This window comes from Anolis carolinensis, chromosome 2 (genome assembly GCF_035594765.1).
Source record: "Anolis carolinensis isolate JA03-04 chromosome 2, rAnoCar3.1.pri, whole genome shotgun sequence".
NCBI lineage: Eukaryota > Metazoa > Chordata > Lepidosauria > Squamata > Dactyloidae > Anolis > Anolis carolinensis.
Genome location: NC_085842.1, coordinates 251,863,689 through 252,007,867, shown reverse-complemented (window position 1 = coordinate 252,007,867; position 144,179 = coordinate 251,863,689). Strand labels below are relative to the sequence as shown.

Sequence of the window (144,179 nt, the reverse complement as noted above, 5' to 3'; positions counted from 1 at the left end):
TTTACATCATTATGTTCATATAGTTACATTATATAGAATTTACACAAATGAACTTTTTTTAGAATGCAAATACACTATCTTTGAGTAGAACTTGAAAAAAAGTTACTGCAAGACAGAGCTGCACATTTAAGACCAAGTTTAGGGAGTGGTTTCCACAAGGTACATAAAAATACTCTAGGATTTAAATCAAGGATCCTCCTCTGGACTCCAACATGCTTTGCCTTAATTGCAGAACCATTGTCATAGCCCTGGCCTCTCATGGATTTTAAAGGAATGCCTCATGCTTCTAACTCTTTAAGTAATATTTCTGTGAGGTCTTCACCTGAAGAATGGGTAACAGGAACAAAGCCTAAAAAATGTTCCTTAATTGAGACATCTTTATTTGCTTCAATTTTTATGAATCTTACCATCAACGTCATTTGTTCGGTGTGGCTAACATCGGAATTGCAGTCTAATATAATAGAATAATATGTTATCTGGTGTAATTGTTGTAAAATATTATCCTGGATCTTGGCTGACAAACTAACAAACTCGTTCTGGACATTTTTGCTCAAATAGTGAACACGTGTTTCTTTGGAACTGATTCTTCTCACATGTTCGGCCATAAAACCATCCAACTTTGCTATATGTTCTACTTGAACGGCGCCCCTAGCAGATTTTGCACCATCCACAGTTGCTTACCTGGCTTATAGCTTCAGCTGCCCCTGGGTGAGATGCATTCCCTACTGGACATGCATATTCAGTAGCAGAGTAGCAAAGCACAGCTTACAGAGAAGGCTAAAGAACTTGTAAATCCATAGCTCCCATGATTCTATAGCATGACAGTTAAAATTCTGTCAGAGTGCAGATGCAGTGTCAGAGGAAGGCAATGGCAGTGGTATTTTTTGTTTAGCTATATCAAATATATAATTGCAATAGAGTATTGAGAAATAGTGGTAGATGGATGTAGACAGAATACAATCTGTTTCACTACAACTGTAATGTGAAAAGGTCTGGGATATTATGAGGAATGGAGAATCTAATACAATAAGAGTGGCAAGGTTTAATGATAGCTCTTACAGGAAAAATGAGGGGGTTTTTGGTTCTAAGATCAAAAGGCCTAGAATTCAATTTAATTCCAAGGAAGTACTGGATTTAATATCCAAAGGGTGTGTGCACATGTGTGTCTTCTAAAACTGTCATTTTATATTGCTTCTATTGGCTTATGGTTCATTTATGCATTCTGTATTGTGTATATTAAAGAATACTTTTTTAAAAAGGGTGGCAGTCTGTTCAGTTCAATATCAATGCACAGTAATGACATATAATCAAAAACATAAAAAACAGAGAACTCAACCATTCTGATCTAATTGCCCTTAGGGATGAAAACATGTTTCCGAAAGTCTCAGGTTTTGTTACAGTAGAAACCAGTTTTATTTTGGAGATCCACATGCATTTTTTTCCTGGGGACTCTAGGTGTTACCAAGAATTTTCACTTCCACTCCCCAGGTTGATATAAATTAATCCAGTACTTTCCAAATTAGATGTATCTGTACTTGGCTCTGTGTTTATATGATCTTGGAACCAGTTAAGATAGCTGCTTCCAGTAAACACAGTATTGTTTCCAGGACACAAATTCAACAAGAGGTCAAGTGAGGGGAAAGAGAAAAAGTGGCCACTAAAACCAAAAAGATCCTAATGGTAACTGGTATGATATTGGAAAAGCACTTTAGCACTTTGACTGTAAATCTTGGATAATCAAAAAAAAGTCTCATTGATAAAAGTCTATTTGTGAAACATTACATAAGAAACGTTACATGTGACACATAAGAGGGAAGAGGATAGGAAGGAGAAGAGAAAGAATCCCCAGGATATTTCAAGAGAATTTGAATGCAAATCTATGAACATGTGGGTAAAACTGGACCAAAAAGAATCTGAAACTCTCAAGATTTGCAGTGTCCCTACTCCACATGTCCCTAATCTAGAGGCACCCAATGACACAATAATAAGGAAGAATTTGACATAGTTTGCTCTTTTGGATTCAACAAAAATTAGGAATAATATAGTTGCCAACTTAATCAGAAACAATCTGTTATTCTTCTGTTTCACTTTTTCACTTTATCAATCCTCGAAAACGACTCATCAAAACAATGGTTCTATTATCACCCTTTCAGTGGCAAATCATGAGTGATAACCCATAATCTGCACTTAAGGTCAGTTACCAAAGTGAAAACTGGAGAAGGTTCCTATATCTTCAATAGTTGTATAGAACAGGGAATTTCAATATGAATTACTACTCATCTATTTGTGTAACAAGTGACACCTGCTGAATTCACTTCTTCTACGTAACAATTAAAGTTATAAGATTCATATCCCATTTTCATCCTGGCAATCCATCTTGGGGCCAGGCCCAAGAAGTACTCAGGCAAAAAGTCCCTGATGAATGCTAATGCTCTGGGAAGGTTGATGAAGACTCTATGGCAGTGACTCCCAATCTGTAGTCCTCTGGGTATTTTGGATTTCAACTCCCAAAAGTCTCAGCTGCCTTGGCCAATTATTAGGGATTCTGGAGCCAAAGTGCAAAACATCTGAAAGACCAGAATTTGGAAAACACTGGTCTGTGGCCCACTGTTGTTCTTGAGCTGAATAATGCTACAATAGTTTTGAAGGTATTAGAATAAGGATTCCGCCAACACCACCTACCTATCTACCCATTCATCATATATGTGTGTGTGTTTGTATGTTTGTTTGTATGTATTTTTCAAGATGGTTCCCACTTCCAGAGAGTCCAAACCAAACTTGGCACACATATCCCCCATGACCAACGAAAAATACTAGAGGGGCTTGGTGGGGGGGTTGACTATGGATTATAGAAGTTATAGTTCACCTTACATCCAGAGAGCCCTGTGAACCCCACCAATGATGAATCTGGACCAAACTTGGCACATAGACCCCCCCCCCCCCGAATGATCAACTTCAAGTACTGGTTGGGTTTGTGGGGAATGGCCTGCAATGTTGGGAGTTATATATCTATCAATATATCAACTTTATTATACAAAGTAAAATTACATAATAAACTTTCAGTTGCATACTGTAGGTTTATAACATTACAGAAATAAGGAGGGAGGGGATAAAAGAGAGAAATCAAATCATTACAAAATGGTGTTTTCCCGTTTTTGTTTTAACATTTTTTAAAAAAAAATTAGAATCATAGAGTTGGAAGAGACCACAAAGAGTATTCAATCCAATCCCCTGCCATGCAGGAATACTCAATCAAATATTTAAAGATGGCTATCACATCACTTCTTAGCCTTCTTTTCTCCAGGCTAAACATAAAACTGCTCCTTTTACCATTTTTACTTTTACCATACTCATTTTTCTCAGGACACGTTCCAGCCTGACAGTAACCTTCTCAATGAAAGATAATCACTGTATCTTCTTACATCAGGCCATCATAGTTATCTCATTTAAATCTTTCCAAAATTAAGCAATCACTTTCCTTCAGCAACTAATAAATAACCAATTAAGTTTTACAAGATACCTTTCTATTATCTCAATGGGGATTAAAAGCAAAACCAAAAAGAAGGACCTATTCTGGATTCTTTATATACTTTTATAGTACATAAGGTGTTTTATTGTTTATTTCAGAGAGGAAACTCATGCTAGATGATGTTTGTTATTTGCTATGGGGCTTTGGCAGGAAGATAAACACCTGGGTGAATAATCAAGTCATCTATCAAAGCGACAAAGGCTTGGGGGGGGGGGGGGCATAGCTGTCTAGTTTCAACACTACCCAGCTATTGCTGTTATCTATACATTGTCCTCCCTATTTCTTATAGAACATCTTTTACCAAAGGAATTCAGTCTCAGCATCAGAGTCAATGATAGACCAAGGAAAGCAGAGCCTTTAGAAGTCAAGTAACACCCAATTTCAAAAACATTTCTTACAATTGGCAGAGTCTCTCCCACATTTATTCCACCAGACGCTCAACTTCAAAGGAAGAATAAAATATTGCCAGGCTATAAATAATGCCTTTAAAAATAGAACTTTCCATTCAAAACAAGAGAATGGGAAACAGATGATTTTGCTCCAGAAATTATTTTAATTTTGCACAGGTAGTATTTGCTGATGGCGTTTGCTCTGTATCTGATTCCCAAAGCACTGAAAAGAGCATACTATAAAAGGATTAGTGCAGCAGGAATGTGTTAACAGGCCCAGTTCACAGGTTTCTGTGAAGCTATATACTTTTCTGGCCCCGTATATATGCTTCATATAATTACTTATTTTGATTAGATACAGACATACATTTATACAGACTTCTTAGAGTTTAGGAAAGTTTTGCAAGCTACTACTAGAATCCCACTGTCATTAGAGCCAGTAGGCTGGAGGATTCTGGGAGTTGTAATTAAAAAGTAAATTTCTCAAGTTCAGAGAAAGTAATTATGGCAAAGTACATTTAATGATCACCACTTTGTGCCTATGAATGTGCTTTTGATTTCTATAAAAAAATGTATGTTTTTTGCCCACAGATTATGGATACCAGTTGCTCATCCTAATTGTAAAAGGAACTTCAGAAAAAACTTCGAAAGTAAGGGGTTTAAGACAGTAAGGGGCAACTTAACACTTGGCAACTTGTCTCCATGGACTACTATGTCAGAACATTTTTTGGAGCATCTGTTTGTAATGCAATATGACTTGGGTATCTATGGGGGATATATTCCGGGGCTTTATGTGGATATGTGAAACCACAGAAAATAGTGGACCTTATTGAAATGAAGGCCTTCCAGCCCAAGAATATCATAGACATATGCTGGAGGACCTTGAAAATGCCTAGAGGAGACATTTTTGTAGGACATAGATAAATGAAACCCTGAATACTGGTCCCACACATACAGGAGTCACAATATACATTCTTTTAGATAGTAGAAATTTCATTATATACATGATATTTTTTGCTTTCAAGTATACTAGTGCAAATTCATTAAATAGCATAATCTCATATCCAAAATGTCTGAACCAAAATTAATTCAGTGGATCTCCATCTATTCTGAAAAGTAATGAAAAAGGATCAATTGTTCCCTTAAAGAGTTTGAACTGAACTTATCAATCTGTCCCATAATAACTTATAGCAAATAATAATGATGATAATAATAATAGAGTTCAAGCATAATCCCATAGAGCTCCACTTCTTCAGTGCTCCAGAGAATGAGAGCCTGTAAGCAGAGATATTCTGAATTGTGGCTAATTCCATATGGAAACAAAACTACAGACAAATCAAACTTTTACAACAAGACTTCATGTCATCTTCATGTCAATTATAACTGGCCAATATGAGTAGGACAATGAATCTGCTTTGGGTTTTAGTCTTAACTTTAAATAAATTATACAAGATCCTGGACTAAATTTGGGGGATGGAATCTTGTAATTCTGGATAGCTTTGTCAAATTCAAATTAAAATCCTGAGCAACTTGAGAGGAAAAATCTTTACTTACTGCAACTGTTAACATTATGGAACTTCTGTTCATCACAAAGGTGACAATCATGTGAGCCCAGATGCCTTCTTTCCTGTAAGTTCAACACTATTGTCTGTCCAGCTTCTCAGCTTGGAAAGTTTATGTTTGGAGGGGCCAGGAAGAATCTGTTCTGTGGAATAAATTGGAAGCAACAAAACCAAACACCAAAAGATGGCAGAAAACTGCATCTGTCATGCCCTTAAGTTATTTCCAACTTCTACTGACCCTAAGGCAAACCTCTCATGGGGTTTCCTTGGCAAGATTTGTTCAGAAGGGGTTTGTCATTGCCTTCCTCTGAGGCTGCGAGAGTGTGACTTGCCCAAGCTCATTCTGAGGGGGTCCATTGGCTGAATGACAATTCAAAGCCTGGTCTTCTAGTCCAACCCCAGGCAGGTTGCACACTGCTATACAATCCAGTTTTAAAATGCAGATTAATTGTGTTGAGCTGGATTATATGAGTCTGCACTACCGTATCATATCACTCATGGCCAAATATGAGTGCCTTTCAAATGTAAAGTCTTGGCGATGGTCCATAGGTGACTGTAGAGACCTATTCCAGGTCTGCATGTTCTTTCGCTGTGAGGACATCGATTTCCAGATTGAATGTGATCCCGACAAGGGTTGGCCTTCCTCTTGACATGTTTCTCCCTTCTGCCCATCATTTGTACCTCTTTGAATTCCACAGCACAGTTGGAGGATGGTCCAGAGAGCATTGAGATTCACTGTGTCGAATATCTTTGCAAGGTAAATGAATGCCATGTACAGAGGTTGATTTTGTTCCCTGCATTTTTCTTGGAGCTGTCAAGCAGTGAAGATCATATCCAGTGTTTCTTTGGAGGTGCGGAAGCCATTCTGGGATTCAGGGAGGATGAGATAGATAGAAGGAGGTTTGCAAGGATTATTGTGAGGATTTTCCTAGTAGAGGTTAAAAGGGAAATAGCTCGATAGTTTCCACAGTATGTTCTTTCCCCCTTTTTGAAAAGGGTGTTGATGATGGAATCCTTGAAGTCTGCTGGGATTTTCTCAGTTGCCCACACTTTTTCAATGAGCTGTTGAAGTTATTGTGTCAGCTCAGGTCCAACCTCTTTAAAGATTTCACCAGGGTCCACTGGCTTTGTTATTTTTTAATTGGCTGATGGGTTTGGCGACTTCCTCCAAACTAGGCAGTGCTACAAGCTCATCCCTGGTTTGTTGTTACGGGATTTGCGAGAAGACCTCTTCAACCACGTTGGAGCAACAGTTAAGGAGGTTATGGTAGTGCTCTTTCCAATGCAGTGCAATTGATTTTTTGTCCTTTAGAAGTTTAGAAGAAGGGGGTGTATGCCATTATTTGCTGGGCCATAGATAATCTTTGTGGCATTAAAGAATTGCCGTGCATCACAGACATCTGTGAGGTGTTGGATTTCTTCAGCCTTTTTTGTCCATCAGATGTTCTTGAGTTCTCTGATCCTTCTTTGGACCTCAGCTTTTGCACTAGTATAGATCTTTTTCTTATCAGTACAGTTTGCCATATTTGGAAGTTAATTTGCATTCAGAAATTGGATTATATGGCAGTGTAGATGGGGCCACACTCGCTCTGTCATGGAGATACCTATGGGGAAAAATACATTTGCTAAAAGCTCCAAATAATTAAAAGGAAATTAAACAAAGGAAGACTGTAAGGGTTAAAGATCAAGCTGTTTAAAAACTATTTCAGCACCCTAGCTGTGCCACGTGGATCCAATCAGAAAGAAATTTTTAATAACATTTTGATTGCAATGTTTTTAGTTTTGTAAAAACAGAATATAAAAATGTGTTATCCTTAGGAATCATGCCCCCACACCGGTGTCTTAAGGACAAAGTACAAAGTTTTAGTAATTAGATTACTTTAAATTACAGGTATGGAAAATTTTAGAGTTTTCTCTTTTTTTCAGTCAAAGTTTATTGGCCTCTAATTCAAAAATAGTTAAACCAAATTCTCTTGTATCTGGCAAAACAATTATTCTGAGAAGCAAGCAAGTTAGCCAATTGCTAGATCAAGATGGAAAGCTCTTGCCAAGCTTAAAGGACTTAAAACACAATTTTGATTGGGATCATTCGTAAAACGACAATTTGGCAAGATGTTAAGGATTCAGTCTTCTTTAACCACATAGTCAAACCAAAATAAGGGTTATTTGCCTTGGCAAAAAAAACAATTTAAGCATATTAATTTAAACCTGGCCATATGCACGTTCTGCAGCTGCATAAGTGTTGGCCCTTACTTGATATATAAACATATATAGATATATATTGCATTGGCACTTATGTGATTCAATAATATTCCTCCAAACTTGGCTGCATGTGGTGTGCAGCTGACTGGAAATGTACTCTGACTTAAAAAATGCATTTGTATGATGTAATCAAATCAGTCATGGAGCTTCATAAAGACAAGAACAAAATAACGTATCTCTGGAGAAAATGGGAAGAAAGTCTACATTCAGTCTAAAACTACAGCTTGGGAAAGTCACTTTTTTAGGCATGCCATTTGGAATTTCTGGGAATTGTAGTTCAACAAAATAATTTTTACAACCTCTTTTGAAAACAGTTGAGCAACTTTTGACTCTGGAAAGACATGTACCCTCAAATTAATTTCAAAAGCTTTATGCCAAAGGATTAGAAGAGGCCTCTGGAAAGCCGATCCTAGTAAGTGCTGAGGAAAAGGGAGGGAAAGAGAGAAAAGGGTGGGAATGGAAGAATGGGCTTATCTACATTTGGTTTGCCCCTTCTGGTTTAGCCTTTGCCCACTGTTAATAAGGACCCATAAACAGAGGGAATAAAATTGATGTCTATTTCTGGTCTAAAATGTAGGTACAGAAAATAGATTTCTGCAGTTCCAAACAGGCCTAAAGACTTCATCCAATGGTCCCTCTCCAAGCTTAAAATACACTTAAAACACGGAGTCCATCAGGTGATGCAAGGTCCTCCCATGGGTTCTCTGTTTGAGCCTGTTTCTTCAGTGTGTAGAAATGCAAGGATTTTAAAGATGCTTAGGAACCGACTTCCGATAGTTCCCTGTGCATAGAGATGGGTTAAAAAGGTAAGATGTAGGTGTGATGGCAAATTTTCTTTTTCCGTGTTCTTTTTGTTTTGTGGCATTTTCCTGTGGGCAGTCCTTAAATGCGCCTCAAAGATACAGTTACCTTAATCACTCTAAGGACAGCAGAAAGAGTGATAAAAATGATAATGATTTTTTATTAACAAACATCCATAATACCTAATAATGGTACTTTGCTGTACTGTATAGGAATTTAGAAGTTTTTTTTAAGCGAGGGGAGGAGCTTGCACTCTCCCATGTGATGGCAAAGCAAATGGATAATTTCTGTAGAAATGGGAGAAAGGAAACACATTTGATGAGGGTAAGTAAATTCTCTGGATCCTTTGGAGATAAAACAACATGCTAAGAAAGTTTTCCCCAACTCCCCCTCCCCTTGCCCATGGGATGAAATCCCATTAAACCAAGAGACTCCACTTGGAGTCTTAAGTTCTTTTTCCAGGATTTCCAAAGGCCATCATTTGCTTTGTTCTCACACCTCTCAAGAAGTTAAGATGTACATCAACTTACCACCACTTTAAGAGACATCCTCTTTGGGTCAGTATAGTTTCTCCCTGATCCAGTTAGAACTGATAAAAGCAAGCTATTGTTCATGAACAAATAAAGTTCTTGAAGTTGCCTCCTCCTCCTCCTCCTCCTCCTCCTCCTCCTCCTCCTCCTCCTCCTCCTTGGTTTTATCACAAGCAAGTTAGAAAGCGACCTCAAACAGTGAATATTCTCTGCCAAACCAACAGCAATAAGAGCTCATGCCAGGAGTGAGGTGTAGTTACCCTCAAGCTATTATCACCTACAGTTCCAGTGAACTCTACCCAGCTTTGCCAATAGAAGAGAATTGTGGGATTCACTGGCATCATTACGAGGTGCAGGGGATGCAAAGCACAACCCGTGATGTCATCAAAGGAGGGTGAGAGCCAAAGACTTGATAAAAGATTGTGTAGTATTTCAGCAGAACTTGGTTAGTTTTTATTAAAATATCTCTATATGGCAGTTAGTTATAACCACATTTTTTTTTCATTTCTATGGCTCATAATAATAAAGCCTAAGAAGGGAGGCTGGGATAGGGATGGTGCTGACATTATCTATCTGCAATTACGATTTAGATAACAGATTGGAAGGACATAGGTCAATAACTTCCTACTGTGGTGAGATTTATTGTATTTGTATTAAATCCCATTAATTAGTTTCAAATGAGCAGCTATACCTATAAGGTATTACAGTAGAGTCTGGCTTATCCAACATAAACGGGCTGGCAGAATGTTGGATTACAACAAATCAATAGTAAAGGCAGTTCAATACATGGTAACATTATGTAGTAATTACTGTAAAAATAAACTTGCCATACTCTGTGCCCTGAGGCAATGCACATTGGGCCTCTCCATGCGCCAGGTGCTTGCCAGGAGGGGCAAGATGCGGCCGGTGCAGGGTGGATGCTCCAATGGGAGAGGCCTGCTGTGCTGAGCCACCTGCGCAGGTTAATTCAGAACGTTGGATAAACGGAGGTCGGATAAACGGGGCTCTACTGTATGTGCAAATTCTGTAGAGGTGCCCACTGTTCTAAAACATGCCTGCATCTGGTTCTTCTCCAAGTCACACTGGGCTTCAGAGAGTCTTCTCTTCTCCCTTTATTCCTGAAGATAGATGCTTTTGAACTGTGGTGTTGGAGGAAGAATTTCAGAGTGCCTTGGACCAGCCCATACTCCAGGAAATAATGCCTGACTGCTCACTGAAGGGAAGGATATTAGAGGCAAAGATGAAGTACTTTGGCCACATAATGAGAAGATAGGAAAGCTTGGAGAAGATAATGATGCTGGGGAAAATGGAAGAAAAAAGGAAGAGGGGCCGACCAAGGGCAAGATGGATGAATTGAAGTGATTGGCTTGACCTTGAAGGAGATGGGGGTGGTGATGGCTGACAAGGACCTCTGACATGGGCTGGTCCATGAGGTCATGAAGAGTCTGAAGCGACTAAATTATAAACAACAACCCAGACTTCAACTTTCTCCCTATAATCTTGTCTCTGTCTCCTGATCTGGACCATCTTTCTTGTCCAGCCTTCCTATTCCCAAAAATGAGCGGGAGTCATGCTGCTCTGACAGACTTGCTAGACTGAGAGGGCTTCTGTGCCTTTCTTTTGCCATTTTGTAGAAGAAGGAATTTCAGCTGTTGTTGCTTGGCATGCAAGCAGGTAATATGCAACACCTACTGGAATGCCCCCATTTGCACAATCACTAAAGCCACAAGAGCCTCTCCAGTTCTTACCCTGGCAATCTTAACCAGAGGTTTTTTGGACTATAACATATTACACCACATTAATAGTCACACTTTTTATCCCTTTTTTGACAAAGGGGGGGGGGTTGCAACATTACACCGTGAATATTTTCCCCCAGCAACAGGGTTTTATTTGGCCAGCATTAAATGAATTCCCATAGCTGGAAAGGTGAAGCTTCCCTCACCCATGTGCCTGTCCCTTTGGAAAGGCTGCCAGCAGAGTGAAGACCCGTAGTTGGAATACCGTTTCGGTAGCCCCCTAAAAGGGGGGTCAACTATTACACAGTGGCTACTATTACATGGTGAAATATGGTCATTCCTAGAATTCTGCACCATTGGCTATATTGACGAGGTCTAGTGGGACTTGCAGCAATATTTAGAGGACTACATAATGCCTTCTCATGCTGCAGATATATCATTACCTTTTTTTCGGGGGGGGGGGGAAGGTATCCACAAAGCAGATAGATTTTCAGGTTCTTTGAGGTTTGACTTGATTACATTGTGGGTTTAAAGCTAATTGTATGAAGCTCTCTTAGCCTAGATCTCCTCCCTTCCCCTCCCCTCCCCTCCCCTTTTTATTTTTTTGCACTTCAGAAAAACAAACCTCCATCAGTTGTTGTGTGCCTTCAAATAATTGCATTTGTTGTTGTGTGCCTTCAAATCATTTCTGATTGATGGAGACCCTATCAGCAAGATTTTCTGGGCAAGATTTGTTTAGAAGCATTGTTTCTTTGCTATTCCTCTGAGTGTGTGAGAGAGTGACTTGCCCAGTGACACCCAGTGGGTAGTCTTGACTGAATGGGGATTCAAAGCCTGGTCTTCAGACTCATAGTCTAACATTTAAAACAACTGTCCCATCCATACGTCAGCCATTTCTTCCTATTTTTGTGAGAAAAACACAATCAGAAGTAACTTGAGTAACTTGCATTAAAAGACATGTCGTGTAATCTTAATGTCAAGTTTTGGCTTGAAGTGGAAAGAAGGAAAGTTGCAAAATCCTTTTACAGATGAAGTTTTATTATGGAAATGCTGACAGACCCTTAACTATACAGCATTGCTGGGCGCCACCGTAATAAAAGGTGGCAAAGATCCAGGAGTCTTTGCAGCTGCTTGTCTCGAATTTATTAAGTATCTGATTATAGTTTGCAGGTCTTCGCCAGATCGTAACTCATTTAATACTGACACATTCCACTTCGTAATTAGTGTTGTACTAATATGTTCCTAACTGGTACTATGATATTTTTCCTGTTTTAAAAAACAGTGATGCACTCATTTGAGAAATGAAGCAAGCTTTGGATTTGGGATCTTAAAACAAAATTCAACTGAAATGCCACATTAGTGTCTGTTAAAAATTTTAAAAATTGGAAAAAGAACAGGTATAAAGAACCTCAAGGAGTCACACAAACTAGAATATCTGTCTACAATTTAGTGATTTATAGCTGGAAAACGATCTTGCCAAAGCTTAGGTAAAACAGCCCAACATTCAGTTTAATAGAATACTATCTCCCATGTCTGCTGGGCGTGAATCCATTCCGGGATCTATGCAAAGGTCTGAATCTATTTTGTCAATTGTATTTAGCACTTTGGCTAGTTCCTTTATAGTTCAGACCAAACACAGGAATGGATCCACTGATCAGTGACATTGAAGCCACCAGTCACCACTGGTAAATTGCCTAAGTAGCAATACAAATATTACTATATTTCACAGGGGATATTTCTACATGAATTATGGAGTGTTCATGGCTATTTGTCCACACCAGAAACAGGATGTTTGCTCTGAGTATTGTGGCTGGCTTTAAAGCAGCCAACTTTGATGTATTTCTGTTGTAAAGACCATTGTCATGATTAATGCTGCCATATTTTGACACGGGAAAGTAAAGTTAAATGTGAATTCTTTTACTGTTCAGTCATCTCCTTCTCAATGTGTTGATAAACAGCATTCAGTAAGCAGCTCCTGTTCAGAACATTTCATATTTCTTAAAAACTAAGATCTTTGCAGTGAATGAAGCTTGGCAAATATTAATACAGTACAATCCCTATGTATTTGAACTGTTTTTGTTTATCCATATCTGACAAAAAATGTCATCCTTATACATTTTCTAGATCTTCCAGTGCAACTTGATGGTATTCTTGAGCCGGAAGACCTTCACTGGGTTTACTATTATCTGCAGTTGCTCATATTCACGTAGAGCAGTGGTTTTCAACTAGAATCCACAAGTCAATATAGCCAGGGTCTATGGGTTTTGGGGAGTTGTAGGAAGTCAGTGTGGTCTAGTGCAGTGGTTGTCAACCTGTGGGTCCCCAGGTGTTTTGGCCTACAACTCCCAGAAATCCCAGCCAGTTTACCAGCTCTTAGGAATTCTGGGAGTTAAATGCCAAAACATTTGGGGACCCATAGGTTGAGAACCACTGACATAAAGCCCAGCGATATATCCTGTGCAGGTCAGAGAATCATATTGTATAATTATTTTTCAAAGAAGTATTTGGTCTTATGAGGAGTTTTGTTTTGTCCAGCTCTTCAAAGCTCACCAATGTGCAGCTCAGCTGGAATGTCTAGTTTTTGTTTTTTTTCAGACCGAAACCCAGAGCAGATTTAGCACAACACTGACACCTAAACCACCAATTCCCATTGCTGGAAAGGCAGATGAGACAGATAAAAGTTTAAGGCAATGGAGATCACCATCTTCAGAATCTAATATCTGCTTCTCATGAAGCCTTTTCCCTCTATGCTATTAAATCTTCATAAAATGAAAAAAAATGGGGTGAGAGGGTGGCAATAGCATTTGAGCAGGCAGATCTGCCACTCATCCCTGTGTGTGCAGTCTCCCTAGGCATTTAGAACTGTAAGGTTACGGAAACACATCATTCTAAATTTGGCTGGAAAAATCTCTTAAGTCGTTTTTTCCTTGCATTTCTCAGATTCCCACTGCTTTTTCCACCACACTTTTACTTCACATGAGGTTGTTAGACATCCTCCCCACCCCACCTTCTGACATGGAATTGTGAACATATTTTATGTATTTTTGTATGAATTCTTGTACACATATATGTGTACACATTGTTGAATACATTATGTTTGTGAACATTTTCCCATTGTATCCATGGTTAGAAGTGCATTTCTTCCCAGACTAAACATAGCATGGGTCTCAGAAATGTACAGACTCTTAAATTAAGATATGCTCTGTTTCATTACCAGGCTTGCAGGAGATACAAAACAGATATTTCCTCATGAAAATGCAGACCCTTTATATTTCTTTCTTTTTCCTAATCACAAGCTTTATGTAAGCTGACAAGAATAAGGTTTGAAATTCGCTGTCACAGTTATGGATGTGAAACCTAGAATTACCAATTCATAATTGTGGTCCCTAGGTATTCACAACCATGGCAGTATTACCATGATCTTAGAAGATTGCCCATCTTGAGTTACTGGGTAGCAGCTGCTGTAAGTGACAAACATCTGTTCTCCTTTAAATGGGGGAGAGTATAGTGACATTTCCACCCCTTTCCTGCCAGCTATCTCTGGTGTGATGAGAAATTGTGACAGGGATACTGGTACAATTGGAACAGTGGAGATCGCTGGAGGAAGAGGATGCAAATATCAGTATATTCCTCCTTGATTGACAGGAGAACAGAGCTTTGTTGTTTGCAGTGTCTGCAATCCAGTAAATCAAAATTGGGAAATTGAATTATGAGATCTTATTTATTTCAATATATTTAACTAAGTAGCTGATCTAGGATCTTAACCATAGCTATTTTGCTTTCTGCCAACAACACATCGGACCAGAGCTAAAATATAGATACTATTGGGTTGCAGCAGAAGTGTCTAGTAGGGAAATTGAGAGGAATTGCTGTCCTAGTACTGTTTCTTATTTCTCACATGACATCTCTTACTTTTCTTCCTGCACCTCTCTTAGTGGAAACTTGTATTTATTGCGTATGGATCTGACTCTGGAAAGCTAGGGATATAAAGTTTCCATATGTAAGCCCTTGGGCCTTATTTCAAGAAATGCTTCCATTAGTGCCAAATGGTACACTGGACAAAGCCTTTGTAATGTCGAAGGATCTGTTTCATGGTTCTAGAAATAGGTACTCCTTTCATCCCACCCTTTTTGCAGGTTGGATCATTATATTTTATTTCTGTTTTAAGCCTTCTTCCCTCCTCACTTTGGCTTTCTTTCTGTCAATGCTTGTCCGCCTGCCTCCTTGTGTTTTTACCTTTTATTTCTTTATTAAGCCTTAAGCTATGAAGTAATGAGAAGCAATCCCAGAAAGGTGCTCCAATTTTCCAGTAAAATGACTGATGAATCATTACAACACAGACAGGCTAGGCAATGAAGACTGAAATGTGGTTTCAAGTAACGATGGGTTCAGACTCTCCAGACCTAGCAAGCTTTTCTTGCACAATGTGGATAGCATACCAAGAACCCACCATTTTATATTTCCAGTCAGGAACATAAGTGGGATTTCAGAACCATATCTTCTTGTAGATATGGAGAGATCTCAGAAAAGTTTTTTTTTGTAGTTTCTAGGAACTTTCATTTCCAAGCAATATAGGTGTTTGTCTATACTGCAGAATTAATGCAATTTGACACCACTTTAACTACCATGGCTCATTGCTATGGAATCATAGGAGTTATAGTTTTAAAAGGCCTTTAATTTCTCTGCCAAAGTATGGTGGTGCCTCACCCAACTACAAATCCCAAAATTCCATAGCATTGAGCCATTGCAGTTGAAGTGGTATCAAACTGCATTAATTTTATAGTGTACATGCAACACAAATATGAATTCTGTACCCCCTAAATGAAGTTTTTCTTCAGTCCCCAAATTTCTAACTTGTTGGAGAGTGAGAAATTTAATATATTTTCCCCTAGATTGTTACATTTGCTATGTTCACATTCCTTTGGTAACTTGGTTTCCCTCTCCTTTCCTTTGGATACCTACATTCTGATTCTAAATATTTAACTGAAGCTTCAAGTTCCTGCAATGCTATAAATCGGGGGAAATGGAAGAAAATATTATCTGATGGGGCAGCATTCATATTTGGATGGCAATGTCCTCATTCCACATCTTCCTTTTTAGCTCCTTTGGTCCCCCCCCCTCCTGTTCCTCCTTCATCCTTCTCTGCCCCATTGAGTTTTAGCCAAGCTTCCTACACAACAAAATTTGAAAAGGCTGCACTACACGCATTCGCATTTCTCATCATGCCAATTGGAGCCATTTGGATATAGCAAGCATTTATATCTATCCACATTTTTTACCTTAAAGAAGCAAAAGTCTTGTCATTCATGGTGTCACAAATTCTAAATATATGCACCAAAGAATCATTCATTGCAAACCCAAAGGGAACATGCCATTAATTTATGCATTTTAAAATATCATAATATTTATATATTCCATGAGTATCTATGAATATACCACACATCTGGAATTAGCATTGTTTGCAACATTTGGCAATTTGAAAATGTCAGCTGAGAATGCTTACTGCCAAAACCAGATTTCAGTGGTTGATGTAGAAGTTCTCTCCCTAGATAGTTGTTTTCTTTATTAGAACATATTGCAGTAACTATTATTTTGCATCTCCAAATAAATAACTCATTTAGGATTAGCAAGAATTCTGCAGTGGCTTTTAGGTGCCAATGTCATTTTAACATGTCACATATGAAAACTGGAACATGCTTTCTAGACAGAGAGAGAGAATCAGAGGAAAAAAACAAACAGGAAAGGCTGGTGTGTGTGGGACAAAGTGACTAACAATCTGAAACTTATGTCACTGCAAATAACTCCTATCTCTAATGTTTTCCAGCAAGACCATCTTTCCCAATAGTTATGTTATTGCCATACATAGATGGATAGAGGATTATTGATTCTGAAAAAAGTAGGTGAATAGATAGTTTCATTGTATTAGCCAATACATAGAACCAGACTTAGGTCACATCTAAACAGGGCGTGTTACTCAGATATTTCTGCCCTGGAGCTGTCACAGATCTAACACATATCTGCTGTGTCAGTGTCCAGATGATCAAACAAGGAGTAGGTACAGCGGTCCATTCCATTGGGCTGGTCATGTGTACACCCCAGTAGAATTCAACATTCCATAAATTAATTGTATTTTTTATTTTAATTGTTGAGTTTCAGTTGCAAAGATATGGGGAGATTGACAGTGTAAGCAAAAGGTGGGCAATGTGTGAATCTCAGGATACTGGACTGCAACTGCCGCCAGTCCTAGTAATCCAAGGATGAGGAATCATTGTAGCTACAGTCCATCTATTTCTGCAGCATTTCCTATTCCTAGTGTAAGCCACATTTATCTACACTGGTTTATGAATGGATACATTAAGAAAATCCAATCACCTATGTAGCTTTAAACTGACTCCTACCTTCCAACTGTCATTATTTAGCAAGACAGTCCCAATTAACCCTCTGTCACTTTTCAGCTGCTTTAAAGTGTCCCAATTTCTATCTCCACCTTCCGTTTTCCCTCTTTGTCCTTGGCTTACTTCGGTTGCTGCAAACTGAGTTCAAAGTGTAAAACTAATTTTTACTCAGTTAACTCAGTCATAAAATATAGGCAGAAGAGAGAAGAAAAAATCTTGCCTTTTTTGGTAAATTCAATATAAAAACAGTTAAGTTACTCCTAATTTCTAGGAAGGATTTTTGCTACCTTGACCACAATCTGATGTTGCTTGGCCACTTGTTCCAGATTTTATTTGTGAAACCTTGGGAGGGTATGTTGACCTTTCCCTGAAGGTGCAAAACATGTAATTTTTAAAAGGTTCAAGACTTGTCAGTTATACAAATGCATTGATAAAATGCATCTAGAAGTGGCCATTGTACAGTTTTACTACTTTCACTCTATGAACCTAAAACAGTATGGAAATATACCACAGTGGTTAATTGTCAAGGCAGGTGATTATTTTTCCTCCTTTCCATCTTAACAAAGTGAATCTTGTGAATGCCTACAGCAGGAAAGCATGCTGGTAGCTTACTTTAACCATTCTGGGAAACATTATTCCTGGAATTCTGGTGCTTTGTGTTTCTTGAGATTTCCCTTTGGATACCACAGCTTTGCAATAGAGGCTGCTGCCCTTCTTTAGCCTGTAACCGATTGGCCTAGTCTGGCCCAAAGTGCACATAAACACTTCCAGCGCTTTACATTTACTGCCATTTAAAGGAGAAAAAAATAACTCTGAAAATTGCATTGTATTTCCTTAATCGTATATTTTATTACAGGACATGATTATATCTTTTTCATGCAAGGTTGAGTCACACATGGCTTTAGGTTTTTCAATTTAATGCTCTCGGTAACAAAAGCCAGTTTTTCGATCCAAAGCACATAGCCCTGTAGTTAAGGAGAGAGCAAATGTTACCGTTGAACTTATTCTTGTAAAGTATTATTATCATATAGCTTGCTTAAATCAGAGCCGTAGTAATTCATTTTTGGAACAAAAGTCCTTTAAGCTCCTTTATTCACATTTGGTTCTCATACTACAGCCCTTGGCAAATCTGTGAAAGTACAGATGTTGTCCAAATGGGAGCAATTTAGTTGGGCTGTTTTTTAAACAAAAACAAAAAAGGAAATACAAATATGAAGGGTTTCTTAAAAGTAAAAACAAAAACAAACCTAATCCCTGAGGAAGAATGTTTTCACACAATTTATATTAAAAGAACGAGCTAGCCCTTGAATATTCAAGTCTAGCCTTTCCACACTTGCTGTCAATTTTTCATTATTTTTCCCAGCATTAACACTTGTAGGTGTTATTTGGGGGAAAATGTGGGACTGGTGCAAAATTTGAATTAAAGGAAGTTTGCTTGGATCAACCTCTTGTCATTTGAGCCTGGATGTGGGCTGTAGGAGCTGAGTTGTGAGGCGTTTTGGTCATTGCGGAGAGGGAGGAAATACCAACCACCACAATACCCCCCCCCCCAAATGCACACACAAATGCCAGCTGAACAGAGCTCCTTCATCTGATCTAGTGATTGGCTTGTAAGGTGGACTGGGGTGACATTTACATAGGTTAACAGTAAGACTAAGTAGTCTTACTGAATACAGATCACTTAAGAATCTATAACTTTAGATTACAAATCTATAATTGTGATATTGAATGCCAACCACTGTCTTTTCCACTGAGTGATCTCTTCTTATGACAGGTTCAGAACTGCCTTTTTGGCAGTCCACAATATCTGCAGAAGTTTCTTCCAGCACCATGTGTCAAATGTGTTGATCTTCTCTTCTGTCAGCTTTAGGTAATTAAAGTATTGTGGAAAATTTTAGTGGTGGTGAAATGTGCCAAAACACTGTAAGGAAGCTGTTAAGCGTTATAAAGCGCGCACACAGGGTTGTTAGGAAACTGAATTATTTCAGACCATCTAACCTAGTATGGCTAACTGAGGAAGTAAGTAGTGGCCAGGCACTCGGACAGAAATCCATGAGGACCAGGGTATGTGTGCTTACAAGGAGGATTAATCATCCCCTTCCACTGCACAGGGAAAAGGTGAAGGCAGTGGTATCCAAAATGGACCCAATCCAGGTGTCCAGATTGCTGGAAAGTCCCAGGATTCTCTGGAATTTCCAGTGGGAAAAAGTCAGATTCCTCCCCCTCAAAAAATGTCAATAGAATTTGCTTTATACCATAAAGATGTGGGCTTCTGGTACATCCAGAAGTTTTGCTTTTGGTTGCAAAATCAGGTAAGACATGCTGTGTTCAGAACAGTACAATGACAGATTGCACTGTTATTTGCTTCCATGTTGCTTCAATTAACACAGAAGGATTGTATGACAGGCAGATGGAGATAGTTGTGAAAACACAGGATGGAAAGAACATTCAGGAAAACATCATTGCTCTGTAATTGCAAGAGAGGTTTAAATGGAGGTAAACCTAAATATAAATGTTTAAATATTCCCTTCCAGTTTAACACCTTAGGGTTTTAACGTGTGTAAGCAGATGGATTTGATATTTTCATGAACTGGAGATCCACCATTGTTTGCTTATTTCTTTATCCTAGCAATTCTAGGAGAAGGAGTGGGCGCAACCTGAAACCACTCAATTGCGTGGGTGAGTCTAATTTGAATGCCTGCAAAACCCTCTTGCATTTCCTCTTAAGTCTCTAACCAAATGCAGGCATCATAGGTTTCAGGATGGTTTTCAAAAATATTTACAAAAATAATTTACTGACTAATTCATCAGTGATTTATTATTCTTATTATTCTTTCATCCCCATCAGGGGACACACTGTCAACCGCTAAAGCCTCTGGGCTTGGTTGTTCTTTCTCACTGGAAAAAAATACCCAACTGTACGAGAGGCACTGTTAGGCTTTGGCTAATGAAAATCTCAACAAATCAATCTTCATTCCATGTTGTAATTATGAGGCCTGCCAATATTGCTGAATATAATTAAGTGCTGCCCCGGGTTGTAAGGGTGGGAGTGATGGGTCTGGGCAAGATGCTCTGAGCGAGGCCCGTTTGTTGAGTGGATCTACCACCTCCTTGCTGGTATGCACATGTTTATGAACCTCTTCACACCAACTTCCATTTTGCTCCATTTCTCCAGAGCATTGCCGTGTTGCCCTTTCCCCATTCGATAGGGAAAAGGGGAGAAACATGCATCATTGGAGAGGAAGCGTCTTGCAACACTTTCACACCACTTTGGGGATCAATGGGACGTGGCCAAGCCAACTTCGTCTGATGGTGCTCAGCAGGCCCCATCCCCAAAGAGGAGAAAGGGGCCAAAAGCCCCAGGCGTGATAAGGTCTTAACCCTCCTCTGGACACAATCAGCTCTGAACAACTGATGATGGAGAAAAGAGGTTGAGATAGGTAGACATTATTGCTCCCTCCTCCTGTTTTTCTTATTACTTATTGACATACAGAAGGCAAACAGGAGTTAAAGTGTATCCTCCAGTTGTTTGTGATGTGACATGGCCTGTCCCAATTTATTATCAGCCATCTCAGTTTTTCAGGTGCATGTAAAATGTTCCAGTTTCCTTCTCCTCTTTCCCCCTTTGTCCTCAGCTTACTTCAATTGCTACAAACTGCTGAAACTGCAAAAAATATTTACCCGTAATTACCTGCACAGGGAGAAGAGGACAGTGGAAAAAATACTGTCCTTCCTAGTAGACTCAAGCAAAAGCAAACAGCTGTGTCCTCTCTTAGTTTGTGTATTTTTCCTCAGTAATAACTTTTGCCAGTGTGACCACACTCTGATCTAGTATGGCGTCATGTGTCCTTGTTTTCATTTGTAACATTTCGGAAGGTATGAAATATAGAGAATAGAGAAACCAGCATGGAAAGGATCTCACAACCCTTTAAACTGAGGACTGAATGTGAATGTAGGATATGCTGAATAGGAAGCAACTGAATGGAAATGAGTTCAGTACCAAAAAGTGTCTGGTTAACATGATCTCCTCTAGCACTTAAGAATTTATTTGGTTCCCTGTAATAGAATTCAGCAGATTTCATTACCAAGCTGATTGTTAATCTCCAAGTTAATGAAGATATATATGTCAATTTGGAATGGTTGTTTTTTTAAAGTAGCCCCCTCCTCACTAATACTCCTGCCTTTTCCCCACTAGGAAACCAGTACTTCTGAACACAGTGTTTTTCTATGGTTTTGAGATTTATTTATTTTATAGATGTTTTGAAAAGTGGTTCCGCTACAGCCGTTTCCAAAGAGGTAAAACATGTGGCTTGTTAATGGGGCTGTTTCTAATCAGGGTGGATTAGTTCTTGTAATGATATAATTATAAGGATAACTGCAATTTTATGTGATTTTTTTTCATCTGCCTCAAAGCCAGGGAGATTTTATGTAGATGCACTGAAAAGGTTTCCCACTTTCCCATCCTTGGGTTGGCATGGGTTTGGTATGCTGTGGTGAGCGAGGTTGGTTTTGCAGGCCAACAGCCGCAGCCTTTGGGGCTGACTCCGCTGCTGTTGTCAGGTCGATCAGGGAGCGGCACCCATTCAGATTGTTGTGGTGTCTGGAATGCAAAATAAGCGGTGCACAAAGTACCCTCTGGCTTTCACTCCTCAGCAGACTGGAACACCTCCAACGTTAAAGAGCAAAAATCAAAACAAAAAAACTTTATATCAGTATCTGTGAATACATTACTCCGTTGGCAGAGCAGAGGTAAGTTCAAGCAACCTCATGTTTGCCCATTCCCAGATCTTGAGAAGCATCTTTTTATTACATTGATTAGTGATATTTTGTTTTAAAGAAAGAAAATGTTTATATGCATTAAGCCTGTTTATATTTGGAAGGAAACAACTCAACCACATTTATTCAGGTTTTCCTAATCAACACACTAGTGAAGCACTACATTCCCTCTATGTGGCAAACACTCTTTTGGCTTTCATTTCCTCCCCTCTTCAAACCACTGCAAAGGTTCTTCCCTGACCACATAAAATACCACACTTGGATGCCCTCTACATTAAGTAAACAGGGGGAAAAAATTCAGTGCAGAGCAAATTTTTAGATACAGAAGAGTGGTACAGTATTCAAAAGGGCCTCGCGGTTCAGCTCTGACAGCTCTCCTTACCACAGTGGATTTTAATCCTGTCAGTTCAGCTATCAATCATATTTTACAGCCGCTGTATAATGGTCATTTTACTGTAGGGCATAAATGCTGAACCACTGCAACACCAAAGGAAGGAAGGCTGGACTTAAACAGTACCTTTTGATGGGAAGGATAAAGCAAGAAGTACCTAAAAAGGTATATAAGGAGACAACACAAGCAAAGAGAATTGGGCTGGCTACTAAAAGGTGTTCATAATTAAGATGGGAACAGCAAATGTTGCTGACTGCTCTATCCATTTGCAAAAGAATTTCCTTTAAAAGACAAATGATGTCTGGCAGAGTAAGGTAAAAGCTTCGTATGTAGCCAAGAAAGGCCTCAAGCTTTTCAGACTTTGGCATGTGCTCAGCTTGTCTATACTGATGACATATCCTTGCCTGTGGCAGCCCCTTAATTACCTGCTCTCTTTTCCAAAGTTGGCCTTCCAGCACAAAGAAGACTGTGTGTGTGCATGTGTGCTCACAAAATTGAAAAAATGCAGGACACAAGTATATTCATGTTATTTTGAAAAAATAGTCAGAACCTGCCATCTCCACAGGTGGCCTTCTCAGTTTTAGGTTCTGTCTTTTTTATTTAAAAAATTAGCAAATAATACAGATAACAAAAACATAGAATTGTCAGCTGACACAGCCAAACAATTTATTTCTTGGTGTTGTGGTTGTTAGGCCTATCCCTGGGGTTATTTGGGCCGCTGATTCCAAAAATTGCATTGGATAGACTGCATTAATTCTAGCTTCTTAGATATTATCATGATTATTTATGGGCAAGCAGATGGCAACTAGTATATGGCATATTTCTGTATCTCAAAAACTAGAGCTGATATGGGGGAAACTGGTGCTGTTTTGGCACCAGCAGGTCAAATATAACCAGAAACAGGTCTAACATTTGAGGCACTAATATGTATGTTAGCCAATATAATAATAATAAAAAACGCCATTCCAAACTATAAAAGAAAAGGTGGGAAACTTTGGTAAAACTCATGTGTTTTTTCCTATCCTGCCAAGAGAAGTTTAAATATAAAAGGTATTTGTTAATGCAACAGATTTTTCCATAAGCTTACATAAAAAGCTTATATATTTAATTCATGCATATTGCTAGTAATAGTAAAAAAATGGTTGCCAAATCATCTAAAATTGTTAATGGTGTCCACCATAATTTCTTAAAGAATATACATACTATGTGAATTTTTTAATAAGTGCAAAGATCATAATTTGCCCTTTTTGTCATTGTGTCCCTTCAAGTTGTTTCAATTTATACTGATCCTTAGGCCAATCTATCACAGGATTTTCCAGGCAAGATTTGTTCAGCTCTGGGTACCAGGATTCAAGTCCCCAGTCAGCTATGGAAATGCACCAGATGACTTTGGATGAGACAAGTAAAATCTTGCTAAGAAAACCTTGTGACAGGTTCACATTAAGACTGGGATAAGTTGGAAATGGCTTGAAGGTACACAATAACAGAATAATATAAGAGATATGCCTTATATCTCCAGAAACAAAATAACTGCAGTGCTATACATACCTTCCTTAAAGTATGCCCCATTACCCACAGTGGGGCTTCTGTGGTGGGGAAGACACATGCCTGTGATTTCTCTGCCTAACTGTAAGTCAATGTGGCCTCATAGCTGGCTGGTTGCTACTTTTCTCCCCATGGCGGATAGAAGAACTGTGCCAAACTATGCAGCGAGGTTCTGGCACTATGACCTACTTCCCACAGAAAAATGAGTGAAGAATTATGCTTCGTGTTGTGGAGTGAAAACTTGGCATGAAGGACTATGCCATGGTACATAACAAACAACACTAGAACCAACAGTGCCAATGGCCTTTTAACAGATGAAGCCATTCAGCCTTGCCATAACACAGAAATCCATAGCAAGGTGCCATCAGGATATTATTTTATACCAGTATACGGCTGAACCACTCTAGTAATTAATTTGCCTTCTTGCTATATGTTTGGAATAGCTTCCTTCCGTGGAACTCTTTTCTTATTTCTAGAGGCCAGTCACTTAATGGAAGCTAGTAAGTTTTACCATGGGCTTCTATTCCTGCAACTACTAAAAGTTCAACAGGAGCTTTGCTTGTTCTGGAACCTTTTCTTTTAGAGAACTGGCACTAGCAGAATCCTCCTTCAAGTTGAAGCAGCTGTGGAAGGTCGGGTGATAAAATCTCTAGTGACAGACAACTCTTTATGTTATTATGTGCCTTCAAGTTGAGTCTGACTTATGGCAATGTTATTTGAGGATTTTCTTGGTAAGATTTAGTCAAAGGAGGTTGCCGCTGCCTTTCTCTGACAATGTCCTAGCCTCTACCTAAAATGTTTTAATGAGCTTATTTCTTCCACTCCCTTTTCTCTTCCCAATTCTTATCCCCCAGAATCCTAGTCCAATGCTGAAACCATTACATTGCTTTGCTGTCACTTTTACTGCTATTATCTCTTGTTTTACAAATAGAAGACTAGGGATGTAATCCCAGGTATAATTACCTAAATCTTTTTAAAGTCAATGTATACTGGAATCTTAGTTCTTTGAAATTAAATTCATTAGCACTTAATTTTCAATTGAGCATGGTGACGATTGGGTTGTATACCTTAGAAACTGTGATGTTCATATGCATGCACTCTGAGCTTCTAGCTCAGTGAGGAAGGTATATCTGTCCTAGGTTTTAAGGCTGTCCTAGGTTACAGGCATAATAATCCTGAATCTGTTTTAGATCGGTTCATTATCCACATAGGCACGGCCATCACCCTCTCTTCCCTGCTCATATCAGCCCATGTATTCACATGGCCTCAGAACTTTTGTGAGTCTTTTGCTGTGGCTAGTTTCCCATGTTAAAATTAGCAAAGGTGCCTGCAGGACCAGGGAAATTAATAGAATCGACCCCTCTATAGCCATCTGGGAGCAGCGATGGTAACATGGATGGTAAAATGACTTTAGTGGGGCTGATGTAGTCTCAGCTTGACCAAACCATGGGACTCTGGCCCACTGCTGTGGATTCAGGGGACTGTATGCAGCAGCTTCTGGGGTCAGTTTGCTGCATGACTCTACACTGACCACATACTTACTCGCCAGTGTAGATTCATCTCTAGCTAAAGTGTTGAACTCATCAAAGTAAGTTCAGAACCATTGCTAGCTTTTTCAAAGTTTGGATTAAAACTGGAGGAGATTCACTACCAGCCCCAACTACCAGTTATAGGGTAGTGGATATCACAGTCATGTGATGGAAGCACAGATTTGTTACACAAGTGGGATATAATGTTGTGGTGAGGACAGGATAGCTATTGGGGTTGGTTCTATATTTTTATGGTTCCAAGCAGGATTACCACCTGTGAGTCTCAGAAAAAAATGAGACTGTAACAGACTTTGGGGCCAATGTCTTTTACCTTGGGATATAATCCAGCATCCTCATTGTAGCCTAAATATATGCACAAAGAGATATGCTGCATCAGCACTACACATCCCACATGCAGAATAGCAACATTGTATAACACACAGGGCCGGTTGTTACTAGGCGGCCGCGGACGCGGCCGCCTCGGGCGCTGGCTGCTAGGGGCGCCATTCGGGCCTGACTTCCTGGTCGCGGCCGGCGATCGCCCGGGCGGTCGCCGGCCGCGACCAGGAAGTCAGGCCCGAATGGCCTAGCTGTGCTGTGCGCGTGCGCACAGCACAGCTAGGCCATTTTGCCCTTAGTAACAAACTAAGGGCAAAAATGGCTTCTCTGGCTGTGCGCATGCGCACAGCCAGAGAAGCCATTTTTGCCCTTAGTTTGTTACTAAGGGCAAAATGGCCTAGCTGTGCTGTGCGCACGCGCACAGCACAGCTAGGCCATTCGGGCCTGACTTCCTGGTCGCGGCCGGCGACCGCCCGGGCGATCGCCGGCCGCGACCAGGAACTTCCTGGTCGCGGCCGGCGATCGCCCGGGCGGTCGCCGGCCGCGACCAGGAAGTCAGGCCCGAATGGCCTAGGTGTGCTGTGCGCGTGCGCACAGCACACCTAGGCCATTTTGCCCTTAGTAACAAACTAAGGGCAAAAATGGCTTCTCTGGCTGTGCGCATGCGCACAGCCAGAGAAGCCATTTTTGCCCTTAGTTTGTTACTAAGGGCAAAATGGCCTAGCTGTGCTGTGCGCACGCGCACAGCACAGCTAGGCCATTCGGGCCTGACTTCCTGGTCGCGGCCGGCGACCGCCCGGGCGATCGCCGGCCGCGACCAGGAAGTTCCTGGTCGCGGCCGGCGATCGCCCGGGCGGTCGCCGGCCGCGACCAGGAAGTCAGGCCCGAATGGCCTAGGTGTGCTGTGCGCGTGCGCACAGCACACCTAGGCCATTTTGCCCTTAGTAACAAACTAAGGGCAAAAATGGCTTATCTGGCTGTGCGCATGCGCACAGCCAGATAAGCCATTTTTGCCCTTAGTTTGTTACTAAGGGCAAAATGGCCACGCTGGGCGGGGGCGGGGCCAACTGTGGCCCCGCCCCCCTCACTAATCGCCCTGGCCCCGCCTCCCACGCAGCGTGGGAGGCGGGGCCAGGGCACGCTGGGCGGGGCCAGGGCGCGGGTGGCGGGGGCGCTTTTCAGCACCCCCGCTTCCCATTAAAAAATATCTCCGGCCGGCCCTGATAACACATGCCAATAATCGGATATTGCTGTGCAAAAAATGCTTAACCACAATGTGCAATGGGCAGTATACATCCCAATGTACACCTTTAGTACATATGCAACTCCAACTCTACCACTGTCAGCAGAATATGGCACAGTGTGATTTATGCATGCATATGTCAGTAAGCCCCCTTCCACACAGCTGAATAAAATCCCACATTATCTGTTTTGAACTGGATTATATGACAGTGTGGACTCCGATAACCGAGTTCAAAGCAGATATTGTGGTATTTTCTGCCTTGATATTCTGGGTTATACGGCTGTGTGGAAGGGCCCTTAGAGACTGCCAGCCATATCTAGTATTTTGTGCTTCCAAATCCTCATAGTTTTGTTGCTAAGTGACACTGTAAACAGTTTTGCTATGAAATGTTAACAGGCATATATAAAACCAAACCAAGTTTCTCAGCCAGTGTTCCAGATGAAATAAAATAACTAGTTACTCCTTGGAAATATGAATAAACACAAGGAAAAGAGAAACCGTTTCCAAACATGCTATGGATAAATACTCCCGGGTCCCCTGAGAAGATCTTATTGCTAATATACTTCATAAGCTTAGCAGGATGTCAGAAGTGATTTCCACAGTGAGTATCCAAAAGGACAACTCTGCTCATAACATATTGCAACCGCCCCCTTTCCACAGGTCTCCACATGTCTGGAACCAGGAAAAAGTAGGGCAAAGTTCATCAACATAAAGAACACTAGGAAGTATTTCCAGCAGAAGGGAAAGATGGGCTCAGGTCTCAAAACATCTGGTCAAGGAGCATTTCTAACAGATAGAGAAGGGAGAAGGCAAAAACCAACAGCAAGAAGAAAATCCCTGAAGAAAATCATACCTTCAGGAAGCATGTGGGAGTTCCCTGGTCTACTCATCACAATATTTCACTTTTTCTCAGATTCCCCCTGACACAAAGGAAGTCACACATATGACATGTTTACTCTGTTATAGCACAGCTTTTGAAACCTATAATGCACCCTCTTTCAGTCCAACATCCTTCAGGTGTGTTAGACCACTGCTTCTTAAACTGTGGGTCCCCTTAGCTCGATGTTGGGGTCTTGAAAATATTTTCTGAATATCACCTAGTGGCCGTTTCAGACATTTACACAAATCTGTTGTGCAGTGTTTATGGTGGATCCTGCGGAAGATGCTTCTGCTGTACTTCATGTATGGTATTTGGTTTTCTCATCCGGTTTTATTTAGCAAGATGTCAGGATAATTTGTGGTGATGATACTTTTTCATATTTTAAAATAGTTCAGTCTTCTGTGATGACACATCTCTCTGACACATCTATCTGAATTTCTATCTTTTAAGGGTTATAAACTTCATTCTCTATTCAGGATTAAATAAAAAACAGATTTGATACGCAGGATGAGAAGAAAGTATATTTTACCAGAATAAAAGGATACAAAGCTTTTCTAAATGAAAATTTGATACAGGAAGAAGACAAACAAATGTCCTGGGAGTGAAAAGATCAAGATCAAGAGTGGCATGGTTAATAAAATGCACATTTCTCTGCATTCTGCAAACAGATAATAACTAGGAAAATGAAAATAAAGGATCATCACATATGAAATATTCAAATACAGGATGAATATTCCTTATTCAAAATGCTTGAGACAGAAGGGTATGTTAAATTTTATTTTGGAATACCTACATTTGCATATACATACATGAGATATCTTGGAGATGAGAATTAATTCTTAATCAAATTCATTGATGTTTCATATACAGTAGAGTCTCGCTTATCCAATGTAAACGGGCCGGCAGAACGTTGGATAAGCGAATATGTTGGATAATAAGGAGAGATTAAGGAAAAGCCTATTAAACATCAAATTAGGTTATGATTTTACAAATTAAGCACCAAAACATCATGTTATACAACAAATTTGACAGAAAAAGTAGCTCAATACACAGTAATGCTATGTAGTAATTACTGTATTTATGAATTTAGCATCAAAATATCACGATGTATCGAAAACATTGACTACAAAAATGCGTTGGATAATCCAGAACATTGGATAAGCGAGTGTTGGATAAGTGAGACTCCACTGTATCCCAAAGCTAATTTTATACGTGATATTTTTTATTATTGTGCACATAAAACACAGTATGTACACATTGAACCACCAGAAACCAAAAGTGTCACTCTTTCAGCCACCTATGTTGATAATTTTGGATTTTGATGCATTTTGGAATTCTGGATGCTCAGCCACTACTGTATAATACCATATATAGGAATCAAGATCCATAATCTTCATTTTATTAATCATACAGTATTTGTAACAGCTAAGTAGGTATTGCACATACCATACTGCTGCAGGATTTTGGGAGTTTGAGACCAAAGGAGTAATTTGGCATGTGCTTCTCTTATAATCTGCCCCAATGAATAAATTATTCTACTTTTATCTCCTTTCCTCCACTGCTGTGCTTTCCTTGTCTTATCTCATCCCCTCTTGCCCTAAGTTCACAGTAATTATGACATATTAAGGCTATGTATGGTTTAGATTATCTGAAAGCTCATATCCTCCCTACAAGACAATCCAAGTCTTAATTTCTTTGGGACAGAGCTTTCTCTCCATCCCAGAAACCTCCCAGTTTCCTCTGAGGTGAAGAAAAGAAAGAGGCTTTTTGGTGACTACACTCAAACCATAAAACTTCTTCCTTGAGGAAACTTGTGGCCTGTTTCCGTCAGCAAGAAATAACTTTCCTATTTTAAAAGGTCTTCAGCCTTTAATTTGGTTGGGTTAGATTACAGTGGTTCTCAACCTGTGGGTCCCCAGGTGTTTTGGCCTACAACTCCCAGAAATTCCAGCCAGTTTACCAGCTGTTAGGATTTCTGGGAGTTGAAGGCTAAACCATCTGGGGACCCACAGGTTGAAAACCACTGAATTGGAAGGATCTGCAATGGATATGCTGCTTTGTATTTTTAATCCTTTTAAAGGTAATGTCATCATCGGATTGTTTAATGTGCTTTTATTTTTCAACCCACATTTTGTTTTAACAAATTTGTTTGTCAATATTGTAAGCAACTTTGGGTCTCACTAGTAAAGGTAAAGGTTTCCCCTGATGTTAAGTCCAGTCATGTCTGACTCTGGGGGTTGGTGCTCATCTCCATTTCTAAGCCGAAGGGCCAGCGTTGTCTGTAGACACCTCCAAGGTCATGTGGCCGGCATGACTGCATGGAGTGCCGTTACCTTCCCGCCAGAGCGGTACCTATTGATCTACTCACATTGGCATGTTTTCGAACTGCTAGGTTGGCAGAAGCTGGAGCTAACAGCGGGCGCTCCCGCCGCTCCTGGGGTTTGAACCTGGGATCTTTCGATCTGCAAGTTCAGCAGCTCAGTGCTTTAACACACTTCGCCACCGGGGATTCTTATGGGATCTAAAATTAATTACCGTAATTATCTTTGGAGGCCAGGGAAGTCTGTGTATACACTTCACCATTCCCTTCACCTCTTCCTTCATTGTATCAGAAGCTGGGATCAGAGTGAGAAAAGCTTGCATCCCTTTGTGTCCTGAAAATGCCCCCTTTCTTTAGAGGTGGAAGAGATTTCGATATCAATAGTTGATTTCAACGTCACCCCCATGATAATTATTTCCTAACCACATTCCTTAAAGTAGTGTAGTGGTTCTCAACCTATGGGTCCCCAGGTGTTTTGGCTTACAACTCCCAGAAATCCCAACCAGTTTATCAGCTGTTAGGATTTCTGGGAGATGAAGGCCAAAACATCTGGGGACCCACAGGTTGAGAACCACTGAACTAGTGAGTATGTAGGCATCATGAATATGAACCAGCTATTACTGTATTATTCTCTAACTTATGCCTTAAGGAATTTGACCTAAATAAATAAACCTAGCCATCTTGGAAATTAGGACATAGACAAAGGCTTCCTTTCATATTAGGTAGTAAATGTCTGTATGTGCCTTCAAGTTACCTATTAACTTATCCTATGAATTTCATATGATTTTCTTGGACAGGAATTTCCTGTGTTGATTTGCCAGTTCTTTCCTCTGAAATCTAGTCTAGAGGTACTAGTTTTTACTGGCAATCTCCCATCCAAGTACTCACCAGAGCTAGCCCTTCTTAGCTTCCAAGGTCAGATGTAATCTGATGCCTTTAGTGTTTTTAAAGCCCATTTTATGTATTAAATAGGGTCTATAAAATGTAGTTGCTTCAAGACTGAGAATGATGGGTTATACAGCACTATTGCACTGCATGCCCAAACCTGTTTCTGAGAAATTATTTCTTCGTCTGTTTTGTACCTGAGAAGTCTCAGCTATAAAGAATTGGCTGACAATTTTCTTGATGATGCTTGAGGCAGAACACAATCCGCTATGTTCTCTTAAGGCATTTTTGGCTGGGCAAACAGCAGCGTTGTTCTAACATGCTTTCATCGATAAATCAAGCTAAAAGGAGAAAGTAGGGAGAAGAAGTCATCCCACTCAATTCCCTCTCTAGTAATCTCTGCTTGGAAACAAATAACTCCCAAAATGTACCAGTTAATTCGACTTGGCAACACCGAGTCCCATTTGGAAGGAATCTAAATTCCAATTCTGTGCCTTTTTATTATTGTCCAACCAAAGACAACAATTGCTCTTTTGATAATGGTGAAGAGAGGCTCTCCAATTTTTTGCCCAAAAAACACATCATTATTCCAACAGAAGGGCCCTGTTCTCAGGCGTACATTGTAATACTATGCTAACAACACCATAGTATTAACCTCTGATAGGTTCAGAGATTATTATATAAATAGCTCTTTAACTTTTCTTTAAAAAATAGGGTTCATAATTGTGCATGAATCTGCATGTTGAGTGGAAGGAAGAAAGGCATCTTAAATCCTGTGCGCTCTGCAGATTCAAGGAAGCATTTCTCAGTGTGTGAACTGGGCCATAAGATTGCAATTCTAAGCAGTCTCACAATTAATTCTTCAGCTGTGCTGCCCAATTAGGACAAATGATTCTTTTCTAGTTCAATTAGAGATGTGTACGCTTATTTGTATAAAATATGTGCTCATTAAACATGGCCTGGAATTTGTTCAGCTTGTTATCAGTGTCATACAGTGCTGTGGGGTGAGGTGGGGTGCACATGAATTTTCTCACACTACCTCAGCTTTTCTTTAACCTCTTAACTGTTACCAAACTGATAAGTGATTAGGTCACGATAATATAAAATTTAATAACTTTTTTGAAAAAAGCAAGTCAATTGGTTAACAGTTTCTTTCCAAACGTTTGGTTTCATGCATATTATCCACCTTAAATGACATTACAAAATTTTGTTGTGTGTGTGTGTGTGTGTCAGGAGCAACTTAAGAAACTGCAAATCGCTTCTGATGTGAGAGAATTGGCCATCAGCAAGGATGTTGCCCAGGAGACGCCTGGATGTTTGATTTTTTTACCATCCTGTGGGAGGCTTTTCTCAGATCCCCGCATGAGGAGCTAGAGCTGACAGACGGGAGCTCACCCTGCTACCCAGATTCAAACCGCCGACCTTTCAGCCAGCAGTTCTGCTGGCACAAGAGTTTAACCTATTGCGCCACTGGGGGCTCCACAAAATTTGACTAATATACCAGTACTGTAATTATAGAAATAATAGAAATGTCATGTTTAAGACTCTGCAAAAAAGTGTGTACCATATATCTTCGATTCTATGATGCCATTGATTGTGAGACGCCCACTAATTTCAATGCCAACAACAGGAAAAGGCATTATTTCTACATATAAAAATACCTGTAATTCTAAAACACACCTCATTTTAGAGGGTGGAAAGAACATTTTAGAATCAAAGAAATAGGGTGCATCAGAGAAAGGATAGCAAACAATTGCTGCTAAAATTTAAGTAGCCAATATAAATTTATACATTATTCTTTATTAAAATTAAATTCTTTCTTTCTTTCTGTTAGGACTGTGTCAGTAGTCCAGGAGAAGGACACCTGCCTGAATGGGCATTCAAAACCTACTGTAAATAAAGCCCATTCAAAGTTTGGGCTTAAAATACAATTTCTGTGCTCTTTCAAGTCTCCCACTACCCTGGCAAAGACAAGTGAGGAACCACTTGGAAAGCCCCAGTTTCTTGATATGTATTACGGTACTTGGTCAAGAGGAAGCAACCTAGAAGGTTACATTTCCCATACCAATACAATGCCAGGAACCAGAACAGTAGCAAACTGAGCATCCTCCCATCCCTCCCCAGTACTTCTAAGCTTCATTCATTTGTTTATTAAACACCTTCTTTCAAGAATTTTGCAGTATTGTTTCTAGAGAGTAATCAAATCAATGCACACAGTAATAGTGGCAAAAAGTGGCTGAATATCTGTTTTCCTGCATCCATTTACATCTGCATGGTTATTTATTCCCCATGAATGTGACTCGAGATGCGGAATTCCAAATTCTTAGCCTTAACTTAGGAAGATGAAAAAGTTCCTCTATGACATTTTGACAACACAAACCATGCCATTACTTCAACTAATAGCTTAGCTGTTCCTGCCATTCATATAAAAACAGGAGCGAGATGTCCCTTCAGCATACCTACAAATAGCTTGTGGTAGCCATCTGCAGTTTTTTTTTTATAAGCCTTCAGCATCATCAGCTTTAACATGTTTTTTTGGGATAAAAGAGTAGCACTTCTTTCTTGTAAGAGCGATTCAAATTAACTGAATAATGATACCACTACGAAAAAACAAAGCTAGCTCAGAATTGTGTGTGTGTCAGGAGTGGCTTGGGAAACTGCAAGTCGCTTCTGGTGTGAGAGAATTGGCTGTCTGCAAGAATGTTGCCCAGGGGACGCCCGGATATTTTACCATCCTGTGGAAGGCTTCTCTCATGTCACCACATGGGAAGCTGGAGCTGACAGACTGGAGCTCACCCTGCTCCCTGGATTCAAACTGCCGACCTTTCAGGCAGCAGTCCTGACGGCATAAGAGTTTAACCCATTGCGCCACCACCACCGAGGGTGTAATGATAAAGTGTTTTACTTTTTTAAAGGTGATGAAACTTCTGTTGATTGAGTCCCCAACCAGCAGTGAACTGGCTTGAAAATAAAATAAACTAAGAAGTGTTTTTCAATGGAGTTCAAAGAGAACAGACCTGTCATGTATGCCCTAAATGACATCACTGCAGCTCTGAAAATTGTATGCAAACTACGTAATTATTGCTACTGTGCTCTTTCCTGGTAGAAGCATCCCATTGAATACAGTGGTACCTTGTTTTGCTGTGTGCCTTCAAGTTGTTTCTGACTTATGTCAGAGCTATTGCAAGGTGTGTTTTTTTCAGATGATGTTTACTGTTGCCTCTCTCTGAGGTTTCATGGTTGGGTGGAGATTTGAACCCTGATCTCCAGAGTTTTAATCCAACCCTCAAAACACTACAGCATGCTGGCTCCCACAAAGGCAGTTTCGGATAAATATGTTTTGGATTGTGCTATAAATTGATAATTTACACATCATGTGTTTTAAGACTTCAGTTCTGTCTTCTTTGCAAATTATGTAATAACTTATATTGGCCTGAATGTCTAGTCTTTGTTTTTGTTTTTTTAGTGTTTTGAATGGAAAATAAACTCCCACAAACAATATACTTAGAAAATCCTCAGTGGGATCACATTTGGCTAGCTTAATAGTTACTGGATAATATGAGCTATTTTATTTAAGTAAGAAAAAAGCAAAAATGTAGACTAGAGCCAGGAAAACATGTCACCAGGTGCTTACCACATGAACAGGTGAAAGCCATAAAATGGGTTTGAGAAAGCCTCATAATCTTTGGTATTTATGTCCATAATGCATTTGACTTGGGAACAGCATTAGAATATTATGAGAGGTATAGGGATATAAAATTGGGGATCAGTCATTGCCAAATGTGGTTCATTTAAGAAGCCCGTATGTCAAAGAACATTTAGAAGTAGTGAGTTGCAGTCATCATATTTTTAAAAAATATATATTTATATTTCCTGTCTGAAGCTGGAAATGGCTTATGTGATTTAATTTAAAAAAAACAAAACAAAGAATAGACAGCTCTTCAGTTTGAAAAAGGCAATATGTATTGAACGACAGCTCTCAGAACACTACAGGCACCAAGGTAGATTGTTGGAGTGGCAATCCACAAAGAAACTTGTATGCCATCTTTCTCCCAATTTGTATGCCATCCTTCTCCCAACATTTCTACCCAAGGCTTTCTCTGCAACTATACTACTCTTGTTTGTTGACCTATTCCCAGCTTCCCCTGCACCAAGCCTACAGTTTTATTATTTCATATGTTACCTGGAGAGAAAACTTTTCTGGTTAAAAGGAGATGAATAAATAATTATATCAGCTATCTAAATCAAAATATAATAGTTACTTCAGTGCTATGTGGCAGGGTATACATGGCTGTTCTATGCAGGACAGGGAATTTAAAATCAAGACATGTATTATTCTATCGTCATTGGGTGAAATTATGAATCAAAGGTATGGCACATAACTTTAAGATGACATGCTACACAATATGATGATGAATATTGGGTTGGCTTGCACAGTGTTTGATTGAACAACAGGACCCATAACATAGTGGGTCTCATTATTCAATGGGCACATGGCTGACTTTGCTTGTGCAAAGATTTAATTATTGACTTTATCACCCAAAGATGCAAAACGGCATAGAAGCAGGACTGTAACCAATCACATGACACCATGCACTACCTGTTGCTAGTTTACCACTTCCCAGTGACAAACTTGACAAACTGTGAAGTTATTCAACTAATTCTTTTTACAAAAAAATTGTGAGAGAGAGGACTTCCCTGCCCAACAGGAACTTTGGTTATGGGACCACAGAATGGCAAAACACCACTCTTGCACAATCACTAAGGTCATGTGATAACAGGGCTGATTGTCCTGGTACGTTCCTGGGATCATGTGAATGCCTTGAGAGCACAGTTTCATGTGATAGAGTCCTATGGCTAGTCTGCCTACCTGGGAATATGGATGTTGCATGCCATCGCTATCAACATATCCATGCCCATTCATCAGTTTATCATGATGTAAATACTGAACAGAATGCCAGTGATTTGTTATCATCATCATCGTCGTCGTCATTGCCATCATTTATACTCTGTCTTTTCCCTAAAACAGGGACTTATGGTCGCTTACACAACACCTGCAACATACTTTAAAAAATAGGTTAATATTAGAATAGATTAACTTACTAAAACATGAAAAACAATTTGACACTCACTATTAAAATGATAAAAATTGTTTTAAAAACATTAAAAGCTGTTTTAAAAAACTATTTAAAAGCAGTTAAACAAAACAATTAAAACTGTACAACCTCTACTTAATGCTCTTTCCTTTAAAATTTTCAGTTCTCAAACCTCCATCCAAATAAAAGAAGTCTTTACTTACCAATGAAAGAACAACAAGAAGAATATTTTTTTTAAACGAAAACAGTTACGGTAGTTAGAAAATTATTCTAACTAAACTGAATTCATCCAAGTATTTCCTTTTTTTTAAAAAAAAGTTGTCATCTTGCTCAATGGCGAGGAGTCAAAAATCAGATGAGAGGGAAAGACAATCAAAACTGTTTTCATATGGATTACATATGCAATGCCATTTTTGCCTATGATTGGCAGTGTTTCCTTTAAATGCAGTGAAAGGAATCTTAAGCGGATGCAATGGTGGGAAAGAAAATAAACAAATAGACCTAGTTAGGTCAAACTGAATTGGTGATGTGTGAGAACACGGGAGAGATTACATGAACAGAGGAAATGCTCAGGGCCATGGACTTATCCAAAACTATGTCACAGAGACAGTATTGAACAAAAACGAGAATAGACTTCTTGAACCATCTAATGAGTTTTTCCTTTCCCTTGATATTAAGATTTCAATGCCTTATTCTATGTAATTCAATATTCATATATAAAATACAGTATGGTCACTGAGAAAGTGGGATAAATGAGGAATCAAACCTTTAATGTTAAGGATTTATTATTGGACTATGACTCTGGGTGACCAGGGTGTAAATCCTCACTCAGCCATGGAAACCCTGTGATTCACTTTGGGTAAGTCACACTCATTAAAGACATTATCCCATGGGTGGGAGGGAAGGAAAAGAAAAGCTGAAGAAAGCAGGGGAAAGCATCCTGAAGAGTGAGGGCCCATCTCACCTTGGTAAGGTCCGTTTTCAGGGATGGCGAGCCATCCTATGACGTTTCCCCATCTTCTTCCGGCTTTCCTCCACTTCTTGCTGCTTTCCTCAGTCAGGATTCAGGAAATGTAATGTATCATGTTCCGCAGTTGTTGGTGGTGTTCATGTCAGGCATAGTAGTTGGTGATGGAAGGGGTTAATGTAAGTCTTAGTTCTAAAAGGCTGAGTAATCTGTAAGAGTTACAGGTGAAAACAATTAATTCCCCAGTTATGTATTTGCAATTGACGCCTCATATTACTACAAATTCCTTCAGTAACAAGGTTATGTCAGAACCAGCTCTAGGGTTTGAAAAACCAAGGGGGACAATGAATGCTAATAATTTCAGAGATGCTCTGGTTTGCTTTTTAAGATGAATAATAATACAGAAATGTGGCAATGGGGAAAGGATGCTTCATTGACAGCACACCATATGATCCTTATCTACAGTATCCATCTTCTTTCTCTTTCGCCTCTCGCATACCAATAATTAACTGCTTTGGAAGTCTTTTGTTTTAAAGACACAACCATTCTCCGGATCCTCTACAAAAATGGAAAGAAAGAAAGAAAGAAGTAACCATTTTGAGAAGACTGGTTCTATAGCGTTTTGTGAAATCCATCTTAGGCGATTATATGTTGAATAAGTGTGCGTAAAATCTCTGACTTCTCATCACCACAGCAATTTTTTGAGAAATTAAAAATGGCATCCTGGTGGATGTTTCAGCCATGCACAGGGCTTTCAAAAACTTTACATCTTCCCTCATCAGATAATGGCAAAAGGGGTGTGCTCCTCAAGTTCGTAATTAAGCATTATATGCATGATCTCATTGCTGACTCTGAGCTGGAAATTGCTTTCAAACACAGAACAGACTGAACATAAAATCCTACTTTCAAATGCTAGTTGATAGGCAGATCATGAGGCGGTGTTTTGGCTTGGACTGGGAAAGAGGAAATTAAACACTGAAAAGGGCAAATAAAGCATTTTATAAAACAGAACACTTGACTGTTTTGAACAAAAATGTGGACATAAATGAGAAAGACATCGAATTGAATTCAGTGAGGTTCCTGCAAGTATTCAACTCCTGTTCCCCTAGAAAGTTAAAAGTAATTCGAAAGTGTCCTTCCACAAGAACTTGTGCAAATAGGGACTGGTCTCTTCAGTTTTGCATGGGTTCTTGTGGAAGAGTTTGTGAATTGTATTAATGGCTATTTTCCTTCAAACTTTGGTTCCTTGTATGTGAGGAAACCGTGGTTCTCTGTGGCTCTCCAAAGCCGCCACAGGGGAGGAACCTGTCCTAAATTGGTAAATTGCTACTGTTTGACATAGCAATTAAAAAGACCTCTAACCTTCCCAAACTACTGGGGAAACAAATAAATGAAAACCAGATATTATTTTGGTGTCATTTTCACAAGCGAGGATATTAGATTAATGGCGGATAGATACAGGCAGTCGGCAAGTTACGAAGAAGGACAGGTACATTTTTAAAGTGTAATACCAGCCAAAAATTTATATAATACCTCACTTTCTGTCCCTGCGATAATTGGGTTTTGAAAATTTTAGCTTGTTGTGGAAACAAGGATTGGTGGAGACACATTTTCCCCACGATAATAACTCTTTCAGGAATGAATTTCCCTTCTGAGGCGTAGATTTCTCTCACTTCCTGTTGTCTCACCCCCATTCTTAACTATGAGTAATTTGTAAATAAGATATTTGTAGCTAAGAGACTGCATCTAGATAGATAGGGAATATAGCTATAGACCATTGCTTTCCTCTTGGACTAAGGGAGTGTGACTTGCTCAAGAGTATCCAGTGGGTTTCCATGGCTAAATGAGGACCTGAAGCCATGTTTCCCTGATGTCTAGTTTGATACTCATCTACTATACCACACTGACTCTACTCTAAGAATTCCTATAACTATGATGGCATAGATTATAACAAAATGCAAACTAGATTCCATTAGCAGTATAAACAAAAGGTAGTGAGTCAAAGGAACTTTTAGATTTTCTTGATTCAGAGTCAAATCTTTCTGACATGTCCATGGAATGTGAGCATGGAAGAGATATTGTTTAGTATTTTGTCTGTCTTTATTCCCAAAGGGATAGATATTTGGAGGGGAACAAAAAGCCCCACAAAAAATGTAATGATGTCCCCATTCACTCTGTAGAGCTTTTGATACAACTATTCCCATCTAGATTTTTACTTGTACATTTCCGCAATTGTGTCCCAGCAGGTTATGGCCACATCAGGGAAAAAAAGTGTAAATCCAACTTGTTAAAAAATAAAAAAAATCTTTTAAAATTGGCTCTTTTAAAATTGTCAAACAGTTCTAGCAGTTCTAACATACTCTGATTATTCCATTAGGTTCCATTGTCATCTACAAAGTTCACTCTCAAGAACTGTGCAATCGGATTACAAAAAAAAAATATCCATAAAATTTGCTGTCCTGGGCTACATGCATCCCATGGGTCATAGGTTGGACACGTCTGGTGTAGATGTATGGATGCACCATTTAAAAATATATATATTGTAGTTAGTTACATGCTTTGAACTGAATTAAATTAGGACTATGTGCCTAAGGGGAGGCTTGAACCCTTTCCATTGGGCTGATCTCTTAGTGGAGCCTACATTTCTGATAATGACTAACTGTGTGTATATCATTAAGTTGTTTTATTTATTTATTCTTAGACTGGCTCCTTCGCTGTCCACCTTTTGTAAGGACCTTAAAACGTGGCTGTTCCGATGTGCTTTTGAATGAATAGCTCAACCAGATACCCAACTTGTTTACAATCATTGCACTTTATCTTTGTCCTTCATCCTTGTTAATATTTTTAATGAGACTTTTCCTTGATTGCCCCTATTTTATCCTTGAGTCTCACTCAGAGTCCTGCACAAGCTCACCCCTGCACATACTGTACTTATGCTCAGGTTTTTGAAGTATCTGATATGTTTTATGTTGTTTTATATTGTATTGTTACATTGTTTTTAATTCATGGATTGTGTTTTCTTATGTCGATGTTGGGTTCATCCCCATGCGAGCTGCCCGAAGTCCCTTTGGGGAGATGGAGGCGGGATACAAAAATGAAGTTGTTGTTGTTGTTGTTGTTGTTCTTCTTCTTCTTCTTCTTCTTCTTCATCCCGCCTTCCCCCTGATATAGGGATTCAAGATAGCTATGAACTGGAGCCCCTAGTGGCGCAGTCGGTTAAACAGCTGAGCTGCTGAACTTGCTAACCGAAAGATCGGCAGTTTGAATCCAGGGAGTGGGGTGATGTCCCGCTGTTAGCCCCAGCTTCTTCCAACCTAGCAGTTTGAAAACATGCAAATGTGAGTAGATCAATAGGTACTACTTTGGCATGAAGGTAACAGTACTCCATGCAGTCATGCCAGCCTTGGAGGTGTCTATGGACAATGCCAGCTCTTCAGTTTAGAAATGGAGATGAGTACCAACCCACAGAGTTGGACATGACTAGACTTAATGTCAGGGGGAAACCTTTACCTTTACTTAATCTATGAACTATGGTGAGCTGAGCTCATACATTTCATAAGGTTTTTTCAGGCAAGGAATACTCAGAGATGGTTTTGCCAGTTCCTTCCTCTGAAATATAACTTACAGCACCTGGTGTTCATTGGCAGTCTCATCCAAGTACTAATCAGAGCTGACCCTGCTTAGCAATCATCCTTATTTATCATACTCTCCAATAATAGATAAAACAGTGCCTTGGGGGGAAATGGTTGTTTCCAAGCAAATCACTTTCAAAATTTACATTTTGCCATCTGGGGATACTATTTGTGTGTTTAACTTCTATTGCCCTTGACACACCATGCAACAACATAACAAGGCTTGGGAAAATACACTGCACAATGAGTTCATATATGTGTTAAGAATACACAGTATATAGCTGAAAATAAAACAAAGTCAGCCATCATGAAATTAATAGAGGAACCTATCTGTGGTTGTGTATTCCCATATGAACGCAAGAAAGAGAGAAAATGGTAACAAACACATTCATCAACACCCATTTGAAATATCTGAGCTGATCAACAGTTCCACTGATGTGCAGCCAGACTTTGAAGTCTATCTGAGCTCCCTGGAATTCAACCAGCCACTTTCCAGACCATGTAATGCATTGCAGATCTTTCTGCATTATGCATTCCAGATGGCTGCATTAATTCCTCTTCCATTTTTGCCCTTTTTTGATTTAGGCTGCTGGGTAATGTGGAAACAAAAGGTATGTGCTACAGATTGACATTTTTGATGTATCCTTCCATTCCTTTGCTGCTTGGACAATGAGTATGAATTTGAATCAGCAGAGATTTGAACTGTCTTCTTACATCTCCATATCAAACATATTTTTCAATTTGAGTGTAATTTTCAAATTCCTGGAGTCTTTCCCCAAAACGTGAGTTTTATGGACTCTTCGACCAATGCTAATATAAAACCAGAAATATGGAGAGTTACGGAGGTAGAGAAAGATATCCTGATTTGTGCAGTTTGGTTTATCCTTTTTAAAAGTGGGACACAAGGAATCTACCCTGGATTTGAGTCTCAACTTTAAAAATGCTATCCAAGGAATGAATCCTATCCTTAAAACAGACTCAGCATCTTGGATAACTCCTTTCAACTTCAGAATCAAACTTGCTTTCATTACCCAATTGGGATCAAAATCATAAGTTAGCACTATATAAACTACAAAACTGGACTAAGACAATGAGTTCATATATGTATTAGGAGTTAGGAGGTTAGGAGTATTTGTGGTCTTAAAATGGGGACTTTGATATGAAAAATCAGATTTGCTGCATCTGCAGAATTTTTTTTGCAGTGGCGCAATGGGTAAACCCTTTGTCCAGCTGGACTGCTGACCTGTAGGTTGGGTTGCTGACTGGAAAGTTACTGGTTCGAATCCGCGAGATGGGGTGAGCTCTCATCTGTCAGCTCTAGCTTGTGGGGACATTAGAGAAGCCTCCCGGCAGGATGGTAACACATTCGGGTGTCCCTGGGCAATGTCTCTGTAGACGGCCAATTCTCTCACACTAGAAGCGACTTGCAGTATGTTCTCAAGTCGCTTTTGACACAAAAAAAAAATCTGCAGATTAGACCCACTTCTGAAGCCCCAGCAGGAGTAGGCTCATCCTACCTATACTGACTATGAGTCCTATTTCACCATGATCATTTAAACATTTTGGAGTTGAAATCCTAAAGACCTGGGGAATTATGGAAAATATAGTCCAACAACATTTAGTGCACACAACTGCTTGCCTGTGCCATAAACACAGCATAGTGTCATGCTTTGGAACACTGAGCTGAACTAGCCATTGACGCAACTTCACTCTAAGATCTAATCTTACTTGGGTATGGAAGAAGTGTGTCAGGGTCTGTGGGTGGTTTACATACCGTTGGCAGGAGTAGTAATGCCATACTGAGAAAACAGTTAAGTAATTTGTTTTTGTGTATTTTTAAACTACACTGTTTGCAAGTAAAGCCCATGTCATCTCCGGAGCACTGCTTGCATGACACCTTATACGTAAAGAACATTTCACATCAGAGCAAAAACAGTGTTCTCTAAACATGACATCAACATAGCAAAGAACTCCCCAGTTTGTTTCTATGGCACTGTAGTTTCTTTTATTAGCACCTGTGACTTAGCAGCTGTTCTTATGGGAAAGCCAATAAGCTCATTCCAACAATCGTTATGACAGATGTTGATATAAAGAAAAACAACAGAAATGAAATCTGTAGAGAACAGTTTTCTTCCCCCTTCTCTTCTCCCCTGTGCTGCCCCCAGCTAAGCAGGAAATTAGGTTTTCTTCATAACCACTGCACAGCCATCCACCAATAACAAAAACTGAAAAAGTCCAATTCTTTCTGTTCTGGGTTGCAATGCAAAGTGAAAAACTAAGACTAAAAAGCTAATTCCATAATCACCACAAAAGGATAAGCCAGGATGGAGAAACATGCTTTTCCAGATTTTTTTACTATGGTTCCCATAATCCAGACAACTAGTTGTGAACATTGCATTTTCAAGGAGTTTCAGTCCAATGTATCAGGAGTGTAACAGGTTTTCTACCCTTTGCATACACCAACTGGACACACACAGGGCCGGCCGGAGATAATTTTTAATGGGAAGCGGGGGTGCTGAAAAGCGCCCCCGCCACCGGCCCCGCCTCCCGCGCCCTGGCCCCGCCTCCCACGCTGCGTGGGAGGCGGGGCCATGGCGATTAGTGAGGGGGCGGGGCCACAGTTGGCCCCGCCCCCGCCCAGCGTGCCCTGGCCCCGCCTCCCACGCTGCGTGGGAGGCGGGGCCAGGGCACGCTGGGCGGGGGGGCGGGGCCAGAGTTGGCCCCGCCTCCCACGCTACTCCCACTCGCCCGTCTGGCCTTCCTAGCAGGCCAGAAAGCAGCGGAGGTCCCTCCAGGCCGCGATTGCGGCCTGGAGGGACCTCCGCTGCTTTCTGGCCTGGTAGGAAAGGCCAGACGGGCGAGCGGGAGTAGCGGAGGCGGAGCCAGCTCTGACGCCGCTCCCCCCCCGCCCAGCGTGCCTTGGCCCCGCCTCCCACGCTACTCCCGCTCGCCCGTCTGGCCTTTTCAAGCAGGCCAGACGGGCCAGGGCGCACTGGGCGGGAGGCGGGGCACCGTCAGGGCGGTGCCCCGCCTCCCGCCCAGCCTGACGGCGCCCCCCCGGGCCTGCGCCCGAGGCGGCGGCGTCAGCTGCCGCATGAGTGGGGCCGGCCCTGGGTGGAATCTTTTTCCATGTCATTTGAATACATTGCTCCATGTCCTAGTCTCTGGAGCAGGGGTCCCCAAACTTTTTAAGCAGAGGGCCGGTCCACAATCCTTCAGACTGTTGAGGGGCCGAATTATCATTTGAAAAAAAATACAAACAAATTCCTATGCATACTGCACATGTCTTATTTGTAGTGCAACAACAACAACAATGAAAGAATACAATATTTAAAAATGAAAACAATTTTAACCAACATAAACCTATTAGCATTTCAATGGAAAATGTGGGCCTGCTACTGTGATGAGTCATGGGCCATGTAGTCCCGTTCATGGCACTGTAGTTCCAGATGAAGAGGAGAACTTGGGTTTTTCACCGTCTCAGTCAGAATTGGAACCTTCCCAGCCAGATTTGGGAACCTTGCACCTGCAAGAGATTTGTCTTCCAGAAATCTGTCAAACAAGCCCTGAGTCTAAATCTCCTGTGTTTTCTCGCCACGAGTTTTGTAAACAACAGAGAGGAGTTCAAGCGGCCTCTCGTAGGAGTGCTAGGATAGCTGCTAAGAATTCAGCTGATTAAGCCTGCTTTCCATGGGAAACCTTAAGGAGTCATGCATCTGGACTCAGAGATTAGCTTTCGTTTCTGGTTCCCCAGAGAACTGCTCTTTGGTGGGAAAACTAGACCCTATTTAGGTGTTTTACCCACAAAGGGATTTTGCGGAGTCAATTCGTCAGCTACTGGAGTAAGTTGTGTGTGGACAGCCTCGTTCCTGTTTCAAGCCTTGTTCCTGATTCCAAGCCTTCGCTCCGTTTCCAAGCCTTCGTTCCCGTTTCCAGCCTTGTTTACCTCCACGGACCTTGCCTTGTTTTCCGGATTTTGCCAAGTAATTCCACGGATCTTGTTCTCGCTCCTCGTTCCTTGTTGCCTTGTATTAAGCCTTGTTTCAAGTTATTTCCTAGCCTTGCTCAAGTTCATGGACTAAAGGACCTTGTCATCTCCCCTCACTTTGCCTGGCAAAGTGAGTGTTTCGGTTATTGGATTACAACTTTGGACCTTAATATTTTATATTGGACATTGTTTCTTTGGACTAATTTTGACCTTTCCTGAAAGGTCTACTTCTGAACTATTTCATACACTTGCTTTTATTAACTTTATATATTTCCTTAATAAAGATATTAGATAGATTCTGGCCTCTGTGTATGGTTATTGGTGCTCTGCAGCCTGGGTCGTGACAGCTACTGGCCAATGAGATAGTCAAGTTAATTAGGATTGTTGTTGTTGTTGTTGTGTGCCTTCAAGTCATTTCAGACTTTGGCCAAGCCCAAGTCTAAAATTAATTATTTATTTACTGCATTTATTTACTACATTTATATCCCACCCTTCTCACCTCGAAGGGGACTCTGAGCAGCTGTATGTACATACAATATATTATATTATTAGCATAACACAATATTAGCATTATATATTACTATATTGAACTATACCACTATACTATTATATAATATCTAATATATAACATTTGATTAATATTATTATATGGTATTACTATTAGTATTATATTGTATAACATAAGATTATTATCAATATTATATGTATATACAATATATTATATTATAAAACTGAGGGTGGGGGCCAGGTAAATGACCTTGGAGGGCCGCATCCGGCCCCCGGGCCTTAGTTTGGGGACCCCTGCTCTGGAGCAACAGAAAACAAGCTCGCTCCTTTCGCGGTTTTACATCCTTTCAAACATGGCCCTTAACCTTCTCTTCTCCAGATCAAACATGTCTAGCTCCCTAAGCTGCTACTCATAGGACATGATTTCCAGACCTTTTACCATTTTGGTCACCCTCTGCTGAACACTTCCAGTTTATTAATATTCTTCTTGAATAGTGATCCCTAGAACTAGTGCACACAGTTATCCAGGTGAGCTCTGATCAAAGCAGAAATGAGTGGTATTGTTTTAGTCCATATTCTTAAGTAAGTGAGTAGGAATGCAGGCAGTTTCCAAGTCACAAATATCCAACTTACAAATGACTCATAGTTACAAACGGGTAAGACAACAGAAAGTGAGAGAAATAATAATAATAATACCGGTAACTTAATTTTTTATCTTGCCTCCATCTCTCTGAATGGACTTGGGGTGGCTCAAAACACAAGTTAAAACACAGAAGAATCAATGAAAAGCATTATAACTACATAAAACAATAAAAACACATTAATAGAATTAAAACCAGGACAATAATAATAACTAAACATTCAGAAGGTAAAATTGTGTAGAACTCTGAAATCTGCCCGTCAGAAGGGAAATTCACTTATCATGTTTATCATGGGGAATAGGTGTCTCACTGAAGCTTTATCACAATCCTTGTTTCCACAAGCCAAATTTTTCAAAATCCAATTCTCACAGAGATATTAACCTTTCCCTATGCTATCCATAGCATATATGGCTGGAGTTACACTTTAAAACTTGAGAACTAACCTACAGAACCTATCTTGCTCGTAACTTGGGATCTGCCTGTAATACATTCATTTCACCTTGATATAGATTTCTGTGTCTGTTTCCAAACAAGAAAATATGTTTTCTCTGCATGTGTTTGAATGACAAGCTGTGAGCAACTGTAATTGATAGTTAATCCATCACACTTAATGACATCATGGGGGGGGGGGGGATTCATAAGCCTCAAGCTTTGACTCAGGATCTCAGTGCCTAGAACACTATTGAATAGGTGAAACCTGGGCCCAGCATTTTACAGAAAAGCAAGCAACTGTTGCAGGTGTGGCATGTTGTTTCCTGCACTAGGACATGGTTTTGACAAACCTTTTTCAGTACCCAGCACAGTTAAGCAGTGCAGCCTTAGGCAGTGTGGTGGTGGGGATATAAGCTGTTAATAAGGAGAACTGCCATCCCTGAAGAAGTAATCCAGCCTCTTGTGCCAGAAAAGGGGGAATCTGGGCTTGTTTGGAGCCACAAAAAGTCTTGGGGCACCATTTGACCCCAAGGTCTTACTGTACCCACTCCAATTCTGTCCACTAAGCTGCATTCAGGTTGACAAATGTTGTCTAACCATGTTAGAAATATTATATGTGAAAAAGAGTTGATTATACGTTGCCTCTGGGATATTTGTTATTGCCTGGGGCACATCATTAGGTGGAACTAGTCCCACCGAGTCCCACCACAATTGAAGGGAGATGTTGACAAGCTGGAATGTGTCCAAAGGAGGGCGACTAAAATGATTAAGTGTCTGGAGAAAACGCCCTATGAGGAGTGGCTTAAAGAACTGGGCATGTTTAGTCTGCAGAAGAGAAGGCTGAGAGTAGTCATGATAAGGGCCATGTATAAATATGTGAGGGGAAGTCATAGGGAGGAGGGAACAAGCTTGTTTTCTGCTGCTGTGGAGGCTAGGATGCGGAAAAATGGCTTCAGAAAAAGAGATTCCACCTGAACATTAGGAAGAACTTCCTCACTGTGAGAGCTATTCAGCAGTGGAACTCTCTGCCCCAAAGTGTAGTGGAGGCTTTTAAGCCATCTGTCAAGGGTGCTTTGAATGCGATTTTCCTGCTTCTTGGCAGGAAGTTGGACTGGATGGTCCATGTGGTCTCTTCCAACTCTATGATTCTGTGTGTGCCGCATATGTCCAGAAGGTGACACCTAAAGAGAAATTACCATAAATTCAACGCCAGTTACCTAAAGAGGAATTGCCACCTAAGGAGGAATTACCACAAATTTGACTAGAGCAATTTTTGTTTGGCATTGATTTAAATCTGAAACTTGATCTAGTCAGTGAAGCCTTAAGAATTACAGTTTTTCCAAGTTCATGGTAACTAATTTGTCATTATTTAAAGCTAGAGGAAGAATCAGAAAGAGAAAAAGGTTTTCCCTGCTTAAAACAAATCTCTTCAAAGTTCAAAACATCCAGGAGGATCAACAGAGAAAGTTTGTGTTAGTCATGATCCTTCTTTGGATAACTTATCCTTAAGACAGTGGAAGTTTTGATGTCTTACATGCTCTCAGCAGGAATTGGCACCATGATGCAAGAGATTAGTGGAGCTTCAATGACAAAGAAACATAAACCAAAGGGAATTGAAAGAAAACAACTATTCTTATCCGGATCATCTCACTGTTAATTGTCTCGGCTCTTTATATCTTATTGTCAACAAACATATTTCAAAGTATGCATTAAAGAGGCTGTTAAATGTATGCAGTTCATTCAACAACAATTGCCACTTTACATTTAGCTTCTTAAGGTGATTAACTAACACCTGGTTTCTCAACAATAAAGATTTTACAGAGCTAATCACTCCCCTATTTCCCCCCCCCCCATTTTTCTTTTCTATTTTATCATCCTACACATCCAACATAATGCTGAATATAATCATAAATATTCTAACACAGTAAACAAAGCAAGGCGGCAATTGAGCCTTCCTCAGATAGTATTTATTAATGGCATTGTGCAGATCTATGCAAAGTGGGAAGACCCACAGAAGGCACTTCAAAGTTCTTTTTACCAGAGCTTGGAAAATATTCTTTTTTGGACTACAGCTGGTAGAATTTACCAACTGGATGAAGGATTTAAGAAGCGGCAGTTCCCCCACTCCCAAAAGAGGGCCAATAGACCTGCTCTTTGTTATTTTATCTAACCTTCCTTTGAAGTCTCATATTTTCATATTTTAACACAACATTTCACAAACCATGTTAGGTATCATATGAAAGATGCTTGTTTTGCATTGTTTGGAATCCACGACCTATCCATTTCATTGGGTAGCCATGAATTCTGTTGTTGATTTTTAAAAGGAGAAATATCAACATTCCTGTCTACCATTTGCACAATACAGTACTCCTAATTATAGCGATATGAAAAATTGATTTAAAAATTCACTACTGCATTGAGCTTAAGCCAGAATAAAATCATTTTTTAATTTCTAGTAATGTTAGGTAAGGAGCCCTTGGTGGTGCAGTGAGTTAAACCACTGAGCTGCTGAACTTGCTGACCAAAAGATTGGCATTTCAAAACGGGGGAGCAGAGTGAGCTCCTGGTGTTAGCCCCAGCTACTGCCCACCTAATAGTTCAAAAACATGCAACATGTGAGTAGATCAATACTCTGGAAGGAAGGTAATGGAGCTCCATGCAGCCATGCTGGCCACATGACCTTAGAGGTGTCTACGGACAATGCGGGCTCTTTGGCTTAGAAATGGAGATGCGTACAAACCCCCAGAGTCAGACACAATTAGACTTAATGTCGGGGAAAATCTTTACCTTTGTCAAATGATAGGCAAGATGGTGAAAAGCAAAACATCATTTTGTAACCAGTGAAAATGTAGAATTCATTGCATGAAGATAACCATAACAATGATGACACTAACAATAACAATGAATATAGTGTTTCCTTACTTATTGCTGGGGTTAGGTTCCAGGACCACCAGCAATAAGTGAAAATCTGAGAAGTAGGGACACTATATGTATACATTATTTTAGCAGTTATACACTATTTTAAGTCTTTATCAACCAATCGTGTGTTGATAAATCGCCTCCTTCTCTTCCCGTTGCCGCTTGGGCTCCTTTTCTCTCCCTTTGGATTCTCCTTCCTCCCTTCCTTAGGGTGTAAATTGTAAATTTTTATGATTTATAATAGTCTTTTAGAGTTTATTGGAAAACCACGAAACAGCGAATCAATGAAAAATGAACCGCAAAGTAGTGAGGGAACACTGTATAACATAACAACATAGCTCTGGAGATCAGAGTTTGATTCCTTACACAGTCATGGAAACTCATTGAGTGATCTTGGACAAGTCATACACTCTCAGCTCTGGAAAAACCAATGTTAGATTCACTTGAGGGTTGCCATAAGGCAAAAACATCTTGAAGACATACAAGAACATCTAGCTGTCTATCTCAAGTAAAATAAACAACTGCTAGTTCCTTTTATAAAGATTATGAAAGATTTTCAAATTTGGATCAAAATGATGCCACAAGAGAGAAAAAAGTACATCTCATCTTTTCCATGATAATAAATTAATGGTTTGGCATTAACCTGTTTCTACAAGATAAAAGGCACCACATGTTACCATGTGGGTTGCTCGTTTAGCTAAACAAAATACATTTTAAAAAGTAAAACCTAATTCATGTTGATGTTTTAAAATGTGTCCATATTAACACTCAAATCACAGCCACTCCTTCCCATTGCCTATCTCCAAAACATTTTGCTGTCATTCTACTTGGATGCTTTGGTAATGGTATTATGCTTAAAAAAAAACAACAAAAAAACAAAAAAAAACTCTAGAGTAAATTTCTCACCATTTGTTTGCAGGCCTCTATATATCATTTCTATCCAAATCATTGAATCTGTGGCATTGCACTAACATATCTCTCACTCTTTCTTTCCTCTATATTCCGTTGTGCCCAGATCGGGTTGTTTTACTAAGACTGTATCTACACTGCACAGTAACAGTAATTAAATACCTCTTTAATTACCTTTACAAGATCTTGATGTGTAGGTAGCTGTTTTATTTGGAATTCTCCACCAGAGAGCAGCGTTGCACTTCCCTGAGATACAGCATTAGAGCAGAGACCTCTACTGGGTGAAAATCCTGATTTCATGAGCTGGAGACATAACAATTCAAGTGTACAGTCTAGCTATTTAAAACTGCAAAACTGTGGCTGTCTCAAATTCCTGTATTGTCATAAAGGGCATTTTTCTTTTCTCAAAAAACAATGTATAGTTATCCTGAACTGAAGCAGAACTACACCAACAACTCACATTTGGACTTTTGCTTGGCCTCGTTATTCTTTACATGTTGTTGCAATGCATTTATTTTTAAGAATCCCCAAATCAGCAGAAAGTGCACAGATACTGTATGTACTGAGGTGTCCTCATTTGCCTTAACAAAGGACTGGTATCATTTTATGTCTGGGATCAGTGTGCTTTCTGGAGTCCGAAATCTCACAATACAAGAATTCAATGCATCAGATCCTGGCACTGGGTCAGATCCTATTGAAGGCCCAGCCTCAACCAGAAAGAAGAAAATACTTTTTAAAAATCCAGTCAAGAATTGTAGGGAGATCTTATTGCAATGTATGGTTTTAAATGCATCTGCTATTTTAAATATTGCTTAACACCTGTTATTATTGTAATGACTTCAATTTTCTTTATATTACTGTTTTTACCAACTGCCCACCTTGGGAGCATGAAATCCATTAGATAAAATGAGGAGAGGGTCTTGTCTGAATATGTTCAAATGTGTGCAGAAATGCATTCAGCTTTCTTAAAAGAAAGGCTAGCATGCATCACATCTGCTTATTTATAGAGAATAAATGCATTGGTTTATTTATTTATTATTTATTGTATCAGAACCCACTGTTGGGTTATCTAGCAATCATGCATGCATTTTCAATGTGGGATGGTTTATGTAGTTAGTTTTGTTTGTTGCTTAATAACCTGAAGCCAAAGCTGCATTCCAGAGTTGATGGCACCATTTTAGGGGGTTTGCATGTGATGTGGGAAATGGGAGTATACTTCCTGGAGACATACAGAAAGTTATATATGCCTTTAGAATTTGGGGCATAAAGGGGAAGACTTCCTTTTGTTCTCTCTCTTCCTGCCTCTTCATGCTCTTCCTGTCTCTTCCTCCTCCTTGATCCTGCCATGCTGATGTTACTTCTTGTTAAGAGATATGTAGTATCCTGAACTGTATTCTTTTGGAACTAAGATGTTTTTACCTTATGACTATCATCATACAAGTTTGTGAGTAAACATATTTTTACTATTTTATTTTTGATGTCTCTGATGCTTATTTATGCACATGATTCTTTAAAGGGAAAGGGAGGCTAGCTATTTTGCTTTTTTCTTACCACTGCTCACATAAACCCCTAGACTTCTGTATTTTTGTTACTCTGCACCAATATCTAACCATATTGGTATCATAATCCTAACAGGTTATGAATATATTCCTAATACTAACCGAGGGTACAAGTTGTAATGTACTGGAAAACACAAAGTTTTTTTTAAACTTGGCATTATACTAAATGCCCTTTGACCAGTAGCTTGGAGTGCCTCTGGTCTCGCTGTAAGAAGGTCCTCCATTGTGCATGTGGCAGGGCTGAGACTGCATTCACCCTTCTCCACACTTGCATGTCATGGACTCCACTTTGTGGCCCCATTTCTTAAGGTTGACTCTGCATCTCGTGGTGCCAGAGTGCAGTCTGTTCAGCACCTTCCAAGTTGCCCAGTCTTCTGTGTGCCCAGGATGGGGTCTCTCATCCAGTGTCAGCCACTGATTGAGATTCTGGGTTTTAGCCTGCCATTTTTGGACTCTCACTTGCTGAGTTGTTCCTGCGAGTATTTCTGTAGATCTTAGAAAGCTATTTCTTGATTTAATGTGTTGGCGTGCTGGCTGATATCCGAACAGGAGATAAGCCAGAGATGTCAATGCCTTGGTCCTTTCATTGCTGGCTGCTACTTCCTGGTGGATATCAGGTGGTGCAATGCCAGCTAAACAGTATAATTTCTCCAGTGGTGTGGGGCGTAGACATCCTATGATAATGTGGCATGTCTCCTTAAGAGCCACATCCACTGTTTTAACGTGGTGAGATGTATTTCACACTGGGCATGTGTATTCAGCAGCAGAGTAGCAAAGAGCAAGGGCAGATGTCTTCACTGTGTCTGGCTGTGATCCCCAGGTGGTGCCAGTCAGCTTTCATACAATGTTATTTCTAGCACCCACTTTTTGCTTGATAGTCAGGCAATGGGATTGTTGTGTGTCTTCTGGGCTGTATGGCCATGTTCCAAAAATATTCTCTCTTGACGTTTCACCCACATCTATGGAAGGCATCCTCACAACCTCTGAGGATGCCTGCCATAGATGAGGGCGAAACATCAAGAGAGAATACTCCTGGAACACGGCCATACAGCTTGGAAAACACACAACAACCCTGTGATTCCGGCCATGAAACCCTTCAACAACACATAGTCAGGCAATGCTTCTTGAAGGTCAGAGCATGGTCCAGGGTAACTCTCAAGAATTTTGATGTGCTGTAATGCTCCAGTAGTTAGAGATCCTGATTAAGAAGTACAACAAGCAATGCCTTAGAAAAACAAGTTAAAGTCTTTATTATGAGAATTTTGTAGTAAAACAGTACAGTTGGTTAGTGTCTTTGTAGGGAAGAATTAAGAGAGGTCTGACAGGAAGAGATGGGGTGGAAAAAATATCCCTAAGAGTATCAGTGTACAGAGGTCAGGATATACATAGGCAAGAAGGGAGGACCCGTTATGTCACTCAAGATATCTAACCCTATTGCTGCTGTCCTCTTTCCAGGCCCAGTGTTACATTTCGAATACTTATCACTGCTTCCAACTCTTGATTTGATCAAGAAAGAACAACTCCCAAGTGATGCATATGAATTTTTCATCTCAGAATATGCAACAGCCCTTCGTCTCTTCAGTCACTGCTGGGTAAGCTTAGCTGCCATTGCCTTGTGGGAATTAATAGCCAATAAATTCAAATTTCAATTTCAATCCACGAGATGATTTGTTTGGCCACTTTAGTGGAGTGACCTGGATGGGGGTTTTCACTCAGGTATGGTGGTCAAATATTCAATATAGGTCAGACTTATCTGCCCAGAGCTTCTTGGAAGCAATGACCAAGGAGGAAGAAGGAAGAGTGATTCAGAAATGACAAAACTTCATGAAGATAGCCAGAAGCAGCTGTACAGTGAGTGAAGATGAGCCCGTAAACAATGGTTCTCAACCAGTGGGTCCCCAGGTGTTTTGGCCTACAACTCCCAGAAATCCCAGCCATTTTGCCAGCTGTTAAGATTTCTGGGAGTCGAAAGCCAAAACATCTGGGGACCCACAGGTTGAGGACCACTGTGAAGCAAAGCCATCTTGAGTATTCCTTGACTAAGAAAAATCTAAGAAATTCATGTTTTTGCCACAGTCTACAGGTGACTTGAAGGCACATACACACAAACATACACAGAAAGAGTATTTGGAACTTAATGACAATAACACTTTAACAGTGAAATAATAGTGAAATTAAAGAGAGATGTTTTATTTTCTTCCATAAATAGCAGCATAGACTTGTCCTTTCCTGAACTGAATATCCTTGAATCCAGCTGCACCAAGGAGTGTATTGTATTCGGATTTGGTCCGCTCTTTTCCTTCTAAGACAAGTAACATGAGTATGGAGTAGATGTGGGCTGGTAAAGGCCCACTTCTGTCTTCATTGAGAATTGTCTCCACTATTAATACACCACAACCTGTCAATGGAATTAGGAAAAGGAGGAAGTCATTATAAACTATTAATGTCCATTGCTGAAAATTTCTCTCATGAGAAATACTCGGGAATATCTGTCTCTGCACAATATATATATATATATATATATCTCCCCACTGGAGGAATGAACATTTTTTTGCTTCACACTGACTACACATGCATATTTCAGAACACAGGATCAATACTTAGGCGGATGAGATGGGAATGACATGGAACTATACTGAAACTGCATTTCTCATGGTGTCTAGTAGGAAATGGCTCTCCCTCTGCAGCCCAGGCCAGTGGATTCCCTCCAATTTGAGGGGCCCCTACAAGGAAAAGGCAAAATTGTATGCCCCTTTTCTATAGTAAGATCTTATATGCAGTGTTCTCATTATTGTGATGATAGACAATTGGACCTCATCACACTATAGCAGGGGTCCCCAAGATCCATGTGCCGGATGTAGCCCCCCAAGGTAATTTACCTCCTCCCCTGAACATTAGACCAAGGGTCGCCCTAAGTCTGAAACAACTTGAAGGCACACAACAACAACAACACTAATTAACTTGACTATTGCGTAAGCCAAAAGCAGACCCACACTTCCCAATGAAATATTGGAAAGTTTATGTTGGTTGAAATTGTTCTTCATGTTAAATATTATATTGTTCTTTCATGTTTTATGCACTACAAATAAGATATGTGTGATGTGCATAGGAAATTGTTCATGTTTTTTTCAAACTATAGTTCCCACCCCAATCCCCAATAGTCTGAGGGACCGTGAACTTGCCCTTGGCTTAAAATGTTTGAGGAACCTGGCACTAGAGTATCTATCCACTTTAAATCCCATGACTGCCTCCTGCAGAATTTTGTGATTTGTAGTTTAGTGAGGCCCAGGACCTCTCTGGCTAAGCTGTTTAAAGGCCCCTCCCTAAACTACAAACCTCAGAACTCTTCAGCGCACTAGATGTTCTAGTTTGATGAGGTCCAATACTGTCTTTAGACCTCATCACATGTAAAAAATTTCCCTGTTTCTACACTTTGTAAAAATTATAGTGCCATTGAAACCATTGCATGATGTAAGGGCACTTCTGCTGGGACTCCATGGGATTCTGTTTCCACAACACATGGAAATGGAGCCCAGACGGGGAGAAGACGGTGAAAGGACATGGGATGTCTAGCCATCCCAGAAGATGGACTTCAGTGGTAGGGAACAAAGTAAGATAGTTTATTTCGCTTTCCCCTGCTTTCCCCCCACTCATGGGATGAGGTACTCTATATGGCATAGAAACAAAATACTTTTCCAGTAATCAAACAGCCCCAGGATATGCAGGGCCTAACTGTCTATAGGAGCCAAATAATAGGCACTCATGACTCCGCTGCTGCAGGGGCTCCACAAAACACAAGGCTGCATTTGTAGGAGAAGCGCATCAACAACATATGGAATAATTCACTTTGTCCACCGCCTCTTTTAATGGATTCTCATAATTTAATAACGTGATCTCACTCACACTGGATTATGATGACAACTTTCTTACAAATATGACTCATTAACTGCAGAGCAGCCCATGGATTAATGGCCCTATATAGATAATGGAATTGATAACACACTATATGCTTAATATCTGAAGACAGTGGAAGACTGAAGGATGCCTCCAGAGGACAAAAGAAGAAGCAGAAAATTTGGAGAAGGCATAGTAGAGAAGCCCAATTGTAGAGCACAGGTTTAATCCCTAGGCACTCCTTATAAAACTGGAAAATAATCTGTCTTGAAATCCACAATTATTGCTGTTAGTTTCTGTAGATCTCAGTCTGGATGGAAACTGGGACCCCTGCAACTCAGTTAAAGGCATTGTGAGTCCAGGAATTCTCTCTTGTTCACCATAGGCTGTACAGAGCACACTTGTCTCCATCCCATTCTAAGTATACGTACCAGGCTTACAGGCCTTGTATAGCTTAGTCAGCAGAGCCAAACACTTCTCATCACCCCAGCTATGGAGAACTCTAGCCAAAACATACAGATCAGCTTCAGGAATTGGATCATTTAAAAAATCCCCTGTAATATTGGATAGAGACATCTGTTTATTTCAGCATTATGTTTAAAACAGAGAACAATTATTTCTGTCATTTGGAAAACTATATTGTAATATTATATTATATCAATTATATTGCCAGTAGCAATGGGTAAGAGCCTTCATGCAATGCCATGTACAAAAGCATGCTAGTCTGACAGTGGGATTTTACTTTTCCAATTTTGGAAGGACAGTATCTTCCTCAGCAAGGTTATTTTAGAGCAGGTGGGTCCCCAAACTATGGCCCGCAGGCCACATGTGGCCCACCAAAGCCATTTATCTGGCCCCTGTGGCAGCAGCTCCCCCTTCCTCCGCCAAGGAAGGCGTGTGCAGTGTGAAGGAGAAGGAGGGAAAGGCGTGCACCTTCCCCTCCTCCCTCGCTCCACGCGCATCTTTCCCGCTGCCGCCACCGAGGAAGATGCATGCAGCATGAAGAAGGAGGAGGGAAAGGCATGCGTGTTTCCTCCTCTCTAACCCAACATGCACCTTTCCTGCCACTGTCGCTGAGGAAGTCCGGCCCTGCAACAGTCTGGCAGACAGTGAACTGGACCCCTGTTGAAAAAGTTTGAGGACCCCTGTTTTAGAGCAATGCAAGGGTTGAAATAGATAAAGGTGCACATAGATCTGCCCTCTGGTAGAATGCATTCCTGAAGGATCAGCAGGATTACTCAGGCCCCTTCCACACAGCTGTATAAAATCCACATTGAACTGGATTATATGGCAGTGTGGATTCAGATAATCCAATTCAAAGCAGATATTGTGGATTATCTGCCTTGATATTCTGTGTTATATGGCTGTGTGGAAGGGCCCTCAAAAAACTACCAATGTTTTCTCTGCAACTGCTGCCAGGGGTAATTGTCTCACTCTGAGTGTATCTAAACTCCAAAATTAATGCAGTTTGACACCACTTTATCTGCCATGGCTCTATGCTATGTAGATGCACCATCTAACTCATAGTAAGCCTTGTGCTGGTGACAATTGTAGGAACATGTAGTTTTTAGTATTTTGCAGAATGTAGTCGGTTTAATGCAATACAATACCCTAAACACTCAGGATTAAATGAACATAATATTGGCCCCTTCTACATTGCCATATAAAATCCAGATTATCTTCTTTGAACTGGATTATATGGCTGCGTAGACTAATATAATCCAGTTCAAATCAGATAATGTGGATTTTCTGCTTTGATATTCTAGATTATCTGGCAGTGTAGAAGTGGCCTCAGACAAAGGAAACAAATAATTCAGTCAACTACCTTAAGAAGAAGGAAGTAACGTCAAGGGGTAGGAAAGAGGCAACTGGCCTCAGGACAGAAAGACAGGGGAAATGGAAGGGCTTCTATCTAGGGCCCAATTGTCTCCTCTTCCACAGATCACTCTGTGGGTCCTTCCAGACAGGCTCTATATCCGAGGATCTGATACCAGGTCTTCTGTTTATCCCAGATTATCTGGCAGTGTGGGCTCATATAATCCAGTTTAATGCAGATCCTGGGATATAGGACCTGTCTAGAAGAGTCCTGAGTGAGTGTTGACGCTTCTTTCCTTCCAAAAAAGGAATGTATACACTGTTGGTTTCTGGTGCTTTTATATATGTCTTTTAGAGGGAAGCATTCCCTAAAGTTTGAAACTAAGTATAATCACTGAAACCATATCTCACCACTCTGGAAATTTATTCGGTATTTCTCTGAGGGCACAGAATGCTTCTTTGCTTTGTCCACCACTTCAGGCAAGTCAAAAATAGTCACAGTTGAATTTGGGTATAATGAAACATACTGTTTGGCAAAGGCATCACTACCTCCTTTTTTAAAAAAAAGAGAAAGAATGGAAAGCAAAATATTCCGTAAGTTCAATTTTCTTAATGGCTAGGGTCACAACTATTAGGAGCAAAATAACAAATCATGAAAAGACAGAGCTTAGTATTTTTATTTATTTACTTACTTTATTTTTATCCCACCGTTTCCCTAATATAAGGACTGAAGCAGTCTAACAACAGGCAACAGGCAATACAATTAAAACAGAAGAAATGCATTAAAATATGAATATAAAAATTAAATTGCAGTTAAATATTTCATGTCATGAAGTATAAAAATATTAAAATACATTCAAAACTATACTCAAAAACATACATAAATGCCAACATACACGCAATCCCACTCACACTATCCCCAGGAGCATGTCATTCATCATTCCATTAATGCCTGATGGCAGAGGTACATTTTGCCTGTTTGTGAAAGGAATGGGGCCATCTTGGCATCTTTTGGGAAAGAATTCCAGAGTCTGGGAGCAGCCACCAAAAAGGCCCTCCCCTTGTTCCTATAAAATGGAATCGAGGGGGTGGTAGGATAGATAGAATGCCCTCTCCAGAACATCTTGGCATTTTTAACAGGCTCATAGAGACACCGTCCTTCAAATACCTTAACCCAAGAAGTAGTGCTCTATATGTCAAAACCAGCATCTTGAATTGTGCCTGGAAACAAGATATCAATCAACTGAGCTATTGCTACAGGGGAGTTATGCTTGGTAAGTAGAAGGCAGTAGGAAAAAAGGCTGCATTAACAGATGGCAAGACTCAATCAAGGAAGCCTCAGCCCTGTGAGTGCAAGACCTGAGCAGGACCGTTAATGACAGGAGGACTTGGGGGTCTCTCATTCAAAGGGTCATGGTAAGTTGAAATTGACCTGATGGCAATTAACAACAACAGAATATGGGTATGCTGGAGAAATCTATTGAAGAGTCCTGATTTCGGAGATCCCTCACCACTGAATTTCATCTAATATTACTTGGCATAATACTTATGTTGAGATTATCTGTTGGTAGAAAATTGCCAAATTTAGGAATGGAAATAAGATTACAAGAACATTTGAAAATGGTTAAAATTATGCTGAATTGTTGGGAAACCCTAATAGTGTTAATCCTAAATTGACAAGAATCTTTACAGTCTAGAACTGATGATTTCATCACATGAAATCCTTTTCAGCAGCATGCACCAGTTCACTTTTCAGCAGCATGCACCAGTTCTTCTGTTCAACACAGGCAGTGTCCTATATTGTTGCCGTGGCAGCATGCACTCGTTTTCCTATATTTTTACAATGGATCCCTGGTGGAAGTTGCTCTACATTGTGGGATGAGAGCCAGCAGGCTCCATCATAAAAATATAGGAAAACGAGTGCATGCTGCCACGGCAACAATATAGGACACTGCCTGTGTTGAACAGAAGACAACTGGGGGGGGGGGGGGGGAGCCAAATGTAGGAGGGAACAAAATTGAATTTTTGTATACAAGCAATGTTCCTGCACAGAAGTGTTTTGGAAACACTGTTTTCTAAGTAGAAAACTCTGGTTTCTATGCAAGAATATGAAAATTTTGAAGAATGTTGCAGCTACAGAATTTCAGGGCAAGGGAGTATTTTTCCAGAAAAAAATTAGAAGTAATTCTGGTCCATGCCCAGCAAAGTGAAATTAGAAGTAATTCTTATCCATGGTCAAAAAATTACATGTAAAATTTGTGCAGAGAAGGAAACAGCAGCAGCAAAACAAAAAGACAACAAATGAAAAAAATTTGCAGTTGATCATGGGCAAAATAGTAGAAATCTGCTGGCATCCAACAACTTATTTATTTTTTAAAAAAACTGTTTTCTGGAGAGCTAAGAAAAGTCCTTAGATGCTTCTAGAACTTCTTCTGTTCACATCTAACTGAAAGTTTAAATGGACACTCCTTGATTACACATATCTAAAAAATCAAGCTGAGAGATGGGAGATATGTCTTATAAAAAAAAACCCTATTTAATTCTAGGACATTTTCCAGCTACGTCTTAGTCACTGTAGGTTTCTTAATAAGATTCTTGAATTCTTGAACGGGCTCTAGCTACCTTTAGTCATTATTGGTCTGTTAGATATAGAGTTATAGCTCTCCAATAAAATTTCCCTTAGAAATGGAATATTCACCTTTAAAGTAATGGTAGAACAAACATATGCGGTTCTTGGTGCAGAAGAAAGGAGAATTACTACAACTTTTACTATCAAAGAATCACAGGATGAAATGCTCCCTCTATCAGCTCCACCTCCATGCGGGGACATGAGAGAAGCCTCCCACAAGGATGGTAAAACATCAAAACATCCGGGCATCCCCTGAGCAACGTCCTTGCAGACGGCCAATTCTCTCACTCCAGAAGCAACTCTGGTTGCTCCTGACACGAAAAAAAATCCTCCAAATTAATAGGATTCCAAACTGCAAGTAAAGAAAGGCAGCTAGTACTTACCTCCCAAATCACAAACAATGTGGAAGCTAGAGAGGTCAAATGCAGATATCACCTCCTGACCATACAGGCTCCAGGCATCCCCCATGGCATTTTGGAATAATTGCAACCTTTCCTCTGAACTAGGAAATCAAAATCAGAATGGGAAATCAACTGAATAGGTGACTATATACAAAGTCTGATGCACCACTGACATCTGCAAAGAAAAGATACTGTATATGCTCATGTGTAAGTCTATAAATTTTAGTTAAAAATCAACAGGTCAATATATTTTCTGCATCTTAATTCTTATAAAGGAGCCATTCCCATCACTGAGAAGAATGGTGAAAAAGCATTCTTGTTTTTCTCTCCTAGAACAACCTAAAAGAAGCACAGCTTCTGCCATGGACAGCGACTGTTGGCTCCCTGGGGGATGTTGGTGCTTCTTTTCCCCTCTCTGCAGAAACACATAATACTGCTCCCAGAATCTTCCCTTGACTCACACATGAGGTCAACTTATATACAGGCACATGATATACACCTCACAAAGAAGGAATATCCTTCACAATAAATTAGGATTTGAGGAGTTTCTGATTTCAAAAAGAAGCATGTTTTGTTAAAGAAAGCAATAATTGGCATGGTACCGAGACAGCCTTGGTCGCCTTAGTCGATGATCTACGCCGGGAACTGGACAGGGGGAGTGTGTCCCTGCTGGGTCTGCTGGACCTCTCAGTGGCCTTCGATAGCGTCGATCACGGTATCCTTCTGGGGCGCCTTGCCGGGATGGGTCTTGGAGGTACTGTTTTGCAGTGGCTCCGGTCCTTCCTGGAGGGTCGTTCCCAGATGGTGTCATTGGGGGACACCTGCTCAACCCCACAACCATTGTCTTGTGGGGTCCCGCAGGGGTCAGTACTGTCCCCCATGTTGTTTAACATCTACATGAAGCCGCTGGGAGAGATCATCCGGAGTTTCGGGGTTTGGTGTCATCTGTACGCAGATGATGTCCAGCTCTGTCACTCCTTCCCACCTGTCACTAAGGAGGCTGTTCAGGTCCTGAACCGGTGTCTGGCCGCTGTGTCGGACTGGATGAGGGCCAACAAATTGAAATTGAATCCAGACAAGACAGAGGTCCTCCTGGTCAGTCGTAAGGCTGAACAGGGAATAGGGTTACAGCCTGTGTTGGACGGGGTCGCACTCCCCCTGAAGACGCAGGTTCGCAGTCTGGGTGTGATCCTGGACTCATCGCTGAGCCTGGAGCCCCAGGTCTCGGCGGTGGCCAGGGGAGCATTCGCGCAACTGAGACTTGTGCGCCAGCTGCGACCGTTCCTTGGGAGGTCTGACTTGGCCACGGTGGTCCACGCTCTGGTTACAGCTCGTTTGGATTACTGCAACGCTCTCTACGTGGGGTTGCCTTTGAAGACGGCCCGGAAGCTCCAACTAGTACAACGGGCGGCAGCCAGATTAATAACTGGGGCAGCATACAGGGAGCGTACCACCCCCCTGCTAAGCCAGCTCCACTGGCTGCCGATATGCTACCGAGCCCAATTCAAAGTGCTGGTCTTGACCTATAAAGCCCTAAACGGTTCTGGCCCAATTTACTTATCCGAACGTATCTCCTCATATGAGCCAGCTAGATCCCTAAGATCATCTGGAGAGGCCCTGCTCTCGGTCCCACCTGCCTCGCAGGCGCGGCTGGTGGGAACGAGGGACAGGGCCTTCTCGGTGGTGGCTCCCCGGCTGTGGAACACCCTCCCCACAAATATCCGACAAGCCCCAACTCTTCTGGGTTTCAGAAAGGCTGTGAAAACATGGCTGTGTGCACAAACCTTTAACGAGTAATATGATAAAGTCGACATGGTCCGATTGAAGGCTGAAGCATGAGGTTTTTAGACAAATGGATCTAATTTACTTATGTTTTAATTTTTATAATGTATTTTAATGATGTATTTTATAGTTTTAATTGATTATATGTACTGGTTTTGTTTTATTATTATGTTCTTGGCATTAAATGTTGCCAACTGTGTAAGCCGCCCTGAGTCCCCCCGGGTGAGAAGGGCGGGGTATAAATTCTGGAAATAAATAAATAAATAATTCTGTTTTTACCATACTGTTATTATTTTTGTATTGCTCTTTGTAAACTTTTTAGTGTGGGTAGATGTTTGCCATCTTGAGTCCCCATGGGGAGAAAGGTGGGATATAAATAAAGATGACAACAACAACAACAACAAAAACAACAATAATAAACAAATGAATAAATTTGCCTATTTGGAATGCAGCCCTATAATAAGAAGTGAGAGCCACCAAAAACAACAGTAGAGAGATGGGAAAAAATGGAAGACACTATGAATGTGACCAGAAATCTTGTAACAATCATACACAATTGCATAACTCTGTGAGCATAAAGTTATCCTCTATCTCTTTGATGTGGAATCTCTTCCGGGTCCATATATTTGGCATATTTACACAAGACGTATACCACCATACAAAAAGGATCTTCAAGCATGAGCGATGTAATTTGCTGACTGTTGTAAGCCGCCCTGAGTCTCTCCGGGTGAGAAAGGTGGAGTAAAAGTGATGTAAATAAATAAATAAATTAGGTTTACCTGCAAAAGTTTGTATAAATGTCTTTTTCTGAAGTGTCAAATAGAAATGGAACCTGGTGTTTTCCTTCCCTGAAATAGAGCATTGTTTTCAATTGCAAAAAGATTAAACAACATAACTGCCAAACTGAATGTTATGTTCCTCCATTATACTGTATACACCTCATACATAATCTAGACAGGAGATGGGGAAAGCTTTTCCAGTCCAAGGGCAAAATGCTATTCTCTGAGTGGTCACCAAGGTCATATTTAGAATAGGTGAAATTGAGATGCAATTGGCCAAAGTGTTATTATTATTAATTTAGTAGTGTGAACTACTATATTAATCACATAGTATGGAGGAACATTTAGTAGGAACTGAAGGAAAGAAACCTTGGCAGAAAGGGAGGCAAAGTGGGCTGGGGGTTGCCAGGCATCCTGGATTTTAAGGGAGAGTCACGTATTTGAATAAAATGTCCTGTGTCCTGTGTCCTGTTACATTCTTTCCAAGGACATCAATTGTCCCATATTTCCACTACACCATTGACATAGGTGGTGTAGAAGAAATTTCTGATCTGAGCATGCAATGATCTGATTTTCTGCTTCTGATCTCAGCATCCAACGGAAGCGGGTCCAGGCCCAACAAGCCTCTCCCCTTCCCCTCCGAGTTGAGGAGGCGGCCGCAGTGTCCTTTTGCTACTACTTCCTTCTGGACACCCAGGTGTAGCAGGCTCCACTCTAGACAGCAGAAGGGCCCTCCCTCCCTCCCTCCCTCCCTCCCTCTCCTGCAGCCCCCTCTGACCCCTCCCCTCCCCAGGTTTGGAGAAGAGCTCAGGGGAAGAAACAAAGTGGAGAGAGCAAGAGAACTGTATTTGTTTAAACTGATTTTGAGAGGGACAACTCTGTTTAAAACTACCTGCCACGATTATGCAAGGAAAAAAACCATTTTGGAACCCAAAGGGGGGGTGACAATTATTTTATCTTATTTTCTGGGGATGTCTTATTTTAGGGGAAACAGGGTATATTATAGCAAAGCAGTTGACTGTACAGATCATGAAAAAATATTTGATTATCTTGATGTTCACATGAAGCTACTGACAGGATGCAACGTAATATTTTCAAATTGATAAGAGTATTGTGTGCATTTTATCACTATGTCTATATAATATATATGTGGAACATGTCATATGAGAGATAAAATTGGACTTGAGTGAAAGGAGTGTGAAAACTGGATTGCTTGGACATCTCTCATTGATACAGTTTCTGTAAATCAAAACCAACTTTATAACATTTAACGAAGTTTCCAGGCCTAGCAGTTTGTGCTTGCTTCTTACCTTACAGCTTTTGTCAAGTACTGCGAACTTGGATAAAGAAACTCAGAGCAAAATCGTATGTATCGACACTGGGACTTTGGACTTGATTTTGCAAGGCAGAGATTGGCAAGGTCTGTGTTCCCATAAACACCTTTTAAAAAAGACGAAACATTCTGTTGTAAAACTCAAACATATAGGATAGCTGACAGGTAGGGAAAATCTGCTTGTAGTGATTGGAGCATTGGAATATAATAGAAGCCAGGGTTTCGATTCCTCCTAGGCTGTGAAAAGAACATGGTGATTTTGGGAAAGCCACAGTCCTTCAGCCTCAGCAGAAAGCAAAGCACAATCACTCTTAACAAATTTTGCAAAAACATCCTGCAGTAATGTTGCCTTAGGTCACAATACCTCAGGAATGACTCGACTTGTAGGCACACAAAACAAATGATGACCAGACCTCAAAGGTATTCAGAGTCTCCAGTTTTTGGTGGTCATCTCCAGGTGGGAGTCAAGGGTGCAATCCTACTATTAAAGTCTGCATTGTTTCCCAACCAACAGACAACCCAGTTTGTTCCCTTTTCCTGATGTGGTTACCTTCATTGTCCTTCCACTCCATCCTTAGAAACTTTAACCCCACACAGGCCTCCAGCAGCCTTTTCATTCCCATGTGGCTGGTGCCCAGGCGTTCAGCGATTTCTGCTGAGGAGAGGAAGCCTCCTGACTCCAAAAGCAGATCAAATACTCCTAACTCACAAGCAGTAGACATAATCTGCAAACATAAACAATAAAAGGAAAGGGGGGAAATTCAGATACTTTACAATTGTACTAGTGTTGCTGCTGTTATTGTCCATTTTTAAATTTGTCAGATATCAGCAAACATCCTCTATTAACAGAGCAAAAATGATTAAATACAATACTGAAAACAGATAGACACAATATACTTTTATAACATACACAAAAACTATTGCTGTATCAAGCTCATACTAAAAGGACCAATTCTAAGCTATGCAGTTCCTGTCAGCCTCTTGATTATTTACTGCATTTCTATACCACTCTCTCTCACCCTGAGGGGGACTCATTGGTACAGTTCAAATACCAATGAACTGTGGAGACTTGCCTGGATTCATAGTCATTCTGTACAAAGTTCTTGGAGGTCTTGTCAAACCATGGCACCCCCTCCCTAATTATTTGTGGACATTAATGAGACTTGAAGCAAGACGTGCAATTTTTTATTTTAATATTAAAACCTTTTTCAATCTTTCATCACATGAGTTAAACTACTTCTGGCTGTTATGCATAGCCCTCCGTGATTGAAAAGAGGCAGAAGTGTCCTGAAAGGAGGGAACTCTGGCAATCGACCTCATCACATTGAGAAATTTCCCCCTTGTGGGACATTTCAGCCTCTTTTCAAGCATGGAGAGGCACAGAGCTCATCACATGTTCCAGAATTGAAAAGAGGCAGAAATGTCCTGAAAGGAGGAAACTGAACATGGGCCAGCGATCATGTTCAGAGCTCCTACCTCTTATCACACTAATAACACAGGTGGGATGGGGACCATCAAAAGTTTCCCATCCTGTCAGCAGTCTGTTGTATCCTATGGGCTTTGATGCAGAACCATAGGATCCCATGGAAATAAATGGTTTTAACTTGAATCATTGTCTCTTGTATCCTATGGGGTTTGGGGCAGAACAATAGGTTCCCATGGAAAGAAGTGATTTTAAACTTGTGTCAGTCTCCTTTAAGGAGACTTGTGTCAGTCTCCTTTAAGAAGTGATTTTAAACTCCAAACCTCCTTTGTTTGCCAGAAGGTCGTGGGGGACTTTGTCAAAGGCCTTACTGAAATCCAGGTACGCTACATCCACAACATTCCTTGTATCGACCCAACTAGTAACTCTATCGAAAAAAGAGATCAGATTAGTCTGGCATGACTTGTTTTTGGTAAATCCGTGTTTACTATTACCAATGACCACATTTGTTTCTAAGTGTTCGCAGATCACTTCTATAATGATCTTTTCCAGAATCTTGCCTGGTATCGACATGAGGCTGACCAGACGGTAATTGTTTGGGTCGGGTTTTTTTCCCCTTCTTGAAGATAGAGACCACATTCGCCCTCCTCCAATCTGCTGGGACTTCTCCCGTTCTCCAAGAACTCTCGAAGATAATTGCCAATGGTTCTGAAATACCTTCTGCTAGTTCCTTCAATACTCTTGGATGTAGCTGATCTGGCCCTGGGGACTTGAATTCGTTTAGAGAGGCCAGGTGTTCCTGGACAACTTGTTTCCTTATTTGGGGTTGGATTTCCCCCAGTCCTTCGTCCATTACAAGATTTTGTGAGAAGACCGAGGCAAAGAAGGCATTAAGTAGTTTTGCCTTTTCCCTGTCCCTTGTCACCATCACCCTATCTTCTCCTCACAGAGGTCCTATTGCCTCCTTGTTCTTCCTTTTATTACCAACGTAAGCAAAAAAGCCTTTTTTGTTTGTTTGTTTTTTTATGTCCCTGGCAAGCCTGGGCTCATTTTGCGCTTTAGCCTTACAAACCTTTTCCCTACAGGAGTTGGCTATACGTTTGAATTCTTCTTTGGTGGTTTCTCCCCTTTTCCACTTCTTGTGCATGTCTCTTTTGAGTCTTAGCCCGGTTAGAAGTTCTTTAGACATCCATTCTGGCTTCTTCGCACTTGTCTTATTTTTTTTTCTTTGTTGGCACTGTTTGCATTTGCGCCTCAGCCCTCAGACCTGAACATTAGGAAGAACTTCCTGACTGTGAGAGCTGTTTGGCAGTGGAGCTCTCTGCCCCAGACTGTGATGGAGGCTCCTCCTTTGGAGGCTTTTAAGCAGAGACTGGATGGCAATCTGTCGGGGGTGCTTTGAATGCGATTTCCTGCTACTTGGCAGGGGGTTGGACTGGATGGCCCATGAGGTCTCTTCCAACTCTACTATTCTATGATTCTATGAAATGCAATCCTGGGATTTGTAGTCTGTTGAGGCATCAGCATCATTTACAGAGGAATTACATCCCCCATGATTCCTTAACATTGAAATAAGGCAATTAAGGTGGATTCATTCTACAGCATAGATGTATCCCAAGGCATTCCTTTCCATTGCTGGAAGCTTTGGTGTTACAACATTTTGGTTTTAAAGAAGGAATTGTAAACATGCAGCAACTGTAATGTGCACCTTTTAAAGCCAAATTACAAAACGCACACTTTTTGCCATTGAACATTACATCTGGCAGCAAATACTGTTTCTGGTTTCAGGGTTTTGAAAATTGAAGTGTGCTTTAGATTTGATGGCACATTAGAATCCAATAAATATGGTACTTTGCTCCCACCTCATGGAACATCCTCTTTACCCAAACAAGTCAGAGAAATAGTGAAGACATCCAACTTTTTCAGTTGCAAACTGTCCTTAATGGTCAGTATAGATGAGCCCTTAATCATAATGCATAGGGGGAAGTGCAGCTGCCAAATGAAACCGTAACTACAGTCTAGTTGGAATGCATATTTGTGATGGTACCTTCGTAATGTGTCCTTTAATAATTCTTTCTTTGTGGTGTTGCCATCAGTTTTATCCCCATTTCACTTATATACAATTAAAAAAATATTTAAAGCAAGCTGAGAAATGACAGTTATTAAAGCAACAATATTAGTATAGGCGATATCCATTATTCTTACCTTCGTAACGATAAATCCATGTTGATGCTGAAATAAGATTTTAACCATTTCTTCTGTACAATCCATCCTTCTTTATTGTTCTCTCTGACAACTTCTCCCCAGATGTTTCTGATCTTTCACTGTCTCTCAAAGAAAGAAGCTCTCTGGAGACCCAAAGAAGACTACTCTTATTTTATTACTGTGTTGTTCTTGCGAAATGCCTCTATTGAGAAACATAGGGGCCTTTAAGAAATGGTTAACTGTTTGATGCCAAAAAAGATGAACTGGATTTTTAAAAATATGTCACAATTGCCCCCCAAATTCCCATCTAAACTGAACTACGTGAAAAGGAAGAAGAGAAAGAAGTCAGTTCATCAGCTCACTAATTTGAGGGAAATGAGCAATAATGATTATCACATGCAGAAGGAAGAGGGAGAAAAATGTGTTCAAATTAAGAAAACAGGAAAGGGCATAAATGCACCTAAAATGAAATACACATACAGTAGAGTCTCACTTATCCAAGCTAAACGGGCCGGCAGAAGCTTGGATAAGCGAATAACTTGGATAATAAGGAGAGATTAAGGAAAAGCCTATTAAACATCAAATTAGGTTATGATTTTACAAATTAAGCACCAAAACTTCATGTTATACAACAAATTTGACAGAAAAGGTAGTTCAATACGCAGTAATGTTATGTTGTAATTACTGTATTTACAAATTTAGCATCAAAATATCACAATATATTGAAAACATTGACTACAAAAATGGGGAGGGATTGTAGACATGTGATTGTACTGAGCTTGTTCAGACTCAGGACAACATTTTGTGTGCAGTCTGTCTTGCCACCTCAGTGGAGGTAGATGTGCCTGATTGCATCAGACCTCATTGGAGGTGGATGCATGCTGCTGATACCTTAATGCATGTATGTATACTTATGGACTGCAGTGAGTACAATTAAGACTTTGTACTATGGAATATGGATTAGGAATGATATCCTGTGTACTCAACACAGAGAAGCTATTATCTATCTATAACTAAACTTTAATAAGAAATGTGCCTGTATAGTGAATTAATACAACATGTTTTATGAGTAAACAAGATTCTCATATTTTTCAAGGAAGACTTTGTTTTTTTAATCTATGAGTGCATATTTTAAACTAAGAAGTTTCACAGGAGTATGTGTCTTTTGGACAACAGCAACTTCAAAGAAACAACCATCCTCTGCTAACTAAATACATTTTTGTACTGGCATTTCTTTGCCCTTGTCATTCAAAAAACATAGTTCTTTAGTTTACCAGCTGAGTTATCTGTATGCCATTACATGAATGCTTGTGAATATCACTTGTTCAAATTGTTGACTTCTAACACTTCACCACGTTAAAACAGTGGATGTAGCTCTTAATAAGTCATGCCGTATTATCACAGGATGTCTATGCCCTACACCACTGGAGAAATTATACTATTTAGCCGGTATTACACCACCGGACATCCGCCAGGAAGTAGCAGCCAATAATGACAGGACCAAGGCATTGACATCTCTGGCCTATCCCCTGTACGGATATCAGCCAGTATGCCAATGCCTTAAATCAAGAAATAGTTTTCTAAGATCTACAGAGATACTAACAGAAACACCTCAGCAAGCAAGAGTCCAAAAGTGGCATGCTGTAACCCGGAACCTCAATCAGTAGCTGATACCGAATGATAGACTCCGCCCCCCCCCAGGTCACACAGAAGACTGGGCAACTTAGAAGGCACTGAACAGACTGTGCTCTGGCACCATGAGATGCAGAGCCAACCCTAAGAAATGGGGCCACAAAGTGGAGTCCACGACATGTGAGTGTGAAGAGCAAACCACAGACAACCTACTACAATGCAGCCTCAGCCCTGCCACATGCACAATGGAGGATCTTCTTATAGCAACACCAGAGGAACTCCAAGTGGCCAGCTACTGGTCAAAGGACATTTAGTAAAATGCCAAGTTTTTAACTTTCTTTGTCTTTTTAAATACATTACAAACTGATACGATAAATAAAAGCTCGCAAGACGCTTTATAATAGCACCCAAGAGGGGTTTCTTCTCCACGTAGCTTTCTGGAGACAGGTTAATGAAGCCACAAAAAAATTATTAAGGTTTGAAATTCCACTTTCTCCACAAAATAATATGTATGTAACTATGTCTCTGTGCCTACCAAATGTCCCCAACTTCTCATGAATACTCCCTGGTGTGAGAATCAGAAGCAGGATCACTTCCATATGCCAAGATTGTTTGTGTGTTACAGATGCAGGTTTGGATGTTAGTTAGCTGCTTCCTGATTGGTCATGGAGGAGACCTGCATCATGCACAATGGCAGCTGCTCAGTAAGTGGAGACAGGGGCTTCCATGGCCTCTGTGTTGTTCCTTAAACTAGGGCATACAAGCCAAACAGGAATGCATGTCTTTGTGAATTCTACCTTATATTTTCTTTTTCTAGTAAAACTAATTGCCACATATCATGGAAAAATGCTAGCCTTTCAAACCTTATCGTATGTGGTGTATTGCTTTGGGGATTATAAAATCAGCTGACAATAATGTAGATTCTGGAAGAGGGAAAGGACTTCAGCAGTCAGTAAAACCCTATCATCAAAAAACCAACAATTTTATGTTAAAAATAAAAGTACTGTATAGAAAAATAGAAAATAAAAGGAATCCGGCATAGAATCATAGAACTAGAAGAGACCACAAAGGCCATCCAGTCCAATCCCCTTCTGCCATGCAGGGATGCACAGCCAGAGCACCCACAACAGATGAGCTTCGAGTCTCTCAATATGGCATCCCTTCAAATAGTTAATCATATCTATCATTAACGTTCTCTTCTACGTGCAATCCACAGATTATGTTTTTCTCTGCAGAAGAATTTCTCCAAAACACTTTGGTGCCTCTTGGTGTCCTCTGGGCAGGCATGTAGTGGGGGGGGGCTTGAGGGGCTTGCCCCCCCCCCCCAATTCTCAGGGTGGTCCACGAGAAGGCCTTACATTTATTATTTAAACTTATTTTTATTGATATCATGATCTGATCACCATGCTCAATATATCCCATTTGCATGGGGGTATTGGGATAAAGATACAAAAGGTTTGCTAGGGTAGATCTTCCCTCACTCAGACTCAGCCCCCCCCCCCCCCAAACCAAAATCCCAGCCCCTCCTGAATCAAAATCCTGGCTACAGGCCTGCCTCTGGGGCTAGGTTCCTGGATCCTTCGCTCCACGGGTACAAACAACCATGGATGTTCAAAGCTCATTGCAGTGTATACAAGAGTAAAACATTATCCTTTGAATGGGCTGACAAAATCAAGATTTCCTTTCTATATTAAAAAAAAAATCAAGCCATGGAGGGTTGTATCCATGAATACAGAGGGCTGACTATAATTTTCTTTCATAGCAAGAAAAAACACCTACTGTAACAAAGACAAAAAAAAGCCATGAATTTAGATTCCTACTTATCCAATATAAACGGGCTGGCAGAATGTTGGATAAGCGAATATCTTGGATAATAAGGAGGGATTAAGAAAAAACCTATTAAACATCAAATTAGGTTATGATTTTACAAATTAAGCACCAAAACATCATGTTATACAACAAATTTGACAGAAAAAGTAGTTCAATACACTACTGGATAAAAACACGATGGATAAAAACACAATGTCTGTTTTTATTGTTATTTTTATTGTTGTTTTTATTGTTATTTTAAAGCCAAGTGTATTGTTTTAATCTATATTTGTAAACCGCTCCGAGCCAAACTGGGAGTAGTGGTATATAAGTTTAATAAATAAATAAATAAATAAATAAATAAATAAGTGAGACTCTACTGTATTTGCAAAACTCCTACTGTATCACTGTCATCATAGAAAAAATATATCAGAAAACCTATATAGCCAGTCAAGAGAAACAAAACCGTTATTATTACCAGGAATAAAATACAAAATGTAAGCTTATTCAGTATACTGCAATGGATTTACTATCAAAATGTATACTGAAAAAGCTTACATTTTGTATTTTACTCATGGTAATAATAAAGAATAGAATAGTTAAACAATTAAAGCTGTGCGTAAATCATGTGTGTATTTGGGTCTTGCTTAGAACAATTCAGTTTCCCTTGTGTCATGTTTACCCATGAGTAGGCAAACATTTTTTTTGTTCTAATCATTGTCTTGCAAGAGGGACCATCCCTGAAAAACAATGTCTGAAGAGTAAAGGGCGGGTTTACTCTTTACGCAAGCACAAGCAAAGCCAGTCAAGAGAAACAAAAGCTTTATTATTACCAGAAATGAAATACAAAATTTAAGAATATTCAGTGTACTTTTTATTTTTAATGTTAAAATAGCTTTAGAGGAAGATACCCAGAATAGAATGAATTGAATGGTATAAGTTCTGAAACAGCAGGGAGTGTGAACTGTGTTTTCTCTATATGTCCCTTCATAAAGGGAGAAAAGGGGAACATCAAGCATGGCGTGTTTTTAACTTTTCTACAGCATGCCTTCCAACATTTTCAGTTTTGCAAGGTCTGTCCCAACCACCTCTTTCATCACATTTTTTCAGGTGCTTTAAAAATATCCCAATCTCTCAATCTCTTACATTCCTGCTTTGTCCTCACTTGCTGTAACATGAGCTCAGAGTAATTTGCACATATTTAACTCAGCCAAGAGAGAAGAGAGGAGGGAAAGGACTCTTAGCTTCCCCAGTAGCCTAAGGCCTATTCCACATTGCCACATAAATCCAGATTATCTGTTCTGAACTTGATTATATGGCAGTGTAGACTCATATAATCCAATTCAAAGCAGAGAATGTGGATGATCTGGTCTGATAATCTGGATTTTAAACAGCTGTGTAGAAGGGGCCAAAGTAAAGCCTGAGAAATTCGTGGATTCAGCATAAGTCTAGAGGTGACTACTACACATAATTATACACAGAATGAAGAATTGTTGCTTAATGCAGGAATGCTTTAACAGTGAAATAAGAGTGAAATTAAAAAGAGATGTTTTCTTTTCTTCCATAAACAGCATCTAAATGTCGTCCTTTCTTGAACTGAACATCCTTGAATCCAGCTGCACCAAGGAGTGTACTGTACTCGGATAGGGTTCGTTCTTTTCCTTCTAAGACGAGCATCACCAGTATGGAGTAGATGTGGGCTGCTAAAGGCCCACTTCTGTCTTCATTGAGAACTGTCTCCACTAATAATACACCACCACCTGTCAAGTGATTTAGGAAAGAGAGGGTGTCATCATTACCTATTACTGTCAATTTTTGAGAATTTCTCTCATGATAAATACTTGGGAATGTCTGTCAGTCCACAAAGAAAGAAGATATATATCTACTGGGGGAACAGGAGCTGCGGTGGCGCAGTGGGTTAAACCCTTATGCTGGCTGGACTGCTGTCCCAAAGGTTGGGTTGCTGACTTGAAGTTTGCTGGTTCGAATTTGCGAGATGGTGTATGCTCCATGAGACAATCTGTTAGGTCAAACTTGTGGGGACATGAGAGAATCCTCCGAGCAGGATGTTAATACATCCAGGTCCCCTGGACAACGTCTCTGTAGACAATTCTCTCATACCAGAAGTGACTTGCAGTATGTTCTCAAGTCGCTGGAGGGATGAACAACTTTTTTGCCTCACACTGACTATACATGCAAATTTCAGCACACATAATCAATAGACTTATGCGCAGATTTGTTTTCCTTTGGTACCTTTGGGATCACGTAATGGTAAAGGCCCTCCCATTATGGAAACCTGTCCGCAACAAAAGCAAGTGGGAGCCAAGGTCGGCTCCTCTGCTTTTCAGGAGCATTCAGCGCTCCTCACGTGACGTGCAGAGAACTCTTGGCACAGGATTTCTCTGGGAGCCCTGCCTGTTGGACCAATTGGAGGAGAAGAACGTTGTGATATGTCTTACGCAAGGTGAGTCTATTTAATGAGGCAACCACCTCCATTTGCTCAGTTGCATCGGGCCTGCTGCTTGCCTGCTCTCCTTCACTGTTTTGCCACTGCTCGCTCTAGCTACTCTGCTGCTCTCAGCTTGAATTTGATTTATTTTTGGCTTGGCTTGGTGGGTGGGGTGCTTGTGGGCGTGTACGTTTGGGAGCATCTCTTTGCTTTTCTTGAGTGCTGCTTTCTTTTCTTTGCTTTTTTTTAAAAATATTTAAACAAATTTGGGTAGCTCTGAGAGCCTTGAGTCACCCTTCTTTTTCTCCTCCCCTCCTCTCCTTCTCAAAATCTTTACTAAAGATAATAATAATATTAATAATAATAATAAACGCAAACAAAAAGGCAAAGTCTCAAAACTAGTACCTTTACCTACCCCTACTACCAGTAATTTCATTCCTTTGGCTACTTCTACTTTTCTCATATTTATTTATTTATTTATTTATTTATTTTATCGTATTTATGCCCCACCTTTCTCTACCTTGAAGGGGACTCAAGACAGCTTACATGTAGCAATTATTCAATGCCTTGACACATACAAAATTAAGTTTACAATAGATTGAATTAAAATTTTACATATTAACAAAATAAAAACGTATTTCTCTCTATGGGTATATTCAGCCTGCTGAATTATAGGCAAATAATCCTTTGGGCAAATGAGATGGGAATGACATGGAACTATATGAGACTGCATTTTTCATGGTGTCTAGTAGGAAATGACTCTCCCTCTGCAGCTCAGGCCAGTGGGTTCCCTCCAATTAGAGGGTCCCTACAAGGAAACGGCAAAAATGGTTATGCCCCTTTTCTACAGTAAGATCTTATATGCAGAGATCTCACTCTTGTGATGATAGACAATTGGACCTCATCACACTACAGCAGGGGTCCCCAAACTATGGCCCATGGGCCAGATATAGCCCCCCAAGGTAATTTACCCCCTCCCCTGAACATTAGACTGAGGGTCGCCCTAAGTCTGAAACAACTTGAAGGCACACAACAACAACAACAACAACAACAACAACAACAACAACAACAACACTAATTAACTTGACTATCATGTAAGCCAAAAGCAGACCCACACTTTCCAATGAAATACTGGTAAGTTTATGTTGGTTAAAATTGTTCTTCATGTTAAATGTTGTGTTGTTCTTTCATGGTTTTTTGTACTACAAATAAGATATTTGCAATGTGTGGCTGCCTCCTGTAGAATTCTGGGATTTGTAGTTTAGTGAGGCCCAGGACCTCTCTGGCTGAGCTGTTTAAAGGCCCCTCCCTAAACTACAAGCCTCAGAATTCTTCAGCACACTAGATGTTCTAGTTTGATGAGGTCCAATACTGTCTTTAGACCTCATCACATGTAGAATTTTCCCTGTTTCTACACACTGTAAAATCATAGTCCCACGGAAAATATTACATGACGTAAGGGCACTTCTGCTGGGACTCCATGGGATTCTGTTTCCACAACACATGGAAATGGAGCCCAGACTGGGAGAAGACAGGGAAAAGACATGGGATGTCTGGCCATCCTAGAAGATAGACCGTAGTAGTAGGGAACAAAGTAAGACGGTTTCCTCTGCTTTCCCCTACTTTCCCCTTACTCATGGGATGAGGTCCTATATATGGCACAGAAACAAAATACTTTCCCAGTCATAATCCAGCCCCAGGATATGCAGGGCCTAGCTGTCTATACGAGCCAAATAATGGGCACTCATGACTCCGCTGCTGCAGGGAGTCCACAAAACACAAGGCTGTATTTGCAGAGGTGCTTCAATAACATATGAAATACTTCACTTTGTCCACCCCTATTTTAACGGATTCTCATAATTTAATAACTTGATCTCACTCACACTGGATTATGATGTTAACTTTCTTACAAATATGACTCATTAACTGCAGAGCAACCCATAGATTAATGGCCTTATATAGATAATGGAACTGATAACACACTATTCACTTAATATTTGAAGACAGTGGAAGATTGAAGGATGCCTCCAGAGGACAAAAGAAGAAGCTTTGGAGAAGGCATGGTAGAGGAGCCCAATTGTAGAGCTCAGGTTTAATCCCAAGGCTCTCCTTATAATCTGACTTGAAATCCAGAATTATTTATGTTAGTTCCTGTGGATCCCAGTCTAGATGGAAACTGGGACCCCTGCAACTGAATTAAAGGCATTATTTATTGGGAGTCCAGGAATTCTCTCTTGTTCATCATGGGCTGTACAGAGCAGATTTGTCTCCATCCCATTCTAAGTATACGTACCAGGCTTACAGGCGTTGTATAGTTTAGTCAGCAGAGCCAAACAAGTCTCATCATTCAAGCAATGGAGAACTCTAGCCAAAATATACAGATCAGCTTCAGGAATTGCATCATTTAAAAAATCCCCTGTAATATTGGATAGAGACATCTGTTTATTTCTGCATCATGATTAATACAAAGAACAATTATTTATATCATTTGGAAAACTATATTACTATATTATATTGTATTACCTGTATATACTCAAGTATAAGATGACCCGAATATAAGCCGAGGCACCTAATTTTACCACAAAAAACTGGGGAAAGTTATTGATTTGAGTAGAAGCCGAGGGTGGGAAATGCAGCAGCTACTGATAAATTTCAAAATAAAAATAGATACCAATCAAATTACAGTAACTGAGCCATCAGTAGGTTAAATATTTTGAATACAGTAGAGTCTCACTTATCCAAGCTAAACGGGCTGGCAGAATGTTGGATAAGTGAATATGTTGGATAATAAGGAGAGATTAAGGAAAAGCCTATTAAACATCAAATTAGGTTATGATTTTACAAATTAAGCACCAAAACATCATGTTATACAACAAATCTGACAGAAAAAGTAGTTCAATACGCAGTAATGTTATGTTGTAATTTCTGTATTTATGAATTTAGCACCAAAATATCACAATCTATTGAAAACATTGACTACAAAAATGCATTGGATAATCCAGAACGTTGGATAAACGAATGTTGGATGAGACTCTACTGTATTTACATAAAATTGTAATTTAAAATAAGACTGTCCAACTTTGATTAAATCATTATTCTAACCTTCTTCAATGTACATGTACTTACATATCCTTTCAGTAATCACCACAGTTTATTTTAACTATATGTTTTGGGGAAAACACTGTGTGTATATGAATAAGAAAAAGCGGGAATGACTGGCTTGGGAAGAGGATGGGAAAGAAGGACTGGGAACAGGAAAAGGTTGGAATGGGAAGGGGTGGTTGAAAAAGTGAGAAAATGAGGTGGAAAGGGTATAGCTGGAAAAGTAGGTCAGATTGGGGTGGGAAGGGGCCACTGAGGAAGGGGGAATGACTGAGGTGTGGAAGGGGGACTGGAAAAGTGGGAAAGACCCCAGTCTAGAGTGTGAAGCTGGGGAAATTCAGGTGGGAAAAAAGGGCAGCTGGAAAAGATTGGCATGGGGAAAAGAAGACTACAAAATGAGCAAGACTGGGGTGCGAAAGGGAGAGGCTTTTTTGTGTCAGGAGCAATTTGAGAAACTGCAAGTCTCTCAAGCTGTGAGAGAATTGGCCGTCTGCAAGGAAGTTGTCCAGGGGATGCCCGGATGTTTTTCTATCCTGTGGGAGGCTTCTCTCATGTCCCCACATGGGGAGCTAGCGCTGACAGACGGGAGTTCACCCAGCTGCCCGGGTTCGAACTACTGACCTTTCGGTCCACAGTCCTGTCAGCACAAGGGTTTAACCCATTGCACCACTGGGGACTCTGGAGGGGGGGGGGCTGAAAAGATGGAAAGATTGGAGTGGGAAGTGGAGAAGGGGGAAAGATTGAGGTGGGAAAGGGAACTGTGAAAGTTGGAAAGACTAAGCTGAGAAAGAAGGGCTGGGAAAGTGGGAAACTGTGGTGGGAAAGGGGCAAGACTGAAATGGGAAAGACAGGCTGGAACCTGGGAAAGGCTGGGATAGAAAGGGGGCTGGGATGGAAAGTGGAGAAAGAATGACTGGGGATAGTAAAGACTGGGGGTGGGAAAGGGGTGCTGGAAAAGTGGGGAAAAACTGAGGCGGGAAGGGAGAAAGTGGAAAGATTTGGGGAGAGGAAAGCACATGTCCCCTCCTCCCCTCTTGGCACAGCAACCCAGCTGGGAGAGAGAGAGGAGAGGAAAATGCGGGCCAAGAGAGCAAGAGGAAAGGAAGGAGAGGAAATAAAATTCCATACACAACAACCCAGCTGGGTCACTGTGCCGAGCAGGAGAGAAGAGGAAGGCACGTGTCCTCTCCTCCCCTCTCGGCACAGCGACTCAGCTGGTTGGTTTGCAGAGAGATGAGGGGCCTGGCAGGAAGGTGTGGGGCTGAAAGAACGGCTTCTTTCAGCCCAACACCTTCTTGTCAGGACCCTCACTCAAGTATAAGCCGGGGGGGGGGGGGGCTTTTTTAGCCTAAAAAAGAGCTGAAAATTAGGCTTATATTTGAGTATATATGGTAATTATATTGCCGGTAGCAAACAATAAGAGCCCTCATACAATGCCATGTACAGAAGCATGCTAGTCTGACAGTGTAATTTTACTTTTCCAATATTAGGACAGTATCTTATTCAGCAAGGTTGTTTTAGATTAATGCAGAGGTTGAAATAGATAGAGGCACACATAGATCTGTCCTCTGGTAGAAGGCCTTCCTGAAATATCAGGAGGATTACTCAAGCCCCTTCCACACAGCTGTGTAAAATCCACATTGAACTGGATTATATGGCATTGTGGACTCAGATAATCCAATTCAAAGCAGATATTTTGGACTATCTGTCTTGATATTCTGGGTTATATGGCTGTGTGGAAGGGCCCAATGCACCAGCACTTTTTAGCAGATAAGGTTGAAGACCTTGTAAAACTACAATTCCATGACAATTAAAGTAGTATCCAACTACATTAATTCTATTGTGTAGATGCACCATCTAACTGATAGAAAGCCTTGTGCTGGTGACAATTGTAGGAATATATATACAGTAGAGTCTCACTTATCCAACATAAACGGGCCGGCAGAATGTTGGATAAGCGCATATGTTGGATAATAAGGAGGCATTAAGGAAAAGCCTATTAAACATCAAATTCGGTTATGATTTTACAAATGAAGCACCAAAACATCATGTTAGACAACAAATTTGAAAGAAAAAGTAGTTCAATGTGCAGTAATGCTATGTAGTAATTACTGTATTTACGAATTTAGCACCAAAATATCACGATGTATTGAAAACATTGACTACAAAAATGAGTTGGATAATCCAGAACGTTGGATAAGCGAGTGTTGTATAAGTGAGACTCTACTGTATATATGTATGTATGTATGTATGTATGTATGTATGTATGTATTGTGCAGAATATAGTCAATTTAATGCAATACAAGTGGGTGGAAGTGTCATGAACACTCAGGATAACATAATATTGGCCCTACTACACTGCCATATAAAATCCAGATTATCTTCTTTAAACTAGATTATCTGGCAATGTGGATTATCTGCTTTGATCATCTGGATTATATGGCAGTGTAAAAGGGGCCATAGATTACCTCAGGAAATTCATTTTTTGATAGGAAAGCAGATAGATAAAAATAATTTAGCAATAGGTGCTTGCAAGAAAGCGGTTTGTCACCTGTGTTGGATAAACTACCAACCTTTACTGAGTCCGGAGGTCCATGGTTAGATGTTCTCAGGCCCCTTCTACACAACTGTATAAAATCCATATTATCTGCTTTAAACTGGATTATATGGTGGTATAGCCTAAAATAATCCAGTTCAGATCAGATAATGTGGATTTTCTGCTTTGATAATGTGGATTTATCTGGCAGTGTAGAAGGGGCCTCGGACAAAGGAAACAAATGACTGAATCAACTACTTTAAGAGGAAGGAAGTAACCTCAAGGGGTAGGAGAGAGGCAACTGGCTACAGGATAGAAAGAGAGGAGAAATGGAAGGGCTTATAACTCGGGCCCAATTGTGTCCTCTTCCACTGATCACTCTGTGGGCTGTTCCAGACAGGCCCTATATCCCAAGATCTGATCTGTCTGGAAGAGCCCTGAGTGAGTGTTGATGCTTCTTTCCTTTAAAAAAAAGAATTTATACACTGTTGGTTTCTGGTGCTTTTATACATGTCTTGTAGAGGAAAACGTTCCCTAAAGTTTAAAGCTAGATATAATCACTGAAACATATCTCACCACTCTGGAAATTTATCCGGTGTTCCTCTGAGGACACAGAATGTTTCTTTGCTCTTTCCACCACTTCAGGTAGGTCAAAAATGGTCACAGTTGAATTTGGGTATAATGAAATGTATTGTTTGGCAAAGGCATCACTACCTCCTTTTATGAAAGAGAGAGAAAGCGGAATGGAAAGCAAAATATTCAGTAAGGTAAATTTCCTTAAAGGCTAGGGTCACAGACTATTAGGGGCCAAAGGGCAAATAATGAAAAGACAGAACTTAGTAGTTTTATTTTAATTTATTTACTAGCTTGGGTACCTGACATTGCCCAGGTTATTTGAAAAAGTCATTGTTTTCATTGTACAAAATGCATAAGATTGTGGATTAACTACAACTGACATCATGCCAGGTTAACCCTGAAAAACTCCATCAGTACTTAAAGTTTGTTATGTTGGGCAAGTTTGCTCTAGATGCATCATTGGTGGGGTTCAGTGTGCTCTCTGGCAGTAGGGCAAACTACAGCTCTATGGTGAGTCAGTCCCCTCAAACCCTTTCAGTAGGTTCACTTAGTCATGGGGGTTCTGTATGCCAAGATTGGACCAGGTCCATCATCGGTGGAGATCACAGATTCTCTGGTTGTGGGTGAACTGCAACTCACAGAAAGGAAGGTTACCCCCCCCCCCTCAAATTATTCCAGTAATCAAATTTCGGCATATCATGTGTGTGTGTGTGTGCCAAGTATGGTCCAGATCCATCAGTGTTTAGGTTCACAGTGCTCTTTGGATGTAGGTGAACTACAACTCCCCCAAGTCAAGGTGAATTTCCCTCCCAGACCTCCACTATTTTTTGCTGGTCATGGGGGCTCTGTGAGCCAAGGTTTGTTTTTGTTTTTTTAAGAAAAAATTAGAAGTAATGCTGGTCTATGGTCAAAAAATTACATGTAAATTTTGTGCGGAGGAGGAAACAGCAGCAACAAGACAGAAAAGACCACAAATGAAAAAAATAATGAAGTTGGTCTTGGGCAAAGGAATATACAACTGCTGGCTTCCAACAACTGATTTATAAAAACACCTGTTTTCTAGAAAGCTAAGAAAAGTCCTAAGATGCTTCCAGAACCTACTCTGTTGACATCTAACTGAATGTTTACATGGACACTCCTTGATGACACATATCTGAAAAATCAAGCTGGAAGATGAGAGATATGTCTTCTCCAAAAAAAAAAACCCCTCTTTAATTCTAGAACACTTTTCAGCTACCTCTTAGTTACTGTGGGTTTCTTAACAAGATTCTTGAACTCTTGAAGAGGCCCTAGCTATCTTTAGTCATTGTTGGCCATGGCCAGTTAGTTATAGACCTATAGATCTCCAACAAAATCCCCCTTATAAATGGAATATTCTCGATTAAAGTAATGGTAGAACAAACATATATGGTTGTTGGTGCAGAAGGAAGGAGAAATATTACAACTTTTACTATCAAAAAATCACAGGAGTGAAATGCAACCTGAGAGGTCATCCCCAAATCAATAGGATTTCAAACTGTAAATAAAGAAAGGCAGCTGGTACTTACCTCCCACATCACAAACGACATGGAAACAAGAGAGGTCAAATGCAGATATTACCTCCTGACCATACAGGCTCCAGGCATCCCCCATGGCATTTTGGAATACTTCTAACCTTTCCTCTGAACTAGGAAATCAAAATCAGAATGGGAAATCAACTGAATAGGTGACTATATACAAAATCTGATGTACCACTGATGTCTGCAAAAAGAAGATACTGTATATGTTCATGTGTAAGTCTAGAACAGTGGTTCCCAAACTTATTTGGCCTACCGCCCCCTTTCCAGAAAAAATATTACTCAGCGCCCCCTGGAAATTATTTTTTTAAAATTTTAATAGTAATTAAACAGAAAGATATATGTATTAATGTTTCTACCTTTATTTGTAAAATATAGTAAAGAAAGGTGTAAATTAGAAACATTGAAGTTTGAAATCATGAAACTATTTTTTGAACTCAGAATAGAAAGGTAATATAAAAAAAGTTAAAACATTCGAAATCATCTTAATGAGAAGGATGAACCTGGTATGCTGCTACCAATTTAGTAATCCTCAGCTCTATTTTCGTCAGCAGTAATCTTAAATCACCGCGATTGAATATTTACAATCGGTTTCTTCTTTTTTGTTAATAAATTGGTTACCGTACTGAATTCACGTTCCACTAAATATGATGAAGGAAATGCAATTAAGAACTTTTGAATTACAGCCCATATTCAGGATAAGCCTTAGGGATCTCCTTTTGCAGCCAGAATTGTTAGTAGCCGCTTTTGAATTTAAATTTCAATCTATCATTTGTAGTTATAGTAGAGTCTCACTTATCCAAGCTAAACGGGCCGGCAGAAGCTTGGATAAGCGAATATCTTGGATAATAAGGAAGGATTAAGGAAAAGCCTAATAAACATCAAATTAGGTTATGATTTTACAAATTAAGCACCAAAACATCAAGTTTTACAACAAATTTGACAGAAAAAGCTGTTCAATACGCAGTAATGTTATGTTTTAATTACTGTATTTACGAATTTAGCACCAAAATATCACGATATATTGAAAACATTGACTACAAAAATGGCTTGGGTAATCCAGAAACTTGGATAAGTGAGGCTTGGATAAGTGAGACTCTACTGTACTTCCATCAGTTCTTCTTGTACCTGTGGAGATTCTTCTGTGTTTGCACTTGAAAAAGAATTCAAAATCCAATCAGGTGTGTTCATTTTCAAAATATCATCATATTGTTGATTAAAATCTGAAAGGAGAGCATCCACTCTAGAACGTTTAGTTAAAAATCAACAGGTCAATGTATTTTCTGCACCTTGACTCTTTATTTTAAAAAATAGCCATTCCCATCACTGAGGAGAATGGTGAAAACCCATTCTTGTTTTTCTGTCCTGGAACAACCTAAAAGAAGCACAGCTTCTGCCAAGGACAGTGACTGTTGGCTCCCCGAGGGATGTTGGTGCTTCTTTTCCCCTCTCTGCAGAAACACATAATACTGCTCCCAGAATCTTCCCTTGACTCACATGTGAGGTCTACTTATATACAAGCACATTATATACACCTCACAAAGAAGTAATATCCTTCACAATAAATTAGGATTTGAGCGGTTTCTGATTTCAAAAAGAAGCATGTTTTGTTAAAGAAAGCAATAATTCAAAGTGCTGGCTTTGACCTACAAAGCCCTATATGGCTCCAGTCCAGGTTATCTGAAGGACCGCGTCTCTTTCTATGAACCTGGGAGACATCTATGATCTGCTGAGAAGGGCCTTCCCTTGGTCCCAACACCCATTCAATGTATAAGGTGGGAACACAGGAGAGGGCCTTTTCGGTGGCTGCTCTCAGGCTGTGGAACTCCCTCCCAGGGCTGTAGCCAAGGGGGGCTGGGATAGGAGCTCACACCCACCCTTCTGAAATTTTTCAAGTTAAAAAAAAACAACAGTTTACTCATGAATTTTAACTAGTTAACCAAATCCCCATGAGTGTCCACTGAAGTTTATTGATGGAGCCTGGTTTCTAAATTATTTTGCGTTAAGGGATTACTCTTCATGAATTGCTAAAAAAAAAGTTTCAACCCCCCCCCCCCCCCCGAATTTTTTTTCTGGTTGTGGTTCTGCTCCCTCCCAAGAGGAACCAGGATGGCCCCATCCCCTCTGGCCTTCCGCATGGAGATCAAGACCTTCCTCTGTCAACAGGCTTTTAGGGAAGGGTAAGGGTAGGCTCTGGGGAGGGTGAGTGGGATTGGGGGGGGGGATATGAGTTTTAAAGGCCATTTTGATATATTTGCTATATTTTAATTCTGTTTTCTTACCACAGTGTTTTGTATTGCTCTTTTTAAACTGTTTAGTGTAGATAGATGTTAGTCTCCTTGAGTCCCCATGGGGAGAAAGGTGGAATATAAATAAAGATAATAATAAAATCATAATAATAAACAAATCAATCATTTTTTCTATTGCAGTCCTATAGTAGGAAGTGAGAGTCACCAAAAACAACTGTAGAGAGATGGGGGGAAAGGGAAGACACTGTAAATGTGATTGGAAATCATGTAACAATAATACACAGTCATGTAACTCTGTGAGCATTAAGTTATCCTCTGTGCATTTAATGTGGAATTTGTTCCAGGCCCATATATTTGGCATATTTACACAAGAATTATACCACCAAACAAAAATGATCTTTAAGCAGCAAACATAAATAAATATTAGGTTTACCTGGAAATATTTATATACATGTTTTTTTCTGAAGTGCCAAATACCAATGGGGCCTGGTGTTTTCCTTCCCTGAAATAGAACATTGTTTTCAATTGCAAAAAGATTAAACAACATAACTGCCAAATTGAAGGTCATGTTCCTCCATTATATTGTTTAAAAACTACCTGCCACAATTTTGCAAGGAAAAAAACACTTTTGTAATCCAAAGGGTGGAGGTGTATGACAATTATGTTGTGATTTGTAAAGACACCATGATGTATGGGTTAACTGGAAAAATACATGTAAGACGCTGATCGGCTGAGCCTGTGAAGAGCTGGAAATCTGATTGGTTATTTTCTCTGTCATGCTGCTGGGGAACCAGTTTGAGCAGGTGTAACTCAGAGTGAGTGTGTGTATGCTGACTGGAAACAGCCAGGAAAGAAGATGGCTGCCAACTCTCTGAGGCCTTGTTATTTCTAAGGCAAATTTATGGACTTTAAAAGGATTGTTTATGCCTACTGTTCTCTGTAAGCAATCAGAGGGACTATTGTCAATGCCACTGCTCTGTTTGATCTCTTGAAGTTAGTAAAGTTCCTGTTGCTTGTTTTACAAAATTGAGTGACATGTCATTACCCTGTAGGGTGACTTTGGTATCACAGGCAGACATAAGAGCTTCCATTTAACATCATATACAATCCACAACAAATTATGCTGTGTCAATTATTATGCAGTGAGATATGATATTTCAGAAGAACATGTGCCTGTGCTTCATGGATTATAGCAAATCCATTGACTGTACAGATCATGAAAAAAATATATGATTGTCTTGATGTTCACATGAAGATGCTGACAGAATGCATTATAATAGTTTCAAATTAGTAGGAGCATTGTGTACATGCCTAATAGTTTTTGCTTACTTCTTACCTTACAGCTTTTGTCAAGTACTGCGAACAGGTATAAACAAACTCAGAGTAAAACTGTATGTACTGACACTGGGACTTTGGACTTGATTTAGCAAGGCAGAGATTGGCAAGGTCTGTGTTTCCATAAAAACCTTAAAAAGAGACAAAACATTATGTTGTAAAACTCTAAGATACCAGATAGCTGACAGGAAGGAAAATCTGCTTGTAGTGGTTGGATCAATGCAATATGATAGAAACCAGGTTTTCAATTCTTGGTTATTCTGAGTCTCCAGTTTTTTGTGGTTATCTCCAGGTGGGAGTCAAAGGTGCAACCCTACGATTAAACACCAACAGACAACGCAAGTTGCTCCCTTTTCTTGATATGGTTACCTTCATTGTCCTTCTTCTCCATCCTCAGTAACTTTAAACTCACACAGGCCTCCAGCAACTTTTCCATTCCCATGTGGCTGGTGTCCAGGCGTTCAGCAATCTCCGCTGAAGAGAGGAAGCCTCCTGACTCTAAAAGCAGATCAAATACTCCTAACTCACAGGCAGTAGACATAATCTGCAAACATAAGGGATAAAATGAAAGGGGAAAAGTTCAGATACTTTACAGTTGTAATCGTTAGTTTTGCTACTGTTGCTGCTGTTACTGTCTATTTTTTTAAGTTATCAGGTATTAGCAAACATTCTCTATTAACAGAGCAAGAATAATCAAACACAATACTGAAAATATTGTAAGGTAGACACAAGATGCTTTTTATAACATAGGTAAAGGTAAAAGTTTCCCCTGACGTTAAATCCAGTCATGTCTGACTCTCGGGGTTGGTGCTCATCTCCATTTCTAAGCTGAAGAGCCGACGTTGTCCATAGACACCTCCAAGGTCATGTGGCTGGCATGACTGCATGGAGCGCCATTACCTTCCTGCCGGAGCAGTACCTATTGATCTACTCACATTGGCATTTTTTCGAACTGCTAGGTTGGCAGGAGCTGGAGCTAACAGCGGGCGCTCATTCCGCTCCTGAGATTTGAACCTGCAACCTTTCGGACTGCAAGTTCAGGAGCTCAGTGCTTTAACACACTTCACCACAGGAAAACTATTGCTGTATCAAGCAGGTACTGGAAGGACTAATTCTAAGCTATGCAGTTCCTGTCAGTCTCTTGCTTATTTACTGCATTCCTATACCACTCTCCCTCACCCTGAGGGGGACTCATTGGTACAGTTCAAATGTACCAATGACCTGTGGAGACTTGCCTGGATTCACAGTCATTTTATACAAAGTTCTTGGAGATCTTGCCAAGCCAGAGTACCCCCCTCCCTAATTATTTATGGACATTAATGAGACTTCAAGCAAGACATATGTTTTTCTTTTATATTTGAAACCTTTTTCAATCTTTCAGAGTTCTGCACTACTGAAGCCATTGGAGGCTTTACTGCAAACTATATTAAACCAAAACCCTTTAATAAATGTATAAAATGATATTTCTAGTGTAATTTGTATTGATCATTTACTATATCAAATTCTAATTGTATAAAACTATGTCAAATGTATTATGAAGGCATCTGTTTCTCCCAGTATCCTTTATTTACAAGTTTCTGGGAAGAGCGATCACTGAACAATTAAGGTTTCCTCCAGCGACCTCTCAAGCTGGATGACATCCATTCCTTTGTGTGTGTATACAAGACAAATAATCCCTTTGTCGCCAAGGCTTTGTTGACACTGTTTAAATATAAATGGAAGTTCATAGTCTTCACAGAAGAAAAAGCAAAAGAAATATGAATACATTAACCCTCTGAAAAAGCAGCCAAGCCTTTGGTCAGCCAGGATTATCACTCTTTGTTCTCCGGGTCTTACACCTTTGTCTTCATGGAACTGGACACTTACTACCTTATCACATTGAGAAATTTCTCAGTCGTAGGACACTTCAGCCTCTTTTCAAGCATGGAGAGGCATGAGCTCTGGCTGTCATCCTTAGCCCTCCCTGGTTGAAAAGAGGCAGAAGTGTCCTGACAGGAGGGAACTCCAGCCATCAACCTCATCACATTGAGAAATTTCTCCCCTTGCAGAACATTTCAGCCTCTTTTCAAGCATGGAGAGGCACAGAGATCATCACATGTTCCAGGGTTGAAAAGAGGCAGAAATGTCCTGAAAGGAGACCATCAAAGTTTCCTGCCCCGTTGGCAGTCTGTTGTATCTTATGGGCTTTGATGCAGAACCATAGGATTCCATGGAAAGAAATTGTTTTAACCAGAATCACTTTCTCTTGTATCCTATGGGGTTTGGGACAGAACAATAATCAGCTGTTCTTTTTCCTGCCAAGGGGATTTCCTCTTCCTGTCTGTGATATCAGAGAAACCTCCACCCAATCCCTGTGTGGATTCTAGTTGATTCATTTCTCAGCCAATCAGAAGGAGGTGTGGGAAGTCTGAATAGCTGTCAAAGTATGTAAAATGTCTCGTAGTTTTATATGAAGTTATGCTTGAACATAAAGTGGTACTTGCAACCACTTTGGCCAAATAATAAACCTCTGCAGTTTGCCTTCAAAGTGGAGTGCTTGTTCTCCATTCTGGCTGATCGGGTTTAGCAGAAGTTCACCAGACACTGACCTTCTTATCTGCAGTTCTAGCTGAAATGGCAGAAAATGATTTATTTGGGAGGAAAATGCAGAGTTGTGCAAGAGGTGAAAAGTGCAGGTACATGCGAAAGCCAAAAATTATGATACTATCTCCAACCCTATCTGGTTGATTGCAGAATCACAAAACACAAGACCAAAAGAACAGGTACTCCTTTCCTTTTTTTTTTATTTGCTCCCCAGGCTCTTTTTCAACTATGGCTCATTTTGTGGTTGTGGGAATAATTAAAAGAAGGGATCCTGAACATTTTGAAGGGCCTCTGTGTACAATTCCCATTAAAAATGTGAATGCAACTTTTCAGCTGTCTCAGTTTGGCAGGGACAGTTCCAATTAATTTGTCCCATGTTTTCCAGCTGCATTTAAAATGTCCTAGTTTCTCTCTCCTCTTCCTGCTTTCCCTCTTTATCCCCAAATGATTTCAGTTGCTGCGAACTAACTTCAAAGTTCCACAGTTGCTTTTACTCAGTTATTTCAGTTGAGCAGAAAAGAGGGGAGGTGGAAATTGGAAAAGTGACTTTCGAAAAAGCAAACTAATTAACTGGAGCTATCCTTACCATACAGGGACAGCTGAAAAGTTGCACTCACTTTTTAATATCAGTTGTACACAGAGGCCCTTCAAAATGTTCAGGATCCCTTCTCTTAATTATTCTCACAACCAAGAAATGAAGCCCCAAGTTGAGTAAGGTACTCAGTGTTGCTTGTCTTCATGTCTCTCATTTTCACCTGTGAAATGTTGCAAGGTATGATAGGAAAATAAGCGAGAGTTGCAAGTGGAGTACAATGCTATCCTGGGCCCCATAAATTCAGCAGACGAGGCAAGCAATAGTGGAAGATTAATCTCTTTAAATTCATCTAAAATAGGTGGTTCAAAGTACAAAAGTAATTTGCACTCATTTAACTCAGAATGTGTAGGGGAGAGGGGGCAAGAGGGGAATGAATCTCATTCTTCCTATAGAATCAGGAAGAAGCAAATTGCTAAATTTCTCCTTGCCTGAGGTTCTTCGTGAATAGCATTTGTCCTCTGGACATGCTTAGATGTCACTTGGCCAAGTGTCCTCAGTTTTATCTGGCCTTAATGACTGCCATTAAGAGCATAACTACTCACAAAATGGTCATTAGTGAAATTAAATCAAGTCTATCAGGAAGAGGCCAAAAGTGCAACATTACCTGATTTACTCCATCTAATGCTCACCTTTTGGGCTAAACTACCTCACCAAAATTAGAGTGCTCATTAGATTCACATAATACGGTAATCTTAGTGCTGAGCCAAAGCAAAAGGGAAAACTGCTTCAGGACTACCTGGAGCTCCTATTTGAGAGATGTCATCTCTAATTTAAATGCAATCCTAGGATTTGTAGTCTGTCGAGGCACCAGCATCCTTTGCAGAGGAACTACATCCCCTAAGATTCCATAACACTGAAACAAGGCAACTAAAGTGGATTCATTCTACAGCATAGATCTATCCCAAGAGTTTACTTTCCATTGCTGGAAGCTTTGGTGTTATAACATTTTGGTTTTAAAGAAGGAATTCTAAGCATGCAACAACTGTAATGTGCACCTTTTTTGGCCAAATTACTAAAAGCACCCTTTTTGCCACTGAACATTCAGCAGCAAATGCTTTTTTTTTGTTTCAGGGTTTTAAAAATTGAGGTGTGCATTAGATTCGATAGCACATTAGAATCCAGTAATTATGGTACTTTGCTCCAGCCTTATGGAACATCCTTTTTCTCCAGACAAGTCAGAGAAATAGTGAAGACTTCTGAATTTTCCCTCGGGGAGAAAGGGGGGGGGGTTGAAATATCAGAAATAAATAAATACATAAATAAAATTTTCAGTTCCACACTGTCCTTAATAGTCAGTATAGATGAGCCCTTAATCATAATGCATAGGGGGAAAGTGCAGCTGCCAAATGAAACCGTAACTACACTCTAGCTGGAATGCATATTTGTGATGGTACCTTCATAATGTGTCCTTTAATAATTCTTTCTTTGTGGTGTTACCATCAGTTTTATCCCCATCTCACTTGTATTCAAATCACAAAAATATTTAAAGCAAGCTGAGAAATGACAGTTATTAAAGCGTCAATATTTGTATAGGCAATATCTGTTGCTCTTACCCTCGTAATGATTAATCCATGTTGATGCTGAAATAAGATTTTAACCATTTCTTCTGTACAATCCATCCTTCTTTATTGTTCTCTCTGACAACTTCTCCCCAGATGTTTCTGATCTTTCACTGTCTCTCAAAGAAAGAAGCTCTCTGGAGACCCAAAGAAGACTACTCTTATTTTATTACTGTGTTGTTCTTGCGAAATGCCTCTATTGAGAAACATAGGGGCCTTTAAGAAATGGTTAACTGTTTGATGCCAAAAAAGATGAACTGGATTTTTAAAAATATGTCACAATTGCCCCCCAAATTCCCATCTAAACTGAACTACGTGAAAAGGAAGAAGAGAAAGAAGTCAGTTCATCAGCTCACTAATTTGAGGGAAATGAGCAATAATGATTGTCACATGCAGAAGGAAGAGGGAGAAAAATGTGTTCAAATTAAGAAAACAGGAAAGGGCATAAATGCACCTAAAATGAAATACACATACAGTAGAGTCTCACTTATCCAAGCTAAACGGGCCGGCAGAAGCTTGGATAAGCGAATAACTTGGATAATAAGGAGAGATTAAGGAAAAGCCTATTAAACATCAAATTAGGTTATGATTTTACAAATTAAGCACCAAAACTTCATGTTATACAACAAATTTGACAGAAAAGGTAGTTCAATACGCAGTAATGTTATGTTGTAATTACTGTATTTACAAATTTAGCATCAAAATATCACAATATATTGAAAACATTGACTACAAAAATGGGGAGGGATTGTAGACATGTGATTGTACTGAGCTTGTTCAGACTCAGGACAACATTTTGTGTGCAGTCTGTCTTGCCACCTCAGTGGAGGTAGATGTGCCTGATTGCATCAGACCTCATTGGAGGTGGATGCATGCTGCTGATACCTTAATGCATGTATGTATACTTATGGACTGCAGTGAGTACAATTAAGACTTTGTACTATGGAATATGGATTAGGAATGATATCCTGTGTACTCAACACAGAGAAGCTATTATCTATCTATAACTAAACTTTAATAAGAAATGTGCCTGTATAGTGAATTAATACAACATGTTTTATGAGTAAACAAGATTCTCATATTTTTCAAGGAAGACTTTGTTTTTTTAATCTATGAGTGCATATTTTAAACTAAGAAGTTTCACAGGAGTATGTGTCTTTTGGACAACAGCAACTTCAAAGAAACAACCATCCTCTACTAACTAAATACATTTTTGTACTGGCATTTCTTTGCCCTTGTCATTCAAAAAACATAGTTCTTTAGTTTACCAGCTGAGTTATCTGTATGCCATTACATGAATGCTTGTGAATATCACTTGTTCAAATTGTTGACTTCTAACACTTCACCACGTTAAAACAGTGGATGTAGCTCTTAATAAGTCATGCCGTATTATCACAGGATGTCTATGCCCTACACCACTGGAGAAATTATACTATTTAGCCGGTATTACACCACCGGACATCCGCCAGGAAGTAGCAGCCAATAATGACAGGACCAAGGCATTGACATCTCTGGCCTATCCCCTGTACGGATATCAGCCAGTATGCCAATGCCTTAAATCAAGAAATAGTTTTCTAAGATCTACAGAGATACTAACAGAAACACCTCAGCAAGCAAGAGTCCAAAAGTGGCATGCTGAAACCCGGAACCTCAATCAGTAGCTGATACCGAATGATAGACTCCCCCCCCCCCCCAGGTCACACAGAAGACTGGGCAACTTAGAAGGCACTGAACAGACTGTGCTCTGGCACCATGAGATGCAGAGCCAACCCTAAGAAATGGGGCCACAAAGTGGAGTCCACGACATGTGAGTGTGAAGAGCAAACCACAGACAACCTACTACAATGCAGCCTCAGCCCTGCCACATGCACAATGGAGGATCTTCTTATAGCAACACCAGAGGAACTCCAAGTGGCCAGCTACTGGTCAAAGGACATTTAGTAAAATGCCAAGTTTTTAACTTTCTTTGTCTTTTTAAATACATTACAAACTGATACGATAAATAAAAGCTCGCAAGACGCTTTATAATAGCACCCAAGAGGGGTTTCTTCTCCACGTAGCTTTCTGGAGACAGGTTAATGAAGCCACAAAAAAATTATTAAGGTTTGAAATTCCACTTTCTCCACAAAATAATATGTATGTAACTATGTCTCTGTGCCTACCAAATGTCCCCAACTTCTCATGAATACTCCCTGGTGTGAGAATCAGAAGCAGGATCACTTCCATATGCCAAGATTGTTTGTGTGTTACAGATGCAGGTTTGGATGTTAGTTAGCTGCTTCCTGATTGGTCATGGAGGAGACCTGCATCATGCACAATGGCAGCTGCTCAGTAAGTGGAGACAGGGGCTTCCATGGCCTCTGTGTTGTTCCTTAAACTAGGGCATACAAGCCAAACAGGAATGCATGTCTTTGTGAATTCTACCTTATATTTTCTTTTTCTAGTAAAACTAATTGCCACATATCATGGAAAAATGCTAGCCTTTCAAACCTTATCGTATGTGGTGTATTGCTTTGGGGATTATAAAATCAGCTGACAATAATGTAGATTCTGGAAGAGGGAAAGGACTTCAGCAGTCAGTAAAACCCTATCATCAAAAAACCAACAATTTTATGTTAAAAATAAAAGTACTGTATAGAAAAATAGAAAATAAAAGGAATCCGGCATAGAATCATAGAACTAGAAGAGACCACAAAGGCCATCCAGTCCAATCCCCTTCTGCCATGCAGGGATGCACAGCCAGAGCACCCACAACAGATGAGCTTCGAGTCTCTCAATATGGCATCCCTTCAAATAGTTAATCATATCTATCATTAACGTTCTCTTCTACGTGCAATCCACAGATTATGTTTTTCTCTGCAGAAGAATTTCTCCAAAACACTTTGGTGCCTCTTGGTGTCCTCTGGGCAGGCATGTAGTGGGGGGGGGGGGCTTGAGGGGCTTGCCCCCCCCCCCAATTCTCAGGGTGGTCCACGAGAAGGCCTTACATTTATTATTTAAACTTATTTTTATTGATATCATGATCTGATCACCATGCTCAATATATCCCATTTGCATGGGGGTATTGGGATAAAGATACAAAAGGTTTGCTAGGGTAGATCTTCCCTCACTCAGACTCAGCCCCCCCCCCCCCCCAAACCAAAATCCCAGCCCCTCCTGAATCAAAATCCTGGCTACAGGCCTGCCTCTGGGGCTAGGTTCCTGGATCCTTCGCTCCACGGGTACAAACAACCATGGATGTTCAAAGCTCATTGCAGTGTATACAAGAGTAAAACATTATCCTTTGAATGGGCTGACAAAATCAAGATTTCCTTTCTATATTGAAAAAAAATATCAAGCCATGGAGGGTTGTATCCATGAATACAGAGGGCTGACTATAATTTTCTTTCATAGCAAGAAAAAAAACCTACTGTAACAAAGACAAAAAAAGCCATGAATTTAGATTCCTACTTATCCAATATAAACGGGCTGGCAGAATGTTGGATAAGCGAATATCTTGGATAATAAGGAGGGATTAAGAAAAAACCTATTAAACATCAAATTAGGTTATGATTTTACAAATTAAGCACCAAAACATCATGTTATACAACAAATTTGACAGAAAAAGTAGTTCAATACACAGTAATGCTATGTAGTAATTACTGTATTTATGAATTTAGCACCAAAATATCATGATGTATTGAAAACATTGACTACAAAAATGCGTTGGATAATCCAGAACGTTGGATAAAAACACAATGGATAAAAACACAATGTCTGTTTTTATTGTTATTTTTATTGTTGTTTTTATTGTTTTTATTGTTATTTTAAAGCCAAGTGTATTGTTTTAATCTATATTTGTAAACCGCTCCGAGCCAAACTGGGAGTAGTGGTATATAAGTTTAATAAATAAATAAATAAACAAATAAATAAATAAGTGAGACTCTACTGTATTTGCAAAACTCCTACTGTATCACTGTCATCATAGAAAAAATATATCAGAAAACCTATATAGCCAGTCAAGAGAAACAAAACCGTTATTATTACCAGGAGTAAAATACAAAATGTAAGCTTATTCAGTATACTGCAATGGATTTACTATCAAAATGTATACTGAAAAAGCTTACATTTTGTATTTTACTCATGGTAATAATAAAGAATAGAATAGTTAAACAATTAAAGCTGTGCGTAAATCATGTGTGTATTTGGGTCTTGCTTAGAACAATTCAGTTTCCCTTGTGTCATGTTTACCCATGAGTAGGCAAACATTTTTTTTGTTCTAATCATTGTCTTGCAAGAGGGACCATCCCTGAAAAACAATGTCTGAAGAGTAAAGGGCGGGTTTACTCTTTACGCAAGCACAAGCAAAGCCAGTCAAGAGAAACAAAAGCTTTATTATTACCAGAAATGAAATACAAAATTTAAGAATATTCAGTGTACTTTTTATTTTTAATGTTAAAATAGCTTTAGAGGAAGATACCCAGAATAGAATGAATTGAATGGTATAAGTTCTGAAACAGCAGGGAGTGTGAACATCAAGCATGGCGTGTTTTTAACTTTTTTACAGCATGCCTTCCAACATTTTCAGTTTTGCAAGGTCTGTCCCAACCACCTCTTTCATCACATTTTTTCAGGTGCTTTAAAAATATCCCAATCTCTCAATCTCTTACATTCCTGCTTTGTCCTCACTTGCTGTAACATGAGCTCAGAGTAATTTGCACATATTTAACTCAGCCAAGAGAGAAGAGAGGAGGGAAAGGACTCTTAGCTTCCCCAGTAGCCTAAGGCCGATTCCACATTGCCACATAAATCCAGATTATCTGTTCTGAACTTGATTATATGGCAGTGTAGACTCATATAATCCAATTCAAAGCAGAGAATGTGGATGATCTGGTCTGATAATCTGGATTTTAAACAGCTGTGTAGAAGGGGCCTAAGTAAAGCCTGAGAAATTCGTGGATTCAGCACAAGTCTAGAGGTGACTACTACACATAATTATACACAGAATGAAGAATTGTTGCTTAATGCAGGAATGCTTTAACAGTGAAATAAGAGTGAAATTAAAAAGAGATGTTTTCTTTTCTTCCATAAACAGCATCTAAATGTCGTCCTTTCTTGAACTGAACATCCTTGAATCCAGCTGCACCAAGGAGTGTACTGTACTCGGATAGGGTTCGTTCTTTTCCTTCTAAGACGAGCATCACCAGTATGGAGTAGATGTGGGCTGCTAAAGGCCCACTTCTGTCTTCATTGAGAACTGTCTCCACTAATAATACACCACCACCTGTCAAGTGATTTAGGAAAGAGAGGGTGTCATCATTACCTATTACTGTCAATTTTTGAGAATTTCTCTCATGATAAATACTTGGGAATGTCTGTCAGTCCACAAAGAAAGAAGATATATATCTACTGGGGGAACAGGAGCTGCGGTGGCGCAGTGGGTTAAACCCTTATGCTGGCTGGACTGCTGTCCCAAAGGTTGGGTTGCTGACTTGAAGTTTGCTGGTTCGAATTTGCGAGATGGTGTATGCTCCATGAGACAATCTGTTAGGTCAAACTTGTGGGGACATGAGAGAATCCTCCGAGCAGGATGTTAATACATCCAGGTCCCCTGGACAACGTCTCTGTAGACAATTCTCTCATACCAGAAGTGACTTGCAGTATGTTCTCAAGTTGCTGGAGGGATGAACAACTTTTTTGCCTCACACTGACTATACATGCAAATTTTAGCACACATAATCAATAGACTTATGCGCAGATTTGTTTTCCTTTGGTACCTTTCGGATCACGTAATGGTAAAGGCCCTCCCATTATGGAAACCTGTCCGCAACAAAAAGCAAGTGGGAGCCAAGGTCGGCTCCTCTGCTTTTCAGGAGCATTCAGCGCTCCTCACGTGACGTGCAGAGAACTCTTGGCACAGGATTTCTCTGGGAGCCCTGCCTGTTGGACCAATTGGAGGAGAAGAACGTTGTGATATGTCTTACGCAAGGTGAGTCTATTTAATGAGGCAACCCCCTCCATTTGCTCAGTTGCATCGGGCCTGCTGCTTGCCTGCTCTCCTTCACTGTTTTGCCACTGCTCGCTCTAGCTACTCTGCTGCTCTCAGCTTGAATTTGATTTATTTTTGGCTTGGCTTGGTGGGTGGGGTGCTTGTGGGCGTGTACGTTTGGGAGCATCTCTTTGCTTTTCTTGAGTGCTGTTTTCTTTTCTTTGCTTTTCTTTAAAAATATTTAAACAAATTTGGGTAGCTCTGAGAGCCTTGAGTCACCCTTATTTTTCTCCTCCCCTCCTCTACTTCTCAAAATCTTTGCTAAAGATAATAATAATATTATAATATGACTCATTAACTGCAGAGCAACCCATAGATTAATGGCCTTATATAGATAATGGGACTGATAACACACTATTCACTTAATATTTGAAGACAGTGGAAGATTGAAGGATGCCTCCAGAGGACAAAAGAAGAAGCTTTGGAGAAGGCATGGTAGAGGAGCCCAATTGTAGAGCTCAGGTTTAATCCCAAGGCTCTCCTTATAATCTGACTTGAAATCCAGAATTATTTATGTTAGTTCCTGTAGATCCCAGTCTAGATGGAAACTGGGACCCCTGCAACTGAATTAAAGGCATTATTTATTGGGAGTCCAGGAATTCTCTCTTGTTCATCATGGGCTGTACAGAGCAGATTTGTCTCCATCCCATTCTAAGTATACGTACCAGGCTTACAGGCGTTGTATAGTTTAGTCAGCAGAGCCAAACAAGTCTCATCATTCAAGCAATGGAGAACTCTAGCCAAAATATACAGATCAGCTTCAGGAATTGCATCATTTAAAAAATCCCCTGTAATATTGGATAGAGACATCTGTTTATTTCTGCATCATGATTAATACAAAGAACAATTATTTATATCATTTGGAAAACTATATTACTATATTATATTGTATTACCTGTATATACTCAAGTATAAGATGACCCGAATATAAGCCGAGGCACCTAATTTTACCACAAAAAACTGGGGAAAGTTATTGATTTGAGTAGAAGCCGAGGGTGGGAAATGCAGCAGCTACTGATAAATTTCAAAATAAAAATAGATACCAATCAAATTACAGTAACTGAGCCATCAGTAGGTTAAATATTTTGAATACAGTAGAGTCTCACTTATCCAAGCTAAACGGGCTGGCAGAATGTTGGATAAGTGAATATGTTGGATAATAAGGAGAGATTAAGGAAAAGCCTATTAAACATCAAATTAGGTTATGATTTTACAAATTAAGCACCAAAACATCATGTTATACAACAAATCTGACAGAAAAAGTAGTTCAATACGCAGTAATGTTATGTTGTAATTACTGTATTTACGAATTTAGCACCAAAATATCACAATCTATTGAAAACATTGACTACAAAAATGCGTTGGATAATCCAGAACGTTGGATAAACAAATGTTGGATGAGACTCTACTGTATTTACATAAAATTGTAATTTAAGATAAGACTGTCCAACTCTGATTAAATCATTATTCTAACCTTCTTCAATGTACATGTACTTACATATCCTTTCAGTAATCACCACAGTTTATTTTAACTATATGTTTTGGGGAAAACACTGTGTGTATATGAATAAGAAAAAGCGGGAATGACTGGCTTGGGAAGAGGATGGGAAAGAAGGACTGGGAACAGGAAAAGGTTGGAATGGGAAGGGGTGGTTGAAAAAGTGAGAAAATGAGGTGGAAAGGGTATAGCTGGAAAAGTAGGTCAGATTGGGGTGGGAAGGGGCCACTGAGGAAGGGGGAATGACTGAGGTGTGGAAGGGGGACTGGAAAAGTGGGAAAGACCCCAGTCTAGAGTGTGAAGCTGGGGAAATTCAGGTGGGAAAAAAGGGCAGCTGGAAAAGATTGGCATGGGGAAAAGAAGACTACAAAATGAGCAAGACTGGGGTGCGAAAGGGAGAGGCTTTTTTGTGTCAGGAGCAATTTGAGAAACTGCAAGTCTCTCAAGCTGTGAGAGAATTGGCCGTCTGCAAGGAAGTTGTCCAGGGGATGCCCGGATGTTTTTCTATCCTGTGGGAGGCTTCTCTCATGTCCCCACATGGGGAGCTAGCGCTGACAGACGGGAGTTCACCCAGCTGCCCGGGTTCGAACTACTGACCTTTCGGTCCACAGTCCTGTCAGCACAAGGGTTTAACCCATTGCACCACTGGGGACTCTGGAGGGGGGGGGGCTGAAAAGATGGAAAGATTGGAGTGGGAAGTGGAGAAGGGGGAAAGATTGAGGTGGGAAAGGGAACTGTGAAAGTTGGAAAGACTAAGCTGAGAAAGAAGGGCTGGGAAAGTGGGAAACTGTGGTGGGAAAGGGGCAAGACTGAAATGGGAAAGACAGGCTGGAACCTGGGAAAGGCTGGGATAGAAAGGGGGCTGGGATGGAAAGTGGAGAAAGAATGACTGGGGATAGTAAAGACTGGGGGTGGGAAAGGGGTGCTGGAAAAGTGGGGAAAAACTGAGGCGGGAAGGGAGAAAGTGGAAAGATTTGGGGAGAGGAAAGCACATGTCCCCTCCTCCCCTCTTGGCACAGCAACCCAGCTGGGAGAGAGAGAGGAGAGGAAAATGCGGGCCAAGAGAGCAAGAGGAAAGGAAGGAGAGGAAATAAAATTCCATACACAACAACCCAGCTGGGTCACTGTGCCGAGCAGGAGAGAAGAGGAAGGCACGTGTCCTCTCCTCCCCTCTCGGCACAGCAACTCAGCTGGTTGGTTTGCAGAGAGATGAGGGGCCTGGCAGGAAGGTGTGGGGCTGAAAGAACGGCTTCTTTCAGCCCAACACCTTCTTGTCAGGACCCTCACTCAAGTATAAGCCGGGGGGGGGGGGCTTTTTTAGCCTAAAAAAGAGCTGAAAATTAGGCTTATATTTGAGTATATATGGTAATTATATTGCCGGTAGCAAACAATAAGAGCCCTCATACAATGCCATGTACAGAAGCATGCTAGTCTGACAGTGTAATTTTACTTTTCCAATATTAGGACAGTATCTTATTCAGCAAGGTTGTTTTAGATTAATGCAGAGGTTGAAATAGATAGAGGCACACATAGATCTGTCCTCTGGTAGAAGGCCTTCCTGAAATATCAGGAGGATTACTCAAGCCCCTTCCACACAGCTGTATAAAATCCACATTGAACTGGATTATATGGCATTGTGGACTCAGATAATCCAATTCAAAGCAGATATTTTGGACTATCTGTCTTGATATTCTGGGTTATATGGCTGTGTGGAAGGGCCCAATGCACCAGCACCTTTTAGCAGATAAGGTTGAAGACCTTGTAAAACTACAATTCCATGACAATTAAAGTAGTATCCAACTACATTAATTCTATTGTGTAGATGCACCATCTAACTGATAGAAAGCCTTGTGCTGGTGACAATTGTAGGAATATATATACAGTAGAGTCTCACTTATCCAACATAAACGGGCCGGCAGAATGTTGGATAAGCGCATATGTTGGATAATAAGGAGGCATTAAGGAAAAGCCTATTAAACATCAAATTCGGTTATGATTTTACAAATGAAGCACCAAAACATCATGTTAGACAACAAATTTGAAAGAAAAAGTAGTTCAATGTGCAGTAATGCTATGTAGTAATTACTGTATTTACGAATTTAGCACCAAAATATCACGATGTATTGAAAACATTGACTACAAAAATGAGTTGGATAATCCAGAACGTTGGATAAGCGAGTGTTGTATAAGTGAGACTCTACTGTATATATGTATGTATGTATGTATGTATGTATGTATGTATGTATTGTGCAGAATATAGTCAATTTAATGCAATACAAGTGGGTGGAAGTGTCATGAACACTCAGGATAACATAATATTGGCCCTACTACACTGCCATATAAAATCCAGATTATCTTCTTTAAACTAGATTATCTGGCAATGTGGATTATCTGCTTTGATCATCTGGATTATATGGCAGTGTAAAAGGGGCCATAGATTACCTCAGGAAATTCATTTTTTGATAGGAAAGCAGATAGATAAAAATAATTTAGCAATAGGTGCTTGCAAGAAAGCGGTTTGTCACCTGTGTTGGATAAACTACCAACCTTTACTGAGTCCGGAGGTCCATGGTTAGATGTTCTCAGGCCCCTTCTACACAACTGTATAAAATCCATATTATCTGCTTTAAACTGGATTATATGGTGGTATAGCCTAAAATAATCCAGTTCAGATCAGATAATGTGGATTTTCTGCTTTGATAATGTGGATTTATCTGGCAGTGTAGAAGGGGCCTCGGACAAAGGAAACAAATGACTGAATCAACTACTTTAAGAGGAAGGAAGTAACCTCAAGGGGTAGGAGAGAGGCAACTGGCTACAGGATAGAAAGAGAGGAGAAATGGAAGGGCTTATAACTCGGGCCCAATTGTGTCCTCTTCCACTGATCACTCTGTGGGCTGTTCCAGACAGGCCCTATATCCCAAGATCTGATCTGTCTGGAAGAGCCCTGAGTGAGTGTTGATGCTTCTTTCCTTTAAAAAAAAGAATTTATACACTGTTGGTTTCTGGTGCTTTTATACATGTCTTGTAGAGGAAAACGTTCCCTAAAGTTTAAAGCTAGATATAATCACTGAAACATATCTCACCACTCTGGAAATTTATCCGGTGTTCCTCTGAGGACACAGAATGTTTCTTTGCTCTTTCCACCACTTCAGGTAGGTCAAAAATGGTCACAGTTGAATTTGGGTATAATGAAATGTATTGTTTGGCAAAGGCATCACTACCTCCTTTTATGAAAGAGAGAGAAAGCGGAATGGAAAGCAAAATATTCAGTAAGGTAAATTTCCTTAAAGGCTAGGGTCACAGACTATTAGGGGCCAAAGGGCAAATAATGAAAAGACAGAACTTAGTAGTTTTATTTTAATTTATTTACTAGCTTGGGTACCTGACATTGCCCAGGTTATTTGAAAAAGTCATTGTTTTCATTGTACAAAATGCATAAGATTGTGGATTAACTACAACTGACATCATGCCAGGTTAACCCTGAAAAACTCCATCAGTACTTAAAGTTTGTTATGTTGGGCAAGTTTGCTCTAGATGCATCATTGGTGGGGTTCAGTGTGCTCTCTGGCAGTAGGGCAAACTACAGCTCTATGGTGAGTCAGTCCCCTCAAACCCTTTCAGTAGGTTCACTTAGTCATGGGGGTTCTGTATGCCAAGATTGGACCAGGTCCATCATCGGTGGAGATCACAGATTCTCTGGTTGTGGGTGAACTGCAACTCACAGAAAGGAAGGTTACCCCCCCCCCCCCCCCCGCGCCCTCAAATTCTTCCAGTAATCAAATTTCGGCATATCATGTGTGTGTGTGTGCCAAGTTTGGTCCAGATCCATCAGTGTTTAGGTTCACAGTGCTCTTTGGATGTAGGTGAACTACAACTCCCCCAAGTCAAGGTGAATTTCCCTCCCAGACCTCCACTATTTTTTGCTGGTCATGGGGGCTCTGTGAGCCAAGGTTTGTTTTTTTTTTAAAGAAAAAATTAGAAGTAATGCTGGTCCATGGTCAAAAAATTACATGTAAATTTTGTGCGGAGGAGGAAACAGCAGCAACAAGACAGAAAAGACCACAAATGAAAAAAATAATGAAGTTGGTCTTGGGCAAAGGAATATACAACTGCTGGCTTCCAACAACTGATTTATAAAAACACCTGTTTTCTAGAAAGCTAAGAAAAGTCCTAAGATGCTTCCAGAACCTACTCTGTTGACATCTAATTGAATGTTTACATGGACACTCCTTGATGACACATATCTGAAAAATCAAGCTGGGAGATGAGAGATATGCCTTTTCAAAAAAAAAAAAAACCTCTTTAATTCTAGAACACTTTTCAGCTACCTCTTAGTTACTGTGGGTTTCTTAACAAGATTCTTGAACTCTTGAAGAGGCCCTAGCTACCTTTAGTCATTGTTGGCCATGGCCATTTAGTTATAGACTTATAGATCTCCAACAAAATATCTCTTATAAATGGAATATTCTCGATTAAAGTAATGGTAGAACAAACATATATGGTTGTTGGTGCAGAAGGAAGGAGAAATATTACAACTTTTACTATCAAAGAATCACAGGGGTGAAATGCAACCTGAGAGGTCATCCCCAAATCAATAGGATTTCAAACTGTAAATAAAGAAAGGCAGCTGGTACTTACCTCCCACATCACAAACGACATGGAAACTAGAGAGGTCAAATGCAGATATTACCTCCTGACCATACAGGCTCCAGGCATCCCCCATGGCATTTTGGAATACTTCCAACCTTTCCTCTGAACTAGGAAATCAAAATCAGAATGGGAAATCAACTGAATAGGTGACTATATACGAAATCTGATGTACCACTGACATCTGCAAAGAGAAGATACTGTATATGTTCATGTGTAAGTCTAGAACAGTGGTTCCCAAACTTATTTGGCCTACCGCCCCCTTTCTAGAAAAAAATTTTTACTCAGTGCCCCCTGGAAATTAATTTTTTAAATTTTTAATAGTAATTAAACAGAAAGATATATGTATTAATGTTTCTACCTTTTTCGTAAAATATGGTAAAGAAAGGTGTAAATTAGAAACACTGAAGTTTGAAATCATGAAACTATTTTTTGAACTCAGAATAGAAAGGTAATACAAAAAAAGTTAAAACATTCAAAATCATCTTAATGAGAAGGATGAAGCTGGTAAGCTGCTACCAATTTAGTAATCCCCAGCTCTATTTTCGTCAGCAGTAATCTTAAATCACCGCGATTGACTATTTACAATCGGTTTCTTCTTTTTTGTTAATAAATTGGTTACCATACTGAATTCATGTTTCACTAAATATGATGAAGGAAATGCAATTAAGAATTACAGCCCATATTTCAGGATAAGCCGTAGGGATCTCCTTTTGCAGCCAGAATTGTTAGTGGCTGCTTTTGAATTTAAATTTCAATCCATCATTTGTAGTTATAGTAGAGTCTCACTTATCCAAGCTAAACGGGCCGGCAGAAGCTTGGATATGCAAATATCTTGGATAATAAGGAGGGATTAAGGAAAAGCCTAATAAACATCAAATTAGGTTATGATTTTACAAATTAAACACCAAAACATCATGTTTTACAACAAATTTGACAGAAAAAGCTGTTCAATACGCAGTAATGTTATGTTTTAATTACTATATTTACCAATTTAGTACCAAAATATCATGATATATTGAAAACATTGACTACAAAAATGGCTTGGATAATCCAGAAACTTGGATAAGTGAGGCTTGGATAAGTGAGACTCTACTGTCAGTTCTTCTTGTATCTGTGGAGATTCTTCTGTGTTTGCACTTGAAAAAGAATCCAAAATCCAATCAGGTATGTTCATTTTCAAAATATCATCATATTGTTGATTAAAATCTGAATGGAGAGCATGCACTCTAGAACTTTTAGTTAAAAATCAACAGGTCAATGTATTTTCTGCACCTTGACTCTTTATTTTAAAAATAGCCATTCCCATCACTGAGGAGAATGGTGAAAACCCATTCTTGTTTTTCTGTCCTGAAACAACCTAAAAGAAGCACAGGCCCATATATTTGGCATATTTACACAAGAATTATACCACCAAACAAAAATGATCTTTAAGCAGCAAACATAAATAAATATTAGGTTTACCTGGAAATATTTATATACATGTTTTTTTCTGAAGTGCCAAATACCAATGGGGCCTGGTGTTTTCCTTCCCTGAAATAGAACATTGTTTTCAATTGCAAAAAGATTAAACAACATAACTGCCAAACTGAAAGTCATGTTCTTCCATTATATTGTTTAAAAACTACCTGCCACAATTTTCCAAGGAAAGAAAAAAAAACACTTTTGTCATCCAAAGGGTGGAGGTGTAGGACAATTATGTTGTGATTTGTAAAGACACCATGATGTATGGGTTAACTGGAAAAATACATGTAAGAAGCCGATCGGCTGAGCCTGTGAAGAGCTGGGAATCTGATTGGTTATTTTCTCTGTCATGCTGCTGGGGAACCAGTTTGAGCAGGTGTACCTCAGAGTGAGTGTGTGTATGCTGACTGGAAACAGCCAGGAAAGAAGATGGCTGCCAACTCTCTGAGGCCTTGTTATTTCTAAGGCAAATTTATGGACTTTAAAAGGACTGTTTATGCCTACTGTTCTCTGTAAGCAATCAGAGGGACTATTGTCAATGCCACTACTCTGTTTGATCTCTTGAAGTTAGTAAAGTTCCTGTTGCTTGTTTTACAAAATTGAGTGACATGTCATTACCCTGTAGGGTGACTTTGGTATCACAGGCAGACATAAGAGCTTCCATTTAACATCATATACAATCCACAACAAATTATGCTGTGTCAATTATTATGCAGTGAGATATGATATTTCAGAAGAACATGTGCCTGTGCTTTATGGATTACAGCAAATCCATTGACTGTACAGATCATGAAAAAAATATTTGATTGTCTTGACGTTCACATGAAGATGCTGACAGGATGCATTATAAAAGTTTCAAATTAGTAGGAGCATTGTGTACATTTTTATTGTGTCTATATATGATATATATGTGGAGCATATCATATGAGAGATCAATTTGGACTTGAGTGAAAGGAGTGTGAAAACTGGATTTCTTGGACATCTCTCATTAATACAATTTCTGTAAATCAAAACCAACTTTACAGCTTATGACAAACTTCCCATGCCTAATAGTTTTTGCTTACTTCTTACCTTACAGCTTTTGTCAAGTACTGCGAACAGGTATAAACAAACTCAGAGTAAAACTGTATGTACTGACACTGGGACTTTGGACTTGATTTAGCAAGGCAGAGATTGGCAAGGTCTGTGTTTCCATAAAAACCTTAAAAAGAGACAAAACATTATGCTGTAAAACTCTACGATACCAGATAGCTGACAGGAAGGGAAAATCTGCCTGTAGTGGTTGGATCAATGCAATATGATAGAAACCAGGTTTTCAATTCTTGGTTATTCTGAGTCTCCAGTTTTTTGTGGTCATCTCCAGGTGGGAGTCAAAGGTGCAACCCTACGATTAAACACCAACAGACAACGCAAGTTGCTCCCTTTTCCTGATATGGTTACCTTCATTGTCCTTCTTCTCCATCCTCAGTAACTTTAAACTCACACAGGCCTCCAGCAACTTTTCCATTCCCATGTGGCTGGTGCCCAGGCGTTCAGCGATCTCCGCTGAAGAGAGGAAGCCTCCTGACTCTAAAAGCAGATCAAATACTCCTAACTCACAGGCAGTAGACATAATCTGCAAACATAAGGGATAAAAGGAAAGGGGAAAAGTTCAGATACTTTACAGATGTAATCGTTAGTTTTGCTACTGTTGCTGCTGTTACTGTCTATTTTTTTAAGTTATCAGGTATTAGCAAACATTCTCTATTAACAGAGCAAGAATACTGAAAATATTGTAAGGTAGACACAAGATGCTTTTTATAACATAGGTAAAGGTTTCCACTTTCATGTCTGACTCTCGGGGTTGGTGCTCATCTCCATTTCTAAGCCGAAGAGCCGGCGTTGACTGCATGGAAGGTCACGTGGCCAGCATGACTGCATGGAGCGCCATTACCTTCCTGCCAGAGCAGTACCTATTGATCTACTCACATTGGCATTTTTTCGAACTGCTAGGTTGGCAGGAGCTGGAGCTAACAGCGGGCGCTCATTCTGCTCCTGAGATTTGAACCTGCAACCTTTCGGAATGCAAGTTCAGGAGCTCAGTGCTTTAACACACTTCACCACTGGAAAACTATTGCTGTATCAAGCAGGTACTGGAAGGACTAATTCTAAGCTATGCAGTTCCTGTCAGTCTCTTGCTTATTTACTGCATTCCTATACCACTCTCTCTCACCCTGAGGGGGACTCATTGGTACAGTTCAAATGTACCAATGACCTGTGGAGACTTGCCTGGATTCACAGTCATTTTGTACAAAGTTCTTGGAGATCTTGCCAAGCCAGAGTACCCCCCTCCCTAATTATTTATGGACATTAATGAGACTTCAAGCAAGACATATGTTTTTCTTTTATATTTGAAACCTTTTTCAATCTTTCAAAGTTCTGCACTACTGAAGCCATTGGAGGCTTTACTGCAAACTATATTAAACCAAAACCCTTTAATAAATGTATAAAATGATATTTCTTGTGTAATTTGTATTGATCATTTACTATATCAATTTCTAATTGTATAAAAGTATGTCAAATGTATTATGAAGGCATCTGTTTCTCCCAGTATCCTTTATTTACAAGTTTCTGGGAAGAGCGATCACTGAACAATTAAGGTTTCCTCCAGCGACCTCTCAAGCTGGATGACATCCATTCCTTTGTGTGTGTATACAAGACAAATAATCCCTTTGTCGCCAAGGCTTTGTTGACACTGTTTAAATATAAATGGAAGTTCATAGTCTTCACAGAAGAAAAAGCAAAAGAAATATGAATACATTAACCCTCTGAAAAAGCAGCCAAGCCTTTGGTCAGCCAGGATTATCACTCTTTGTTCTCCGGGTCTTACACCTTTGTCTTCATGGAACTGGACACTTACTACCTTATCACATTGAGAAATTTCCCAGTCGTAGGACACTTCAGACTCTTTTCAAGCATGGAGAGGCATGAGCTCTGGCTGTCATCCTTAGCCCTCCCTGGTTGAAAAGAGGCAGAAGTGTCCTGACAGGAGGGAACTCCAGCCATCAACCTCATCACATTGAGAAATTTCTCCCCTTGCAGAACATTTCAGCCTCTTTTCAAGCATGGAGAGGCACAGAGATCATCACATGTTCCAGGGTTGAAAAGAGGCAGAAATGTCCTGAAAGGAGACCATCAAAGTTTCCTGCCCCGTTGGCAGTCTGTTGTATCTTATGGGCTTTGATGCAGAACCATAGGATTCCATGGAAAGAAATTGTTTTAACCAGAATCACTTTCTCTTGTATCCTATGGGGTTTGGGACAGAACAATAATCAGCTGTTCTTTTTCCTGCCAAGGGGATTTCCTCTTCCTGTCTGTGATATCAGAGAAACCTCCACCCAATCCCTGTGTGGATTCTAGTTGATTCATTTCTCAGCCAATCAGAAGGAGGTGTGGGAAGTCTGAATAGCTGTCAAAGTATGTAAAATGTCTCGTAGTTTTATATGAAGTTATGCTTGAACATAAAGTGGTACTTGCAACCACTTTGGCCAAATAATAAACCTCTGCAGTTTGCCTTCAAAGTGGAGTGCTTGTTCTCCATTCTGGCTGATCGGGTTTAGCAGAAGTTCACCAGACACTGACCTTCTTATCTGCAGTTCTAGCTGAAATGGCAGAAAATGATTTATTTGGGAGGAAAATGCAGAGTTGTGCAAGAGGTGAAAAGTGCAGGTACATGCGAAAGCCAAAAATTATGATACTATCTCCAACCCTATCTGGTTGATTGCAGAATCACAAAACACAAGACCAAAAGAACAGGTACTCCTTTCCTTTTTTTTTATTTGCTCCCCAGGCTCTTTTTCAACTATGGCTCATTTTGTGGTTGTGGGAATAATTAAAAGAAGGGATCCTGAACATTTTGAAGGGCCTCTGTGTACAATTCCCATTAAAAATGTGAATGCAACTTTTCAGCTGTCTCAGTTTGGCAGGGACAGTTCCAATTAATTTGTCCCATGTTTTCCAGCTGCATTTAAAATGTCCTAGTTTCTCTCTCCTCTTCCTGCTTTCCCTCTTTATCCCCAAATGATTTCAGTTGCTGCGAACTAACTTCAAAGTTCCACAGTTGCTTTTACTCAGTTATTTCAGTTGAGCAGAAAAGAGGGGAGGTGGAAATTGGAAAAGTGACTTTCGAAAAAGCAAACTAATTAACTGGAGCTATCCTTACCATACAGGGACAGCTGAAAAGTTGCACTCACTTTTTAATATCAGTTGTACACAGAGGCCCTTCAAAATGTTCAGGATCCCTTCTCTTAATTATTCTCACAACCAAGAAATGAAGCCCCAAGTTGAGTAAGGTACTCAGTGTTGCTTGTCTTCATGTCTCTCATTTTCACCTGTGAAATGTTGCAAGGTATGATAGGAAAATAAGCGAGAGTTGCAAGTGGAGTACAATGCTATCCTGGGCCCCATAAATTCAGCAGACGAGGCAAGCAATAGTGGAAGATTAATCTCTTTAAATTCATCTAAAATAGGTGGTTCAAAGTACAAAAGTAATTTGCACTCATTTAACTCAGAATGTATAGGGGAGAGGGGCAAGAGGGGAATGAATCCCATTCTTCCTATAGAATCAGGAAGAAGCAAATTGCTAAATTTCTCCTTGCCTGAGGTTTCTTCGTGAATAGCATTTGTCCTCTGGACATGCTTAGATGTCACTTGGCCAAGTGTCCTCAGTTTTATCTGGCCTTAATGACTGCCATTAAGAGCATAACTACTCACAAAATGGTCATTAGGGAAATTAAATCAAGTCTATCAGGAAGAGGCCAAAAGTGCAGCATTACCTGATTTACTCCATCTAATGCTCACCTTTTGGGCTAAACTACCTCACCAAAATTAGAGTGCTCATTAGATTCACATAATACGGTAATCTTAGTGCTGAGCCAAAGCAAAAGGGAAAACTGCTTCAGGACTACCTGGAGCTCCTATTTGAGAGATGTCATCTCTAATTTAAATGCAATCCTAGGATTTGTAGTCTGTCGAGGCACCAGCATCCTTTGCAGAGGAACTACATCCCCTAAGATTCCATAACATTGAAACAAGGCAACTAAAGTGGATTCATTCTACAGCACAGATCTATCCCAAGAGTTTACTTTCCATTGCTGGAAGCTTTGGTGTTATAACATTTTGGTTTTAAAGAAGGAATTCTAAGCATGCAACAACTGTAATGTGCACCTTTTTTGGCCAAATTACTAAAAGCACCCTTTTTGCCACTGAACATTCAGCAGCAAATGCTTTTTGTTTTGTTTCAGGGTTTTGAAAATTGAGGTGTGCATTAGATTCGATAGCACATTAGAATCCAGTAATTATGGTACTTTGCTCCAGCCTTATGGAACATCCTTTTTCTCCAGACAAGTCAGAGAAATAGTGAAGACATCTGAATTTTCCCTCGGGGAGAAAGGGGGGGGGGGTTGAAATATCAGAAATAAATAAATACATAAATAAAATTTTCAGTTCCACACTGTCCTTAATAGTCAGTATAGATGAGCCCTTAATCATAATGCATAGGGGGAAAGTGCAGCTGCCAAATGAAACCGTAACTACACTCTAGCTGGAATGCATATTTGTGATGGTACCTTCATAATGTGTCCTTTAATAATTCTTTCTTTGTGGTGTTACCATCAGTTTTACCCCCATCTCACTTGTATTCAAATCACAAAAATATTTAAAGCAAGCTGAGAAATGACAGTTATTAAAGCGTCAATATTGCTCTTACCCTCGTAATGATTAATCCATGTTGATGCTGAAATAAGATTTTAACCATTTCTTCTGTACAATCCATCCTTCTTTATTGTTCTCTCTGACAACTTCTCCCCAGATGTTTCTGATCTTTCACTGTCTCTCAAAGAAAGCTCTCTGGAGACCCAAAGAAGACTACTCTTATTTTATTACTGTGTTGTTCTTGTGAAATGCCTCTATTGAGAAACATAGGGGCCTTTAAGAAATGGTTAACTGTTTGATGACAAAAAGGCTGGATTGGATTTATGAAAATATGTCACAATTGCCCCCTCCCCCAAATTCCCATCGAATCTGAACTATGTGAAAAGGAAGAAGAACAAAAAGTCAGTTTATCAGCTCACTAACTCACATGCAGAAGGAAGATGGAGAAAAATGTGTTCAAATTAAGAAAACAAGAAAGGACATAAGTGCACCTGAAACAAAATACACATATATGGTTTCTAAAAAAGGGATAGAAAAAAAGAATGTCAAAGTATTTGAATAAGTGAGACACATTAATTGTTGGAAATAGAAACCTCCTATATCTTTCACTATTGATTTGTCAATGTACATAAATATTTGCTAACCTGTATTCTATGTGTCTGTTGATTTGCCAGTTTGATGTGGGAGGGGTTATAGATATGTGATTGTACTGAGCATGTTCAGACTCAGGACAACATTTTGTATTCAGCCTGTCTTACCACCTCAGTGGAGGTGGATGTGCCTGTTTGCATCAGACCTCATTGGAGGTAGATACATGTTGCTATTTAGAGACTTTAATGGATTCATGTATACTTATGAACTTCCGTGAGTACAATTAAGACTTTGGGCTATGGAAAATTGTTTAGGAATGATACCCTGTGTACTCAACACAGATAAGGTATATCCTATCTACGTGCATAACTAAACTTTAATAAGAAATGTACCTGTATAGTGAATTAATATAAGATGTTTTATGAATTAACAAGATATTCATATTTTTTAAGGAAGACTTTCTTTTTATCTCTGAGTGCAGATTTTAAACTAAAAGGTTTCATGGGAGTATATAGTGGGGGGGGGGAGTATTTAGTCAGATACCAATTGTACAAGTTCTCCCACTTAAAAAGATGAAAGAGGCCTGTAATTGACATCATAGGTAGACCTCAACTATGAGAGACAACATGAGAGAACACATCTAGAAAATCACAGTCTGATTTTTCACAAATTTATTTGCAAATTAGAGGAAGATGCCCAGAATAGAATGAATTGAATGGTATAAGTTCTAAAACAGCAGGGAGTGTGAACTGTTTTCTCTATAGGTCCCTTCATAAAGGGAGAAAAGGGGAACATCAAGAATTGTGTGTTTTCAACTTTGTCTACAGCATGCCTTCCAACTTTTTCAATTTTGCAAGGTTTGTCCCAACAACTCTTTCATCACATTTTTTCAGGTGCTTTAAAACTATCCCAATCTCTCCATCTCTTACATTCCTGCTTTGTCCTCACTTGCTGTAACATGAGTTCAGAGTAATTTGCACATATTTAACTCAGACGAGGAAGAAGAGAGGAGGGAAAGGACTCTTAGCTTCCCCAGTAGACTTAGGCCTATTCCATATTGCCATATGAACTCCAGATTATCTGTTTTGAACTGGATTATATGGCAGTGTAGACTCATATAATCCAGTTCAAAGCAGAGAATGTGGATGAGCTGATCTGATAATCTGGATTTTAAACAGCTGTGTAGAAGGGGCCTAAGAAAAACCTAAGAAATTCATGGATTCAGCATAAGTTTATAGGTGACTTACACATAAATATGCACAGAATGAATAATTATTGCTTGATTCAGGAATGCTTTAACAATGAATGAAGAGTGAAATTAAAATTTAAAATCTTTTATTTTCTTCCATAAACAGCATCATAGTGTTGTCCTTTCTTGAACTGAACATCCTTGAATCCAGCTGCAACAAGGAGTGTACTGTACTCGGATAGGGTCCGTTCTTTTCCTTCTAAGACAAGCAGCATCACTATGGAGTAAATGTGGGCTGCTAAAGGCCCACTTCTGTCTTCGTTGAGAACTGTCTCCACTAATAATACACCACCACCTGTCAAGTGGTTTAGGAAAGAAAGTGCATCATTACCTATTCCTTTTTGAAAACTTGAGAACATGTTCCTTCTCATGAGAAATACTAGGGAACATGTGCCAGTGCACAAAAAAAAAAGATGATATATTTTCTGTAACATATTTACTTGAGGAATGTATATTTCCCCCATTCTGACTTCAACACATACACAAGCACATCTCATCACAAAAAGGGAAGCATACTCCTTCCATTCTTATCCAGATCATTGATCTGTTGACTGAGGATTGTTTGGAGAATGAGATAGGAATTGTTATACTCAGACTGCCCGTTCTCATGGTTAGTTAGGAATGGTTTTCCCCTGCAGCCCAGACCAGTGGGTGCCCTCCAATTTTGGGGTCCCCACAAGGTATAGGCACAAGATGTACGCTTCTTCCTCTAAAGCAAGATCCCATACGCAGTGTTCTCACTCTTGTGACAATAGACAAAGTCTTTCAATGGTATAAAAACAGAGCTTGCAAAACTAAATGTTTATATTATAATTTACACAGCTGTACCAGAAATACCACATCTTGATACATCTGTCTAGAAGAGTTCTCAAGCAAATTCCAAAAATACCGAGAAAGGACAAATCTTATTAAAAGAATAACTTTCAAGAAATAAATAGCCCATTATTATGGGAGAATGGCTCGAGGAAGGCATGCGCCAGTTGAGAGCCTTCTGGAGCACGCTTAGCCGCCACCTATCTCGCCCTCCACCCAGCATAATACCAAGAGGATAGCTTGAGGATTGGGGGAGGAGGATCGGGTCAGTAGCTGCGTGGCCTGGCCTGCCTTCCTCCTAGCATAAGGCTGGGATGAGCAGCCCCTTCTGGAATGCTCTCTGGAGCGCTTCCAGCACCATGTGTCTCACCTTCCTCCTGTCATAAGGTTGCTGCGAGTGAGCCCATCCTTATGCCAGGAGAATAGCTCAAGGAAGGCACGCAGAGGCTTAGAGCCCTCTGGAGCATACTTAGCCACCACCTGTCTCACCCTCCGCCCAGCATAATACCAAGAGGATTGGGGAGGAGGATTGGAAGGAAGATTGGGGCAGTCACCATGTGTCCCTTCTTCCTCCCAGCATAAGGATGGGACCAGCAGCCCTGTCCTTAGGCTAGGAGGACAACCTGAGGATGACCCAGGCCCTGCCCTGCCCCCTTCTTGGAGAAGTATGGTGGTGGAGCTGGTCCATGACAGAATGCATGTTTGGAATCCAAAAAGGCCCAGGTTAAACCTCTGGTCCCCTCCTTATAAAGCTGTCTTCAACCTAATGATTATTGCTGCTAGTTATTGTAGATCCCAGTCTGGATGGAAGCGAATTAAAGGCAACATATATGGTGAGCCCAAGGATTCTCACTTATTCATCATAGGCTATAGAGAGCAGTCTTGTGTCCATCCCGTAATATCTAAGTATACATACCAGGTTTACAGGCCTTGTGTAATTTAGTTAACAGAGCCACACACTTCTCATCATCCTGGTTGTGGAGAATTCTAGCCAAAATGTATAGATCAGCTTCAGGAATTGGATCATTAAAAAAGTCCCCTATAATATTAGAGAAAGACATATGTTTATTCGAACATATTGTTTAACACAAAGAGCTGTTATTTCTACCTTTTATCAAACATATTATACTATTTCCAAGATGACTCCCAGAGAGCACTGTGTTTCCCATTGATAACGGATCTAGACCAAACTCACTGTTGGGTAAACTACCAAACTTTACTGAGGCTGGAGCTCCATAATTCCATATTTCCAGACAAATGAAACAAACAGGTGACTCAACTTCTTTTAGAGGAAGGAAGTGACCTCAATGGATAAGAAAAAGGAAACTGGCCTCAGCATAGAAAGAGAGGGGCTTATCTAATGCCCAACTGTTTCCTCTTCCACTGATCACTCTGTGTAAGTGATGATGCTTCTTTACTTCCAGAAACAATACCATATACACTGCTGGTCATTGGTGCTTTTATACATGTCTTGTAGAAGAAAGACATATCTACGGTTTAAAGCTTGATATAATCACATAAACCATATCTCACCACTTTGGAAAGTAATCTTGTCTTCCTCTGAGGGCACAAAATGCTTCTTAGCCCTTTCCACCACATTAGGGAGGTCAAAAATGGTCACAGTAGAATTTGGGTAACATGAAATATATTGTTTGGCAAAGGCATCACTACCTCCTTTAAAATAAAAACAGAATGGGAAGGGAAATTCTTATAAATTTCAATTTTCTTCAAGCCTAGGGTCACAGATTATTAGGAGCTAAAGGACATATTATGAGAAGACATGACTCAAAAGCAAAAACAATATTGCTTAGCAAGGTAAAAGGCAGTAGGAAAAGAAGGCAGCAATGATGGATGGAGAGGCTCAATCAAGCTTCAGCACTGTGTGTGCAAAACTTGAACAAGGCTGTTGCCACACAGTGACTTTGGAAGGTTTCTCATTAATAGGCCTGAGAGCCATTAACAACAACAAAAGAACATGGTTTTTCTACATCTAGGTATGCTGGAGAAATCTTTTGCAGAGTCCTGATTTCAAAGATCCACCGCCATTGCATTGTACAAATTTTACTTGACCTAATATCAGTGTGTGTTAACGATTGGTAGCACTTTTCCAGAGTTAAGGATGGATGGAATATTTTTTTAAAAATGAAAGATGTGCTCCAGAATTTGTCAGGAAACCCTAAGAAGTTGAATCGTGGAAAATAATATTTGCAGTCCAGGACTTATACTTCACAAAAAAAGCATTTCTGCATCTAATCTTTCTGCATAGAATTGTACAGAAAACAGTTTTCTGGGCAGAAAATGTTGTTTTCTATGCAATAATAAAATAAAATAAAATAATGTAATAATTTTGTTCTGGCTATAGTATTTTAGAAAAGAAACCATATTTTTCTGCAACAAAAATAAGGACAATTTTTCTCTGTCTGGAAAAAGTAGTTTTCTGTGCAAATAAATTATACACATATTTCAAGATTATCTTCTGTTGCCTCTTCCTCTAAACCAGTGGTTTTCAACCTGTGGGGCCCCACCCAGGTGTTTTGGCCTAAACTTCTCAGAAATCCCAGCCAGTTTACCAGCTCTTAGGATTTCTGAGAGCTGAAGGCCAAAACATTTGGGGACCCGCAGGTTGAGAACCACTGTCCTAAACAGACATTTACATAAACACTCCCTTGGTGAAATATATTCAGAGAATCAAGCTAGGAGTTGGGAGATATGTTTGCTCCAATTGAACTCTCCAATTCTAGAACAGTCACTAGCTAACTTCTAGTAATTGTGGGCTCCTTAATAAGTTATCTAAAAAAATCCCCCTGAAAAAGGAATATACAGTAGAGTTTCACTTATCCAACACTCGCTTATCCAACGTTCTGGATTATCCAACGCATTTTTGTAGTCAATGTTTTCAATATATCGAGATATTTTGGTGCTAAATTCATAAATACAGTAATTACTACATAGCATTACTGTGTATTGAACTACTTTTTCTGCCGAATTTGTTGTCTAACATGATGTTTTGGTGCTTCTTTTGTAAAATCATAACCTAATTTGATGTTTAATAGGCTTTTCCTTAATGCCTCCTTATTATCCAACATATTCGCTTATCCAACATTCTGCTGGCCCGTTTATGTTGGATAAGTGAGACTCTATTGTATTCCATTAAACCAATAGCAGAATATACAGTTCCATGGTTGTTGCAGCGGAGGGAGGGGAGAGTTACTTCAGCTTTCACTATCAAAGTATCACAGGGATGAATGTCAACCTGAGAGATCATCCCCCAAATTAATAGGGTCTTAAACTGTACATAAGAAAGGCATCTGAGAATTTGTGGTGCTTACCTCCCACATCACAAACTCTGTTGAAACTAGAAAGATCAAATGCACATATCACGTCCTGACCATACAGACTCCAGGCATCCTCCATGCCACTTTGGAATTTTTCAATGTCTTCCTTTGAGCTAGGAAAGCAAAATCAGAATGAAAGATAAGCTGAAAGGATGGCTGCATACAAGGCCTGACATGCAGCTAACCCTGCAGAAAGTTGAGTGTAATTACTGTAAAGGTAAAGGTAAAGATTTCCCCTGATGTTAAGTCCAGTCATATCTGACTCTGGGGGTTGGTACTCATCTCCATTTCTAAGCCGAAGAGTCGGCGTTGTCCGTAGACACCTCCAAGGTCATGTGGCTGGCATGACTGCATGGAGCGCCGTTACCTTCCTGCCAGAACGGTACCTATTGATCTACTCACATTTGCATGTTTTTGAACTGCTAGGTTGGCAGGAGCTGGAGCTAACAGCGAGCGCTCACTCCGCTCCCGGGATTTGAACCTGCGACCTTTCAGTCTGCAAGTTCAGCAGCTCAGTGCTTTAACACACTTCACCACCAGGGCTCTTTAATTACTGTACCTTAACTCTTATCCAAAAAGAAACCATCCCCTTTTCTGAGAAGAACGGCAAAAGGTTATCCTTGCTTAGGGCCTCATCACACTTGAGCATTTATCCACATTAATCCACTTTAAATGCTCTGACTGCCTCCTGCAGAATTCTGGGGTTTGTAGTTTAGGGAGGGTCCTTTAAACTGCTCATCCAGAGAAGCCCTGGGCCTCCCTAATCTACAAACCCCAGAATTCTGCAGGAGGCAGCCACAGCATTTAAAATGGGTTAAAGTGGATAAATGCTCAAGTGTGATGAGGCCCTTAAGAACCTTTCCTGAAGAACCTTTTAAAAACAGCCCTCCCTCTATTCTATCCAGCTCAGTACCATTTTTGCAGCAATTCCCTGAGGGATACTACTGCTTCTCCTCATTGCAGCAGGATCATCAAAGTACATGTCAAAATCCATAATTTTGGTCCCCAAATCTTCCCTCAACATATATCTAAGGTTGACTTGTACACACGTATATTTCGTTAGTACCCATTTCAAAACAGGTTAGGAAGTTGTCGGGATTCAGATTTCAGATACAATCATGTTACTTTATTTTTCTTTTAAAGAAAACCATTAATGTATTAATAATTTTGCCTGTCTGGAATGTTCTTAAAAAGTAATGCATTCCAGAGAGCTGAGAGTGGAAAAAAGTAAGGCATTGGAAGTGTGACTAGAAATCATGCTGCAATCAGACACAATCATGTAACGCTGTGAGTCGAAAGTTAAACTCTATCTTTGCAATGTAGGATCTCTTCCAGGCCCATATTATTTGCATATTTTCACAAGGATAGCACAAAGCATACAAAAAGGAGCACCAAACAAAGAAAAATATCACATTTACCTGGATAAGTTCTTATAAATATCTTTTTCTGAGGTGCCATACATTAATTGAACCTGGTGTTTTCCTTCCCTGAAATGGAACAGATGAAAGTTGCCAAGTGTTATCCTTATTGATTTTAAACCTTTAGTAGTATGAACTACTATATACATCACATGGTGAGAACAGCTGTGCAGGAGGAACTGGCCTTAGCTCTCCAGCTGGGCTTGAGGGCCAAGGAAGGAGAAGAAGCATTGAGCAGGTGCAAGGTGCAAAGGAAGAGGAGTGAAGCTGCATGAGATGGGGAAAGGGAAGAAGAAAGGGAAGGGAAGAGTGCAAATGGATGTGTGAAGCAGCAAGAAAGGGAGGCCCCTGAGTGTCTGAGGCAAGGAAGGGAGAGGAGGAGCAGAAGTGAAAAGTGCCTCTGGCAAGTACAAGAAATAAGGGAGAAACACTGCAAAGGTGAAGCAGAGGAGAGAGGGACAGAAGGGAAGATGTGAGGTGCAATAACATAGTGCATGTGAAGGCATGGTGTGAGGGAAGTAATCCAAAGGGAAGGAAGGAGGTAGAAATGTTACCATACATAAAGCAAGGAATGTCAAGTGTTCGATCTAGATTCTGAAAGGAAGAAGTACTAGAGATCATATTGCAGAAATATATTGGCTAATCAAGCATACCAAGTATTTTAGAAGAAAATTAATCTGTTCTTCATAGATTGCAGCAAAGTCTTTGACTGTATAGATCAGTAGTTCTCAACCTGTGGGTCCCCAGGTGTTTTGGCCTACAACTCCCAGAAATCCCAACCAGTTTACCAGCTGTTAGGATTTCTGGGAGTTGAAGGCCAAAACATCTGGGGACCCACAGACTAAGAACTACTGGAATAGATCATGAAAAAATTGATTGTCCTGATGTTCAACCTGCACTCTGAACAAAAGGTGCATTTTATCACTGTATCTATTGCATGTATGCATGAAACATATCATATGAGAGATCAATTTGGATTTGGGTGAAAGAAGTATTATAACATGAAGAAGAAACTTCAGAAGCCTGGGTTAAGGAGATGACACCATATAATTAGCAGAATCTAGCAAGGGCCTAGAACTACTGAAAAAAATAGTGAATAAAGGAAGAATAAAGCTGGATTGCAGCTGATTATCAAGAAAGCAAAATAACATATTTGCTTGAGTCTAATGCTCACTTTTCTGGCTAAATTACATTGCCAAAACTGAGACACACATTAGATTCAATGGTGCATTAGACTCACACACATATGCCCTTCTGTGTGAAAAGGCCCAGAGGACCCTGAAACCCCAGAGACCAGACAGGGAGATGGGGAAGGGCTGCAAAGAGGCTGTTCCTGGTGTTAATGGCAACCTCAGGGCTCCACGGTGCCCACAGAAGGAAGAGAAGTACCCAACTGGTGACCCAGTTGTCCTTGCCCCTTAGCCACAATTTCATTTCCCAGGTGGGTCTCTCACCCACCCTCCCTAGGCTCAGTCCCATGTAGTTCCCAACTGGCCTCATTCATAAGGCCTTCAAAACATCCCCCTTGCTTTTCAAGGTTTCTGTGAATGAGGCCAGTTGACAAGTTCGCCACCTTTGGCCTGACAGCATGGCATGCCTTCCCAAATGGCCTCATTCATGTTGCCTATCCCTTTCTCATGTTATGCCTGTACAGTTGAGCACATTACTTTCAAGGCCAAATCGATTTTTGTAATGTGCAAATCTGTTAAAAATTGTCTCCACTCAGTCATCACTAAGAATGAAAATTCTACTCAAGAAATCAGATAATTGGTTAACTGTAGTTGAAGAAACTAGGTAAATTACCCAGATATAAAGATACAGTTTTGTAGAGGAATGCCAGAATCATCTATCTATACCATAGTATTACATATTTTAATGTTCAGATGTAAAATATGGAAGTGGTGGAAACCTGATAGAAGAAGAACAAACAAATATGTGATATGGAACTAGAGATTTATGGATACCGTGGACTGTCAAAAGGATCATAAAGCATATCAAACCTGAACTTTTACTTGAAACCATAATGACTATTGTATACAAGATGACTTTATTAATTTGAAAAAATAATCAAATTTAAGTCAGTAAGAAAAAAATAAGTGCATTACAAATGGACTGATTCAGCAAAGGAACCTGCAGCCCTGATTTGAAAGACCTGATCAGGTCTGTTCAAAGCTGGGTTGCTTAGACATCTCCCAGGCCCCTTCTACACTGCCATATAATCGAGATTATCCACATTATTTGCTTTGAACTGGATTATATGCGCCTACACTGTCATATAATCCACTTCAAAGCAAATAATCTGGATTTTATACAGCAGTGAAGAAGGGGTCTCAATGATACAGTTGCTGTAATCCAAAGCCTATGACTAGGTTTCCACCCCTGATGCTTTGTGCTTACTTCTTACCTTACAGCTTTTGTCAAGTACTGTGAACCCATATAAAGAAACTCAGAGCACCACCTTGTGTATTGATATTGTGACTTTGGGCTTGATTTAGCAAGGCAGAGGTTAGCAAGCTGTGTGTTTCCATAAAAACCTTTAAAAAGAGAGACAAAACATTATGTTGTAAAACCCAGAAAGAAGTAGGATTCCAGATAGCTGACAAGTAGGGAGAGCCAGCTTGGTGTAGTGATCAGAGCACTGGACTATGAGGCAGACCAGGGTTTCAATTCCTAGTAAACTGTGAAAAATCACTAGATTGATTTGGGGAAGTCACACTCTATCATCATTCACAGAAGGCAAAAGCAAACCTACTCGTAACAAATCTTGCAAAGAACACCTTGCAATAGGTGTGACTTGAAGGCACACAACAGCAAAGAATTGCCAGATCTCACAGTTTGGTCCTCAGTCCCTGGGGGGGGGGGGTTTGCGGGGAGGGGTCATCTGCAGGTGGAAGAGGAGGACGCAACCCTACTACCAGTATTATAAAGACTGATACTTGATGCAAAGTGCTGGTACTTAATGCAAAATCAGGGCCTTCTCTAGGTTGCAGGTTTTGGACCAGAAGCCACAGGATGTGGAATGATCCTTAACTGGCAACCCTGCTATCAATCTCTGAAATGTTTTCCCACCAATAGGTAACCCAAATTGCTGCCTTTTCCTGATGTGGCTACCTTCATTGTCTTTCTTCTCCATCCTCAGTAACTTTAAACCCACACAGGCCTCCAGTAGCCTTTGCATTCCCATGTGGCTGGTGCCCAGGCATTCAGCAATCTCTGCCAAGGAGAGGAGGCCTCCCGACTCGAAAAGCAGATCAAATACTCCTAACTCAACAGCAGTAGACATAATCTGGAAACATTAGAAATAAAAAGAAGAGGGAAAATTCAGATACAGTAGAGTCTCACTTATCCAACACTCGCTTATCCAACGTTCTGGATTATCCAACACATTTTTGTAGTCAATGTTTTCAATATATCACGATATTTTGGTGCGAAATTCATAAATACAGTAATTACTACGTAGTATTACTGCGTATTGAACTACTTTTTCTGCCAGATTTGTTGTATAACATGATGTTTTGGTGCTTAATTTGTAAAATCATAACTTAATTTGATGTTTAATAGGCTTCTCCTGAATCTCTCCTTACTATCCAACATATTCGCTTATCCAACGTTCTGCCGGCCCGTTTATGTTGGATAAGTGAGACTCTACTGTACTTTCATATTTGTAATGGTTAACTTTGTAGCTGTTGCTTACAGAGCAAAAGTGATCAAATGCAATAATGAAAATATTGTAAGGGAGACACACAATGTGTTTGCCACACAAAAAAACTATTGCTGTATCAACAGGTACTGGAAGGACCTATTCCAAACTGAACTTCCTGTTAGTCGCTTGTTAATACTGGATTCCAATTTTATGCTTCCCTGAATTTCAAGATCCTGCTAGAAATATTCCTTCCAGGCCTGTTTGCTGAGCCCCAGATTTACAGAACATTGATGCCTATTCTCCTGCTCTGTCGTGTTGTAAGGGGTAAAAGGATGCTCTGGAGCAGGAGCAGGGATTCTCAAATGTTTTCAGTCACGAAGCACCTTTGACATGTGAAATTCAAGGCAGAACACACAATTTCATCTTGCAGATACCTACTGTATTTGATAAATAAAATGATAATAATATTGCTGAAGCAAGGTAGTTTCACAATTTAAGCATGCAAGACATTTAAGATTTATCTTTTTTTAAAAAATAAAAAAATCTCAACCAATTTCGTACTTTGGTTCCCAGGAACCGACTGGTGTGCTATAGAGTCGATAGTTTGTATTTCACATGGAAGGTACTAAATATATTATCTGTTGTACTTGATACTTTTCTACACTCCACTCATGGGTGCAAAAATCACTATATAGAGATTTTTTTCCAATTTATTTTTAAATAATCATCATCATAATCATTTTTTAAAAAATCCTTACCAAGTTTGAGAAACTTTACTATGGATAATAGACTTTTCTAACACTATTTAAAAAGTACCACTTCTACTTTGAAGATATGACTCAGATTTTAACTTCGAACGATGTCCTATGGAATATAGAATGCCTCTATCCCTTCTAGGTTAAATACAAGCGAAAAGAAATTCACTAAAGTCTGTATTAATATGTCACCAGCCTCAGTTCTTGCCCATCTTTACACATACAAAGTAACCGTACAAGGACTGAATCCAATCACCCTGCACTGCAATTGCAACATTATCATACCAGGACTTTAAAGCGGGCAGCACCACATTTCAGCCGCCTGCAGAATTTTGAGAAGTGTAATTGGGGAAGGCAAGGACCTCTGTAGCTGAGAATTCACAAACCGTATTTCCCATAATTCTGGTGTGATCAATTCTTGTATAATTGATCTCTACCCACACATGCCTTGAATACCGAATGAAGTCACTATACCCTGGGCTTTTAACAATCCCTTGTTCTCCTCAGTGAATTATTCCTCTTGTCTTCAACAAAATGCAGTTGGGCAACTACTTCTTGATGATACTGCCCCTTTGATTAAAAAAATATTAGCTATCTTCCTAAACTTATTCAGAGTGTCCACATGTAATTGTCCTACCCACAAGGTGATATGTAAAAGATCTAATATTTTAGATCTGGCCCAGCAGTAACATCTTGAGAGATTTGTTTTTAACAAGAGCTGCATAATCAAGTCCTTAAATGAAACCTTATATGAAAATCTAGCTGGAAGAGTCCAGAAGGGCAATATTAGTTTGCTCTAGCCCCATTGCACCTTATCTCCTTTCCCCAGACAAGCCAAAGAAATAGTGAAGATGTCAGACTGTATCAATATTGAAAATTAAACCACTGGTTCTCAAGCTGTGTGTCCCCAGATATTTTGGCCTTCAACTCCTTGAAATCCTAACAGCTGGTAAACTGGCTGGGATTTATGGGAGTTGTATGCCAAAACGCTTGGGGACCAAACAGGTTGAGAACCACTGAATTAAACATTCCTAGACCCAGAATGTCATTAGTAGAGAAACAAAGAGGTTTCATGAATATAACACATTTAATCATAAGGCATAAAAGGAAAAGGGAGCCACCAAATGAAATAGTAAGTACAATCTAGCTGGAATGTATATTTGATGGTATCTTCATAAAGTGTCATTTAATTATTCTTTCTTTGTGGTGTGGCTATCAGTTTTATCTTCTCACTTCTGGGCAAAACAAACAAAGACAAATTTAAGCCAGGTTATGATTCCAACAAGACATATGTTGTTTACATTTAATGAAGCAAGGATTTATAAATATATTTAATGCCACACATTTATTAAAATGGTGAAAAGTTGACAGTTATTAAAGCTTTAATATTTATATAGACATTATCAATTCCTCTCACCTTTGTAATGAGAAATCCATGTTGATGTTGAAATAAGATTTTAACCATTTCGTCTGTATAATCCATCCTTCTTCAATGTTCTCTCAACGAGCTCTTCTTCAGATGTTTATGTGTTTCTGAAAGAAAGAAGCTTTCTGTCCTTCACAAAGAGGACTGCTCTTATATTACTGTTGTGTTCTACTTGCTAAATGCCTCTATTGCAAAACAAAGGGCATTTAGGAAATGGTCAAGCGTTTGATGTCAAAAATGGAATTGTTGCATTAATGCAAATATGCCACTGAACTATGTGAAAAGAAAGAACTAAGAGCTGACTCACTAACTTTTTGGAAAATGAGCAATAGTGATCTTCAAGTACAGAAGGAAAATGGAGAAAAATGTGCTCAAAGTGAACAAACAGGAAAAGACATACTGTATATACTCGAGTATAAGCCGACCCAAATATAAGCCAAGGCACCAAATTTTACCACAAAAAACTGTGAAAACTCGTTGAAAAACGTCATTTTATCTCACCCTATCTCCCCATGGGGGCTCAGGCTTGCTTCCAGCATAGTAACAGGCAAACATTCAATGCCTATTTAAACAATGCAGAGCTAAATATAGATCTATAATTATATACACTAATTTCACATATGTATTTCCCTCTAAATCGTTTGCAAATCCTCTCTTTATATATGTGCATTTCCCTCATGCAATATTTGCAAGCCCTATATATCTATATTCATATCTATCTAAACATGTCTCGATATATTTGTGTGCGTATTTCCCCCTGTAATAATTGCAAGCCCTATATATCTATATTCCTATGTATTTATCTAGACATCTCTCTATATATACATAATTATATCTATATAGTATTTGCAAAGACTTCCAAACCTGTGAGGGAAAAAATGTTGACTTCTCCTGGGATGCACCAAGCTCTTGCCTTTTCCCATTCTACCACGAGAAGGGAATGGTTGGATAAAGTGTTATGATACAATATCCATAGTGATCAATGGATAATTTAGTCCAGGTTTTTTTGCACTGATTTTTTACTAAAATTTCTAGACTTATATCTGGTATTTTTGTAGCAAGAAAGTGTTACTTTACTACATTCACTTTCAACCTAGCCCTAGCAAAATAGCCCTGCTTTGCTGCTTTTATGTGCTGCTTGGGTGGGGCCTGCCGGACGCCATCAGCCGACACACAGCAGACAATGCCCACATTCCTCCCAAAGTGGAGGGGAGGCACCAGAAGGGGCTTCCTCCTCCATCACGGGAAGGAAAGTGTGTTGATGAAGCTACCTGCGCTTTCCTCTCCTTTTCCGGATATGATGGGGGAAAGGGCGCCGGGGCAACATGTGTTTCTGCCTGTTGCCACCCTTCCTCCCATCTGATGGGAACAGGATGTCGACACAGCCTGTCCCATTCTCACCATGTGATGGGGGAAGGAGGGAGAGTGCATAGGGCAGTATGAGGCACCCCACACACCTTCCCTTTTGCCAGAAACTGCCGGCACCAGGCCTGTAGCGAGGGGGCGGTTTTAGGGGTTCAACCCCCCCCCCCCCAAAATTTTTCAGGTTATAAAAAAAACCTGGTTTACTCATGAATTTTAACTGGTTAACCAAATCCCCATGCTAAGTCTATGAGACACAAAACATTAAGAGTCCCTCCAGACACTATCTCAAGCAGATATTGACAGGTTTGTAGCGGGGAGGGGGGTGTGCTAGGGGTTAACCCCCCCCCCCCGAAATTTTCAAAACCCCTCCCGAATTTTTTTTTTCTGGCTACTGCCCTGGCCGGCACAATGACAGCCCCTGTGGGCCATGTGAAGAGGTCCTTTAACTCTTTAAAAAATTGCACAGTCTTTCTCCACAATACCTGAAGATTTGTTACACTAGAGAGTAGATTAACGTAGTAAGATTTCATACAAATTACTGATGGTTGTCAATTAGAATTGCTTAACTACTGTCTGAAACGAACTAGGGATCTGTGAATGTTTCAGTCTTACAAACAGCATATTACAAGATCCACAGTATTCCGCAGGACCTAAGAGAGGCCCATAAAAACTTCTGGGGGTGAAAGTGAAAGTGAAACTGTGAATATCAAATTCAAGGACAAGGGCATTATGCTATTTATACCAGTATTTGGGTTAAATTAATGAGGCTCAGTACCTTTGGCAAACAACCATGTTTTATCCTGGTACCTAAAAGGCATGGGTGTTGCTGCCAGTCAGGCCTCCGGGGAGAGAGCATTTCACTATTGGGGTGCCATACCTGGGAAGGCTCTCTCCCATGTTCTAGCGCAGCATTCTGACCTCTATGATGGGACATGGAGGAAGGCCCTTCCAGATGTCCTTAATCATCAGGCAGGCACATATGGGGAGAGGCGCTGCCTTAGGCATTTTCTACTTCGAATCTCAGAACAAGTTACATCTTACCTTCCTGGAAAGTACTGTTCCTTTGATATTGCCAAATGCTTCTTTGTTCTTTCCACTAATTTGGGTAGGATAACTATTTTCACAGTGGAATTTAAATGTAGTGATGTACAGACTTTGGCTAAAGTACCACTCCCTCCTAAATAAAAGAAACAATATGGACAAAGAACTATGTAAAGAAATGTGCATACTATGCATTTCAACCTTCCTCTAAAACATCCCTGTGCTAAAAAATGGTTACAGAGCTCTAGTTCAGCACCAAAAACATAGCAGAAGAAATAGAATTACAGCCAGACTTCCAAGAATTGAGAATTCAAACTCCTTCAACTGGATGGGAGAATCTGACTTTAACTTCGATGTTTTCCACTGTCTGTTTAAAAAGAAAACCAATTTTTAAAAAACCTTTCAAGTTATTTCCTTTAGGTTTATAAAGATATTTGGAAAGTTCCTACTGAAATAGGAATATATTATCTCACCTCCATTCCTTTTCTGGGTAGAATAGAGAGAGCTGAATTCCAAAAAGCAGAACATTTGAACCAATTTCTTTGTACTGGAACCCTTGGAGCAAATATATTATTCAACATATTACACAAAATTAAATCCTGTTGTTAACAAGAGATTTTGCTATAAACATGGAATTGGAGCCTAACCTAATATTAGACCAATTGATATTGCATGAAATTCAGTGGTGATGGATCTTTGAAATCATGACTCTGTAATAATCTGTGATTCTAGCCTTGAAACTGAAATCATTTCATGAAATTTCATACAGAAAGTTTAGGAAGAAGTTCAAAAGATTTTTTTTTTGTTTTCCATTCTGTTTTCTTATTTTGAAACAAACTAGTATGAAATTTCTGACCTACCCAAAATGGTGGCAAAAGCAAAAAAAATGAATTCTAGAGGAACATTGGATTACTTTCAAATGTGTTGGACGGGGTCGCACTCCCCCTGAAGACACAGGTTCGCAGTCTGGGGGTTCTCTTGGACTCATCGCTGAGCCTGGAACCCCAGGTTTCAGAGGGGGAGCATTTGCACAACTAAGACTTGTGCGCCAGCTGCGCCCGTACCTTGTGAAGTCTGACTTAACCACTGTGGTCAACGCTCTGGTTACATCCCGTCTGGACTACTGCAACACTCTCTACGTGGGCTTGCCTTTGAAGATGGCCGGGAAGCTCCAATTAGTACAACGGGCGGCAGCAGATTAATAACTGGGCTGTCATACAGGGAGCACACCACCCCCTGCTAAGCCAGTTCCACTAGCTGCCGATATGCTACCGAGCCCAATTCAAAGTGCTGGTTTTGACCTATAAAGCCCTAAATGATTCTGGCCCAATAAATAAATAAATACTAGATGATTCATTTTCCCTCTTGTTCTATCCTGAGACCAGGTGCCCTTTTCTTATCTGTTGAGGTCTCCTCCTTCCTTTTAAAGAAGGTGATTCATCTGTTTGTTCCCTTTGCTTAGGAACATGGAGATCCAGTCTTAATAATAACTGGTAGTTACCCAACACAGATGACAGAGAGCTTTCTTGGAACCAAGTACTGCTAAGTTCCTTTTAATCTATCTCTTTCCCATTTCAAGATTGATTCCCCGAGACACAAAATACAAGGTTTCTTTCATCCTAAGCACTCCTGTTTCTATCTTAAGCCCATATTGCAGGAATGTTTATTAAATTTTATTTGTCCTTTTACACTTACATTAACAAAATTAAATATAAACTATATACAAAATAATGTGCATTTTACAAACACTTAGACCCAGCAAATTTAACTTTGTTGTTTATTCGTTCAGTTGCTTTCGACTCTTCATGACCTCATGGACCAGCCCATACCAGAGCTTCTGTTGGCTGTCGCCACCCCCAGCTACTTCAAGGTCAAGCCAGTCACTTCAAGGATACCATCCATCCATCTTTCCCTTGGTCGGCTTCTCTTCCTTTTTCCTTTCATTTTCCCCAGCATCATTCTCTTCTCCAGGCTTTCCTGTCTTCTCATTATGTAGCCAAAATATTTCATCTTTGCCTCTAATATCCTTCCCTCCAGTGAGAAGTCGGGCTTTATTTCCTGGAGTACGGACTGGTTGGATCTTCTTGCAGTCCAAGGCACTCTCAGAATTTTCCTCCAACACCATAGCTCAAAAGCATCTTATCTTCCTTCACTCAGCCTTCCTTATGGCCCAGCTCTCGCATCCATAGTTTACTATAGAGAATACAATTGCTTTAACTATGCGGACCTTCGTTTAACTTTACTCTGCAAACTACATGTTGCTACAATTGTCACCTGAACAAGGCTTTTCAACAGTGTATCTACACTGTAAAGTTAATGCAAGTGAACACTTCTTACACTGCTTTGGCTCAATGCCATGGAATCCTGGGGTTTGTGGTTCAGTGAGGTCCCTTTGGCAGAGAAGGCTACAGACCTTGTAAAACTACAACATCCATGATCCCATAGCATTGAAACATGGCAGTTGAGCTGCTGTCAAGCTGGACACAGAATATTATTTGAAAACACAGAAATTCTGGACCAGTCTGACAACCACTTTGTCAAATTACACAGAAGCTATTGAAATCCACAACCATGTGGACAATTTCAACAAAAAGGAAGAAGCCATGAAAATGAATAAAATCTGGCTACCTATTGAGAAACACCAGAATCAAGACAGTAACTAATGAACACCCCCCAGACACAGGAAGCCCCCGGGCAGCAGGCATTTAAGGGACAGTGAACACCATTCAGACAAAGGACGCCTCCAGACAATAAACACTCCAAGGGAACAAAGGCCTGGCTACTTCCATGCAGATGCCCTCACCATTGACTATGCAATCTTCTCAGTTACTCACGTGCTAATAGATTGATTCCAGTCAAACACTTGCAAATCAGGCTTCCTAATTGCATCCTTCACACTTAGTTAATAGACACTGGTCTTTTCTCCCACCCTGTTCATTCCACAGGTATATATACTCCATTTGCTTGACTACCACCAGATCTTCTGAAGATGCCAACCACAGATCAGGCAAAATGTCAGAAGAAATGCTGTTAGAACACGGCCATACAGCCCGGAAACCAGACAAAACTCCAGTGATTCTGGCCATGAGAGCCTTCAACAATACAGATTGTGTTGTGCTTCACAGCTTGTCTTTCACACTCTGAATTATTCTGTTCTGGAAGATACTTTTTCTTATGGCTTCAAAAACTAAAATGCAGATCAACAAAATTAAACTATAGGAAAAAAAGATTTAACTGAAACTTTTAGGGGAAATTTTGTAAGCTGTTTGACAGTGGAATATGCTGCCTTAAAATATATGAAGTCTCTGGAGGTTTTCTCAAGCAGAAGTTAGATGGCCATCTGCTTTGATTATGTATTCCTGTATGGCAGAATGGGGTTGGACAAGGTGACCCATTTGACCTATGATTCCATGTGGGGATTTTTGGTGCAAATTCCTCTTTTTTTCTTCACAGAAAAATTCTCCCTCAGCAGTTCAGAACATTCAAATACCAGGAATGAATCCAAACCAGGATCGATACAGAAGAATTCTCAGCAAGGAAAATGATATACATTTCAATCAAAGAAAGGAGAGGGGGTTAAAGAGAATTGCATTACTGTATTTCTTTGAAGGCCTTATTGCAAATGGGGCAGCCTCTGAGCAGTGCTTGGGTGGTCTGGTGGTACAAATTCTTATGCAGGGATCGAGGCATCTAGCAGCTTGATTTATGCATCTGTCAAGCAGCCCTCTTCAGCACAAGTGAATTGCAGGCACCCTCAACTAATGCAAACTCAAACTCCATCACAGTGTCTAAAGGAAAACAACCTAAGGTACCACCCACTCATCTCAGTTCTTTACTGACATGTTCCCTGTAAAGAAAAAAAAATCCTCATACAGCTGCTCACGTGAGGCCACACTTACAGAGACTCTACTGTCTAATAACAGAAAAACTCATTTTTAAAGGACTGCATAGGAGCAAGGAGGAGAACAGGGAAGACTGGCAAAGCTCTATCACAAGTTACATTAATGGGCATTTTTTAAAGACTGACAAAATACAAGATTGGTGAAGTTGCACCATAAATCCTGTAACACCGTTTCTCAATTTCTCTCCAGCGGTGTCATTCAAAACAATTAACTGGCTCTGTCGTTTTTGTTTTGTTTTGCTGTTGTTGTTTTTTACCAAAATGATTACATCTGAACCAAATATGTGCAATTTATTGCATAATTCACCATTGGAGAAATTGTGTGGAAGTGCAGCAGAGGGGAGGAAACATGGCTGGACACTCTCCCTCTTCTTGCTTTTGTAATTCTCCCTTGCTCTCCCCACTCCTCCTTTTCCTCCTGTTTTTCCTTCCCTGATGGAGCCAGCCTGCCAAACTTTGAGCACTTACCTTTCTTTTTTTTAATTTGTCTTCAAGCAATGCTATACTACAGTGGTTCCCAACCTTTGTGCGAACGATAGACAACTTCCATGTCTGATTTGATAAAGCCACCCAGTGTTTGTTCAACCAAGTTCCCCACTTTGGCTGAGAGATTGCTGACTATAGAAACAGGAGCTTAGGATATCTACAATTTTGGTCTTCTTTATTTCAAACCCAAGGCTTGATTGAAGAGATCATCACTTTTTGTTCTTGGGACCTCTCACCTTTGTTTTTCTCAAAGCATTTCCCCCATCACCTGGAACTGGATAATTAAACCAATCAGAAACTCATTAGCATTTCAAAATATGGACACAGGTCTTCCAGAGTTTGCCCCCTCCCATGGGATGCATCCCACAGCTGATTGGCCCACATAGGACCACTCCCCCGCCTTCTCCTCCTTACCAGAGGGAATCTCCGCCTGGAGGCATTGATGTCATCTGAGCTCCAGCCAATCAGGGCACAGATTCAAACCGGTCCCTTTCTTGGCCAATCAGGGAAGGGAGCGGAAAGTTTGAATAGCTGTTACATGTATAAAACATTGCATCTTTGTATCTGCTTGAACATGAATCCTTCCTGGCCAAACTGAACAATCTTCTGTGGCTTGTCTTCACCCTGGTGAATGAATTCTCTGTCCTGGTCTATTTTGGTTTTAGAATGAATGTTCGCCGAGCATGGATCCTCTTATCTATGGTCCTAGCTCTAAATTTGACTACGTTATAAAGAGTATGTTTAATCTGTTTATTATTCTGTTTGTTTCATTTGATTTGATCATTGTTACTGATCTTGAATAATATTCTTTGGAGAAAAAGACACAATATAATTCCAATAAACAAATAAATCTCTAATCAACTATTGCTCATGAGGGCAGGAGTTGATGAGACTTGCACCCCAACAACACCTATAGAGTTATATGTTCATCTCCCCATAATATAGCCCCAGTATCCCTATGAGTACACCATAAGCACTTTCAAACCACACAGTTGTAGTGCATTGATTCCATTTTGATTATCATGTGAGTTTCTGGGTTTTATTCTTTGGATATCTCTCTATCTTTCAGAGGGAACAAGCAGCAATATTGGAAGTCATTAATGGGTTTTTCTATCAGCAAAAAGTTGCATTCCACCGATAATTTAAATTCAAAGCAGCAATGGGAGTGAAACAATATACAGTAGAGTCTCACTTATCCAACATAAACGGGCCGGCAGAATGTTGGATAAGCGAATATCCTGGATAATAAGGAGGCATTAAGGAAAAGCCTATTAAACATCAAATTAGGTTATGATTTTACAAATTAAGCACCAAAACATCATGTTATACAAAAAATTTGACAGAAAAAGTAGTTCAATACACAGTAATGCTAATTACTGTATTTACGAATTTAGCACCAAAATATCACGATGTATTGAAAACATTGACTACAAAAATGTGTTGGACAATCCAGAATGTTGGATAGGCGAGTGTTGGATAAGTGAGACTCTACTGTAATAGGATAAGTAGCAGTGACAGACACTGTTATCCTGTTGTATTTCCAATTTGTCAGTCTCGTGTGATAAAATTCCAGGATTTCAAATAAGTGTTTTGGCTGACTCAGTTCAGGGTGAAAAAACCACACCTATGTTGTAACCTGCCTAAAGCCACAAGGAGAGGTGGGTAAGAATTATTATTATTATTATTATTATTATTGACACAACAACATTGTATGATACAGCAAACAAGATAGACATGCTGGATTTGTTTCACAAAATCACAAGTCGAACACTTCTCGAGTGTCTAGGACTGTGTGATGTATTTTCGGATTATGCGTGCAGATCCCAGTAGGGTGGCCTTTTGCAGATGGCAGATCGTAATTTTGTCAATGTGTATTGTTTCCTTATTATTATTATTATTATTATTATTATTATTATTATTATTATTATTATTAATGTTGTTGTTAAATGTCCTCCTTCAAACTGTTATAAAGCTGGATCAGCTGTTAGGGTGAGACATCTAAAATCTATATGGGCCTTTCTCATTTTCTCATTTTGTCCTGAACAGCCAATAACATTTCATCTCCAATATTATTTCATTTTTGGCTCCAGATATATATAAACATACAATTTTGTATTAAGGAAACTACTTCTATTTCTAATGTCTGGGTAGGCAGAACATATTATATTAAAGAGGAGAGGGAGAGAAAGAAAGGGTACAAGAGTGTTGGTGTAGGAAGAGGTAGAAAAGGCAGAATAAATTATTCTCGACTATCGTGACTTTCCCTCAAACTACTGTTCAAAGAATTTTTTAAAAAACTGGAAGATCTAGATTCATTCATCCATTTTGCTTATCTACAGGCTTGCTTCTACCCAGCCAGTGGAAAGCATGAATTTTAAACTCATGTTCTGTGTTTTGGTCTCTGTCCTGTGTGATTAATGTGTATTTTACAGAAATGCTTTGATATGTATCTTTTATGGAACTGAACTTTAACATGTGTTTGTAGAATTTTTATAGTATTTCTGTGTTTTTGACTGTGCTGTGACTCATCTCAAGCCATGGGGAGAGGCAAGTAAGAAATAAAAATATTATTATTATCATCATCATCATCATCATATTGAAGAAAGCATTTCCAAGCAACAATTCAAAATGAAATGTACTAGCATCATAGTTCAGATGGTAATCTATACTACAATATATTTTGGAGGTGTCAGAGATAATAAGAAAAGATCAGTAAAGGAAACAGTTCTCTTGATCTGCATTAAATTGAGAAAAAAAACCTATTTCTTTTAAGAATAATCTGTATCCAGGCACAGAGGTGTCTTCTCTGTGCAAAAGTAGTTAATGAGATGATGCAATTACAAAAATATGGACAGAATGCTAAAAATATTCAAGGCTTGAAATGCTGTGCTTTGGAAATAACTGAAGACTTCAGTGTGTTGACCATTTTGAGCCACAAGGCCTTTATGAGAAATTATAAATTCACAGTTAATTCAAAACATTATTTTATTGGAGCAGACTTTTCCTGATATTTAATTACACTGTGTGCTCTTGCATTTAAATATTATAATTACAAACACACAGCGAGATAAATATAAGCACATGACACTCAACTTTGGCTCACAGTGGATGCAGTTCATACATTTCCTTCATAAGGCTCTGACAATTAAGATTACCAACTATGATTAGTGCTATTTAGTGCAGTCCTTATGTCTTGGAACAAGAGTGCTGTAAAGACAGTTCACTTTGGTGGGACTGAAATCTTGAGCTTTTGTGGAGGCTTTGTTCAACTCTTAACCTGCAACATAGCTCAGAGGGTTAACTGCCAGATACAAAAAGATCTTCCCAACCAGAAAATTAGGAGTTCAAGCTGTGGGTGAGGCGAGCTCCCGCTGTCAGCCTAGTTTCTGCCTACCTTGCAGTTAGAAAACAGCAATTGTGAGTAGATAAATAGATACAGCTTTTAGTGGAGAGGAAAAGACGCCCCTGAAAACATGCTAGCGGTCCGATCAGGAAGGTGTCTATGAACGACAAAGCTCCTTGGCATGGAAGAATAGATATACCCAGCAACGGATTAGTCTCAACACCCAGAAACAACAACCAATTCCTTTAACTTGGAAATATATCGATATATGACTTGTATCCAGGAGCTACTCTACGAAGAATTTATATATATGTTATGTTATTTACTGAATTGACTTTATCAACGTTCCAGTAACACTTGAGAACATTATCAAGACGGCAGTAAGATTTTGCTTGGTTTTCATTTATTCGATTTGGCAAAACTGGAACTAAACTAGAGACTGTAACAGTTCTACTTTAAGACTTATGTGAATGGTTGCCAAATTGGACATTTGTATGTTAAGAACTGTTAATTAACTCGATTCAACGCTGAGACAGAACTTTAGATTATTATTATTAAGTCGACAATAAGACTTTGTTTAGTTTTCATTTCTATTCGGCAAAACTGGAACTAAAACTAGAAACTGGAATAGTTTTTCTGTAATACCTTTGTAAGTGTTGCCAAAATGTACACGTTTATGTTAAAAACTATACTAAGTCAGTGAATGAGAATACAAGTATTGGATACCTTAAGTAGAATATACGTTGCTACATATACTACTAGTAGACGTGAGAGATTTTACAGGGACGGGGCTATGATCTACCACCAATTCCATTCAAATCCAGTTTAGATTGATGTTAGTATGACACCATAATCCCCTTCTTTTGCAGTTTGGAAAACAGTTGTTACTAAAATTTGTTTATATAGAAGATAATTACATTACATTACAAATATAGAACTTTTATATCTGTTACTTTATACTATATTATATACCATACTTTCCTTTTTACGTTTCACTATGGAAGAATAGAGGAACAGCACCTCCCCATGGCTGGGTTGAGCACAGCCTCCAGATGCCTGAGATGGAAAAAAAAGAGGGAAGCCTGCCTCTGTGTATGTACTGTTCTGTCTGTCAATTGTATAACGGCATTGAATGTTTGCCATATATGCACTGTAAGTCCTCTCAGGGAGATAGAGAGGAATATACATAAAGTATATTATTATTCTATGCAAAAATGTATTTGGAGCACGTTCCTTCCCACCTCCATCATCATATAATCTTCCTAATAAGATAAATTTCACTTCATGTGATAGGCAACTGTTAGGGCAATGAAAATAGACTGCCCTGCAAAAGAACTATGAAACAACTCTCAGAATTCCCCCAATTAAAGCCTTTTAGTGAATCTTTGAATTTATTTCATTGTAAAGGCATTTGATCTTGTCTGGCCTTTGAAACTAAGCAGGCTCAGCCCTAGTCAGTACTTGGAAGGGAGATCACAACAAATAACAGGTACTATATTTCAGAGGGAGGAACTATCACCTCTGAATATTCCTTGCTTAAGAAATCTCTATAAAATTCATTGAGACGTCATGAGCCAAGAAGCAACTTGAAGGCATATATATGAACACATAATAAATATTCCCTTTTCAATGTCAATTCAATTAGCTTTTTTAAAACTTTGTAGTAGTGTTTCTCTAACATAATAACACCTTTTCATATCTAGACAGAGTAAATGTCGCTATTGGCTGCTGTATAGCTTTCAGGGTTGTTTTTTTTTAAAAAAAAAATAAGTAGTCAACATTTCAGTTGTCCCAGAACATATGTGTATAGCAGGGGTAGGCTATCTGCAACCTGCCAGCAGTGCCAGACTTTTGACAGACTCAAAGCTTTAGTTTTATTAATAAGTAAATATGGTCTTAGCTTATTTTGTGTTGTTGAAATAAACTCCTGCCCTTGACTTCATGGCACACGACAGCCCTCCAGATGCTTTTAAACCTAGTATCATTGCTCATCAGTGGTTATGCTGGTTAATGCTGATGTGGAACTACAATCCACTAATATCTAGAAAATTGTATAGCTGTCCACTTTGGAGTATAAGGTTACAACCTCCTTATCCCACATCAAACAACTAACAAGTGGTTTTCACTATATTTTCACAAGCCTCTACTACTTTCACATTTCTTGCCTTCATGAAATGGGCAATTGAATACTTACCTGCTGCAAACATAAAGTAATGGGAATAACTCTCTGTGCTGAGTAACTCATAAAGCCAGAAAAAAGTTGTTTTTTATTTTAAAATTGGCAACAAAACTATTTGTAATCCAGTTCCTGAGGCTCCAGATGGCAATGTTACCTAGGTGTTACTGTTTAGTGAAAGTTGTTATGGCAGTGGTTAACGGGCAGCTGCTGTCAAACAGTCATGGGCAGACCTGAAACTCCTGTGCTTTCTTTTGTTTTTTATAAAACCCCAAGGGCCACCAACTAGAGCTAGGCATAAAATAAAAAACATTGCATGGGGAGATTTAAGAAGCAGGATGTCCATGGAATATAAAGTTAACCAGAGAACTCGTTTTCAGACCCAGAACTGATCTCATGGTGTTTTTACACAGCTGGATTCTCAGTCAAGCTCTCTTGACTTAAGCAACCCAATTTAGAAAAAAGGAGGGAGGGAGAAGGGAAACTTTTTCTTGCTGCTTTTGTTATACAATTGGGAAATCAGAAAAAGGAATGTTGGCCTTACCTATGAGATTTATTTTCAGTGAAGGAGACAGAAAGATTATTTCATGGGTTGATCCCCATCAGTTTGGTTGCAAACCATTATCCAAGTCATCTCACATAGTAGCAAGCAATATACAGGTATTTGTCAGCACAGAAGTGATAATTTTCACCTTTTCTCTTGTGCCACCTGTGACATTACCTGTATGTGTACTTATATATTTGGTATTAATAATTCCAAATGAAGCCTATCCTTTAATAGCATCTTGTGCACAATCTCTATGTGTAGAGGGGTTGAGCCAATCCAGATCAGTTGTGACTCCCATTGCCACTGGAGCGGTGAACCTACTTCAGATTTTAGCCCTACCATCTGTCCCAGATGCTAACTCTATAGGGTTCAGCACCTTGGACAGCTTCTTTAAAGTCTAATGTAAGGTTTCCCCTTGACATTAAGTCTAGTTGAGTCAGACTTGGGGGGGGGGGGTGCTCATCTCCATTTCACACAAGCCAAAGAGCCGGTGCTGTCCATAGACACTTCCAAGGTCTTGTGGCTGCCATGACTACATCTTTTGGATCCAAAATCTTCCCAAACTTTACGTTGCTCTTCATCTTCAATCTCTGATGGATGATAAGAGCAAGTGGCAAATAACAAAACAATCAAAACACATTACTCATTTTGCCAAAAGATATATTAAGATGAGCCTCATTAAGTTAAAACTAAAACAAGCAGTTAATTCTCATTCAAAGAAGTCCCAACAGATCAACAGCTGGCTAGTAACCAGCTGCAATAAATCACTACTGACCGAAAGGTCATGAGTTCAAAGCCCGGGTCGGGTTGAGCCCCCGACCATTAAATAGCCCGGCTTGCTGTTGACCTATGCAGCCCCGAAAGACAGTTGCATCTGTCAATTAGGGAAATTTAGGTATGCTTTATGCGGGAGGCTAATTTAACTAATTTACAACATCATAAAACTGCCAGCAAAACACGAGAATGGAATGAGGAAATACAGCCACTAGTGGACAGTGAAGCAACAGCTCCCCCTGTGGCCGGAATCATCAAGCTGAAAAAAAATGTTAAATGCCTCTGGGTCTGTCTATATATGTTGTTTGTCTGTTGGCATTGAATGTTTGCCATATATGTGTTCATTGTAATCCGCTCTGAGTCCCCTTCGGGATGAGAAGGGCGGAATTGTCACGACCCAGGCTGCAGAGCACCAATAACCATACACAGAGGCCAGAATCTATCTAATATCTTTATTGAAGGAATATATAAAGTTAATAAAAACAAGTGTAGAAAATAGTCCAGAATTAGACCTTTCAGGAAAGGTCGGAATTAGTCCAAAAAAGCAATGTCCAATAAGAAATATTAAGGTCCAAAGTTGTAATCCAATAACCGAAACACTCACTTTGCCAAGCAAAGTGAGGGGAGATGACAAGGTCCTTTAGTCCATGAAACTTGAGCGAGGCTAGGAAATAACTTGATACTTGAAACAAGGCTTGAACGTGGAACAAGGTAACTAAGAACAAGAACAAGGTCCGTGGAATAACTTGATAAAATCCGTGGAACAAGGCAAGGATTGATCCTGGGAAACAAGGCAAAGTCCGTAGATAAACAAAGGCTGGGAAGCAAGGCGAAGGCTGGATAGCAAGGCAAGGCTTGAGCAGGAGCGAGGCTTGAATCGGAGCGCGCTGTCCAGACACAACTCGCTCCGTAGGCTGACGAATTGACTCCGCGAAGTTACTACGCGGGTAAAACACCTAAATAGAGTCTAACTTTCCCGCCGAAGCAGTTCTCTGGGAATCAGAACCGAAAGCTAAACTCTGAGACCAGATGTGAGACTCCCCAAAGATTCTCACGAGAAGCAGTCTTAATTGGCCACATTCTTAGCTGCAATCCTCGCACTCCTGCGCGAAGCTGATTCCAAACTTCTCTGTTGTTTACAAAACTCCCGGCGCAAGAACACGGGAGAAGTAGGCTCTGGGCTTGTTTGACATACTTCTGGGAGACAACTTTCTTGCAGGTGCAAGGTTCCCAGATCTGCCTGGGAAAGATCTGGCTGAGAGGAATCCAGTTCAGACTGGGAAGGTAAAAAACCCAAGTTTTCATCTTCATCAGGAATTACAATGTCCTGAGCAGGACTACAAGGCCCATGGGTCATCACACTATCCCCCTCCTCAAGGCCCCTCCCAAACTGGGGCCCTCTCCCCGAGGCGCGAGGTCGCGGTTTGGTGGGATAGGTCTGATGAAAGCGACGGGTTAGATCAGGAGCATGGACTGTGGAGGCGTCTTCCCAAGAGCGTTCCTCAGGGCCAAAACCCACCCAGTCAATGAGATATTGTAGGCGGCGGCGGTGAAAGCGAGAATCCAAAATGTCCTCAACCTCGAACTCCTCCTCCCCATTCATCAAAACAGGAGGGGGGGCCGGTTGGTCTGTATCAGGTCGCACACCATCCGCCGGAAGGAGCAGGGAACGGTGAAACACTGGGTGAATGCGCATTGAACGCGGAAGTTGGAGTTTGAAAGTCACGGGGTTTAATTGCGCCACCACTGGATAGGGGCCAATGAAACGGGCATCTAACTTCCGGCAAGGGCGGTGGGAGGGCAGAAAGCGAGTGGACAGGAAAACCCGATCTCCTACCTTGATTTCGAGGCCCGGCTGGCGATGTTTGTCAGCGTGGCGTTTATAGTCCTCCTTGGCTTGGTCCAGTTGCTGGAGCAAAAGTTGTTGCACCGCTGTGAGTTCCTGCAGCCAATCCTCTGCTGCGGGAACTTCTGAAGTTTCAATGACAGGGGGGAAGAAACGTGGATGGAAGCCGTAGTTTGCAAAGAACGGCGTTTCTTTTGTAGAAGCTTGAACTCCATTGTTGTAGGCAAACTCAGACAGTGGTAACAGAGAAGCCCAATTGTCCTGTTGGTAGTTTACATAACAGCGAAGATACTGCTCCAAAGTGGCATTGGTGCGCTCCGTTTGCCCATCTGTTTGGGGATGATGAGCTGAAGATAAGCGAGAGTCTATGCCCAGTAGTTTTTGTAGTGCCTTCCAAAAACGAGAGGTGAATTGAGATCCACGGTCTGTGACTAAACTCTTGGGCAATCCATGTAGTCTGAAAACATGTTGAAGAAATAGATCCGCAGTTTCTTTGGCCGTGGGGAGGCCTTCGCAGGGAATGAAATGGGCTAACTTGGTGAAAAGGTCCACCACCACCAAGATCGTGGTGAATCCACAGGAAGGTGGTAGGTCAGTGATGAAATCCGCGGAAATTATTTCCCATGGGCGAGATGGGGTAGGAAGGGGGTGTAAAAGCCCTGAGGGCTTCTCCCTTCGTATCTTGGAGCGCTGGCATACTGGGCAGGTGTTGACATATTTTTCCACATCCTTGCGGATCTTGGGCCACCAAAAATCCCTTAGGATCAAATGCATAGTTTTAAATAGTCCGAAGTGTCCTGCTGGTTTGCAGTCATGACACAGACGAAGCGCTTTTTCCCTGCCCGGTCCGGGTGGGATATAAACATGATTTCTATAGCAGAGCAGCCCATCTTTAAGCGAAAAGGGAAAATGCAGACCTTGGCGAAGTTGGTCCTGCGCCCAGGCATCTGCTTGCTGACTAGCCCTGATTTCTTGAGCACAGATGGGTCCTGGAGTAGAGGAAGTTGAACCAATGGGAGTGGATTTGGTGTTCCCCACCGTGAGCGTGGCAAAGTTCTCGGGTTGTAGCAGTTGGGATTCAAAGGTCTCCTTGCGTCCTGCAGCGTATTCCGGTTTACGTGACAGGGCGTCTGCTTGCTTGGTTTGGGCTGGGGTCACATAATGGATCTGGAAGTTGAAACGTTCAAAGAATAAAGCCCAACGTTGCTGCCTCTGATTTAGTTTGCGGGCAGTTCTTAGATGTTCTAGATTACGATGATCAGTGTGGACTTCAATGGGAAATTTGGCCCCTTCTAGCCAATGTCTCCAAGTTTCAAAGGCTGCCTTTATGGCCAGTAGTTCTTTTTCCCAAATGGTGTAATTCCTCTCTGGTGTGGTTAGTTGACGAGAATAAAAGGCACAGGGATGGAGGTGATCTCCCACCGGTTGTAAGAGTACAGCCCCAATTGCCACATCAGAGGCGTCCGCTTGCACCACAAAAGGGGTTCCAGGATTTGGGTGCTGTAGAATTGGCTGGGAGGTGAATAGTTTCTTTAGTTGCTGGAACCCTTTCTCTGCTTGATCAGTCCAGCGGAAAGGCTGCTTTCCACGGATGCAGCTAGTGATGGGGTCGGACCAGCGGGCAAAATCTGGAATGAACTTGCGGTAATAGTTCGCGAACCCCAAGAAACGCTGCACCTCTTTCTTGTTAGTTGGCGCCCGCCATTCCAATACTGCTGAAACCTTGGCTGGATCCATGGAAAGCCCTAGAGGCGAGATGCGGTAACCAAGGAAATCTACCTCTTGTAGATCAAAGGCGCATTTTTCCAGCTTGGCATAAAGTCCATGATCCCGCAATCGTTGTAACACCATTTTGACGTGGTTCTCATGTTCTGATTGTGATCTAGAAAACACCAAAAAATCGTCCAGGTAGATTATCAAGAACCTGTCTAGATAGTCCTGAAAAATGTCATTGACAAAATGCTGGAACGTTGCGGGGGCTCCGCATAAACCGAAATTCATAACTCGGGACTCGAATAATCCGAATTTGGTCTGGAAGGCGGTCTTCCACTCGTCCCCTTCCCTGATGCGAACTAAGTTGTAAGCCCCCCGAAGATCCAGCTTGGTGTAAACCTTGGCTCCTCGAAGCCGATCCAGTAGATCCGAGATTAAGGGCAGGGGATAGCTGTTCCGCTTGGTGATATTGTTCAATGCTCTGTAGTCCACCACCAAGCGTAGTTCCCCTGACTTCTTCTTCACAAACATCACTGGGGAGGCGGCTGGGGATTGAGAGGGTCTGATGAATCCCTTGCGAAGGTTTGTCTCTAGGAATTCCCTGAGAGCTTCTTGCTCTGGTTCAGTCAGGGAGTAGAGATGCCCTCGCGGGATCGGGGCCCCCTCCACCAAGTCAATGGCACAGTCATAAGGTCTATGTGGGGGTAATTTTTCGGCTTCTTTCTCATTGAATACATCCCAATACTCGGAGTACTTCTTTGGCAAGGTGATGATGGGCTCGGTGTCTGTGGCATGGCATACCTTGGCTACGAGGCAATGGTTTTGGCAGTACGGTGAAGCAAACTGCAGTTCTCTGTTGGACCAGGAGATGTTAGGGTCGTGGAGAGTCAGCCATGGAATTCCCAAAATCACAGGGAAATGGGGGACCTCGGTAACAAAGAAGGAAATCTCTTCCATATGTTCCCTTATCCACATCCTGGTGGGTTCCGACCACTGACTTACGGGGCCCGTCTTGAGGGGGCGGCCGTCTATGGCTTGCACCACACGGGCATTCTTGAAATCATGATATTGTAATCCCAGAGAGTCGGCATACTCTCTATCGATGAAATTGTTGGTAGCTCCAGAGTCTATCATGGCGTGGATCATGACGGGTCCCCTTTTTGCTGACCATAATGTGACCACGAGAAGGAACAGGACCCCGGTTGGCGGCTCTTGGATGGATTTTTTGACCGGGTTGGCGAGCCTCTCTACACCCGGTCGTTGGCTTCCCCCGCCGGCTGTGTGCCAGTCGGCTCAGACGTCTTCGTCTCCGTGGAGGACGCCGCCGCAAGACGGGCGGCAGGCTTCCCTTTGGCTGGGCACTCTCTGGCGAAGTGGCCCCCGTTCCCGCAGTACCAGCAGAGGTTTAAGCGTTGACGACGGGCCTTCTCGGCGGCATCTAGTCTGGGACGCACATTGCCCAACTGCATCGGCACCTCCTCGCCTCCTCTGGGGTATGGGGTTGGCGGTGGGGGTCTCCACACCGGACGTGGCTGAACGCTGGCGGGAGCGGGGGGTTTTGCCCCGGCTCTACTGCCCTGGCCTCGAACCCACTGTTTCCTGTTGGCAATCATGACTTCAGCCCGTAAACATTGATCAATGAGTGCCTCGAGGGTCTGGGGAGGATCCACCTTGGAGATTTCTTCCAGCATTTCAATGTTGAGACCCTCCCGGAATTGTCCCCTGAGGGCTACATCGTTCCAGCCGGTGTTGTGGGCCAGCACTCGGAACTCGGCTATATACTGAGACATAGGTCTGTCTCCTTGGAAAAGGCGACGGAGTTTGTGACCGGCTGCCTCCAAATTGTCCTCGATTCCCCAAGTCTCCTTGAGGTGGTCCAAGAAGTGTTGCGCTGATCTTAGGTGTGGAGAGGCTTGGTCGTACAGTGCCGTCGCCCAGCTGGCCGCTGGCCCGTCTAGAAGACTGTAAACCCATGCCACTTTGATGTCTTCTTGGGGAAACTCGGCAGCACGGGCCTCTAGATAAGCTTGACATTGGCGACGGAAGACATGAACCTTAGAAGCTTCTCCAGTAAACTTGGTTGGCAACGCCATGGCCGGAAGACGAATTCCGCGTTCCTTCAAACCCCTTATTTCTCCATCCTGTGCATTGAGCTTATCACGGATTCGGTCCACCTCATCCTTGTCGATGGTGTAGGTAATCGGCTGGCCGCTCGGCCCAGGTACGACTCCGGTAGACATTCTGGCCGAGGTTAATTGGTGCTTAGGGTGGCGGAGTCAAACTGTCACGACCCAGGCTGCAGAGCACCAATAACCATACACAGAGGCCAGAATCTATCTAATATCTTTATTGAAGGAATATATAAAGTTAATAAAAACAAGTGTAGAAAATAGTCCAGAATTAGACCTTTCAGGAAAGGTCGGAATTAGTCCAAAAAAGCAATGTCCAATAAGAAATATTAAGGTCCAAAGTTGTAATCCAATAACCGAAACACTCACTTTGCCAAGCAAAGTGAGGGGAGATGACAAGGTCCTTTAGTCCATGAAACTTGAGCGAGGCTAGGAAATAACTTGATACTTGAAACAAGGCTTGAACGTGGAACAAGGTAACTAAGAACAAGAACAAGGTCCGTGGAATAACTTGATAAAATCCGTGGAACAAGGCAAGGATTGATCCTGGGAAACAAGGCAAAGTCCGTAGATAAACAAAGGCTGGGAAGCAAGGCGAAGGCTGGATAGCAAGGCAAGGCTTGAGCAGGAGCGAGGCTTGAATCGGAGCGCGCTGTCCAGACACAACTCGCTCCGTAGGCTGACGAATTGACTCCGCGAAGTTACTACGCGGGTAAAACACCTAAATAGAGTCTAACTTTCCCGCCGAAGCAGTTCTCTGGGAATCAGAACCGAAAGCTAAACTCTGAGACCAGATGTGAGACTCCCCAAAGATTCTCACGAGAAGCAGTCTTAATTGGCCACATTCTTAGCTGCAATCCTCGCACTCCTGCGCGAAGCTGATTCCAAACTTCTCTGTTGTTTACAAAACTCCCGGCGCAAGAACACGGGAGAAGTAGGCTCTGGGCTTGTTTGACATACTTCTGGGAGACAACTTTCTTGCAGGTGCAAGGTTCCCAGATCTGCCTGGGAAAGATCTGGCTGAGAGGAATCCAGTTCAGACTGGGAAGGTAAAAAACCCAAGTTTTCATCTTCATCAGGAATTACAATGTCCTGAGCAGGACTACAAGGCCCATGGGTCATCACAGGAATATAAATACTGTAAATAATAATAATAAATAATACCACGCTTTTGTTCCAACTCTGTGAAAGAGGCAGACAAACACATACCTTATATACTAATGTATAAGTCTAGATATTTTATTCAAGAAATTAACCACCCCACCAAAACTAGGCCAACTTATCCATGGGTCAATGTCTTGATAACTCTTATATTAAAAAGGAGCTACCCCCTTCTCTGAATAGAGTGGCAAAAGGCGAGAACTTAATCTGTCCCAGGAGAATTTAAAATAATCACCCTCTCCGCCATGACAGTACTTCTGGCTTTTTGAATAGCTGGGAGGAGAGGGGAATGGTGGCAATGGGCAGGCATTCAGCCAGCATTGGTGTTGCCCCCTCTCACAGAATGACCCTTGACTTAGCCACAGGTCATATCAAAATCTGTAATTTTGGCTCAAAAACCTTCTTTTGACTTATACATGAAGTTGTCTTAGTATATACAGTGCATTCTCTTTCATTGTATAAATGACTGTTGTTACACAAATCCCTTGCATTCCCTGCTCAAGGCAGTGTGTATTGATTTTCTCCAGGCCCCTTTAACCTCATGCCAACCTCATGAGGAAGATTAAGCTGATAAAGAAAGTGTCCCAAAGTTGAGTTAGGACTTGAACCTGGATCTCCCAGGTCCTAGACCATCACAGCACTCTGGGGCTGGATCTACACTGCCCTATATCCCGGGATCTGATCCCAGATTATCTTCTTATCCCATCTTATCTGGCAGTGGAGACTCATATAATCCAATTCAAAGCGATAATCTGAGATCATATCCTGGGATATAGGGCAGTGTAGATCCAGGGGCCTTCCACACTGCCATATAATCCAGAATATCAGGGCAGAAAATTTATTTTATTATTTTTTACAATATTTCTACCCCGCCTTTCTCACCTAATAAGGGGACTCAGGGCGACTTACAATATAAAATGCATATAAACAATTACAATAACATTACAATTCAATTTAAAACTTAAGTTGCATTAAAACATTCATAAATACACACATAGATATACAGTTAGGCGCATTTCGAGTTCCCACAGTATCTGCTTTGTACTGGGTTATCTGAGTCCACACTGCCATATATTCCAGTTCAAAGCATGATAATGTGGGATTTTATTCTGCTGTGTAGAAGGCGCCCCAG

General features: G+C 40.3%; 4 protein-coding genes across 6 annotated transcripts; all 4 read right to left on the bottom strand.

The window, feature by feature from the left end:
* Nucleotides 1-52,984: 52,984 nt before the first annotated feature.
* LOC100562136 (acetylserotonin O-methyltransferase) lies at nucleotides 52,985-68,807 on the bottom strand. The gene is made up of 8 exons (XM_003216455.4): nucleotides 68,024-68,807; nucleotides 64,946-65,120; nucleotides 64,373-64,502; nucleotides 63,063-63,131; nucleotides 60,484-60,602; nucleotides 57,883-58,023; nucleotides 56,088-56,210; nucleotides 52,985-54,160 (listed from the first exon to the last, which is right to left on the bottom strand). Exons 1-8 carry the CDS (start codon nucleotides 68,087-68,089, stop codon nucleotides 53,952-53,954), a joined length of 1,032 nt encoding a protein of 343 aa, XP_003216503.1. The 5' UTR covers nucleotides 68,090-68,807; the 3' UTR covers nucleotides 52,985-53,951.
* A 3,462-nt stretch (nucleotides 68,808-72,269) lies between these two features.
* LOC100557477 (acetylserotonin O-methyltransferase) lies at nucleotides 72,270-90,347 on the bottom strand. Of its 2 annotated transcripts, XM_062972063.1 has the most exons (8): nucleotides 89,999-90,341; nucleotides 85,637-85,811; nucleotides 85,269-85,398; nucleotides 84,366-84,434; nucleotides 81,675-81,793; nucleotides 80,128-80,268; nucleotides 76,207-76,329; nucleotides 72,270-73,224 (listed from the first exon to the last, which is right to left on the bottom strand). In XM_062972063.1, the coding sequence occupies exons 1-8, from the start codon at nucleotides 90,062-90,064 to the stop codon at nucleotides 73,001-73,003; spliced, it is 1,047 nt and encodes a 348-aa protein (XP_062828133.1). In that variant the 5' UTR covers nucleotides 90,065-90,341; the 3' UTR covers nucleotides 72,270-73,000. The 2 variants fall into 2 exon arrangements, with proteins under 2 accessions (XP_062828133.1, XP_062828134.1); XM_062972064.1 differs by lacking the exon at nucleotides 76,207-76,329 and having other exon boundaries at nucleotides 89,999-90,347.
* A 4,010-nt stretch (nucleotides 90,348-94,357) lies between these two features.
* LOC134292298 (acetylserotonin O-methyltransferase-like) lies at nucleotides 94,358-109,570 on the bottom strand. The gene is made up of 8 exons (XM_062972062.1): nucleotides 109,391-109,570; nucleotides 105,085-105,259; nucleotides 104,716-104,845; nucleotides 103,645-103,713; nucleotides 102,172-102,290; nucleotides 100,617-100,757; nucleotides 96,698-96,820; nucleotides 94,358-95,267 (listed from the first exon to the last, which is right to left on the bottom strand). The coding sequence occupies exons 1-8, from the start codon at nucleotides 109,454-109,456 to the stop codon at nucleotides 95,044-95,046; spliced, it is 1,047 nt and encodes a 348-aa protein (XP_062828132.1). The 5' UTR covers nucleotides 109,457-109,570; the 3' UTR covers nucleotides 94,358-95,043.
* Nucleotides 109,571-111,244: 1,674 nt separating this feature from the next.
* On the bottom strand, nucleotides 111,245-117,216 carry LOC100557672 (acetylserotonin O-methyltransferase). Of its 2 annotated transcripts, XM_008103228.3 has the most exons (5): nucleotides 116,742-117,216; nucleotides 115,318-115,436; nucleotides 113,522-113,662; nucleotides 112,905-113,027; nucleotides 111,245-111,470 (listed from the first exon to the last, which is right to left on the bottom strand). In XM_008103228.3, exons 1-5 carry the CDS (start codon nucleotides 116,888-116,890, stop codon nucleotides 111,262-111,264), a joined length of 741 nt encoding a protein of 246 aa, XP_008101435.2. In that variant the 5' UTR covers nucleotides 116,891-117,216; the 3' UTR covers nucleotides 111,245-111,261. The 2 variants fall into 2 exon arrangements, with proteins under 2 accessions (XP_008101435.2, XP_008101436.2); XM_008103229.3 differs by lacking the exon at nucleotides 113,522-113,662.
* Nucleotides 117,217-144,179: the final 26,963 nt, after the last annotated feature.

Coding starts and splice junctions, on each gene's coding strand:
- LOC134292298 (XM_062972062.1), bottom strand. CDS start 109,456: ATGGATTGTACAGAAGAAATGGTTAAAATCTTATTTCAGCATCAACAT. Junction 96,821..100,616: donor CCGGATAAATTTCCAGAGTG/GTGAGATATGTT, acceptor CCAATATTACAG/GGGATTTTTTAAATGATGCA. Junction 95,268..96,697: donor ATACAACGCCTGTAAGCCTG/GTACGTATACTT, acceptor ATCACTTGACAG/GTGGTGGTGTATTATTAGTG.
- LOC100557477 (XM_062972063.1), bottom strand. CDS start 90,064: ATGGATTGTACAGAAGAAATGGTTAAAATCTTATTTCAGCATCAACAT. Junction 84,435..85,268: donor TACTTGACAAAAGCTGTAAG/GTAAGAAGTAAG, acceptor GTTCTATTTCAG/GGAAGGAAAACACCAGGCCC. Junction 73,225..76,206: donor ATACAACGCCTGTAAGCCTG/GTACGTATACTT, acceptor ATCACTTGACAG/GTGGTGGTGTATTATTAGTG.
- LOC100562136 (XM_003216455.4), bottom strand. CDS start 68,089: ATGGATTGTACAGAAGAAATGGTTAAAATCTTATTTCAGCATCAACAT. Junction 65,121..68,023: donor ATGGATTTATCGTTACGAAG/GTAAGAATAATG, acceptor TTATGTTTGCAG/ATTATGTCTACTGCTTGTGA. Junction 56,211..57,882: donor CCGAATAAATTTCCAGAGTG/GTGAGATATGGT, acceptor CCAATATTACAG/GGGATTTTTTAAATGATCCA.
- LOC100557672 (XM_008103228.3), bottom strand. CDS start 116,890: ATGTATATAGTAGTTCATACTACTAAAGGTTTAAAATCAATAAGGATA. Junction 115,437..116,741: donor ATTTATAAGAACTTATCCAG/GTAAATGTGATA, acceptor TTGCTTTCCTAG/CTCAAAGGAAGACATTGAAA. Junction 113,663..115,317: donor CAGAGTTTGTGATGTGGGAG/GTAAGCACCACA, acceptor TTTATTTTAAAG/GAGGTAGTGATGCCTTTGCC.